Raw genomic sequence first — 135,914 nt, 5'->3', positions numbered from 1 at the left:
CCGCTTGCATGGTTGTCCCCGGTCTATTGTTTCGGACCGAGGAACTCAGTTTACTTCGGCCTTCTGGAGGCGCTTCAATGAGCTTCTGAAGACGAAGATTTCCCTTTCTTCTGCCTTCCACCCCGAGACCGACGGTTCGACCGAGGTTCTCAACCAGGTCATCGAGCAGTATTTGCGTATCCATTGCAATTACCTGCAAGACGACTGGACCCTTCACCTTCCCCTTGCCGAGTTCACTTACAACAACTCGGAAAACACCTCCACTGGCATGACTCCCTTCTTTGCAGTCCATGGCCATCACCCCATTTTTGATCCCTCCATCATCCGTGATCCTTCTGTTGTGCCCTCTGCCGAAGAACGTGTCGACCGACTTCAGACCGTTCTCGAGGATCTCAAGGCCAACCTCCGGGTTGCCCAAGAGTCCTACACTTTGCAGGCCAACAAATCCCGTCTCCCCACTCCCGACATCTCCGTTGGCGACCTCGTTTTTCTTGATCGTCGCCACATCCGCACCCTTCGTCCCTCCAACAAGCTTGATCAGAAAAAGCTTGGCCCCTTTAAAGTTCTTCGCCGCATCAACCCCGTTGCCTTTGAACTTAAACTCCCTTCCACACTCAAAGTCCACCCCGTCTTTCATGTATCCCTCCTTGAACCCCGAACGAAGGACATTGTTCCCGAGTTCACCCAACCCGAACCTCCACCCATTCTTGTTGACTCCCAGGAAGAGTTTGAGGTCGAGACTGTTCTCGATTCTCGGCTCTTCCGTGGTCGCTTACAGTACTTGGTTCAGTGGAAGGGCTATTCCGAGACTGACCGGTCTTGGGAGCCCGCTGCCAATGTTTCCCACGCCACTGATCTTGTTGCTGACTTCCACCTTCGCTATCCCTCAAAGCCGAAGGCGACGCCCGGAGTTCGTCGCTAAGGAAGGGGATGATGTTAGGGATAGCTTCTGCTTGTTCTCCACTTTGACTGCACACTTGGCTGTTCTTTTGCCTTTCTGTTTGTTTGTGTGTAGCTTTGCAGTTCCCCTCCAATTTTCCGCCTTTTGCCTGCCATTTCCGCTCCTTCCGCACTTCCGTTTCCCCGCGCTGCTCCGCTTCCTTTGTCTTCTTCGCACGCGCCGGTTTGTTTGTGCACGCGCCTTGCTGCGATTGGTTGCAATTCGGCTGCCGGTCATGTGTCCCACCACCGGTGACTCATGACCTGCCTGACCGCCCCGATCTCTTGTTCATCTCGCATGCATTTGCCCCAACCTTATACTTGACCAATCCGCTTCTTGGACGTTGAGTCACATTGCTTCGCCTTTGCACGTTTCTCCTGCCAGGTGCTTCGCTTTTGCTTGCGCCTCCCTCGCTTTGGTTCTCTGCCTGTCTCGGTGGTCCTTCTCGGCCCTCGTTCGTGCATCGCCCCCTTCGCCCTGCTCGATCGCCCACTTTTCCCTCCCTTGGCCGCCCTTCGCTGCCAAGTCCGGACTTGTCTATAAATAGCCTGACCCCCGCGATGTGTAGTCGAACCTCAGCGTTCAAAATAGGACTAAATAAAGTGCCTTCTACTTTATTCTCTGAGTGTTCCTCACGTCTCATTTCGAGACTAGTCTTATCTTGAACGGATCTTTGCTTCCCTCGCTCCCTCTCCGAGTCCACTTCGGACTTTACCCTTGCCTTCCCTGAGCTCACTTCGAGCTCACTTCTTCTTTTGCCGTTGAGTCCCCTTTGGACTCTAACACAGCGTCGGAGATACCATCTCCTACACTCCCACACTTAAGAAGGCTTCCTGCGAGGAGCCCTGCGTGTGCTCTTTATTTGGGGCTCCTCGAGGTGTTTACCGTATTTACTCAGCTCCTCGGGTGCATGGGACAAGTCCTCCAGTGTTTGCCATGTGTTGCCCGAGTGTGGATAACCAACCCACTTGACATAAAACCGAAGTGACCCATCAGCCACTTTCTTGTGCCTCACGATCCTTTCGACTTCATATTCTTGAGTATAGTATTGTCCGAGGTCGTCTTCCAGTGGTGCGTCGTCCGGGACACCTTCGTCGGCGTCGGGGAACTGTGCTGGACTGCGGGTCGTGTGGCGACGCAGCTTGGACACATGGAAGACAGGATGGAGCTTGCTTCCAGGTGGCAAGTCCAACAGGTAGTTGAGGGGACTGGGTCGGGCCGCTATCTTAAACGGTCCTCGGTACTTGGGCAACAACTTCTTTGACTGGGCTTCGGGGACCTTGATGTTGTCGGCGTCCAGGTAGACAAGGTCTCCAACTTCAAAGGAGACATCCTGGTGTCGGCGGTCGTAGTACTTCGCCATCACTTGTTGCGCATCCGTGAGCGCATCGGCGATCATTTTGTGTCGGACTTGATGATCTTTGACAAAGGCACTTGGTTTGGGAGGCAATCCAGCCGTGGACTCGGTCAGTGTCAAGGAGGTGGGAACATCAGGCTGGAATCCGTAGAGCGCCTCAAAGGGGCTCAAGCCAGTTGTGCTCGACTTGGCGGTGTTGTATGCAAACTCTGCATGACTCAGCTGTATGTCCCAGTCGTCTTGGCTGGTCGAGGCGTATGTCCTCAGGTATTGCTCGAGGGTGCGGATCGTCCGCTCGGACTGTCCATCCGTTTGTTGGTGGTGCGAGGTTGACATGTTCAGCTTGGTGCCGAGATGGTCGAACAGACTTGTCCAAAACAAGGAGGTGAATCGGGGGTCTCGATCACTGACGATGGACTTTGGGAGGCCGTGGTGCTTGAACACATGCTTGAAGAACAGCAGTGCAAGGTCAGGCGCGGAGCATGTCGTCTGGCACGGCACAAAGTGTGCCATCTTGCTGAACCTGTCGACAAAGACAGCGATTGCATCGTGGTCCAACTTGGTCGTCGGTAGATGCGTGATGAGATCCATGGACATGCTGGTCCAGGGGCGGTCGGGAACAGGCAGGGGTTGCAGCAATCCTTGCTCTCGGGTCGTGCGTGACTTGACCATCTTGCAGGTATGGCAGGACTCGATGTACTTCTCGACGGTGCGCTTCATTCCAGGCCAGTATGCGACTTTGGCCAGTCGGTCGTATGTCTTCTCGACTCCAAAGTGTCCAGCGAGGGGCGAGTCGTGGACCTCTTGGAGCAACTTGGTCTTCAACGACGGAATGTCCGGCACACAGACACGGCTGTCCTTCTTCAGGAGGAGCAGGCCATCACGCACTGTGTACTCGGACTGATTCGTCGTCCTTGGGGAGCTTAGACACCTTTCGGAACAGTTCTCCGAACTGTTTGTCGTTGGCGATGTTGTCTCGGACAACATCCAGCATCGTGTTGTCGACACTGACAGTCGACTCGTACAGTGACGCCAATTGGTAGTCGGGGCGTCGGGACAGTGCGTCAGGCACCACATTGAGTTTGCCTTTCTGGTATACAACCTCGTAGTTGTACTCGGCGAGGAACTCCATCCATCGCGCTTGGCGTCGGCTCAGGTTCTTCTTGGTGTCGAGGTAACGCAGTGACTGGTGGTCCGTCACAATCTTGAAGGGCTTGGCGGTACCGTGGAGGTACACTCGGAACTTCTGCAGCGCGTAGATGATCGCAAGCTGCTCCTTCTCGTGCACGGGATAGTTGATCTCGTGTTGGGACAGTTTGCGCGACTCGAAGGCAACGGGCCTTCCCTCCTGCATCAAAACAGCTCCCACCGCAAAGTCGGAGGCGTCGGTGTGCACGGAGACATCCGTGTTCGGGTCGAACACAGCGAGGACAGGAGCGTTCGTCAAGGCGTGCTTGAGGGTCTCGAACGCTTGGCGTTGTGGGTGGTCCCACACGAAGGGGCACTCTTTGCGGAGTAGGTCCGTGAGTGGACCGGCAGTGCGCGCCAGATCGGGGATGAATCGGCGGTAGTAGTTGACGAGACCGAGAAACGACTGCACGTCAGAGACGCATGCGAGCGGCGGCCACTCGACCACAGACTTGACCTTGGCGGGGTCGACTTCGATTCCTCTTCCTGAGACAACGTGTCCCAGGAACGGGACTTGATTCTTGAAGAACTCACACTTGGACAGTTTGGCATACAACTTGTGCTCGCGTAGCTTGGCCAGCACGCGGGCGACATGACCTTCATGGGTCGCTTCATCCTTGCTGTACACAAGGATATCATCCAGGTACACGATGACAGAGTTGTCGAGCTCTTGGCGGAACACATCGTTCATCAGCTGCATGAACGTGGCAGGTGCGTTCGTCAATCCGAACGGCAGCACTAGGAACTCGTACAGTCCGTAGCGAGTCCTGAAGGCGGTCTTGTGGACATCATCCTCGTGGATGCGGATCTGATGGTAGCCTGAGCGGAGGTCTATCTTGCTAAAGACCTTTGCTCCACTCAGACGATCCATCAACTCGTCGATCCTTGGCAACGGGTAGGTGTTCTTGATGGTCTGTTTGTTTAGTGCGCGATAGTCGACGCACATCCTGAGATCACCTTCTTTCTTCTTGACAAAGAGCACTGGTGCACCATACGGTGACTGGCTCGGGCGGATGAACCCATGGGCGAGGAGGTCATCCAACTGGCGCTTGAGTTCGTCCATCTCCGTCAGCGACAGTTGGTACGTCGGTCTTGACGGAGGCGACGAGCCTGGTTCGATGTCGATGCGATGATCGACGGTGCGTTGGGGTGGCAGGCATTGTGGCAACTGGTCGGGGAATACGTCCTTGTACTCGTCGAGCAGCTTGGTCACCACAGGCGGGGGACCGGGACCGGCTTGGTCGGTGTCGTCGACCTCACGCACGACACAGAGGAACGACGTGTCCTTCTTGATCAGCCTCTTGAATTGCATGGCTGAGAGGAGAGGTGGCATGTTGGGTGAGGCCATGCCCTGCAGGACAATGTCAGGGCCAACACGGACAGTGCGGCCTTTCCAGTCGACGACTGGAGTCGGCTCGGCACGAGCAAGCCAGCTCATGCCGAGGATGGCATCGAACTTGGTGTCGATCACTTGGAACAACAGGACAGGATGGTACTTGGGATGGAGGGCCACTCGCAGGACCACTTGGTGTGTGCACTGCTGCACACGATCGTCTGCAAGCGCCACACTCATCGGCGACTTCTTCTTGGTTGCATGTATGTTGAGCTCCTGGAGCAAGCGTCTGCTGACAAAGTTGCAGCTTGCTCCAGAGTCCACCATCATTCGGACGGTGTGACCTTGGACGGTGGCAGGGAGGTACAGCAGGGACTCTTCATGGTCCTCCTGCACAGCCTCCTGCACCATGACTTGACTTGGGGGAACGGGCGACACTTGGTCTTGGTTGGCTTCATCACGGCCACTCGGACATTTTGGATAGGGTTCGGCCATTGCGGGGGCCTGCGGCGTCAGCACGCCATTGCACACGACGTCCACGGCTTGCGGACACATGTCGGAAGCATCCGACACACACGACTTGACAGGGGTGAGGGCACAGGCGGTCCTGTCCCTCAAGGGTTCTTGATTTTCTTTTTTGTTTTGGTTTTCAATTTTGGTTTTCTCTTCACGTTCGTGGAGAGGCAGGCGGCTTGCGCCACCATGCACCTCTCGCACGACGCACAACACTTGGTTTGTTTCTCCTTCGGGGGAGGGGGCGAGGTGAACTTCCTCTGGAGACGCGTGGACTGCATTGAGCAATCCACGGCGTTGGTCTCCTACTAGGGCTCCAGAGCCACCTAGTAGGGTCGGCCGTTTCCCGACTTCATGGGGCACTCCTTGGCCTGGTGTCCCGGTCGGTGACAGAAGAAGCAGGAACCATGGCGGAGGTCCTCCTGCTTCTGTCTGTCCTTGGGGGAGACAGTGGCAGCTTGCTGGAACCGGGAGCGGGGAGGGCCACGAGCCTCCATGGCGTTGACGTCAACGTCCATGGGCTCAGGCATGGGTCTTGCGGGCGGGGCCGGGCGAGGCGGACGGGCTGGGACGTGATGAGACCGATGGCCGCCTGTGTAGGAGATGGTATCTCCGACGCTGTGCTGCGCGTACTGCGCGTACTGCGCGGCGCAGTGGGTCGTGACCTGTGCTGCGCTTTGCGTTTTCACGCACCGCAGGCAGGCCACCGCAGGGTATACCTGCGGGTTGCCCCCGTTCCCCCCGTTTGTCTGGAGTTCGGTTTTATCGTGAATAAACGTAAGTGCTCCCCGAGCTCACCCGTCCGCTAGAGTAGCCTAGCACCGCCCTGTTCTGCCCCGTCCTGTCTTGTCTTGTACCCCCTCCCTCCCCGTCTTGCCCCAACGTCCCAGTAGTGGACGTTACATGGTAGCATCGGAAATCCTCGTCTTGTTTTCGTCCTGTTTGTCCTCTTTCTAGATCCTCAAGCTGGATCCCGCCTCTCTTGCCGACCGACTCTCCTCTCTGTCCCTGGAGCCTGCCCCTGCCATGAGCAACCCCCGCCCACTTCCGGAAGCCTTCCTCAAGACCTTCCGTGCCCCAGTGTTTACTGGGAAGAGCCGCTCCTCCTCGGTGGAGGACTGGCTGCAGCAACTCGAGGACTACCTCGATGCTGCCCAAGTCGCCCCCACCCACCACATCGTCGCCGCCAAGCTCTGCTTAAAGGACCAGGCGTACCGTTGGTACCGCCGCCAAGGGTTCGACGAGCAGAGCGAAGGTGTGTTTGACGACTTCAAGGACCGCCTCCGTCGCCGCTTCGGCAGCCCCAATGCTGAACTCATTGCCCGTGACAAGCTATACTCTCTCGTGCAGCGTGGTTCTGTGACCCGCTACATCGAGGAGTTTGAAGACCTCTCCTCCCAGATTGAGGAGCTGGGCTCTGCTGATGCGATGTACCTCTTCCAGAAGGGCCTCAAGCCCAAGATCAGAGAGTACATCGCCAGCAACCCTGATGCCCGCAAGTCCCTGGACGTGATGATGGACGTTGCCGAGAACCTCGACAACGTCCAGTACCATGGCCGCCAGTTCTACCCGCAGCTGGCAGGCGGCCATCGGTCTCATCACGTCCCAGCCCGTCCGCCTCGCCCGGCCCCGCCCGCAAGACCCATGCCTGAGCCCATGGACGTTGACGTCAACGCCATGGAGGCTCGTGGCCCTCCCCGCTCCCGGTTCCAGCAAGCTGCCACTGTCTCCCCCAAGGACAGACAGAAGCAGGAGGACCTCCGCCATGGTTCCTGCTTCTTCTGTCACCGACCGGGACACCAGGCCAAGGAGTGCCCCATGAAGTCGGGAAACGGCCGACCCTACTAGGTGGCTCTGGAGCCCTAGTAGGAGACCAACGCCGTGGATTGCTCAATGCAGTCCACGCGTCTCCAGAGGAAGTTCACCTCGCCCCCTCCCCCGAAGGAGAAACAAACCAAGTGTTGTGCGTCGTGCGAGAGGTGCATGGTGGCGCAAGCCGCCTGCCTCTCCACGAACGTGAAGAGAAAACCAAAATTGAAAACCAAAACAAAAAAGAAAATCAAGAACCCTTGAGGGACAGGACCGCCTGTGCCCTCACCCCTGTCAAGTCGTGTGTGTCGGATGCTTCCGACATGTGTCCGCAAGCCGTGGACGTCGTGTGCAATGGCGTGCTGACGCCGCAGGCCCCCGCAATGGCCGAACCCTATCCAAAATGTCCGAGTGGCCGTGATGAAGCCAACCAAGACCAAGTGTCGCCCGTTCCCCCAAGTCAAGTCATGGTGCAGGAGGCTGTGCAGGAGGACCATGAAGAGTCCCTGCTGTACCTCCCTGCCACCGTCCAAGGTCACACCGTCCGAATGATGGTGGACTCTGGAGCAAGCTGCAACTTTGTCAGCAGACGCTTGCTCCAGGAGCTCAACATACATGCAACCAAGAAGAAGTCGCCGATGAGTGTGGCGCTTGCAGACGATCGTGTGCAGCAGTGCACACACCAAGTGGTCCTGCGAGTGGCCCTCCATCCCAAGTACCATCCTGTCCTGTTGTTCCAAGTGATCGACACCAAGTTCGATGCCATCCTCGGCATGAGCTGGCTTGCTCGTGCCGAGCCGACTCCAGTCGTCGACTGGAAAGGCCGCACTGTCCGTGTTGGCCCTGACATTGTCCTGCAGGGCATGGCCTCACCCAACATGCCACCTCTCCTCTCAGCCATGCAATTCAAGAGGCTGATCAAGAAGGACACGTCGTTCCTCTGTGTCGTGCGTGAGGTCGACGACACCGACCAAGCCGGTCCCGGTCCCCCGCCTGTGGTGACCAAGCTGCTCGACGAGTACAAGGACGTATTCCCCGACCAGTTGCCACAATGCCTGCCACCCCAACGCACCGTCGATCATCGCATCGACATCGAACCAGGCTCGTCGCCTCCGTCAAGACCGACGTACCAACTGTCGCTGACGGAGATGGACGAACTCAAGCGCCAGTTGGATGACCTCCTCGCCCATGGGTTCATCCGCCCGAGCCAGTCACCGTATGGTGCACCAGTGCTCTTTGTCAAGAAGAAAGAAGGTGATCTCAGGATGTGCGTCGACTATCGCGCACTAAACAAACAGACCATCAAGAACACCTACCCGTTGCCCAGGATCGACGAGTTGATGGATCGTCTGAGTGGAGCAAAGGTCTTTAGCAAGATAGACCTCCGCTCAGGCTACCATCAGATCCGCATCCACGAGGATGATGTCCACAAGACCGCCTTCAGGACTCGCTACGGACTGTACGAGTTCCTAGTGCTGCCGTTCGGATTGACGAACGCACCTGCCACGTTCATGCAGCTGATGAACGATGTGTTCCGCCAAGAGCTCGACAACTCTGTCATCGTGTACCTGGATGATATCCTTGTGTACAGCAAGGATGAAGCGACCCATGAAGGTCATGTCGCCCGCGTGCTGGCCAAGCTACGCGAGCACAAGTTGTATGCCAAACTGTCCAAGTGTGAGTTCTTCAAGAATCAAGTCCCGTTCCTGGGACACGTTGTCTCAGGAAGAGGAATCGAAGTCGACCCCGCCAAGGTCAAGTCTGTGGTCGAGTGGCCGCCGCTCGCATGCGTCTCTGACGTGCAGTCGTTTCTCGGTCTCGTCAACTACTACCGCCGATTCATCCCCGATCTGGCGCGCACTGCCGGTCCACTCACAGACCTACTCCGCAAAGAGTGCCCCTTCGTGTGGGACCACCCACAACGCCAAGCGTTCGAGACCCTCAAGCACGCCTTGACGAACGCTCCTGTCCTCGCTGTGTTCGACCCGAACACGGATGTCTCCGTGCACACCGACGCCTCCGACTTTGCGGTGGGAGCTGTTTTGATGCAGGAGGGAAGGCCCGTTGCCTTCGAGTCGCGCAAACTGTCCCAACACGAGATCAACTATCCCGTGCACGAGAAGGAGCAGCTTGCGATCATCTACGCGCTGCAGAAGTTCCGAGTGTACCTCCACGGTACCGCCAAGCCCTTCAAGATTGTGACGGACCACCAGTCACTGCGTTACCTCGACACCAAGAAGAACCTGAGCCGACGCCAAGCGCGATGGATGGAGTTCCTCGCCGAGTACAACTACGAGGTTGTATACCAGAAAGGCAAACTCAATGTGGTGCCTGACGCACTGTCCCGACGCCCCGACTACCAATTGGCGTCACTGTACGAGTCGACTGTCAGTGTCGACAACACGATGCTGGATGTTGTCCGAGACAACATCGCCAACGACAAACAGTTCGGAGAACTGTTCCGAAAGGTGTCTAAGCTCCCCAAGGACGACGAATCATCCGAGTACACAGTGCGTGATGGCCTGCTCCTCCTGAAGAAGGACAGCCGTGTCTGTGTGCCGGACATTCCGTCGTTGAAGACCAAGTTGCTCCAAGAGGTCCACGACTCGCCCCTCGCTGGACACTTTGGAGTCGAGAAGACATACGACCGACTGGCCAAAGTCGCATACTGGCCTGGAATGAAGCGCACCGTCGAGAAGTACATCGAGTCCTGCCATACCTGCAAGATGGTCAAGTCACGCACGACCCGAGAGCAAGGATTGCTGCAACCCCTGCCTGTTCCCGACCGCCCCTGGACCAGCATGTCCATGGATCTCATCACGCATCTACCGACGACCAAGTTGGACCACGATGCAATCGCTGTCTTTGTCGACAGGTTCAGCAAGATGGCACACTTTGTGCCGTGCCAGACGACATGCTCCGCGCCTGACCTTGCACTGCTGTTCTTCAAGCATGTGTTCAAGCACCACGGCCTCCCAAAGTCCATCGTCAGTGATCGAGACCCCCGATTCACCTCCTTGTTTTGGACAAGTCTGTTCGACCATCTCGGCACCAAGCTGAACATGTCAACCTCGCACCACCAACAAACGGATGGACAGTCCGAGCGGACGATCCGCACCCTCGAGCAATACCTGAGGACATACGCCTCGACCAGCCAAGACGACTGGGACATACAGCTGAGTCATGCAGAGTTTGCATACAACACCGCCAAGTCGAGCACAACTGGCTTGAGCCCCTTTGAGGCGCTCTACGGATTCCAGCCTGATGTTCCCACCTCCTTGACACTGACCGAGTCCACGGCTGGATTGCCTCCCAAACCAAGTGCCTTTGTCAAAGATCATCAAGTCCGACACAAGATGATCGCCGACGCGCTCACGGATGCGCAACAAGTGATGGCGAAGTACTACGACCGCCGACACCAGGATGTCTCCTTTGAAGTTGGAGACCTTGTCTACCTGGACGCCGACAACATCAAGGTCCCCGAAGCCCAGTCAAAGAAGTTGTTGCCCAAGTACCGAGGACCGTTCAAGATAGCGGCCCGACCCAGTCCCCTCAACTACCTGTTGGACTTGCCACCTGGAAGCAAGCTCCATCCTGTCTTCCATGTGTCCAAGCTGCGTCGCCACACGACCCGCAGTCCAGCACAGTTCCCCGACGCCGACGAAGGTGTCCCGGACGACGCACCACTGGAAGACGACCTCGGACAATACTATACTCAAGAATATGAAGTCGAAAGGATCGTGAGGCACAAGAAAGTGGCTGATGGGTCACTTCGGTTTTATGTCAAGTGGGTTGGTTACCCACACTCGGGCAACACATGGCAAACACTGGAGGACTTGTCCCATGCACCCGAGGAGCTGAGTAAATACGGTAAACACCTCGAGGAGCCCCAAATAAAGAGCACACGCAGGGCTCCTCGCAGGAAGCCTTCTTAAGTGTGGGAGTGTAGGAGATGGTATCTCCGACGCTGTGCTGCGCGTACTGCGCGTACTGCGCGGCGCAGTGGGTCGTGACCTGTGCTGCGCTTTGCGTTTTCACGCACCGCAGGCAGGCCACCGCAGGGTATACCTGCGGGTTGCCCCCGTTCCCCCCGTTTGTCTGGAGTTCGGTTTTATCGTGAATAAACGTAAGTGCTTCCCCGAGCTCACCCGTCCGCTAGAGTAGCCTAGCACCGCCCTGTTCTGCCCCGTCCTGTCTTGTCTTGTACCCCCTCCCTCCCCGTCTTGCCCCAACGTCCCAGTAGTGGACGTTACAGCCTGCCAGCTGCGGGTAGAACTGGCGGCCATGGTACTGGACGTTGTCGAGGTTCTCGGCAACGTCCATCATCACGTCCAGGGACTTGCGGGCATCAGGGTTGCTGGCGATGTACTCTCTGATCTTGGGCTTGAGGCCCTTCTGGAAGAGGTACATCGCATCAGCAGAGCCCAGCTCCTCAATCTGGGAGGAGAGGTCTTCAAACTCCTCGATGTAGCGGGTCACAGAACCACGCTGCACGAGAGAGTATAGCTTGTCACGGGCAATGAGTTCAGCATTGGGGCTGCCGAAGCGGCGACGGAGGCGGTCCTTGAAGTCGTCAAACACACCTTCGCTCTGCTCGTCGAACCCTTGGCGGCGGTACCAACGGTACGCCTGGTCCTTTAAGCAGAGCTTGGCGGCGACGATGTGGTGGGTGGGGGCGACTTGGGCAGCATCGAGGTAGTCCTCGAGTTGCTGCAGCCAGTCCTCCACCGAGGAGGAGCGGCTCTTCCCAGTAAACACTGGGGCACGGAAGGTCTTGAGGAAGGCTTCCGGAAGTGGGCGGGGGTTGCTCATGGCAGGGGCAGGCTCCAGGGACAGAGAGGAGAGTCGGTCGGCAAGAGAGGCGGGATCCAGCTTGAGGATCTAGAAAGAGGACAAACAGGACGAAAACAAGACGAGGATTTCCGATGCTACCATGTAACGTCCACTACTGGGACGTTGGGGCAAGACGGGGAGGGAGGGGGTACAAGACAAGACAGGACGGGGCAGAACAGGGCGGTGCTAGGCTACTCTAGCGGACGGGTGAGCTCGGGGAGCACTTACGTTTATTCACGATAAAACCGAACTCCAGACAAACGGGGGGAACGGGGGCAACCCGCAGGTATACCCTGCGGTGGCCTGCCTGCGGTGCGTGAAAACGCAAAGCGCAGCACAGGTCACGACCCACTGCGCCGCGCAGTACGCGCAGTACGCGCAGCACAGCGTCGGAGATACCATCTCCTACAACCCCGACCAGTTCCTCGGCCAAGGAGTCCGAGCCGATCCGCACTGGGCCATGGTGGTCCGCCGACAAGAGGCCGACCACTCCCTCACGGCCACGGAGATCTACCGAGGCAAGACCCGACACCAGCCGCCGCCGCCCGGACCGCCCCGACCCCAACCCGTCCCGATCAAGACCCTCATCTTCGAGGACCACATGAAGAACGGCTTCGACCGCTCCAAGCAACTCACCGCCGCCTGCACCCCGTCGACCAAGATGTCGGGACTCTGGGAGGCTCGCGGGTACCAAGGATCCATGGTCATGCTCATGTTCATGGTCCGATGGCGACTCGGTGCTCTCCCAGGCCACTTCAGGTTTGGATACCGCAAGTGCAAGAACCTGGCTCGACACGGATCCGGGACCGACTTGACCAGGACCCACGCACAGCAGTGTGTGGATCCGCATCAAGTCCTGGTCCGCAAGGTCGCAGCCCTCAAGACGGCCCACCCGACTTGGGTGGAAAGTGGTATAGCCGGAGTGGGACCAGTGGACAAGCTGCTGGACCTGCTCAGTTTCGATCGCACTTCCCCTCGCAGTCGCACCCCTCCCACACTTGGATCGCTTGCTGCTCATGTACCCGCTCCCCGCACTGCCTTCCGAGCATTTGCACTTGATGCACACCCAGCACCAGCACCCGTTCCCACACTCAGTGTAGTCCCGCCCTTGCAGTCTCTCCCTGCACCCTCATCACAGCGTAGTATAGTGCCAGCACTTGTCACTCCACCACCCCGACCTCCCCTCGATCCTGCTGTTCCCTTGTGGGAACTGCTTGAAAATGTGTTCACCCGCTTGGTCTCAGACCTTGTGGGCAGCTGAGGCAGCACTAGGCTGCAACAGGAGTAAATAGGCTTGCCTGTGTACTCAACGTGCCGGGGTACCAACCTGTTGGACCTGATGGCTTGTCTTCTTGAATAAAGTTGACTATAGTAACAAAAAAAAAAAAACGGTCATGGAGGTCCTTGTCCGCGACAAATCCAACAAGGCCGACCTCGGTGCCCGTCTGGAGTCGCTGTCGTCCGCACATGGCAGGGTCAGGGTCGTACCGGCCTACGACGTCATCCATGGTCTCAAGCACCATGGACTGGCCCTGTCCCGATCCGATGCCATCAAGAACTTTATGGCAAAGTCCCTCCGCCAGGCAGCCAAGGCCAAGACCGCCCCTGTCCGCCGCTGCATCCAGATGCGCATCCCCGAGGAGTACCGCGACGAGTACGACTCGCTCCTCAAGAAGGCCCTGTCCGGCAAGGAGGTCAAGCGGGCGGACATCACCGCCGTCCCCAAGGTCCCTGGTTCTGCCGCTGCCGCTGCCTCGTCGTCTGCCTCTGCCGCTGCCACTACCGCTGCCCCTGCCGTTGTCGTTGCTGTCGCTGCTGCTGCCCCCACCGCTGGTGCCTCGTCAAAGCCCAGCAAGCCTCACCCCGCCTACAGAGTCCCGCTGTCCGTCATGGACACTGACTCTGAAGGAGAGGGCCCCCGGGCCAGCAGCAGCGCTGCACGACTCCAATGAATCCACACCCCTCGCAGGGAGGCGGCAGGGCCCAGACATCCCTGACCGTCGCTTCCTTCAATGTCTGTGGCATCAACGTCAACGACGTTGAACTCAAGAACCTCATCGACACCAACGACATCGACTTTGTCGGTGTCCAAGAAACCCTCGCCGACCTCGAACCCCGCAGCCCTCTCTGTGGCTATGCCGTCAAGGTCCCTGGTCCCCGTTGCCGCGCCGGCAGAGGCATCGCCATCCTCTACAACCCGGCCAGGATCGACCCGCACGACTTCACCAACATTGAAGTCAGCGACAAGGGCGATGCCATGTGGGTGACATACAAACACGTCATCCACATCGGCAACTTCTACCTGTCCCCGAGCCTCAAGCTGGACGACTACCGCGAGGCCCTCCAGTCGATCCACACCAAGGCCGCCCTCCCCGACGCCCAGGTCATTGTGGTGGGTGACTTCAATGCCCACCTCAGTGCCCTGAGCGGACTGCCCACGCCGCTCCGTGGCAGGGAGAAGATCCTCGAGGACACTGTCTCCCGCGCCGGTCTCCGCGTTGTGCCTCCAGCTGTGATCCCGACCCACACCCGGCAGCGGGGTCCCAGCTGGACAACGATCGACTACATCTTTGTGTCGCATCGCCAGGCCAACAACGACCCGCTGCTGCAGGTCGACACTGCCGGTGCCTTCCGTGGCCAGTCCGACCACTTCCCCATCTGGGCGACTCTGCGGGTACAGCCAAAGTACTACCCAAAGGTCGACCAGTGGCAGTGGAAGATCGCCCAGCTCGAGGATCCCGCCGTCCGCGCCCAGTACCTCTTGGCGCTGCTGGACGAGCGCGAACGCGGCCTGCAGCGCATCCAGGCTGCACTGCGGCCAATCTCAAGGGGATCGGTCATTCCGATCTCGGAGAGTGCGGCCCAGGACTGCATCGACCGCGCCTGGTCCATCATGATCGCCCTGATCACCACCGCTGCCGACTCCACCATCGGCAAGGCTTCCATCAAGACCGTCTGGAAGGACCCGGCCCTGATCCCCGAGATGCGGCAGCTTCGCGAGAGGCGCCGCGATCTCATCTACCAGCTCAAGTTGCCCGGGCTCTCCCTCCGCGTCGCCGAGGACAAGCGCGCCGAACTCCGCGCTGTCCGCAAACAAGAAAAGAACCTCATCGTCCAGTCCCGCCGAGCAGCCGAGACCCTGGCCATGAACAAGCTGCACTCCCTCAACGCTTCCGAGGTCGCCAAGTCCCTGGCCGCCATGAAGAAGCGCAAGGAGCTCGACGACGCCTTCCACTTTGACAACTCGGACGAGGCCCTCGAGCGACTTGTGGTTCACTACGGCAAGGTCTCCTCGCACTCCCAGGACACCCCCGGTGCCGCCTTTGACCGGACCGTCGGCCCAAGACCCCTGGACACTGTTCCGCGCCTGCTCCCCGAGGACCGCTCCATTCCCCGCTTGTCGTCGGACGAGGTGGCCGATGCCATCGTCAAGTCCCCCAAGCGCAAGTCCTCCGGCCCGGACAAGATCAAGGCCGAGATGCTGCACCCTGTCGCTCCCGTGGTCGCTCCCTGGCTCCGGGCCATCCTGCTGGCCGCCCTCAAGGCCTCCGTCGTCCCGACCGAGTGGAACACTGTCCTGATCCACCCGGTCTACAAGAACAAGGGTTCGATCCTCGATCCGGCCATGTACCGGCCCATCGGGTTGACCCAGGTCCTCCGCAAGATCGCCGAGCGAGTCCTGCTGCCGTTCCTCACCCGCGAGATCGGCATCATGGACATTGCCCAGGGAGGCTTCCGCCCGGACCGAGGCACCCTCGACCAGGTGTACTCGCTCGACGCTCTTGTCCGCATGAACAAGATCCGCGACGACGAGTACAGCCTGGTCTTCCTCGACATCAAGGCCGCCTACGACACTGTCTGGCGGGAGCGCCTCTGGGACAAGATCGCCGCCCGAGGTGCTGGTCCGGTCGCCGTCGGGGTCCTCAGGGCCATGTTCGACCGCACTCTTGTCCGCGTCGCCAGCAAGGGCCGCACGTCACAGCCTGTGTGGCTGCAGAAGGGTCTCATCCAAGGCTCGGTCCTGAGTCCCCTTCTGTTCAGTGCCCACATTGACGACCTGCCTGGACTGCTCCGAGCCGAGGACGGACTTGTGCTTGCCTCGAGTCGCCACCACCGTCTCCGGGTCAACTCGCTCTGGTTTGCCGATGACGGTGTCCTCATCTGTCCGGCTGGCCGCACCCAGGCCATGCTGGATATCTGTGAGCGTCACAGCATCTACAACCGGTACCGCTTCTCGCCGCCCAAGTGCGAGGTGCTGTACTCGGCCTGCAACGTCGACCAGCTCCATCCCGCCAAGCTGTACGGCACCGAGCTGCCCAAAGTCCTCCAGTTCCGCTACCTCGGTGTCATGGTCGACATTGACGGATTCCGCCCGGACCTCCAGTTCGACAAGCTCCTCCGCAAGGTCCACATGGTCACCGACACCGTGGTTGGACTCGGCATCACCCTCGGCAAGGTCTCGGCCAAGACCATCACCCAGGTCTACAAGACCTTTGTGCGGCCGACCCTCGAATACGGGATGGCCATGGACATCCCGGACCCGGCTCTGCGCGACCGCCTCGACGACGCCCAGATGACGGCCCTCCGCACCATGTTCCGCGTCGGTCCCGGCACTCCCGTCGGTGCCATGCACCTCAACTGCGGCCTCCCCAAGATGTCGGTCCGTGTCAAGATGCTGGCCCTGCAGAACTGGGCCCGCTGGGACGATCAAGTCTCTGACGGCGACAAGATGCTGTCGATGATCCTGCGCAACAAGATCATTGCGCCGTACCACCCCGACCAGTTCCTCGGCCAAGGAGTCCGAGCCGATCCGCACTGGGCCATGGTGGTCCGCCGACAAGAGGCCGACCACTCCCTCACGGCCACGGAGGTCTACCGAGGCAAGACCCGACACCAGCCGCCGCCGCCCGGACCGCCCCGACCCCAACCCGTCCCGATCAAGACCCTCATCTTCGAGGACCACATGAAGAACGGCTTCGACCGCTCCAAGCAACTCACCGCCGCCTGCACCCCGTCGACCAAGATGTCGGGACTCTGGGAGGCTCGCGGGTACCAAGGATCCATGGTCATGCTCATGTTCATGGTCCGATGGCGACTCGGGGCTCTCCCAGGCCACTTCAGGTTTGGATACCGCAAGTGCAAGAACCTGGCTCGACACGGATCCGGGATCGACTTGACCAGGACCCACGCACAGCAGTGTGTGGATCCGCATCAAGTCCTGGTCCGCAAGGTCGCAGCCCTCAAGACGGCCCACCCGACTTGGGTGGAAAGTGGTATAGCCGGAGTGGGACCAGTGGACAAGCTGCTGGACCTGCTCAGTTTCGATCGCACTCCCCCTCGCAGTCGCACCCCTCCCGCACTTGGATCGCTTGCTGCTCATGTACCCGCTCCCCGCACTGCCTTCCGAGCATTCGCACTTGGTGCACACCCAGCACCACCACCCACTCCCACACTTAGTGTAGTCCCACCCTTGCAGTCTCCACCTGCACCCCCATCACAGCGTAGTATAGTGCCAGCACTTGTCACTCCACCACCCCGACCTCCCCTCGATCCTGCTGTTCCCTTGTGGGAACTGCTTGAAAATGTGTTCACCCGCTTGGTCTCAGACCTTGTGGGCAGCTGAGGCAGCACTAGGCTGCAACAGGAGTAAATAGGCTTGCCTGTGTACTCAACGTGCCGGGGTACCAACCTGTTGGACCTGATGGCTTGTCTTCTTGAATAAAGTTGACTATAGTAACAAAAAAAAAAACCCCCCGTTCACAGGCGAGCAATTCCTTGGACACAAGCTGTTGCAAGACAAACACTGGCAACGACTAATGGCCAGGCAGGACACCAATCCTGAATTGACAGCGACCGAGGCCTTCCTTGGAACGGAAGCGTCGGCCTTAAGGAAGAAGGACAAAACCATAGGGACACAAAGGAGCTGGTTCCACCCGTTCCTCGACCCCGATAGACCACTACTCTGCAACAACCCAGAGTGGACACTGCGACTAGCCCGGGACCTACGGAAGAACAGGTATCTTCGAGCATTCCCAGACCCGGCTAACGGACGAGCACGACATCGACAGCGAGCCCAGGCTGCCCAAGAGGACGACTTGGCGATCCCTCTGCGAGAAGCCATCCTCACAGAACACATGAGGACAGCGTTCAAACGAGACCAACAACTCACAGCCGCATGCACACCGACAACCTCGATGTCGGCACTGTGGAGAGCCGAAGGATACACAGGTAGTCAGCCTATCCTCGAGCTAATGATTCGATGGCGACTTGGGATATTCCCAGGACACACCAAGGGAGGAAGCAGACCCTGCCGATGGTGCTCCAAGAACGGAATCAAAGTAGACCTTAACCGTTCCCACGCTCAAAGATGCGTCGACCCCAAAGGCATCCTGGCAAGAAAGGTCAACGAACTCGCACGGACCCACCCAAGCTGGGTCAAACCCACAGTCGAAGGAGTGGGGCCTATAGACATGCTGCTTGACTTGCTGGAGTTTGAAGCCAAGAAGGATAGAGAAGAGCAACAGCAGCACACTGGTGTGGGAACCCAAACACCAGGGAGAGAGAGACATGGCAATAACAATAATAATCACTCGGTGGGGAAGCGAGGGGAGAGACCGGGGCTTTTGATCGCATCAATAGTCTCGGATACAGATGATGACACTGGCATCAGTGATGCTGATGTAGACGACGACTTTGATGATCGAGATCGGCTCTGGAGCTCCCTACCGGGAGTGATTGCTCGGATGGGGAGGCTCCGACTGACTGGCCCCGAAGTGGACTCGGACCTTGGCTCTGAAGTCAGCTCAGTGTCAGACTACGACATTGACTTTGACTTCTTGGTAAGAACCGACCCAACGCCGAGACCAATCTGGGACGAGCTTGACGAACTGTCTCTCGATAGTGGAAGACACTACTGCTGGGACACTGACCAGAGTTTGGACTTAGTATCCCACTCCGATCATAGTGGGGACCTAGTGCCTCACTCTGACCTTGGTGGGGACTTAGTACCTCACTCCGACCAGAGTGTGGACTTGGTGCATTTGGGCACAGGTGTGGACTTAGAGCCCCACCACCCCGAACCGAGCTCAGACCTTGCCTCGGGGTCGAACTGGGGAGGAACCTCAGAGTCAGTCTCAGAGTCTGGCTCAGAGTACTCCCCTGATGGCAACCAAGACTCCCTCCCGAACCGAGACCGAAACCGGGCCAGGGAGACGAATAGACATCCGGTCCCCGGCCCTGAACCGAGAGTGGTTCCCACGCCCTCCCAAGGACGAAGTACTGACCCGATCCCAGAGTCCGACGATGACTTGGGACTAGGTCAGACCCCAGGATACGAGATAAATCCCGAGTACCCCTCCCACAGACAAACTCACACTCCTTTGAGGGCAAGTCAAGACCCAACACCGCACAGCAAACCCTGGAGTGGGTTCGAGTTGATACTAGAGAGGGACTTGGAGAAACCAGCCCCTGACATCCCGGAGCGGGACTTGGAAACGTGCGACTCCCTCTGGGAGTTATTAGAGGGAGTGTTCACCCGCATGGCTCGCCGTGTGGGCTGGAGAGTCGGCGAGAGCCGCAACAGGGGTGTATGAGCGAGCTTGGTCACCCACTGCCGGGTATCCTGCGATACTGATGGCATGTTGAATATTCCTGAATATACAACTAAAAAAAAAAAAAAAAAAAAAAAAAAAAAAAAAACCATGTCGGGCGGCGGTGTGCAAGAGCTCGAGACCTGCCAGGCCATTTGAGTGGTCTTGGATTATTCTCCGGCAACCTGTGGCGACCACCGCCCCATCGGCCGTGCCAGCACATTGCCAACGATCACCCACAGCCAATCTCAGACACACATGACCCTGCTCGCCTCTCAATAGCACGTTTCATATCGATGGCGACAACCAGAGTCCGACAGCGATGAGGTGCTCACCTGCCGTTGCCGGTACTGCATCGGCAAGGCTTTGCTCCGAGAGCATCCAAACCATCGCGCTGCGCCGTGCTCAGAATGGCGGACGAGACACTGAATCACATTCGGCACCAGAGGCATTGCTCTGTCTTGCAGAATCGACACAGACGACTAAAGCAACGTCATCTTTAACATCTCCACAAGTACTGCGGCCAATGTATTCATGATTTGCAGAACATAACCAGATTGGAATGTCGAGACCGCAACAATCAGAACCCCCGAACCTACCGCTCCAAAATCTCATGGTGCTGAGACGCCTCGATAGTTCGTATCGAAGCAGTAGTAATCCACTGGACCAACAGGGTTGAGCAACCAGTTCGGCATCATGAAGCCTCCGACGGCCTTTCCATTGGCATTCGTCTTCAGAAAAAGGAGCTGCAAGACACCAATCATTACAGCGGTGATTCCAGCGCCAGAGTCCAGGGCAGCGGATAGGACAAAGTTGTACTTGCGCCACCACTCGTTCTTGTAGCGGAAGAGGTAGAACTGAAAGACAAACGAAAGGATGAATGTCACCAGGACACAGTTCATGTTGCCGTTCTGAGGGCCGACCCAGTTGCTCATGATGGGGATGTTGATCAAGTGCCAGTACGGGTGCTTGTAGATCTTGTTGCCGAGCCAGGGGAGGATCGGCAGCAGAAATCCGACCGGGAAAGCCCACAGAACATCGTGGTAGAGAGCGCCGGGCCCAAAGAATCGAGCCGGGGCGATGGCGCCCCAGATCGTGCCCGCCGCAAAAAAGGTGCCGTGGCCGGTTGCCTGCCACTCGCCTTGGCCAAAGAGTGGCGACAGCGTAAAGGCGGTCGCGACGGGGGTACAGATGACGGCGGACATGATAGCGCCGATCACTTGACTGGCCACCATGGCTCGAGGAGGCACCTTCATGTAGTGGCCGATCTTGAGATCGTTGAGAAGCGTCTGGGCCTGGATCATGGTGTTGTAGCCGAGGGACTTGAAGGACATGACGGGAACGAGTTGGCCCGGGGTCAACATGCCGATCACAAACTCGGTCAGGACATTCAATCCGATGTACTGGCCCGAGAGGGCGGTGATAGTAGTGAGAGGAATGACAAAGAGGACACCCATGGCGATGGCCAGAACGACTCCCCACCACTGGAGACGGTATGGGGTTGCAAGGCCAACGATAAACATCAAGACGGTCGAGATCAACAGGATCAAGAGGTAGACCCAGTTGCTGACTTCGGGATACGCGGCCATGAGCTTGTTGTGGACATCCGGGTAATCCGAGTGGTGACGGACTTGTTTCATGGCAACTCGGGCCTGCTGCACAATGTCCTTGCCGTACCAGAGGGCGACGTGGGTGACGGACGAGGAGATGGTGATGAACGAGGTCACGTACACGATCACAAAGGTCATGCCGAGATGGACGGGGGCGGCTGAGGCATACTTGGCGGGGTCGAGCTCAAAGGTGGTGGGGTCGAGGAGGATATGGCCGTTGAGTCTCTGGCCCAGGGACGAGCCGTTGAAGAGGCCATTGCCGTTCAGAAACCCGCAGCCGTTGGGGCCGGGCTGGGGGCAGCCGATGGACTTTGCGTCCCACAGGTTTTTGACATAGGCGATAGGGACAACGATCCATGCCCAGACGACATAGCCAAAGAGCAGGACGCAGTTGGCCCAGAAGGGGGTGGTCAAGGGCTGGATGTAGCCGTTGAACTGGGACCAGTCGAGAGTGAGGGCCATGAGGCCAACGCCCTTGGTGGCCGAGCCAAAGATGTTGGTGAGGCTATTCTTTCCGGCGCGAAAGAAGCACAGAACTGCGATGCTGCTGAGGGCTGGAGCGATAAAGGTGGGAACGACGGCCCAGACGCTGTAGGCAATGAAGGCGAGCCAGAAGAAGCGGAAGCGGGACATGGAGTACTTGGAGCTGTAGCTGGCCGACTGCTCGCCCGTCCCGTGGAAGGAGGCAAACATGGCAAGGATACCCATGTTGCCGGGCCAATACATGGCGGCAGGCTTGACCAGGAACTCGCGGGCCATGCCGGCAAGTCCAAGGCCGAGACACTGGGTGGCGAGAATCCACAGGATCGAATGCCAGAGCTTGATGGCAGTGTCGTTGAGATAGACAGAGGCGATCTGGCCGACGACATTGTCGATGCCATACGGCGTGTTTGAGTTCGACATGATGTAGATCAGGACGTGCTCCTTGACAGAGAAGGGGCCGGGGTTGAGCGAGTTCTCGACACCAAAGAGCTTGAAGCGAACGTCGGGCAGAATTTTGGCGAGAAAGATACCCATTGGGTACGAGACAATCTGGTAGCCGACAGAGAGCGAGCAAAGAGAATGAGGATGGGGATGAGGCGGATGGTACACAGACGATCATGGTGCGAGTAAGAGTGTGCGACTGGTTGTTGCTGCAAGCAATAGCCATGCGCCTTGTCAGCTTACCACAGAGACATATGCCGGGACGGTAAAGGCGTTGGTGCGGAAACTGAGGACGACATTGACGGCCGAAGTCAATGCGGCGAAGAAGACGGCCAAAAACAGTGCGCGGATGGTGAAGCAGGGGGTCGAGGGGTCGTCGGTGGTGGGAACGACGGAGCTGATCTGGCTCAGGGCGTTCTCGGTGTCGTCAAACTCGGCATCGTCCTGGTCGTAGGTGACGATGGCAAAGACGCCGTCCTCATCCTGGCTTTTGATCCGGAAGGCGCTGTTGCGGTGGTCGTGGTGATACTCGGCCATGGTGCACAGACGACCTCGAGGATGGCGAGTCTATTGACGGCGGCTCATGGTGGCGGTAGCGTTGGGCTATATAGACGGAGACGTGTGCTTGACCATGGGGCTCTGATACGATTTTGGTGCGGCTCTGGTGCGGCTTTCGTCATCGCCAATGGCCCGGGTTCAAGAAAGAGGTGTTCAGACCAAGGAAAAAAAAAAAACGAGGACGATTTCCTTCATGGCGGCGACGGCGAGCGATGGGGACCTTGGCGGGGCTGGTGCCCTGAAAAGCGGCAGTGCAACTGTGCCTGCCGTTGTTATCGGCGGCAACGAGGTGTCGGCCATGCCGAGGATGGACAGAGCGAGTGATGGACAGAGCGAGTGATGGACAGAGCGAGGATAAACAGAGCGAGGATAAACAGACACAGTCGCCCACAAACAAACCGACGAACAAACAAACAAACAAACAAACAAACAAATATGTCTGTGGATCCAACCGAGGCAACTCTTGCATCAGAGGCAACTCTTGCATCAGAGGCAACTCTTGTATCAGAGGCAACCCGGTGTATAACAGCGATTCAACACATGAGAGGCAATCTAACACATGTAACATTCTAACACATGTAACATTCTAACACATGCGACATGCTCTCATTCTCGCATTCGAACGACGGCCGTCGCGCCACCGGCCCCGCCCGCGTTCGTCGTGGGCGAGCGCTTCCCATGGCGGCGCTTGCCGGGACATGGCCCGCCGACCGGGGTGTCCCAGCCCGGGTGTCGCAGCCGGGGGGGGTGTCGCCCGCGCTGCCCCTTCTTGACAATTCCTCTTAATACTCCCTCTTGACAATCCCTCTTGACAATCCCTCTTGACAATCCCTCTTAATACTCCCTCTTAATACTCCCTCTCGATACTCCCTCTTGACCTTCCATCGCGCAGCCACCGTCTCTTCCATACCCCACCAGCGCCCAATGTCCACTCCGCCCCTCCTTCCCCTCGAGAAGGGCCAGCATCCTCTGCCTCCAGCCCCAAAGCCCCTTCGTCTGCGCGGCGTTCTTTTCTACCTCGCTGCCGTCCTGCTCTTCTGGGCCGTCGTCCCCAGCAACCTCCTGCGGTCGCTCGCAAAGTCTCTTGTTCGCAGCACGGCCGATCCTCTCGCCGATCCCCTTGCCGATCCCCTTGCCGATCCCCTTGCCGATCCCCTCGCCGGCCCGTCCTGCGAGCAGCCCGCGCCCCTGTTCCCTCAGCTCGATCCCCTCATCTCGCAGCATTATGATCTGATCTTTTCCTCGGACAAGTACCACGCCCTCGCTGCCGAGCATCTGTCCAAGGCCATCCAGATCAAGACCGTCTCGTATGATGACATGCGCCGGGTTGTTGCCGGCGACCCTCGTCTGCTGCCCTTCCTTGATTTCCACCGCCTGCTCGAGTCGCTCTATCCGAATGTGTAAGTCGCTGAGCTGCCGCGCCGTTCCTTGTCGAAGCGAGACCAATTCGCATCCATGCCGGTTGATCAGCCACAGTGTCTGATACGCGCACATCGCAATATGCCTTCGTTCAGACGGGCCGTGCAAGTCCCCCGAAAGTGCAATGTGATCCGCTCGCTAACATCGCACATTGATCAATTGCAACGGCCCGTAGTCACCAGAACCTCACCCGGGAGGTCATCAACGAGTACGGCCTGCTCTACTCTTGGCCCGGCACCAACCCCGACCTCAAGCCCCTGCTGCTGATGGCCCACTTTGATGTCGTTCCTGTCGCCGATTCCTCGCTCGACCAGTGGGAGTATCCGCCCTTCTCCGGCGCCATCGAGAATGGTCGTGTCTGGGGACGAGGCGCTTCCGATACCAAGGGCACCCTCATGGCCATCCTGGAAGCTGGTGAGTCATCGTGTTGCCCATATGCGTCCCCTCTGCAGCCCTGCTGATCTGGCGCCTCTCTCTTGTCCGCCTGCAGTTGAGATTCTGCTGGGCCTGGATTTTCATCCGGCGCGTGGAATCTATCTCGCCTTTGGATTCGACGAAGAAATCAACGGCTTCAATGTAAGATCGAAAGTCGCTCGGCTCATCTGGTTGATTCACTTTATATCGGACGAACCTGGGCATTCGGGACATTTGGGTGATGTGGAGGATTCGAGTGATCTGGCCCGATCACTTGACCTAACCTTGATGTTTGATCGCGTTCTTCGATCCGCATCCTTGCTTCCGCTCGTCGTCAGGGTGCCGGTCACATCGCACAAACCCTCAAGGATCGCCACATTGATTTCGAGTTTATTGTCGACGAAGGCACCGGCTTGGCCGACAACTACAATACCACCTTTGCGCTTATCAGCACAGCAGAGAAGGGCTATCTCGATGTTCAGATCAATGTCACCGCTCCTGGCGGCCATTCCTCCATGCCTCCGCCTCATACCGCCATCGGCATCCTTGCCGATGCGCTCGTGCATATCGAGGCCAACCCTCACCACCCAAATCTCCCCGACAACAACCCCATGTTCGATGCCGTCCAGTGCTTCGTCGAGCACGGCCATCATGTTGATCCCAAGCTCAAGAAGCTAGTTCAGCTTGCCAAACATGACTCACATCATCGCAAGGCATTGGTTGACTATCTCTCCAAGAACTACGTGCTTGGTCTGCAGATGCTCACAACCCAGGCGGTCGATGTCATCCAGGGCGGTGTTAAGGGTACGTATAATCCATCCCAATGTCGGAGCACAGCCGCATGATGTCACTGATATTCCGGCTCCCTCCCCCCCCCTTCATCAACACCCCATCAGTGAATGCCCTGCCCGAATCGGTCTTCGCCCTCGTCAACCACCGCGTGGCAGTCGACTCTTCGACCACTCATGTGCTCAAGCGTCTTCATGACACCCTGAGTCCGCTCAAGAAGAAATACGGAATCGAAATTGTCGACAACTGGGGAGAGGACGGGATCCAAACGAACAATGCTGCCGACCCGATCGTCCTCACCATCAGCCCCGTCCAAATCCTGGAGCCCTCACCCCTGACCCAGGCCAAGGGCAGATCTTGGGACACTCTCGCTGGCACCGTTCGACGAGTGTTTGGCGCCCACGTCGTTGTCTCTCCCAGTCTTATGTTTGGCAACACCGACACCCGCCACTACCTCGATCTCTCTCACAACGTCTACCGCTTCAGCCCCGCTCACCAGAATCAAGCCGGCGGAGTCCACACCGTCAATGAGTACATTGAGATCCATGGCTTTGTTGGCAGCGTCAAGTTCTATCACGAGCTCATCCGTAACTTTGTGGAGACCGCCTAGATCAGTTCCAAGAAGCACTATACCAATTCGGCCAACCTCTCCACTGCTATAATTGAAGTGGCATCAATCGAACAGGATCAAATATAAACTTGTGCTCCATATCTGGCAACTGCATCATATGTTCAGGTGTGATTACTGGTGATAAATACGAGAATGGCCCTGGGTGGGTGGGTGGGTGGGAGGTCCCTCGTCCTTCGGCTGAATGACACACAGAGTTGTGTCATCCGAGCAATCCATCGCAAACGTTGGGAGAGTGATTCCCCAGCGATTGAGTGACGAATTCAACTTGAAACCGCAACCGACACGTTGCTGCACAGCGTTGGCGTATCGGTCGTGGATTGCATCCGATCATTACGAACGTCGCCAAAACACCCACAATACGTGTATATCCAATGAGATGGAGGTGTACCCTGAAAGACGAACACTTGTTGTGTGTTGGCCTCGAGGACAGAGGGACATGCTTGGGTTTGGGGATTGAGAAATTGAATCAACGAGCCAGAACATGATTCTGCTCCACCACTCTCGTTAGGATCGACCTTTGAGAAGCTGTAGCTTGAGCGGAACAATACAAGGCAAAGGTGACCCTGAGTGTTCACCACGTATACTGTCTTCGGTACAGCGGCCCAGCCTTAGTCTGGTGGTGCTCAAGTACGAGGAGATGCTGGGACTGTGGGCTGGGACTGTGGGCCGGGACTGTGGGCTGGACATACACCTCTTCCCTCTCATGCTGCCACGAGACACTCCCAAAGGCAACCACAATACCTGTCGCTTGCACGCTCCACATGGTCGCGGTGGATGTGTGTGTATTCATAATCCAGAAACAAGCCATCATCCACGCTCAGAAACAGGGTATCCCGTTTCGTCTTGGATGCGCCGGATACAAATTCATCGCCTCAGCCCAGTGTGCGCACTTGTGCGCCGTTCTCCTTAGAAACCGACAGAGATGGAAGACGATCGAGGGATCTTGATCCAGAGAGCAATGGAGCACAGCGGCCTGACAGCGGCCGCACACTGGCCTGACAGCGGCCCGACAGCTTTGGACTTCCGAGTGCGACGGGGAACAATCAGGCGTGGGGTTGTCCATTGATGGAGGAGCCCCGCTGGGAATTCTCCAGGGACAGTTCTATTGTCCTTTCATTGTTCTTGGCACTTATTGTTGGTGGCATTGATGTCTCGGACGTTTGCTACCCCACCTCGGAAGCTATAAATCCGCCTATTGGCCCCTTCTGGTCGCTGGAATATCACCGCTCCGATATCGACCTGTCTTGTTCCAACCTTGGCCCATCCAGTCGGGTAGGCTCACTGACTTTTGCCTGCATTTGTTTGGGGGGGGGTCGCTGTCCTTGCATTTCGGTGTTTATTCTCCTGATTTTGATGCTGCGGGGATGCTGTGGGATGCTGTGGGATGCTGTGGGATGCTGTGGGATGCTACTCTTGTCCCGTGAGCTTGACTGCATGGCTTCTGCACATGCTCTTTGGCAAGCGGCACTGGATTTTGACTGTCCATCGAGCCGATATGGCCATTTTGTTGTACCGGTCACTTGAGTGTCTTCCATCAGCGCTGCCTGCTGGAGACAAGGGTGCTCCCAACTGCGCCATGTGGGGCGCTCACTCACTCGCTTATCAGTCACACACTTTTCATCGTATTGTTCCTTTGGTGCCGAGCTGGGTCGATTCGGTTGATCAGCTCACCTATCTGACATTCGGACTGCACGATAGATCTCTCTTTCCAAAAATGCTCGTCTCCCGCTTCGGTATCCTTCCTGCCGCCTTTGCCGGTTTGCTGACGATGCAACAAGCTTATGCCCAGGGATCCGGTTCCGGAAGTGCCTACCAAAAGACCTATACGCCCAGTCCCGTCTACGGTGCCGGTCACAACTGCACCACCTACAACGATTGCCAAGGAGCCCTCGTATGCACCGCAGGCCAGTGTGCTGCCAGTACCGACGGCACGTACCATCCCAAGTGCAACTGGCAGGGCCACTGTCTCGGTGCTGCATGCTATACCGACAACGACTGTGGTGCCGTCGGTGGCGACGAGCTCGAGTGCTTCAAGGGCAACTGTTCGTACCCCCCTTCGTACGGCGACTATACTCCCACGGTGGCGTGCAGCTGGCCCGGCCATTGTGTCGGCGATTCCTGCTTGATTGACGACGACTGCGGCCAGTCCAACGGGAAGGAACTCGTCTGTGTGGGCAGCAAGTGTGCCGTCGATACCACCAAGCCTCCGCCTTCTCCGTCCAAGTGCAACTGGCGCGGCCATTGTGTGGGTAGCGCCTGCAAGGTGGATGACGACTGTGGCCGCCTGCTCAATGGCACCGAGTTGGTTTGTGCGAGTGGGCAATGTGCTGCCTCGGCGTCGGCACCCTGCAACTGGCGCGGCCATTGCGAAGGAGCTGACTGCAAAGTCGACGACGACTGTGGGGACCTGGCCGATGGTTCGCCCCTGGTTTGTGTCAGCAACAAGTGCGCCAAAGTGCCCGCTCCTGGCTACATCACCTGCAACTGGAAAGGTCACTGCGCAGGTGCCGGCTGCTCAACCGACAACGACTGCGGCCGTCTTGCAAATGGCACCGAGCTCGTTTGTTCGGCGGGCAAGTGCGCCATGGATACTACCGGGGCATACCCTCATGACACATGCAACTGGGCCGGACACTGTGCTGGTGCTGCCTGCGCTGTCGATAGCGACTGCGGTGTTCTTTTCGATGGCACCGATCTCGTTTGCAACAACGGCCAGTGCGGCAAGTCGCCCGCCAACAAACCTCCCTACGACTACCCCACTCCCGACGACAAGCCCTCCATCAAGCGATGCAAGGCCAAGTCTCCCAACGTGGGCCCCAAGCCCACCAAGCCTTAGGCCGGGAATTGACACTCTGAAATCGAGCGGCTGAGTAGTAATGAATAGTTTGATATGGGCCTTGTGGAGCAAAGGAAGCTTAATTGATAGCACACCCAAGACGAAACGGGATACCCTGTTTCTGAGCGCGGATGATGGCTTGTTTCTGGATTATGAATACACACACATCCACCGCGACCATGTGGAGCGTGCAAGCGACAGGTATTGTGGTTGCCTTTGGGAGTGTCTCGTGGCAGCATGAGAGGGAAGAGGTGTATGTCCAGCCCACAGTCCCGGCCCACAGTCCCGGCCCACAGTCCCAGCCCACAGTCCCAGCATCTCCTCGTACTTGAGCACCACCAGACTCAGGCTGAGCCGCTGTACCGAAGACAGTATACGTGGTGAACACTCAGGGTCACCTTTGCCTTGTATTGTTCTGAACGAGTTGCGTCGCATGTTCTGAACGAAACGGAACACTGTGTCTCTGAGTACTCTCCACATCAACCATCGTGCCAACCGAGTCTCCATAAGTTCGATGTGTGCTCCATCCCCTCCCATGCTTGCACGAGGTACTCCCAAAGGCAACAGGAATGTCGGCCGCTTCCGCACTCCCTTTAATCATGGTATATGGGCCTGTGTTCACATTCAGACACAGTCATGATCTTGGCTCGGAAATGGATATCCCGCTTCGCTCGGGCGGCCTGTTCGCTTTGGCGCATCGACTTTCCCGCCCAAGCTCGATGCCGCCATTTCCGCGCATTCAACTGGGCGCCATTGTCGTTCCCGGCCTCGCGCCATCGTCAAAAGGGCGAAAGATCGAAGGACTGTCTGAATTTGCGCTCGCCCACCTTGAGTCAAGCCTCTCGATATCGCTGCTCCTGCCATCGGCCCCACCGACATCGCCTCCTGCCTCTCCGTACATCACTCGGACACTCGCTTGTCCCTATCCCACACCCACATCACCAACCATACTATCAACAACAACCCACTCCAGCGCCATGCTCCAGGATTCGTCAGCCAAAACAATCGCCGCTCTCTTTGGGCTCCTGGTGCTTACATGGGACTCCCATGCCGTGCCCTTGGAATCACCTCCGAGCTCGACTGCCACCAGCAGCATCAAAACCTCAGCTGTCTCAGCCGGCCTCGCCTCGACGAGCTCCTCGACCGCTCCTGCGCCGATAACCCTGACCAATCCGGTTCCCATGCAGACGGCGGCCCTGACGGTCAATCTGGTCAAGCGAGGAACAACCGCGGCAGCGTATCCCCCTGCCTCTACTCAAGCGCCAACAACCCTGTCAACTCGACTCTGCTCCGAGGCTCTGGCCACCAAGGAGTGGAAACTGATCCAGCGCATCTTTGTTCTCACATATCCCAACTCTACGGCAGTGCCCGTGTTTTCGTACAACACCTTCTATCCCATCAAATGGGCATTCCAGGCTCCCGAGAACCTGAACACAAGCTCGCCACGTCTGGCCCGAATCAACCGTGTGATGGCGCATTCGATCGACACCCCGGGTGCATCCGATATCTTCGCTAGAACTGTGCCGGCCGTCCCGCTGACTCTGGGATCACTGCAGTTTTATCCGTCCGGCTCGGTAAACGCGCTCACCCCACTGGACGCAACTACCGCCCTGAGCGGACATTACTGCTGGCGCCTTAACGTCGACATCGACGGCCTCACCGAGACCGCCGGGTTCGACGGCAAGGGTTGCGATATTGACTCAAATCCCTGGCTACTCCAGTAGGAGCCAGTAGAGGGCGAGGGCAATATCGCTTTCGTGGCTTGTGGAATATGTTGCTGTGACGATGGCAAAGATAACCGCAATGCTCGCAAAATGAAACGAGAGGCACCCTGTGCTCATCGCTGGCTTTGAACGGAATACAGCCTCGTTTACCATCCACACTGTCCACCCGCCACACCATCGATATCAGCGCCACAGTGCTGCGATTTCTGAGGAGACACCCCTTGATGGATGGTCTCGTGGCCCAAACAGGGCCCATGGGTTGTGCCTGCTGACCGGGCATGGGACTGCGCCCAAAGCACCACCCGCCATACAAATGGCCATCGTCCTCCATCACCCGAGCCCATCGCCTCCCGAACCCACCTGCCCTCTTCAAACCCACCTGCCCAACGCTCGCCTCCGCCATGAGCTGCCCGAATCCCCAAGAGTTCTGGATGCCCCTCGATCCTTCGCCCGAGACCAGTGTCAACTGGCGATACAAGGAACTCGACCCCATCACGGCCATCGAGCGCCAGTACCTCGGAGTGATGAATGCCATCCTCGACAAGCCGCAGTGGTGGGCAAAGCTCAAAGATCCAGAGATCCAGCAAAAGTGGCGGCAAGAGTCCGGCCTCGGCGAGGCGGCCTTCGGGTTGCTCCTCCAGGAGCTTGCCTGCTATGCGCGAGACTTTATCCAATCCAAGGAGTGGCCCAACGTCTCGCCCATCCCTGCCCACGGCGTCTACATTTCGGATCTCTCGATCAGTCCAGAGCTGCGCCAGCGGCTCCTCGAGCATGCCGCACCTCTGGAGCAGGAAGCCCTGGTCGAGGGCCGCTGGCATCCCGGCTCCAAGGGCATTGTGCTGGATCTGGTCCATCCGTCGCCCCACTGCCTTACCTTTGGCAAGTCCCGCTTCTCCAAAAACCCGCAGGCCCTGACCGGCACCGAGACCATTCACTGGCAAGGCACACCCGACACTCGCCGAGACATCTCGGCCAAGTATCAGTGGCTGCCCGCCGAGTTTGAGATCGATGCCGACGGCCACGTCTCCATCGCGTCCTACATCAACAACCTCCATCCCGAGCTCCACAAGGCTCTCTATGGCGATATCGAGCGCATCTTTGAGGCCATGCTGCCCATGTTCGAGCTCACGGTTGACTCTCTCAACTCGTCGCCTCGCAACCGCATCGACGTCGACTATGGTAAGCTGTTTGACCACGACCTCTACGACTGGCGCCGCCACATGTGGAAGGAGCATCGCCAGCAGCTCCGCAAAGCGCAAGCCGTTGAGGCCGCTCGTGTCGGCGACGACGGCCAGCCCACCACCGATCATGGCCACAGCAACGATGACGATGGCGAAGATGGCGATGAGAAGTGGGACTGGATGTACGCCCTCGAAGACACTCGCGAGCTCCACGTTCCCCAGCTGCCCGAGAAGTTTGAGCCCGACGTTCCCAGTCCCGCCAGATTCCGCGCCCGATCCGTGCAGGCCATCGTCAAGTTGGCCACGATCCACCTCACGCCCGAGAATCCGCGCTATGACGGCGGCAGCTGGCACATGGAGGGAATGGAGAACGAGGCCATCGCCGCCACAGGCATCTACTACTACGACATGGAGAACATCACCGACTCTGTCCTGCGCTTCCGCCACGCGTTCGATTCCATGGCCTTTGAGTACGACCAGGGCGACCACCGCGGCATTCTCGAGGTCTTTGACGTCGAAAACGACACCGAGGCCTTGATGGAGCAGGGCCAGCTCACGGCTTTGCCTGGTCGATGCGCCACGTTCCCAAACTTCCTGCACCACCAGGTGCAGCCATTTGAGCTTGCCGACAAGACCAAGCCAGGCTTCCGCAAGGTCCTGTGCTTCTTCCTCATCCACCCCCGGAACCACATCATCTCCACCCGGCAGGTTCCTCCCCAGCAGCGATCGTGGCTCCGCCATGCGCTCTACAGACTACTCCGCCCAAGACTGCCCGAGCTGTGTATCGATCGCATCCAGTACTACCTCGACTGCGATATGTCGATGCAGGATGCCTATGCCCACAGCGAGAAGGTCATGGACGAGCGCAAGGCAGCCAACAGGGACCGCGACTATGAATACGTTTCACTTTGCGAGCACTAGACCGACAGCCGGCAGCGTCTGTTGGCTTGAAGGTGTCCTGGAGCCCGAAATATCAGCAATAACCATATGTATACTGTCATTAGTCAAAGGGGAAGTGTGACGCACCTGTTTCTGTTTCTGCTGCTTCAATGTGCAGTACTGAGCTTAGGAATATAACATGTTCAGAAAAAAATGTGCTGTCCATTTTTCTCGCATCGGATGCTTGAAATCTGCTTATTGTCTGCTGGACTCGGTAGGCAGGCAGGCCATGGGATTGTTTCCTGTCTTGGTTGGCAGTCGATTGTTTATGGTTGGTTTAGGAAGCAACTTTTTGAATGCATCCGGTCAATCTCCCGCATTGCAACATCAATACCAGCTGGTCATCACCGCATGAGCAGTACGGGCATTCGACCCGCTGTGCAGGCATTCGACCCTCTGTACAGCTCCGGACAAGGTGTGGCTTTCTCGATATCAGGATACTCGACCTTCTCAGGTCACGATGGACGATGGACGATGGACGATGGACGATGGACGATGGACGATGGACGTGTGCTCATGACCAGAAAAAAAGCAACGCTGACTCAGTCAGGGTGTCCCGTTTCTTGAGTGCGGAATAAACGACCCAATCACAATTCTTGCAGAGCTGCTGATGGTTACTCCCCTGGATGTCTCGGCTAAATTGAGCCCATTCCTTCAACGAGGCACATACAATTGATAGTGAAGCGCATATCGCTGTCCACACCCACACCCACAGCCAGACCCACACCCACACCCACAGCCAGACACCGAGTCTACAGATGTAGTGCAGTGTATTGTATGCCCCACCATACAGCCAGGAATAACTCCCAATGATTTATTGACCGAAAGAATCCAGACTCGTGGCGCTTAAGCAGAAGCAGAGTTGCGCATGGAAGAGAGACGTCTCTTCAGGTGAGCCTCGTGGCGCTTCTCCTTCTTCTCCTTGATGCGCTGAGCGAGGATCTTGGCGTAGTCAGCAGCCTGCTCCTTAACGGCCTCAGCCTGTCTCTTCTTGGCAGCAACGCGGCTGCGCTTGCGCTGGAGGGTGACGGGGGTGACAAGACGCTGGATCTTGGGGGCCTTGGAGGTGGCGGGCTTGCCCTCCTTCTTGGAAGGAACCTCACGGCGGATGACGTACTTGCGGACATCGTCGTCCTTGGTGAGGTTCTGGAAGCCCATGACGAATGATCTGCGTTAGTATGGGCACGAAGGACGATCCCACCGGCATATCACGCATATAAAAAAGCCAACAAAGCCCGAAAAACAATCCAGATTCTCATGGCCACTACAGAGCTTGGCAGCCTAGTCAATCGATACGCACAAACATCTTGCGGATCTTGGAGGCACGCTTGGGGCCAAGGCGCTTGGGGACCTGCTTGTCGGTGAGGCCGGGGATATCGTTCTCACCCTGCTTGACGACGATGAGGGAGAGGGCGGACATGTCGGGACCCACAATGCAGCCACGGACGGACTTTCTCTTGCGCTCGCCAGTGCGGCGGGGGCGGTAGCAAGAGTGGCCCTTGGCGAGCAGGAGGCGGACACGGTGGTTGACGAGGACACCCTGCTTCATGGGGAAGCCCTGCTTGTCGTTGCCACCGGCGATCTTCATGACGTATCCCTTGAACTCATCTCCGAGAGCATCAACGGCGACATCGGTGGAGATGCGCTTGTCGTAGAAGATACGGCTAGTTACGGCACAAGTGAAACCGAATGAGCAGGTCAGTTATATGCTCGATGGTGCCGAAACAGCCCGAAAGTGTGTGGACGCCGATTTCGTCGCTGTTGAATCCCTGAGATGCTCCAGGAACGCCGTCAGATTCACCCAGTGCCATCCGAGCCAGGAGACAACTTACAGGCGACGCTCATCGTCGATTTCGACCATCTTCTGGGCGCCAGTGGCGGGGTAGGCAATGTTCAACTGCACAAAGCGGATGAGGGTGGGGCAGGGTGAAAAGGATGATCGAAGCACCGTGTCAACGAGAGGATAGAATCGGCAAAGGCAGAGTAAGGGATGTCTGTCCAGATCAAGACTTGGGTGGATCGGATAGCGGTCACGCCACAGCGCAATTCAGAAGATCCGGAGGTTGAATCGGACAGCAGGCGAGGCCTGATCGATGGTGGATCCAGAGACACAATGTCGAGCAAAGTGGACAAGTTCATTTGTCGGAGAAACCCATACATCTTGCATTGAGAGCACCGCTGATGATCGACTCGAGCATTTTCCATGCAGTCATGCAGCCAGTATCCGGTATGGTCGCGGATCCGCTTCACTGCCGCTTCAACTACTCGTCCAGACATGCAGGGTTGTTCCGCTGATTTTGATTTCCAAAAACTCGATAATCGATTCTCCGATATGGCTGTGCGAGGACCGAAAACCCGGGCGAGCGACCGGCCAGGAATTGGGATATATCGCCGCTCAAGCGTTGAGGCAGATGAACGGGCGGATGGGCGGATGGATGGATGGATGGATGGATGGATAGATGGATGGATAGATGGATGGATGGATGGATGGATGGATGGATGGATGGATGGATGGATGGATGGAGATGATATTCACCTTCATGTTGCTGGGAGTTACGCTGAAGCCGTTGCTTGGAGATTTAGGCCTAGTAGCGGAAAAGGAAGACTAAACCCAATGCGCAATCGCCACGCTTTGAAACGGGACGCGCTGGGCCGCGAGCCACCACCCAGCGAGCGACCGACGCCGAGACGGGTGTGGCGCAGAGTCACGTGCATAGCAGCGCACCTGGACGCCGTGACAGGGCCAAAACGAGGGCGGAAGGATGGCGAGAATGGGGACAGACACAGCATAGGAGGCGATGGAAGGACGATGGGGGCGAAGAAGGACAGGGAATAATAATGTGAGTGAATATATCAATCGTATTCATTATGATAAACAGCGCATATTGACAGATCGACATTGGAGAGAAACACGCTGGTGGATGAAGATGCCAAGCTCGTGTGGGTCGGATGAAGATGGAATAGAGAATGGAAAAGCAAAATGGTGCATTCAACAACTACAAGTTGGTCGTGCGAAACTCACTCGGACCAGGAAGTACGGACGATATACAGAAGCCCGGCAAGTATTGGGCAAAGCCAATGCAAATGTAGAAACAGGGGGAGTACTCTGAGATGGCAAGTGAGACAAACGTGGGAAAGGGGAGAAGATATCCAAAAATAAGTATAGCGCAACAGCTTTTGGGAGTATTCGCCTTTACAATAGGGATCCTGTGTGAATTATCCAATATATCTGATGAAAATGCAATCAAAGGAAAAATAGTGGTGTGGATACCGATAATGAATAACATTGATGGATGGATGGATGGATGATAATGGAGAGAAGAGAGGAGATGATAGGTTCATAGAACGAGTACAACGAGCACTGTATACGAGGCAGGGGAGGCGTGGAGGTGTGAAAAGAAAAATATGAGATTTGAATTCTGAAAAAGTTCATATACCGTATTTGAAGCCAATTTGCTACGGACCGATGGTGTAGTGGTTAGCATGCCAGCCTTCCAAGCTTGCGTCCCGGGTTCGAATCCCGGTCGGTTCATTTTACTTTTGGTTTTGGCGACACCGAGGCGAGGGTTCGAATCCCACTCTCGTCACTGTTTTTGATGCTCGTCGCTCGATGCCTCCTGTTTGCCATGAGTTTGCCATGGGTTTCCCATCTGTCGACTTTTTTTTCCTGCTCCTTGGACTTTGCCAGCCACCGCCATAGCGACTCTGCAAGTGACTCTGCAAGTGACTCTGCAAGTGACTCTCTGAGCCCCCGCAGCGTCGTCGTCCGAGCCATCGCCCGAAACTTGGATCCATGTGTGCAGCCACGATCCGCGCGAGCACATTGCCAACACCGCCCTCCCCCCCAGACCAGACCGTGCGACAGAGGCGGGAGCGGAATGGGGTGCAGTAGGATGCAGCGAGCAAGCAGAGAGTAGGCGCAATGGGATGCAGTAGGGTGCAGCGAGACGCAGTGAGAATGAGAGTCAAAGTGAATAATGGACGGAGAAAAGACAGAGACGGGGGCCAGGCGAAGTGGGCAGCAAAAATGCTCCGCACAGGGATCGAACCTGTGACCTTGGCGTTATTAGCACCACGCTCTAACCAACTGAGCTAGCGGAGCCAAACAATGGTTTCGTCCGGGATCGAACCGGAGACCTTGAGTGTGTTAGACTCACGTGATAACCAACTACACCACGAAACCTCGTGACTATTCGCTTCACCCGCTCGCCCCATGTCCCAACCCGCCCAGTTTCCATCATCGAATCTTCGGCACTTGGCCCCGCCACCGGCCACGCCACTGGCCCTGCCCAGAATGCCTTGCTCGCCACAGGCGCGACCCAAGATGTCTCGCTTGCCACCTTCTCAGGCACTTTGCGGGGCTGGCCGCACCGATGCCGGTGGTATCGGCTGCTCAAGCCCGAAGAGTGTTTCTCTGGCGGGTTGGGGTTCCCTCCCATGGGATCGAGAGTCGCGGTGACGGCTGCGGTGACGGCTGCAGCGACGGCTGCAGCGACGGCTGTAGAATGTCCTGGCTGGCAAGGCCAGCAACCAATGCCATCGCTCAGTTCCATCGCTCGGTACCATTGCTCAGCGACAACCCAGTGTCAATCCAGTGCCAGGGCCAGTCAGAGACACCAAGGCAAAAGCCTTATATATGCACCCGCTATGGACTCCACTGACTCCATTGACCCCATCGACCCCATTGACTCCATTGACCCCATCGACCCCATCGACCCCATTGACTCCACCACGAAATGTGACCCCGAGGCCCTCACCTGTTTCCGCTTGCTGCCAGTGCCAAGCTCTGCTATCACACCCGGCCAAGCTCTGTCACCACTCCGAGCCAAGCTCCTCTGTTACCACACCCAGCCAAGCTCCTCTGTTACCACACCCAACCAAGCCATACCAAGCCATACCAAGCCATGCCAAGCCATACCAAGCCAGGCCGCCCGCTGAAAGATCACGCTCCTTTCGCCGCGGATGCACAACTATCCCAGGGGCCATGTGGGCATGGACTGATCCTGGACTCGATCTGAGCGTGATTTGCACTGGATATGGACGGAGTCTGCACTGGATATGGACTGAGCCTGGACTTTATTGTTTCTTCCACGAATCTCTCAGAGCTCACAACATCACATACCAGGTCAGTATATTTTGCCATATTTTACTATTTTCCCGAGCATCATCACCTCCCTGTTGGAGTATTTCGCTTATTCAATCATTCATTTGATGACTATTTCAAATGATGTGGCACTGTATCACTTTGTTTATGGTGTGAATGCAAGTCAATCGTTTGGGACCAGAACTATACCCTCCCGATACTGTGCATTCTCATCAAATTCACGATGTGAACCCCAAATTGCTGTCTCGATTGCGTGACAACGCTGCAGTGAGATTTGCGACGGCCAGCTGGGTGGCCTATCGCCGTTCTCATTACCTCGTGTTTGATCGAAGGACCCATGGGTTTGTATCAGTCAGATGGAAAATATCTCTTCTCTCCTCTGTGGTGTCACATACCGGTTCAAAACCCCCTCCTCCACTCTTCTACAACGCTCTTGATATCAGGTGGGTATCGCATTGTTCATGAGGCCGCTTCAGGAGTGTGGCTCCTCAGTCAGTTTCCTGATCATGCTGCCATCGTATTGAGTTATTGTACCAGTTTCCACAGCTACATAACAATGTTCCACTTCTGTGACTCCATATTCCACCGCATCCAATATTCATACTATATTGGAAACCTGGGTTATTGATTGTTTTTTCGTTATTAATCGATAATCTGCCTCCTCCAGTTTGTGGCACGCCCACTCGGTATCAGATATGGAAGGCTCAGGATCACGGCCACTTGCCAAGTCGCCTGAGGTTGCCTAAGGACATATGGAGGCCCTGTTCTGCAAACTTCGTCCACCAGTAGACGGCCCTATCGGTACCTTGCGCGGCGCCTTCACCACCGTTGTAAATAACACCAAGCAAATATTGTCCGTTTCGATCACCCTGTTCGGCCGATTTACCATTACAGTTGGCTGCCTAAGCAATATCCCTAGTAACACCGCGGCTCCAATGATAGCAGTAATTATTAACCACCTATTACCCATACGAGTTTCCTTCGCGAGCAGATTCACTGAGCCACTCGAATGCCTTCGATTCATTATTTCAAGTTCCACGGCCGTCATTGAAGCATATTCTTATCCAGAGCTTGCCGTCGCTGTGTCTCCCGTCATTGAGCTGCTCAAAGTCTTCTGCTCCCTTCTCTTGGCCCGCTACAGTTCCGAACACATGGACGAGACACACAGCCATTAGCTTCTTGCGCGGCTAGTCTTCCCTGATAGGCAGCCTCGGAATACAATTTGATGACGGTGGCGAAGTCCTGGGCAGCACTTTCGCCGCTCGCATAGCATAGACCGAGGACCACATCAGGTTTGAGCGAGCCCTCCATCGGCAAGCCTATGACACAGTTTGGCGGGTGTTGCGTGATCTTGGTCGACGTCACGACCGTTGGGATAGCAATCTGCACGACGAATTTGTGCTCTCGGATGGATTGCATGGGTTGCTGCTTTCGGGTGGCCAACGATCCGTTGTAGTGTGGTTTGACACTGCGGTTCGGTGGCCGGCTGTTTCCCGTCGACGTCGATTCGGAGTATCCCTAATAGGAGAATGAAGGGGATGCAAGGCGGCAATCGAGAGGAGATACAAATCCTGGTCGAGCGAGTGCCAAGCCACACCCGCCTCAGGACATCATAGAGGCTCATGAATCTATTGGGGGAAGTTTGATCATAATCGCCGTGGATGTGAGACGAGGATGGCATTCGTTCAAATCATCAACCAATTTAAAAATCCCCGTGTAGTGTCATGGGATTTCCCTGGGTGAGATCACTGTGGGACCAACATCTCCCGACCAAGTTGTTTGCGCTCGCGTCGAGATGGCGAAAGATCCATACAGGGTCCTGCGATGATCTCGGTTGGCTGGCGGGCCAATGGGATCTCACGGGATATTGGACGAGCCCGAGGAACTGACTCTGTTCGGCACGGCTCTGCTGGAAAGAACCCTGCTCCCAGCCAAGAATTGTCTGAAATGCCAACCAGGGACGGACCAAGTTGATCTGTCGCAAATAACGATCCATTGAGCTGTTGATACCGACCATACAGCGCTTTGTCGCTTTGGGGACAGATTGGATCAGATGTTAGCCATCCCTGAGCCATTCAAATCGAGACCCGAGGACATGCTGAGAGGAGCACATATGCGGTCTCGAATCACGAGCGGTCCGATTCCGCTGGTCCAGCCAGAGAGATTGTCCGAAGTTGATTATCAAGGGCGTCAGCAAGAAGCCGCAGCGTCCAGTAACATGCGAGCGTCTCAGGTATGCCATATTGGTTTGGAGACATTCATGGAAGGCGTTGTCATTCGGCCACCTGGGTGTCCGATGGGCTTCGCGCCGTTCAACCGGCGGATACTGCAGGCCAGGACGGCCATGGTGATGTGGAAGCATAGTGTTGGTGAGGTATGGATATGCGGAAGCATGGCAACTTGGAAGCATGAACTATCAGTGAGACTGCCGAGGATGTTGAAGTCCGAGTCCGTAGGGGGGTAACTCTTGATGATCACGAAGATACCCATGGTCCAAGTCACATCCATCAACATGGGGAGGTTGTTGGGAGTGGGCTATGTCCGTGTGGGGTCGGGTCAGGGTGGGCCGGGTTGGATGGTAGATTAGCGATTTCCTGTCCAGGCTCAGTCCATATCCAGTGCAGACTCCGTCCATATCCAGTGCAAATCACGCTCAGATCGAGTCCAGGATCAGTCCATGCCCACATGGCCCCTGGGATAGTTGTGCATCCGCGGCGAAAGGAGCGTGATCTTTCAGCGGGCGGCCTGGCTTGGTATGGCTTGGCATGGCTTGGTATGGCTTGGTATGGCTTGGTTGGGTGTGGTAACAGAGGAGCTTGGCTGGGTGTGGTAACAGAGGAGCTTGGCTCGGAGTGGTGACAGAGCTTGGCCGGGTGTGATAGCAGAGCTTGGCACTGGCAGCAAGCGGAAACAGGTGAGGGCCTCGGGGTCACATTTCGTGGTGGAGTCAATGGGGTCGATGGGGTCGATGGGGTCAATGGAGTCAATGGAGTCGATGGAGTCAATGGAGTCAGTGGAGTCCATAGCGGGTGCATATATAAGGCTTTTGCCTTGGTGTCTCTGACGGGCCCTGGCACTGGATTGACACTGGGTTGTCGCTGAGCAATGGTACCGAGCGATGGAACTGAGCGATGGCATTGGTTGCTGGCCTTGCCAGCCAGGACATTCTACAGCCGTCGCTGCAGCCGTCGCTGCAGCCGTCACCGCAGCCGTCGCTGCAGCCGTCACCGCAGCCGTCACCGCGACTCTCGATCCCATGGGAGGGAACTCCAGCCCGCCAGAGAAACACTCTTCGGGCTTGAGCAGCCGATACCACCGGCATCGGTGCGGCCAGCCCCGCAAAGTGCCTGAGAAGGTGGCAAGCGAGACATCTTGGGTCGCGCCTGTGGCGAGCAAGGCATTCTGGGCAGGGCCAGTGGCGTGGCCGGTGGCGGGGCCAAGTGCCGAAGATTCGATGATGGAAACTGGGCGGGTTGGGACATGGGGCGAGCGGGTGAAGCGAATAGTCACGAGGTTTCGTGGTGTAGTTGGTTATCACGTGAGTCTAACACACTCAAGGTCTCCGGTTCGATCCCGGACGAAACCATTGTTTGGCTCCGCTAGCTCAGTTGGTTAGAGCGTGGTGCTAATAACGCCAAGGTCACAGGTTCGATCCCTGTGCGGAGCATTTTTGCTGCCCACTTCGCCTGGCCCCCGTCTCTGTCTTTTCTCCGTCCATTATTCACTTTGACTCTCATTCTCACTGCGTCTCACTGCGTCTCGCTGCACCCTACTGCATCCCATTGCGCCTACTCTCTGCTTGCTCGCTGCATCCTACTGCACCCCATTCCGCTCCCGCCTCTGTCGCACGGTCTGGTCTGGGGGGGAGGGCGGTGTTGGCAATGTGCTCGCACGGATCGTGGCTGCACACATGGATCCAAGTTTCGGGCGATGGCTCGGACGACGACGCTGCGGGGGCTCAGAGAGTCACTTGCAGAGTCACTTGCAGAGCCACTTGCAGAGTCGCTATGGCGGTGGCTGGCAAAGTCCAAGGAGGAGGGAAAAAAAATCGACAGATGGGAAACCCATGGCAAACTCATGGCAAACAGGAGGCATCGAGCGACGAGCATCAAAAACAGTGACGAGAGTGGGATTCGAACCCACGCCTCCGGAGAGATCACGGCCTTAACGTGACGCCTTAGACCAACTCGGCCATCTCGCCTTGTCTGCTCTTATCGCATCATCATATCTGACCACACATTCCTACCCTGCTAGCCATTCACTCCCTTCCGCACCCACCCCGCCGCCGCCAACACCTCACCCAGCCGCTGAACTCGCTGCCAACACTCACCCAACCACTCAATTCCCTGTCCCCCATCACCTATCGCCCATCGCCGCATCCCGATGCTGCAATCTTAGCAGGTCCTCTTCTCTCTGTGACATGTCCGACCGTGCATCTTCCCTGCCACCATGCCTCAAGGCTTTGCTGTACTTGATGATGATTCGTGGCCCAGGGAGGTCCAGGGAGGCCCAGGGAGGTCCAGGGAGGCCCAGGGAGGCCCAGGGAGGCCCAGGGTGGCCCAGGGTGGCCCCCGGCGGCCTTTCACGCAAATCTCCGAATCTCTCCCCAGGGAAATGAAAAGGAGAGCCTCGGGTTCTCATCGCGTTAGCTGGGAGATGGGACGCACCAGAAGTTCAAAAATGGATTCAAATACACCATCATTGATTCCCTTTCTCATGACTAGTGATCACCATGAATAATAAATTCTTGGCACGCATTCACACCTCACACCTCACACCCCACACCTCACACCTCACACCTCACACCTCACATACTTGCGAGAGCGCAGAGGATACACCTGTTGTGTGCGCACAGCACCGTGACAGAGAGCATGTTGGCGGATCGATGTTGTGTGGATGGAGGCACGGCTTTCGATGGACGCGAGGTTTCGGGTGGTGGCAGGGTGGTGGCAGGGTGGTGGCAGGGTGGTGGCAGGGTGGTGGCAGGGTGGTGGCAGGGTGGTGGCAGGGTGAATAGTGGCCGAGAACTACGGACGCTCGGTGAGGGACGATTTCATTTGGTTGGTTGATTCCCGGATTTGACGGGCACAGTCGTATCGGCGAATAAAGGCTCTGTTCAGCTTCGTGCAAGCGGTGCGGAACTGAAGTAGCGGCTCGCCACCTGACAGGACCTTTACGGTCAACCGGACAGAGGCGTCCGGAATAGAAAGGAGATAGCCAGCGATTTGGACAAGGCCGACAAGGCTGACAAGGCTAACAAAGCAGGTCCTCGATCACCACTTCGGCCGGCTCTTGAGCTTCGGGGACTCTGGGCTGGAGGCTCTGTGCTGGGCGGCCGCGTGGCCATTGCCTGTGCGTTTCTTGGACAGGAGTTGCTCAGTCAGTTCGGTTCAGTTCGGTTCAGTTCGGTACAGTTAGTTCCGTCTGATATGGGCCCTTGGAGGATCTGGAGGGTTGAGTGGCGCTGCTGTTGGTGCTCGTGGGGGTTTGGGAGACGAATGTTGGGTCGAGAGGCGTGGTTGTTGATGGAATTGGGTTCGGGTTGGATTGGGATAGTTTATAGTGGTAGCCGGCGGAAACAGCATCAACCAAGTGGTGGCAAATCACGGGGAATTAGCTCAGATGGTAGAGCGCTCGCTTAGCATGCGAGAGGCACGGGGATCGATACCCCGATTCTCCAATTATTTCGCCCGGCTAGCTCAATCGGTAGAGCGTGAGACTCTTAATCTCAAGGTTGTGGGTTCGACCCCCACGTTGGGCGTTCTTGTTTTCCCTTTTTTCCTCTGCCTCCCTTCCCCTTCTCGCCGTCCTGCCTCGGTACTCGCTCTGCGTTCGCTCCGTTCGCCCCGGAGTTGCCGTCCCTGCGTGGCCATCTTCCCCGAGTTTCTGCATATTTCCTTCCTCTCCAGATGTAATCTTTCTTTCCTTTTATCCTCCGTTTATTCCTTCTTTCTTTCCTTTTTGCCTTTTTTCTTCTGCGCTCACATCTGTGGCAGCACACTGGCCATCAAGGCTCGCGGTCCATAGTATCTCTCTCGCCTTTCGAGACAGACTGTCCACCCGCATCAACTCCCGTTCTGTGGATATTGTGGGTTTGCCCTTGTTTGTGGTTGTGGTTGTCGTTGTGGTTGTGGTTGTGGTTGTGGTTGTGGTTGTGGTTGTGGTTGTGGTTGTGGTTGTGGTTGTGGTTGTCGTTGTCGTAGTCGTTGTCGTTGTCGTTGTCGGTAGTTGGTAGTTGGTAGTTGGTGTTTGACGAGGGAGGTGCTCATGCCAACATCGCCACCAAGCGCGAGGGAAAACATAAAAATAAAAGTATATGGAAAACAATGACAACGGAACGAGCACCGAGGTTGTTACTGCCTGGGGGCGGACTGAACGAACACGGGAAGCAAAAGGGCAAGGAGGGGGCCACAGGGCCACAGGGCCAAGGGGAAACAAAACAGCACAAAAAATTTTGCCGCCTCCCGGGATCGAACCGGGTGCCTTAAGATCTTCAGTCTTACGCTCTCCCAGATGAGCTAAGGCGGCATTGTGGATGGGCTTCTCCGGGAATCGAACCCGGGACCACTCGCACCCTAAGCGAGTATGCTACCACTGTACCAAGAAGCCACACAGTCGTTGCTGTGACCGAGAATCACTCGCAACCCACCGACGCCGGCAGGACTCGAACCTGCGCAGGCGAAGCCTACTTGATTTCTAGTCAAGCTCCATAACCACTCGGACACGGCGTCGTTGTTTCGTGAGTATTTGGTAGTCATACACGAATCCAAATCGACGTCGCGCAACTCGCCTCTCCCGCTGCATGCAATCACCACCCGCAATCGCCACCCGCAATCGCCAGCAATCGCCACCCGCAATCGCCACCCACAACCCTCCCGTCAAACTCAATCCGTCCTCTTACAAGTTGCTCCATATATCTCTTGTGTTACAGCTATCAATCTGTCCTCGGCTGTCGCTTCGCCGCCCTCTTTCGCTGCTCTCGCTGTTTCATAGGCTGGCCATGCTGTGCGGACTTGTCGATGGCTTGTCCGGCCAGATATCGATTTGGCGTTGCTCCTCGTCCGAAATTCTGCCAACCAGCGCCGTCGCATTTAAAATGCATGCGTGTGTTCATGTCAGCGACAGCCCTCTGGCGAGGATCAAATGATTTCGAAGGCACTGGAGCATGCCATCGCCGATCATTCCATCCGGAGCCACCCAATGCCCTGGCATCATGGCCATGTTCTGCCTTTTCTTGGATGGGCCGTGTCGGACACCCGTTTTGGGCTGGTTCATGATCGGGATCCAGCCCCGAATACGCCTGGCCACGGCCGCTGTTCGGTCGACCGCTCAGCACATCATCTTCGCCGGCAGTGTTCGCAGCCACCTGCCAGGCTGTCCCGCGCTGGCCAACAACGACCCGGTGCCCGTTGCAGATGCACGGCTCTCCAGTCTGCCGCAGCAACGCTGTTATAAATCGCATCCCGCCCGACCACCGGACTCACGGCCTGCGCTCCTTCACATCCCCTCCCCACCACCACCGCTGCACTTCCATCGCCTCTATTCTTGCCTGGTTCTTGCATCATTTCTCGCCAGCCCCCCTTTGTATTCTTCCTCCAGGACTTGCCTCTGAATCGCAGCTATCCGCTGCCTGTTCTGCTCGCTTGATCACTCCCGCTTCGACTCTGTCATTTCTTGTATCCGCAACTGGCGATTTGCGGAGGCGACTGGCCAGCTATTGCGCCCTCCACCCTCCAGACCTTCCATCGCCAAACCCCCCTCGTCCTCGTCCACCCGCCACTGCTTTCCCTCCTTTGGCTGAGTTCCCGCTCTTTCCTCTCTCCCTCTCTGCTGGTTGTCCCCCATCCGTCGGCTTTCTCGCCATTGAAAGCCCGCCAGTAGATCCCTCCCTCCAACGAGGTCAGCACCTTCTTTCTTCGCGCCCTCGCCTCCATCCCGCGGCGTTCGTTGCCCGCCTCGCTGCCAAGAGCCGGTCTTTCCAGCCACCAAGCCTCTCTCTGCCGATCGCTTCCAGGATTGGTCTTGCTGGACCAGCTCCTCCCATCTGTGGCCCGGTATAGCTCGGCTGGATCCTGCCTCCTTGAGCCTCCACCTCAGCTTATTGTCGTCTCGCCCATACTACCCCGTCCTTCTACAATCCCGAATATTTGACCGCTGGCCCTCTTTTGTTCATTTGTGTTTTACCGATGCCAAAGCTGCTGAGCTGCCACACTCTATTTCGACGACTGCCGTAATCGCTGTCTGCCACTTGCATCGCTACGATCGCTCACCTCCAGCGGATTTTCACTCCTAAGCATCCCATCCCATCCCATCCCATCCCATCCCATCCCATCCCATCCCATCCAATCCCATAACCGTCGCAGACGCTCCCTCTCTTCACTTTCCCTTCGCAGCCTCGTGTACCCATGTCTCGTCTAAATCACACCCTTCGTGTCGACACTCAACGACCAGCCCTGTGTCGCTCCTACAACAGCCTCCAGTCACTGCGACCCATTGACTCTCCGCCACCGCAAGATGATCCATTTTCATCTAGACTCTCGCCGTCGTCAACTTTGGCCGACTCCAGCTTTCTCTCGTGCTCGTCCTCCTCAGCTTCGTCCGCACTGCATCCCGCCCCGTCGGCCTCGTTCAGCCCGCCATCCCCTCCAAGCCATCTCCGACCAACCTCCGACGGGAACCTTCGCGACGACGGCTTGTTGCATCCCGACATTCCAAGCATCCCCGCCTTACGCCCCCACACCGATCATGATCTGGCTTGCTCATCCTGTGAGCACGGCCATTTTTTGGTACTTGGATACACCGCGACGCTCTCGGCCCAGCGTCCTCTTGGCAGTATCGATCCTGGCAAGGTCCTTCTCAGAGCCGGCGGCTCCGAGATCTATGTATGCTCTGAAAAGACAACTCCTTCAGGCTATGAGCCGGCCCGTGGCGCCCGACCCCAGCCCTCAGGCCCTCAAGATGCATCCGAGGCCATCTCCTCGACACCCGACAAGGCTCATGATCGCTTAGGTTTGAGTCCCGATGCCATCGACAGGGTTTCCTCTGCGCCCCATGCCACGACCCATGCTCAGAATTCTTCGCAGCTCGCACCTAGTCTGGATGCCACTGGGCTCTGTCGACCGAATCGTCAGCCCGTTGCATATTCGTTTATGCGCTACCAGCTTGAATTCAACCACAAGGACAGATGGCTTCCCAAGCTGCTTAATCGTCTCCGTCATCACTGGCCTTCACTGCACTCTCTGCCGTCCTCCCAGACAATCGCCCGTCGACCCCCCAAGGGTGACGCCGATGCCGACGGTGATGGCGACGACGACTGCGTGGTTCTCGCCGAGGGAACCGAGCTCCGCCAATACGGCCGGGCCCGGGACCCCCGACGCAGTATGGCTGCATTCTCTCGGATCAGCATCGACATTTTGCCATCAGTGCACACCCACGGCAAGAAAGGCCGCCACGCCGACGAACTTGTAGAGGCACCCCACGGCCGTATGTTCAAGAGTAAGTTAAAGGGTATTCGATGCAGTGCTCTGGGTGATTGGCACGAATCCGAGCAGCCGGGCCGATGAGCGCCGACTTCAGGGCTTTGGTGGCAGTCATCAACGGCGATTTACTTTGAGATGCGTCCCATCCAAGCATCCTCTCCTTTTCCTGGTACCTTTTGGCTCCATACCCCGGATCAATGTTCCCCCTCTGTCTTCCCGTCTTGCCATGGATGCTTCAGGGATCTCGATCTCTATTATGCCGTGCTTCTGTTCACACTCGACCCCCCCCCCAGCTAACTTCGAGCCAAGGCTTGGTGCCCGACCGTGTTCATCTCCTCTGACCACTATCTCTCGACACTTCCCTCGAGTAGAGCCCTTCACTGTTTCTTCCAAGCACGATGAGCACCATCCCGACCGTTTGTCCTCGCGGAAACATATCTTGCGCCCTCTATCTAGGATTGCTTCTCCGTCCCATCAAGCCAACAAAGGGGCCAGAGACACAGACACACAACCCTCATTGACTTATCCACCGGAGACCTCGGCACCGCCTGCCTACCGAGCCAACTGGATCGCCATCAAGTCAACATCGTCCAACCGGGTCTATGTTGAATGCCTGCATCCCTCCCAGGATGGTTTCCTGGCACCCCCCAAGCATCGATCAAATGACACGGAGCCGAGCCCGCTGTTGCCCCCCCAGTCACACTGGGATTTGTGGCAATTCGGCTCGGAGCCGGGCCCTGGAATTGATTTTGTTATCCCTGGTGCATGTAAGCTTGAGTGACATGGGAACATGTGTGACCTGTGCGATGCTCGGTAGTATCCATGCGTCGACAGATTGTATGTGGGTGGCAACCACTTGCTCAAATATCTGGCATGTGCGATATGGGGATGTGCTCTACATCTTCGTCTTGGTGATCGATGGGCCGATATCTTTGTATTCAACCAGTCGAATCTGGATTCTGATCACTCCACTTTGCCCCTCCCAGTCGTTGTTGTTCGGGGTCGAGGTATCCAATCCGTGCAGTCGGCTGGCCATCCCTTGCCTTTTCATATCCTGACCCGGCGTGGTACGCCTGGAAGGGAGGCCCGTCTATTCTCGGGCTGTTTTGATTCAGGAGGCCGCCTCTATTTGGGCTCCAAATCCGAGCGCTGGGCTGTCTCAGGGCGTTCCAATCCATCACACTCGACCAAAGGGCATCCAAATCTCTCTGGGCGGCTCGCTGGCAATGAATCCCGTGATCCTCACGAAAACGAGCATACTGGCTCCTCGGATGCATCCGGAGACGGCGACGATGTGATCGGAATGGATGGATTTGCTGAAGTCCCATGCTATCACTTCAAGCCCAATCCACAAAGCTGCTGCGATCCCCCATCGAGCCAGAGCGTCCCGGTCCGACGTTCATTCTACACGCCTGCTGAGTCTCACGATCCCCAGCTACCACCTGGAAAGTGGTACAAGATATCGGTCAAGGGCAGTGCCTACGAGATTCGATCGCCAATCGATGGCGATGTCCTGCCGAATGCGACTCTGCGTCGTTCTCGTGTCCGACCCTCAAGGGCTTTGAGCCGTTTGTTCTCTTATCCGTCGCGAAGCAGCATTCTCTCACTCTCGCCAACAAATTCGGGGGAGATCGATCTGGAGTACACTCCCGGACATCCCCGCGCAGACATCGCTGAGACCGAGCCGCCGACCGCAGTTGGATCAGCCAGCCTCTCTAGTCATCTCGATTTCGCAGAAACCGACGAGCCCACAGGATATGCCCCTCCTAACCATGACGATTCTATTTATCGAATCCCTCGGTACCAAAGCCCCAACCTGGATCACGCCCAGGAGCAGCATGCAAGCCCATTGCAGGGCGATGATTCCGAGCCGCTCAATTATTTGGAGAACAATCCCTACATTGCCAGCGAAGAATCGCCGGACGGCAATCTACTTACGGACGGAAGCATTATCATCTGTGGTAGCCTGTCTCTGCTCTGGAGGTGCCCCGGCGGACACTGCTCACCAGCCGATCATAAGTACCGAACAGCCGACGCTGGGGGATATAGAAATACAGTCACTGGACGGCACACGAACGAACACGGTTGCTCTGAAGAGTCTCGGTCTTGTTCCGACCCTCCCTCAACTCTCGGCCGATCGACATTTGATCCACCTGGTGTAACCCAGCAGCATGGTTCTTCTCCAAATCACTCTCCAGACCCTGGCTTTGACACCTCGTCAAAATCCATGCACGACGCTGCGAATCCTCTCCAACCGGGTTTCGCCAGATATTTTCCGATTCCGATATCGCATTTTTACCCGCCTGCCGCATCACTCGACTCGCTTGAGGGATCCAAGCCGCAGCCATGGCCGACTCTGCGTAATGTACCGTCCTCTGCACCATCCGGAACCTCGTTTTCTAGTGGGTCCGAAGATAAACTTGACATGACCGCAAGGCTCCATGGCTGGCATGAAAAGTACACCTGCCCGGTGACTCTCGATGACATCAACGTCGAGCATCTTGATCGGTCCGTTTATAACCTCGACATGTACGATGCCGACAATGCCGAAAGCAAGCTCCTTCTCCGATGGTCTCGCCGCTTTGCTCGTGAAAACGTCTTCTCGAATCTGCGAACCAGATCTAGCCGCTTGTTACGCCTTTCTCCCCGCTCCAACGAAACGCTTCAAGTCTCGGACAAAGCGGACCCCACCGAGTCTTCCCGTACACCGATACAGCAGCATGATGCAACCCGTGGAATATATGGTGACTCTGCAGACGTCGAGCAGTACGATCACCGCGACTCGCCGGTCCCTTTTGATGGTCCGGCCGCTGGTCACGCACCGGATACTCAATCTCCTCGTGGTCAACTGTCAAGCAGACGCTCCAAGCGCGATATGCGATGGATCCGAGATATGGTCTGCAGCTCTCGTTTCGATGACGAGGCTGCCGGCGAAAGGCTCAAGTTGGGCAGACCGTGGGTGTTCATTAGCTGCGGGTAAGTTCTGTGTGACCAATTCCTCCATCAATCGCTGTAGAAATTTCCACGATGCACCCCCCCCCACATACACCGTGGCCGAGAGAGGACGCTGCTTAGCTCTAGGGATGCATCTGGGTTGCCCCTGTCGGATTCGCAATCGAGCTGGCCGACATGGTGTAGAATTGCCTCTCTGACTCAAAACTTTGTCGCTCTTACTACCTCAGGCACATCGTCTCGTACTTTTATGACAAGCTTGATGTTTTACCCACGGCATGTGTGGTTTGTCGGCGCGATTCGGACCTGCTTCCGCTCACCAGTCGCATCTGCCCTGAAATTACGACCAATGACTGGACCCATTGCCTAAATCCTTGCGGACACCTTTTGGATCAGCGCGCTGCAGAATATTGGGGCAAGCAGGTCTTATTCCCCATATGGAGCCAAAGGTTAGTAGATCCGCCTACATAGTCGAGTGTTGGTCGATTGGACAGTGTTCATTGAGTAATGCTGCATCGCGGGGCCGTGCTCTATAGCGGCTGTGTTTGTCGTCCGTGCTGCACGTGTGAATATCGGTGTGCAGAGCGTGTGAGTGTATGCATGGCTTGCACATTTGTGTCTGAGAGCATCCCCGTGTTGCTCACGATCTGTACCCGCTCTTGCATTTTCTCCAGACCAAACAAGAGTGAGTCCTTGCGTTGGGCCCACAAATGTCCTTTTTGTCAGGTTGAGATCCGTGATGTTGTCAAGATTTATGGGCAGAAGGATGACCTTTAACGGGCGACTGTCGGAGTGATACTGTTAGAGATGAGAGCGCGTGTCCTCAAAAACCGCGGGAATAATGTTTACAGTTTCATTCATCATTCGTTTGCGTGACTGGCATTGTTTGTCCTTGATTGCCTCCCACTACCACCCTACTTCACCCAACATATTTGCATCTCATCCGTCATTCGGCTATTAGCTTTCCGCAGCTGCTCTGTGTGGGATGCTCCTGTAATGAACATTATATTCTTAATGATCCCCGTTGGTTTCATGGACGAGCATTGTAGGCAAGGGAACACCACTACCACCATCACAGGAGTTCTTTGATCTGAGCAGTGAATCAGTTCGTGTGCGATTCCGGGTGATGGTACGATCCCGCAGCCAAACCCATCTATTCTGTTGTTCTGGTGCATGTTAGTATCGGTGGAGGACAGCAGCACGGTGAGTGTTGTAAAAGCAGAGCGAGTTGGATCAATGTGTGTGAAAGAAGAGGACACGAAGCGAGGAAGAGGAGACTGGACATGCAAAGGGAAGAGAGGGAGAGGCGAGGATGGAAAGTGGTCGGGAGGGAGACCAGGCAAAATGAAATGAGTTGACTACAGTCGGTCATTGGATGGCGAATCAGAGCCGTCTTCATCGTCGTCGTCGCTGTCATCGTCGCTGCTCGAGACTTCTCCTTTGCAATTCTGGAACTTGATGTTCAAATTCGCCACTGCTCAATTCATTGACCCACGTTCCAGCGTCCGTCGCGGTACCGCCGTGAGTGAGTCCCAACGATATAGAGTCAATCCCAGTCGGCGAATACAAAAGTCAAGCCAAAACAAGTTAATGTTAGAACGAGTAGAGATTGCACACTATAGAATCGAGGATAATGTGGCGCGCATCGTCTTGTATCCGCCATGGCTACAGTAGCTTTGCTTCAACGATCTAGATCGGCGTCTCCGGCGCATCATCATATTCGTTCCCTCATGCCAGCACAAGTGCATATCTCGTACCCAACATGGCATGATGGTCATTCGGGTCTATTGGGGTTTCTTTTCTCGTACTCCGAACAGTATCATTAGCCCTGGTTGTGTGGGGTGGTGAGTGGTGAGTGGTGAGTGGCTGCGGGTCCAACTCTGATCATCGTGCCATCGGCTCGATTGCGCCATTTGATCCGCCAGACAGACGTGTCGCACCGATTACATCCACTTACAAATCATGGCCAGTCTTTTTCAGCTTTACTGTTTTGATCTCCTTCATCAGCTGATCGACAATCATTCGCTGCTGGGACGGAGCATTGTTGGGACTTTTCTTCAATAGCCCCGAGGGGCCGCCCGAGAGATCCGACGGACTCTTGGCCGATAGATCTGATAAGGATCGCGATGCCGAGGAGAACAAAGGAGCAACTGGTGGTGGTGGAGGTGGTGGTGGTGGAGGAGGAGGTGGGGGTGGTGGCAGCGTGCCCGAGCCCATGCCAAAGCCCAATCCCGGGGATAGACTAAGGCCACTGGTAACCCGGCTGAGGGGTCGATACTGAAGTGACATGAGCTGTTCTAGGTTTGCGAGCTGCTTCATACTGTACTCGATCCGTTCTTCCAGTGACATGGACTCAACCTCGATCTCGGCGTTGGGCTGAACCTGGAGCTTTTCCTGGAACTCGGCCAATCGCTTTTCAAGTTCCTGGAGCCGCAAGATGGGATCGGTATGAGCCTGCGCCGAGCTGGAGGTCGGTGATGGCGGTGTTATTGACGGAGGTGGTATCGATGGTGGGGAGGCCGATGTGGACTTGGGCAACAGCTCTGTCCGGTCCATTCCCACTGTGAGCACCAAGGCAGGTGATTGCGCGACAGCAGCGGTATCGTTCCCAACCGAAATCGGGAAAGAGCATCCGTCGCCGGGATTTGATGGCGTTTTCAGGATGGGCAATTTTTGATAGGGTTTTGGTGATCCAGTAATGTCGCATATTAATTCGACGTCCACGAACGACGGCGGCAGGTTGTGAAATCGAAGGTGTTGATGGATACCGAGACAAAAAGAGGGACAAATCACGACCGTGAGCACGCAGTCGAAAGCGACTGGCCATGACTTGAATGCTACCATCTCTCGCTTTTTCGGAGCCTTATTTCGACTGTGGGTGGCGATGATGAGATAGACGTGCAACTTACGGTGGCTTCTCTGTGCAGATAGTGTTGTGGCGAGCAGATTAGCATTGGAGGCTTTTGAGATACCACTCGTTGAGTGACGAATCGGTGTCCTCTTGAGAGTTCTATGATGCACTTTTCGCGCCGGAGAGGGTGTCGTTTTCTTATGCAAGCCACTGTAGATATCCGAAAACTGAATGCGTCCGCCACATCAAACCGAGATGGTCAGCAGAGCGATTCAAGGGCAAGAGTTAGTGCGATGGACAGGGCAAAGGCAGAGACTGCGTGGCCCATTTTGAGACCAAGGAAGGGTGCTTCACTTGATGGACCAAGTCGAGCGTTAGATCCCCTGATACTTTGGGTCGCTGCCGCTCATGCGCAACAGTATCTATGGAGGCACCAAAATCGGATCGTTGTCGCCAAAGGGCCGAGAATATGCGCTATCATAACCGCCACATAATCGAGTCGTTGGAAACCTCTCTCTATCTCTCTCTCCATCAATATGCCCAGAGGCAATTTGAACAGTTACCTGGTCAGCAACGGACATGAAAGCTGATCCAAGGCGCGACAGAAGTGACGATGGTGCCAGGGTTTGTGCTGTTGAGGACGACGACGACGACGATAACGATGACGATGATCGAGGTGGCCTGTTTTCGACCTGTGATGGCGACGTTGTTGGTCGAGGAGACTGGTAGGGCTTTGGCGATGCACGAGCCAAACTCGAGTGAGTCCTCCCGACCGTGTGCGGCGACCGGAGAGGTGTAGGCGAATCGTTCGAGCTGTTTTGCCGATGGCGGTGGCGATTTGGGGTACCTTCGGACATGGTTGAGCAACTGAGGCAAAAGCGGGGCGGGTATGGAGTACAGTGGACGATACGAGGGAAGGAATGCCGGGACAGCAACTTGTGGGTGTGAATTTGTCAGTTGGCGAATGAAGGATCTGTCAAACTTGAGTCGGCCAGCGAGAAAGATGGGAGTAGGCAGGGAGGAACGTGCGGACTCTGGTTGAGGACCGACGAGGCTTGCGCTATTTGAGAGGCCAAAGGGGTCGGAAGCGAAGCGGCAACGGTACGGACGGAACGAGGCCCTGGATCGCACTTGAGCGCAACACGCGAGGGGAAGCAGGTTGTTGTTGTTAGCCGAGCACTCCAAGGCGTGGCGACAGGCTTATTCGGGCGAGGCAAGTGTCGGACGGGATGGTGCCAATATCGGTATTTTTCGTCGTGCTCTGAGATCGGTTGGAAAACGATTGCCGATGTAATCGAGTGGAACGGCAGGGCGTCGGCAGACAGCCCAGCCACGAGCCGATCGAGTCGACCCAAACGATGCTGGGACGCTGGGCCGGATATGCAGACGATGCGGTCCTATGACCGAAATTGAGCCCGATGAGAAACAGGTCCTGAAGGTTATTAGATTTTCCTATGGCTAAAGGCAGACGCTTGATCTGGGTTGTCTGCGAGACTGACGGTCGGAGAGGAACCCTGGAGCAGCGGCCTGGCGACGATGGCAGAGGGAATCCCGAATTCTTCCGAGGACTGAAGGCGAGACCGTCGTTGATCGGCCGCGAATGGACAGTGGCCCAGCGAGAGGATCGAGGAGAGAGCCAGCTGTCAGCACCGGAGTCTCTGACACGGCGAGACGACGGCACAAAATAGTAGGATCGTCGCCGTCATGGGCGGATGCTGCCCAAGATATCCCGTCGCCACAGCCCGTTGGTCGGGGGATGCCGCCTGGGTGTCGCGGAGCAAGATGAATCTTGCCTTTTTTGTCGTGGCAAAGGCTGTATTCCCATAACCGCATCCATCCCGATGTGGTCCCCTGCTTCGGCCCGCCATGATATCCACCAACCTAACGCACAGTAGGTGCACGGATGCCCGTCTACAGCGTATGCACTGACGCTTGGCTTGCCCGCAGCGATGTGCTCGCAGTCCTGGACCCGGGATCCTCGGGTCTGTTGTTCAATCGCTTCCTCGATCGACCAAAGCCTGTCGTGTTCAGGCCCTCAGACGATGCCCGATAACCGTACTCCTCCACCGACCATTTGCCCCGGCCCTTGACGACTGGAGCTGTCTCGTGGAAGCAGCTTTGTGGAAACCGTCCTGAACACAGCGAAGAGGAGCTTTGGCTCCGAGGATCTGCGTCTCCACTAAAGCAGCTCTTGTGGTAGAAGAACCTCATCTTGCGACCATCTCGGACCTAATGAGTACAGACGAAAACGTGGTGAAGAAGTGACGGAAGTGGCGGCCGATCCCTTCATGAGGAAACAGAGATTAATGGTATTCGTGTGACATACCTTGATTTCTTCGCCCTTTTGAATGACTCGTTTGCATTCGCGGCAGGACCACCCTGACTTGCCATCAAATGGGATGGATAAGTATCGTGGAGCCACATTGACCGCCTCCCCCAACAGGCCAGTCTTGAGAGGCTCTGACCGCATACCAGTTCGGATGGCGACACCCTCGCTGATGGTCCAGTACTCCATTTTTTTGTTAAAGTCGTTGCCAAAGTGTTGCTGCGAGACTCAACCCGACCATCCGGTCGGTCGGCATTCCGGCAATCGACTCAAGGCGCCGGGGCCGATTTGGACTTCGATTGGATGTTCGCCCGATCACATATGCACTCGAAGCCCCAACACATCTCTCCCAGAAAGTTGCAGTCGCGTATTGCAATGAACGGGGCACCTCAAGCTTTTGAACATTGACCAAATGTTTTGTCATCCAAGACCAATACTTGCTGGCCATGGCCATTCTGTGATTTGAATCAAGGACACCAATGTGGGCATTTGGTCTGCAGGAATGGATGAGCACCACGCCATGTCCCAAGATCCCGGGGTGGCTTCCTTCCTGCAATATATTCGCCATGTGTTCAATGGAGAGATGCTGGACAAACAGCTGTACTTCAGCCTGACCCGGCGACGGCGATTCAAGCAACTCAATCTCCAGATGTGCTCACAGTGCCGGGAAGCCAAGCGACTCGAGAACGCAAAGTATCTTGATATCGAGTTAGTATGGAACTGTCCAGAGGGTCGAGTGTATCCTTCCCACTCCCACATCGAGTGGATGCACCACACTCCCACATCGAGTGGATGCGCCACACTCACGCATCGACACATGAGATCGACCGAGTGTATCCAAGACCATGCCTCCCAAATCAACAGGAGAGACTCGGTCGCAACCAAGGTGAGAGGCAATAGTGTGGTTGGTCCCTGCAGCCGCAAATCGCCAGGCTTCAGATCGCTGATTGCATTGATTGTACTGATTGCACTGCTGTTACAGTCACAACCCCATACGATTATAGAACGTCGTTTGGAGAAGACTCTGCATCACTGCGTTGTCTCCACAATCGACTTGCACACATTGGCCATACTGTGCGCTGCCGTGATGCCACTTTTGAGATACTGTTGGCAGCTTGTGTGTGGACAGCTCCCTATAGTCGATGACCATCGCGGATGATGGATGATTGCAGATTCCCTCAGAAACAACAGAGCGTCTCGTTTTAGTCTGTGAATATTGTATTAGTGCACATGGGCGACTCGCCATCACTCTGTCAGGATGGATGACGGAGGGATATATGGCCAGAGATGTCGATCATGAGGTGATATAGGGCCGTGCGCTGTCGCAATATGAGGTGCCATGGTGTGGCTACATGGGATGGGATGGGAATACAGTTATATCGGCCAACGACAGAGAATGTCCGTGGGTATGAGAGGGAGCAAGACTGGCAATCTGCCAAGACTGGCAAGATAACATGAGGCTCAGGGTGGTTATGAGGACCAATACTGGTCGGCGTCGGCCAGAGTCTCCTTCGATATATCAGCATCCGACGTGGTCGGGCCGAGTTGGCCCTTCTCCAGATCGACAGCAGTGTCCTTGGTGTCCCTGGCGGCTGGTATCGAGGCCGAGCTGGTCGTGGCCGGAATCACCACGATCTTGGGCGGCGCTGTGGTTGTCGAAGGTTTGAGCGGATCGACGGAGACCATCGCTGGCCGACTGGCTGCGAGGCCCTCTGGTGCAGGAGCAGCTCTCTGCTTTCCAGCAATCCTGGCGGCCTTGGCTGCTGCACAGGCCTTTCGCCACTTTTTGAATTCATCCACGCAGGGACCGATGATCACGACCTGGATGATGATCAGAACAAACGGCAGGGCCACCAATCCGGCAATCCCGAGGCAGACCCATCCGACTGCATTTCATCGGAGCGAGGATCGCAACACCGACGAGAGAGAAGGGCGGAGCAGTGTGAGACATAGCCTTCGGGTCGATATCGGCGCATTCAGGAGTTGTTGCCTGTTGGTCGTTCGATTGACAGTCCCATGGTGCAATCCAATTGCCCATCAGCCGGGTCATGGAACTCTCACTCACGCTACTTACAAATGATGGCGCCTTGCGAGGGTGGATCGGAGCTTGAGGACGAGGGCGAGGAGCCACCAATGATGACGACCGAACCACCAGAACCACTGGAGCCGCTGGAGCCACCTCGGCTTCCACCGCTGCTGCCACCACCACCTCGGCCACCACCACCGCTGCTGCCACCACCACCCTTGCGTTTGTAGAGAAAGTGGTGGTCCTCGGCAGCGGGCTCGGCAGCGGGCTCGGCAGCGGGCAAGGCGAGGGGCTCTGCATGGAGATCGGCCTGAGGGACGCTGGCTGGGTCGACGAGGAACTTGATGTACATTGTGGCCCGATGGAGGTTGATGGATGTGAATCGCCGGGCAAGCGGGTGAGAGTTGCTGGAGAGTGGTGGGCGAGCCACTTGGGTTGGCTGGTGCAGATGGATGTTGGAAGTGAGCGGAACTGAACAGAACTGGACTGGGCTGATGCGGCTCGGCGAGGGGCAGCGACCAGGGCTTTATATGCTGCTGGTGCAGTGATCTCGATCAGATCTCGATCAGATCAAGTGGCAGGCAGGGATGATACCGTTCCCAGGTGGCGTGGTGGCGATGCCAGCCACAGCACAGCCACAGCAGTGTTGTGTAGATCGGCCCACACAGGGTTTGATACCGTCCAGGAGTGGGTTGAATCGCCCTCGCTGCTGGTTGGCCGATATTCGGTCTTTATGCGGTTCACCCGCAGTGATACCTCAGCGCATGTCTCGGTGACTGCGGCTGCCATCGAGACCACCAGCATCCAGCGCTGCACTCTGGTCGTCGCTGATACAATCCGATCCTGGCATGCCAGAGTCCAATCCATCAGCTACATCGGTTAGTGTGCTCGCCGGATCTCGGCTGTGCCCGGCATGAAGCAGCCAGGCATGAGTACTGCGGGTCTCGAGGTGGTGGTGGTGGGCGAGCAATGGAGTCCCGTCCCTCTTGCCATCTGAATCCAGATTTGCCAGCCCCCCAGGCATCTTGTGGTGTGGCTTGGATGTTGGTCGATGACTGTGCCCCTGCCGTGTTCGCCTCGCTGTTCCTCCCTTTCTCCTCATCGTCTCTGGCCCATCCATCCTTGGCTGATATCACACTCAACTGCCGTCTCGCCGTTCCTCCGCTTCCCACCCAACCCACACATCGTGTATCATGGCTGCCAGTGTCCACCCCTCAACCGACATGTCTCATCTTGCCATCGACGACCACAACCCAGATATCTTCACAATCGTCTGTTGCAACGAGGCCTTCCAGCCTGCCCTCGACCACAGCACCATCAAGACCCTCCTCCGAGTGTGCAAACGAGCCCGTCCTCTCCTGAGCTTCAAGGTGCCTCGCTTCAACACCTGGTGCCAGAATGCAGGACTGTGCCATCCAGACGGACAACTGATCATCGGCCTCACACCCAGTGACCGAATCGCCCTCTCCATGCACTGTGAGAATCAAGACACAGCAGACCGATCCTGGCTCGTTGCTCAGGCAGAGCATGGCAATGCTGCCGCATCATATTTCCTGGCAAGGATCCTCCAAGTCGATCTCTCTAGCGGGCGGTTTGAGAGAGCGTCCGAATGGAAGCCTATCCAGAAGGAAATCTTCTGTCAGCTGGAGAAGGGCGCCGAAGCCGATCATTTTATGGCTCAGTTCCATCTGGCTGGATGTTATCACGATGGCGCTGGTGTCGATCAAGACCACACCAAGGCTGTCGAGCTGTACCGCAGTCTTGTCGATCGTGGGATACCTCAGGCTCAAATCGCTCTCGGAAGTTGCTACGAAGATGGTGAAGGTGTCGATCAAGATTACGACGCAGCCATTGAGTGGTATTCCAAGGCAGCTGATCAAGGCAGCGACGATGGTCGACTCCACATCGTGTTCCTTCATGGATGGCTCTCGTTCATCGGCCACGGCGTCGAACAGAGCGACGAAGTTGCCCTCGCTCACTGGCAGGAGGTCAGCACCCAATCCACCGATCCAGTCATCAACCCCATCTCCACTCACATGGTCGGCTGGATGCACTACCTTGGCCGGGGTACCCAGCTGGACAAACAGAAGGGCATCAGGATAATCCGGGAGAACAAGCCACACCAGCTCGATCTTGGGGAGGGTGAATGTCTGGCAGTGTGGTTGGACAACTTTCATCCTCCCCAGCCCGTAGCCCGCAAGCTCTTCAATCTCTGCCAACTGGGATCGAATCAAGACTGGCTGTGTAGACATCTCAAGGCTGTGTGTTGGTTCTATGGATTCGGAACCACCTACGATCGCAAGAAGGCTGCAGGCATCTTTGAGCAGCTCGCCGACGAAGGTCACAGCGACAGCCAGTTTTGGGTCGGACAATGCTACTTGGATGGCCATGGAGTATGGGAGGACCACAAGAAATCATTCGAATGGTACAGCAAATCGGCCGACCAAGGCAACTCTTATGGGCAGTGGCGGGTTGGAGTGTCCTACTACTGGGGATATGGAGTCACCGAAGACCACACAAAAGCAGTCGAGTGGTATCGCAAGTCGATCGAGCAAGGCAATCGGTATGGACAATATTCTCTCGGCGGGTGTTACAAGAATGGACATGGTGTACCAGCGGACATTGACGCCGCCGTCTTCTGGTACCGCAAGTCCGCCGACCAAGGCCACCTTGGGGCAATCTACAAACTCAAGGACCTCGGCAAGTGGCCCTGATCCCCGGAACCCTGCCGAGCTCTACTCCCAAACAACCAATTCGTAACACATAATATGATACCAAAATAGCCGAGCAGACCGCGTTGCCAACACTCGTCCCAGATATATCGATACCAAAAATCGGTTGGCGGTGCTCTCCCGATGAAGCAACAATGGCCGAGTATAGTTGCCTTTGACCTTCAATACATCTCATAATTATCACATTGCTGTCTCAAAACTATCGCCGGTGCTGATCGACCGAACGAAGGAACTGACTGGACCTGAAGAACGTAGTTGGCTACTACGAGCTGGATGGCATGAGAATGCTCAACTGGTACGACCCGGATGTCCATCTCCTGTGGCGAACACTCCGAAGGGTGTTCAAGACGCTGATCATTACTTACCTCCTTCCCCATGTACTGCTCGGGCCGGCCAGGCCTTGATAGCTTTCGATTGAAATAGAAAGATGAGTCCAATGGCGATGAGGTGCTCACCTGCCGTTGCCGGTACTGCATCGGCAAGGCTTTGCTCCGAGAGCATCCAAACCATCGCGCTGCCCCGTGCTCAGAATGGCGGACGAGACACTGAATCACATTCGGCACCAGAGGCATCGCTCTGTCTTGCAGAATCGGCACAGACGACCGAGGCAACGTCAGCTTTCACATCTCCACAAGTACTGCGGCCAATGTATTCATGATTTGCAGAACATAACCATATTGGAATGTCGAGGCCGCAACAAACAGAACCCCTGGGTTGATAATGGATGACTTTCTCTTGGCCACAGATCCGATAGATTGTCGAGAAATGTAGCCGACATTATGACTGTGATTAGACGAGGACAAAGACATGATGGCAAGGACAGCAAAATTTTGGGTATGATGCACTCAAATCATCCGGCACAAACTTGAAGGCCTCAGTGAGCCGGTGAAAGCCCCTCTACTTTGTCGGCCAGGAGCTCATTGTCATGGCTACCCGAGCGATCATATTGAGTGCGTGAAGGGCCCCTTCTCCTTTGATATGCTGCTGACGGCCAGTGTCTGTACTGGTCCTCTGTGGCCCGCCTGATGATACTCCTCTTGACTTTTGAAGACACTTGAGATTCGGAGAGTACAGCCCCCTGCTACTTCGGATCTATCCGATTGGGCTTCACCCTTCATGGGTACTACATCCTCAGCTAGTCGGCGGAAATCTGAGCCATACAAAAGACTGGATAGATATGGCAGAAAAGCCGGTGGTGAAGGGCCTGCGTGTGTCTGAACGAAAGCGTAATGCTCATTCTTTGACCGCCGAATGATTACAATGGTAGTTCCAAATGCCGTCCAGGCGGTATCCGTGCGGCCCGAGATCGAGAGGCGCGTTGTCGATCAAAGTTGCGTGGATTCAAGATGTTGGTTGAATTTAACAGCGACCACAGACCATTTCAGTTGCCAGGCACCACATTCGATAATAAAGAGTCAGTTTCTGCGAGGCATCCTCCCCTCCATCGCGGACTGTGACCTCACAACTTGTTCAGGAGCCGTTCGAAAGGAAGGACGATATCTACTTCTCGGCACGGCTTACATTTGAATCGATATAGGTCAGTACTCCATTGTATATGTCAGCCAAATCCAAGAGTCGATATTGCCCCATCACCTGGCTGTTCTCCGGGCATGCCATTTTTGTATATTCACTCGACACCCTGGCGACCTCACTTGAATGCTCAGAAAGGCTCATAACTTTGTGGGCTTGCTATAGACGGCGCTCTACCCGATACGTTCGAAAGCGTGTCACTTCAAAAGGGTTTGATAGAGATCGCTTTGATTTGGTCTATAACAATGACGGAGCGAGCGGCGCTCAGGACCGCCACTCGTGCTGGTAGCTCAATGGTACCGAGCCCTTCGAGAGCCCAAGCATCCCGCGTCATGGCGTCTTTCCCCGCCTCTGGAACCCACCTCCTCAAGTCGGCTCGTCCGAGCTGCGGTGTGTCTCACCTCTGGGAACAGAGGCTTGGAAGTCAACCAGTCCGTCGACAAACCCTGGCTGGACGCGTTCGACTGCCGCTCGGTCGATTCAGCCAATTTGCCGATAGAAAGCTCAGAAGGGGCACGGAACTCGGCGTCCGGGTTGGTGGGTGAAATCAAGAGATGGGTTTTGTCCAGACGGCCTCGACAGCGCGAAATACGGGTCTGGAGTCAAAATGGATAGGGTCGCATATGCGGATCGCGATGGCGAACAAAGTGCGATGGGAGGGCGAGGAGGCTGAAGCAGAGTCGAGGAAATGATGTCGACATGGGGGTGTGAACTGCTGCTGGCCTGTCGACACAGTGCCGTTGATTGCATGCAGTGTCTTCGAGGAGGTCGGCTGGACAACGGGAGACCCAGGCCGGTCTCCTGAATCTTGAATCTCGTAGGCTCAATCCAGCAGCACTGGCCCGACCTGGCGATGGGCGAGTGAGGTGAGCAGCCGTCGCCGGGCGGTCATGCCTCGACCCTGCGTCTGCCGAGTAGCTCCAAATATGCCGAGGCTGCGGACTATCCCAACATCGACCCGGCGGCCCGATGGAAGCCCAGGCGGCGGGGCCATCCCCATTTCGGCGGCCGGCATGAAATACGGAGCCGACTTTGGCTTTGCTGAACATCGACGTCTGCGTCTCGATCACCGCGACCTCCACAGCTCGGAGCGGCGATGCAATCGTCGAGCTGCCGCTGCGACCAGGGCAGCATAGCTCGGCGTTGACCGAGTCTGGTGTGTTGGGTCCGTCCTCGGCGAGCTGCTGCGGAACTGGCTTCTCTGTGGTCACCCATCCCCTCAAATGCCAGCACCGCACCCGCCGATTCGCCCGCTCTGCCTCTTCCACAGTCCGCAATCCGCCATCCAGTCCCTCCCACCTACCCGCGATGAGCACCCCTCGAGGCCATCGACCAAAGACCGTCATTCGTGCTGTCAAGCGGGTAAGCTCAACATCGATCATGTCCTCTGGGCGATCCTTTCTCCAGCGGCAAAAACCATATCTTCGGATTTCGAGCAGAGTCGGGGAATCTTGTCGGGACAGCGTCGTAGGATCCAGCGGGCAGAGCTTGCATCTCTGTCTCTGCCAACTCGATTGGGCCATCATATCCGCTGTATACGAGCCACTTTCTATCACAACTGACCCAAGTCACTGTCGCTCTGTGGCGCTGTGTGTTGACAACTGGTGATCATAGAGCCGCCACGACTACAACGAGCTATGGCCGAAAATCGCAAATGCCATCATGGAGATATACCGCCAGAATGCTGGGATGCTGAGTTTTGAGGAGCTGTACCGGTACGCATCCGCGAGCCCAGTGGACGAGCCCGTCCGCTTGGTCGTCGACTCTTTCCAATCGTATCTTCTCCGCGCATGATCGTTTCGTCCATCCTCAGCACGGATGGGGTCTATCGGCCCATCAGCAAAGTCGAGGGTCTGTCTTCTCACCCAAGGATCATCTTTCCTGTCCATTTTCATCAATTGTGATGGTTCCATGGCTGGATGCGGCTACGATCAACGGCGTCAGAACGGCATACAACCTGGTGATCAGCAAGAACGGAACCCAGCTCTATAACGATGTCCGCAAGGCTATATCGAATCATCTGGATAACGTTGTACAAGTAGAGCTGGTTCCAAGCCTCTCGTCGACCTCGGACAGTACCGGAGGAAAGCCGTTCCTCAATGATCTGGATCGATCCTGGGAAACTCACATCGTCCAATCCGGGATGATCGGGGATATCCTGCTGTATCTCGTGAGTTCTGACCGCATCCATCGAACGGCCCTGAAGAGCCTCTATTTTCATTATATACCTCCTCCGTCGAGTGCTGAGGATCTATCTTGCGACACGTATCGCTCCTCTGCAAGGGAGGGGATCTGAATGCCAATGAGCTGATACGATTATAGATCTCAGCTCATCACTACCGGCCTCCTTGACACTAATCGCAGCATATCGGAATGTCTGTTCCAGGATACACAACACTTGAAGCCCCTTGGAGAAACCCTCATATACGACATGGCCTTGAACTTATATCGTGATGTTGTTATCCACTCGAGCTTACACAAGCCCCTCATCAAACTGCTGCTGGATCTGATCCATCGCGAAAGAAATGGGGAGAGTGTGGATCGACTCATGCTCAAGTCAACACTGCGAATGCTCACGGGATTGACAAGTGGCCCAAGTGAGTTACCCCTTCCCCCATCTACTTTGGAGCACTTCCACACTGGAACACAGTTAACAGATCGTGCTCGGTTTGATCGCTCGACTCGAGGATATCTTGAATACTGCAAGACAATCGGGGGACTTGATCAGGAGCCTTTCTTCACACCGAGACGTCTGCTCTAACACCGCTGCACCTGCTGGGGTATGGGGTGTCAGATTCACGATATACTATCTACGATACCGACTTTGAGCCACGATTTCTCGAAGAAAGCCAGGCTTTTTACGAGACGGAAAGCGAGGTATTTCTCCGTGAATGCGATGCCGTCCAGTACTTGATCAAGGTACGTTGTATGATCTACTTGAATACCAAGCGTATGTGGGGAACTTGACACCGGCACTTGATTAAAAATTTGAATCGGTTGAATGGTGAATGGTGAATGGTGAATGGCTGAGTGTAGGCACCAGAATTCGACCCTTGCAACGGATAGTCGTGAATCTTCTCTAATTCACTGACATTTGGTGTTCGGCCATTCCATAAAGGTTGAAAAGCGACTCCAGGATGAAGAACAGCGCGTAACGGGATACATGAACAGAGAGACTGAGCCTAAAATCAGGGCCATACTGGAAGATAAACTAATCAAAACAAACATGAAAACGCTGATTTATGTGAGCTTACCTTACCGGCATGTGGTTGACATGCCATACTTCCCAAGGCTGTGCGCTTGTATCACTTGATGGCTATGACTCACCAATAGACCTCCGTCCCGGCTCGACGAATCTGCCGCGGTGGATCGACACGATACTCAACATGATACTCGACACCGCCGCCGAAATTGCATATGGAATCTGCTGAACATCTCGCCCCATGCCGTCACCGTACTTTACGGAACCACGCCGATTCCCGTAACAACGCAACTCTTTGGATACCTGCCCCACGATGCCGCAGATGGAAAACTCCGGACTCGTCAAGATGCTTGAAAATGGACACGTCGACGACCTCCAACGAATGTACAGCCTGCTTGGCCGAACTGAAGATGGCCATACCGAAATGAAGGCCGTGATTTCAGGGTATATCGAATCCTGTGGCGTCAGTATCAATGAACCATGGGTCCAAAGTCAAGAGTTGCGAGGTCCTGGGAAGGGCGAAGCCATTAATACGCCCGCGGCCGCAATTCAATGGGTCGAAGCGATCATCGAAGCCAAAACAAAGATGTATCGTATTTTGGATCATGCGTTTTCAAGCGACAAGTCTTTCCGGGCAGACATCGACGCTGCCCTCGCTGTAGTCGTTAACCAGAATTCGAAGTGCCCTGAGTGCGTCTGCCTCTTTATTGATGACAATTTGAGAAAAGGAATCAAAGGGGTGAGCTTGTACATTCGTTTATAGTTTGAAGCTTGGGTGATATGAGTGGGCCTCTCATTCAAAGTGCTCAGATAGCGAGCTGCGATCGAGGAATCAGGATACTCGCTGACATTAATACTCTCATCCACAGAAGTCTGATACCGAAATCGACATTTTGTTGGACAAAGCTATTGAGGTCTTTCGGTTCATTCAAGAGAAGGATATTTTTGAGCGCTATTTCAAACAGCACCTGGCCAAACGTCTTCTACTTGGCACAAGCGTTAGCGAGGATGCTGAAAAGAGTATCCTTTCGAAACTGAAGGTGCGGCTAAAATCCGCCGTAGCAGGACAGTAGGATTGGTCAAATATTAAGGAGACATACAAACGTGCTTCCTAACCAGCGGTCCACAGACTGACACCCGATGTTGCGACACAATTTCCTCCGTATTATTAGATCGAATGTGGAGTTCAGTTCACAAACAAGCTTGAGGGCATGTTCAACGACATGCGAGTGTCGGATGAGATTACCGCCGACTTTGACGATCGGGTTTCGAATCAGCACTCGGGCACCCCAGGATTATCTATCAAGGTTCTCACAGCAACGTACTGGCCAGTAACGTCAAACTTGCAAGCCGTTCACTATCCCCAGGAGCTCGTGAGCAACATGATCCAATTCGAGAAGTACTACTTTTCACGCCACTCCGGTCGCAAGTTGACATGGCTGCCGCATCTTGGCGATTGCGATATCCGAGCCTACTTTGAAAAGGGCACCCGTCTCTTGAACGTTTCGACTCTTGCTGCAATCACTCTCCTCTCCCTGGCCAACGCACCCGAAGGGAGCCAGGAGGTCGAGTACTCTGATATCCAGACCCAGACAGGCATATCCGATAGCGAGCTCAAACGCACACTTCAATCGCTCTCCCTTGGCAAATACAAAATACTTCTCAAGTCCACGAAGGGTCGGGATATAGCCCCTACCGATCGATTCCAGATCAACACGGAGTTTTCTTCGCCCCTTCAAAAGATCAAAATCAAAACCATATCCAGCTCGACTTCTGATGGCGCTTTGGCCTCAAAGTCAGGCAACCAACTCGAGTCGAGCAAAGAGAGAGCCGAAACGATGGAAAAGATCGAGGAAGAACGGCGGCACATAGTGGAAGCGGCCGTTGTTCGGATCATGAAATCGAGAAAGCAGCTCGACCATACTAATCTGTGTTCAGAAGTGCTGTCGCAACTCAAGTCCAAGTTCCAGCCGAATCCGACTATCGTGAAGAAGCGCATCGAGGGACTGATCGAACGCGAGTACCTTAGGCGCGACGAGGTCAATAGGTATGGCGATCATTTCATATTGCACCCCGATAATATGCTGTGCTGTGGCAGGGGGGGGGGTAGAGTATTTTAGAGAACGAGCTCGATAGATGCGCCCAGCGTTATGGATCGAATCAAGCTTGCCGCTTTGAGTCCGATCCAGCGGACTCTTAAAGGAGACTAGGGAGGCCATCGACCCTATATTGCATTGCACTGCTGCTGATCTGGCTACACTGCCACTGCACGTCGCACCCTTCGTTCGTCGAGCTGGTGCTGTACGCTATGCTCTCTATCTTTCTACGCGCGCCATCGAGACTATGTACGCGGTTACTGAACACTCACTGATCTCGTACTGGAACTCCAGAAACATTTACCACTATATTGCCTGAAGCAAGAATAGCGCAAGCCACCGGTTGTATATCGCTCGAGCTCTCCTCGTGGAACAAGGCCGATGGCTGCATGAGGGATATGATCCGGGGCCAGCAGTCATACTACACGAGCGATGCATGCGCTTTCATCTTTGGCTGCATGATGAGCTATTCGAGTTTCCGTGTGGTCACCTGGAGGATTCGAAAAAAGGACACGAAGGCCCTCGAGCTTGAGGTCGACCATCACTTTGTTCCTCACCATGTCGACGCTCCTCAACGATCCACGGCATACGCTCGGCCTCGTGCTGCTGTGATACAATGCAATATTTTACTCATGGCATACGCACGACTTACAAGAGATTCAGTACAGCGCTAATCTTGATTGTGGCCTGTAGCAACTTTGTGGCGGTCGCTGAGCTTGGGAAGCAATAGATGGCGATGTTCTGACAAGTGTGGAAAATGGAGACCGTATTTGTGCAAACTGCGACTTTGGCTAAAGCATCACGGAGTGGAGAGCCGTGAATTGAGGTCGCTTTGGGCAGGGTTGCCTTTGAGCATCAGACGGGTGTGCGTCCTTGTAAGGCACAACAGAAGGCCAATGTCGTTGGAGCAAGGCCTTTGGTTTCGATTGGTCTCTATACATTGAGCAGAAGGAGCGATTTGACTTGTGCAAGGCCATCCGCGATCGAGGCATCGCTTGATTCGAAGCCCTCGAATACACGTCGGAGAATCGAGATTTCAACATGATTCAAGTCCGCAAACCTGCTAACGATATAGTGGCAAACGCCTCTCCACAACTCGGTCTGAGCTATGTGCGCTTGATGGAAAGCACGAACGACCACAGCAAACTCCGAGGGCTTGAACTCGTCAAGCCTCAATTGAGCTTGAGTGGCCAAGGATGAATACAAAGGACCAGAGGAGATCCCAAGAATTGAAAAAGCATAGGTGATTTGAGCAATTTGAATTGGATCAAACCTGCGCTCGTGACAGAGGGCAGTTTGCGCAACCCGGTCCATGAGTTGTTGGTCTCGGAGACGGACTTTGCCGAGAGCATGTGCCAACACAGCAAGTTCTACATTCGAAAACGCTGCGAGTTTTTCGATCGTGCAGGCCGATACAAGAGCGCTAAAGAACTCTGAAAACGCTTCGGGATGCTTTGAGAGGGCGTTTGCCGTCAGTGAGATATTTTGAGGACTCATGTCTGGTGCTCGGGGACAAACTGCTCGTACTAAATCGTCAATGACTTCGGGTCTGTCTGGAGGTAGGTGTAGCGAATAGAATTGAATGAGCCGAACCAAACCCGGCTCGGGCATGGACGATATTAACGGACAAAGCAAATCTGTGGCTCGCTGCAGCAATGGTGATGGCAGACTTGGGACGTTTCGGAGGGAGTGCAGTAAAATCACGAGCTTGGCGGGAGGAAAGTTGTCGATGGCTCTGGAATCGAGGGCAGCAGCCGACTTGGCGGGCGTCACCTTTAATTGCATGCATCCTGAGAAGAAATCCACGAGAGCGGATACCGAGAGCGAGTTACAGTCATCGGAAACAATGGAGTCGGCCAGGCGGGCGAGGTTTTGAGCTGGATAGCGATTGTTGCCAAATACTTGGATCACCGAGCACAAATCCGAGGGGCTAAGCACATGGTGGACAGTCGTTACACGGTTGACGAGGGAGAGACGTGTGGGCAAATCTACAGTCGAGACTCGATCGAGGGCCTTGACCAATCGAACGGTATCACTTGGTTTGGTCTTTGGTAGTCGAAGCGATACGATAGACAGACATTCGTTCATAACGTGCGGCGGATAGGAGCCGTGGATCTTGCAGACTTCGATAAAACGAGCCAGAGCCGGCCCATCGAGATGGGGAAGGCCCTTTTGCATCAGGATATAAAACTCGGTCAAACAGTTCACAGGGCGGTAGTTTAGCGCTGCGAAATTATGAAAAATGGCAACGAGGGCTTTGAGTTCGGCAACGTTTCCAGATCCTGAGCTGATTTGAACAAGCTTTCTGAGACGAGAAAGGGAGGAAGCTGCGACGGCATCGAAAAGCGGTGGGTATCTGAATTTGGCAGATACAAACGAAGAAAGCAATTGCTGGTGTTGATGCATCGTTAGGGTTCCCACTCTTCTTTCAAATTCCTCGGCAGTTTTCTGGTAAAACTGAGGACGGAAGAGTCCCAAGAGCCCCAAGCTATTCACCATGTTCATAAGCACGTGTGAATTGCATTGCGTGAGATTGTTGAGGATATACTCTTCGGCCACTGATATGAACTCTGGAGAGCTATGGCGTAAAGAGGCGAGTGAATTCGTGAGCATGGAGAGCTCCAAAGGCTTGAACTTTGATATCAGGGACGTGGCGCTATGCGTAATCGCATCCAGAAGCACTGTTTGCGTATTCTTGGTTATGGATAGGGCATTAGCCATTGTGGCCAAACTCTGAGGAGAAAAGGTAGAAATGCTTTGAAGGGACTGTTGGGTAAGGGCTTCAAAGAGCTGATGATCGTAAGTGTTCAAGTGTGCATACGAATAGGCGATTAGTGATAGCTGGTGATGGTTGAGGAGATGCGTCTGGATGATAATCTGAGGGATCAAGGCCTTGAGAACTGAGCCAGGGAAGATTGAGAGTGATCCTGACTCGTGTGCTATCGGAAGGTGTCCATCCAGTACCGAGGGCTGCAATAGCTCCGATACCACTCGACGTTTAACATCTTTCAAGCGATCGGCGATCGGGACAGAATCCTGAAAGTCGATATTCGTCACTATGGGGCCATAGTTGTGTTTGGTGAATGAATGGACGATCAATGCAATCTGCTTGCCGTTGAAGGCGGAGCCTCGAGCGTGGGTGGACTCGGCGATTGCGACGAATAGCTCTGGGACTGGGTCAACCAGCTTTGAAAATGCATTGGCGATATGTGCAAGATCTTCCGGAGAAAGATCATCGATTGTTGAGGCACAGATAGACCCAAGATGGCTGATCAGATCAGGAGAGGATTTCCGGCTATGTGCGAGGAGACTGACGATGCCTGTGACTGAGAGAGGCGATAGCCGTTGTGCCGAAAACAAAGGATGGGAGGGAGAGCGAGAAGAGAGCGCATCGAGAAACCTCTCGGGCCGAAACCTTGTTTGTAAGAAAAGCCGAGCCAATTGCGCAACTTGATCGGGCTGAATATCCGGAAGTCGAGCGCAAAGGGCGGCGTCAAGATCTCTGAGGAGCAAGATGTCGCCTTGCGGTGTGAGGTGACGGTCTGATGGGGTTTCGCCAAGCGACAAGCCGATTTCCGGAGGCGATCCTGGTCTCGCCGGAAACGTGGGAGTTGATGACATCGCATGGGAGGGCATATCGACACCCTGGTCAGCAGCGGAGCTTGGTGGATTCGGTGAACGGGTGAGGATTTGTGGGCGGCGATTCGCTTTGGGGGCTCGGGTGTGCTCAGCGTAAGATGTAAGAGTTTGACGAGCCTGAGAGATGAAAGACGTAGTATCAAGGCTGAGAAATCGATTGTTATTATGGGATGGTGGCAGATGCGGAATATCGGTGGGGCTCGAAACTGAGTTTCCTGGAGATCGCCTGGAGATGGTTGAGTAATGGGAATGGGTTGTGCGGATCAAGGGCCGAAAATGGAGAACCAGCGAGGAGGGGTCGAGCGCAAAGGGATATGCCCAGAAAGGTGTTGAGCACCAGCTGAGATGAACCAGACGGCTCAAGGCCGATCGGTGCCAGAGCAGCATGGTGACGGTGCGATCAACCAGATCAGGGAGAGAACGCCGCCACTGCCCCAGTTTTGTTTTTTCATCCGCCCGTCAGGATGACGCGGCTGCACAGGCGCGGAAGGCTTCGACCAATGAGACTTCATGCAAGAACCACAATCGCAAGAAGGCAACAACAGAGAACGCGAGCAACGGAGGATGAGCTTGCAAAAGGAGGAAAGGGGGGCAGAGAGACCTGAGGTCGATGAGGAACAGTTGGTGACGGCCATCGCGGAATCATCGACACGACTTGAGCACCAAAAAATTGGTCAGCGGAAAGGAACGGAAGCAGTTGCGATCAACTGTCTCACGGAACGGAGGGAGGGACAGACACGGACACTTAGAATGAAAACATGAGAATGACGGAAGTTGAAAAGGGGTTTCTGACTGAGCAAAGTCCATTGTGGGGTCGGGCCAGGGTGGGCCAGGTTGGATGGTAGATTAGCGATTTCCTGTCCAGGCTCAGTCCATATCGAGTCCAAGATCAGTCCATATCCAGTGCAAATCACGCTCAGATCGAGTCCAGGATCAGTCCATGCCCACATGGCCCCTGGGATAGTTGTGCATCCGCGGCGAAAGGAGCGTGATCTTTCAGCGGGCGGCCTGGCTTGGTATGGCTTGGTATGGCTTGGTATGGCTTGGTATGGCTTGGCATGGCTTGGTATGGCTTGGTATGGATTGGCTGGGTGTGGTAACAGAGGAGCTTGGCTCGGAGTGGTGACAGAGCTTGGCTGGGTGTGATAGCAGAGCTTGGCACTGGCAGCAAGCGGAAACAGGTGAGAGCCTCGGGGTCACATTTCGTGGTGGAGTCAATGGGGTCGATGGGGTCGATGGGGTCAATGGAGTCAATGGAGTCGATGGAGTCAATGGAGTCAGTGGAGTCCATAGCGGGTGCATATATAAGGCTTTTGCCTTGGTGTCTCTGACGGGCCCTGGCACTGGATTGACACTGGGTTGTCGCTGAGCAATGGTACCGAGCGATGGAACTGAGCGATGGCATTGGTTGCTGGCCTTGCCAGCCAGGACATTCTACAGCCGTCGCTGCAGCCGTCGCTGCAGCCGTCACCGCAGCCGTCACCGCGACTCTCGATCCCATGGGAGGGAACTCCAGCCCGCCAGAGAAACACTCTTCGGGCTTGAGCAGCCGATACCACCGGCATCGGTGCGGCCAGCCCCGCAAAGTGCCTGAGAAGGTGGCAAGCGAGACATCTTGGGTCGCGCCTGTGGCGAGCAAGGCATTCTGGGCAGGGCCAGTGGCGTGGCCGGTGGCGGGGCCAAGTGCCGAAGATTCGATGATGGAAACTGGGCGGATTGGGAGATGGGGCGAGCGGGTGAAGCGAATAGTCACGAGGTTTCGTGGTGTAGTTGGTTATCACGTGAGTCTAACACACTCAAGGTCTCCGGTTCGATCCCGGACGAAACCATTGTTTGGCTCCGCTAGCTCAGTTGGTTAGAGCGTGGTGCTAATAACGCCAAGGTCACAGGTTCGATCCCTGTGCGGAGCATTTTTGCTGCCCACTTCGCCTGGCCCCCGTCACTGTCTTTTCTCCGTCCATTATTCACCTTGACTCTCATTCTCACTGCGTCTCACTGCGTCTCGCTGCACTCTACTGCATCCCATTGCGCCTACTCTCTGCTTGCTCGCTGCATCCTACTGCACCCCATTCCGCTCCCGCCTCTGTCGCACGGTCTGGTCTGGGGGGGAGGGCGGTGTTGGCAATGTGCTCGCGCGGATCGTGGCTGCATGTTATGAACGCGTACCATGATTGGCGTTGTGGCGCAGCGCATTGTCATGGCACTCATGAGCATCCGGGACTGGCGACGGTCTAGAACCTTCCTGCACCATGCATTAGATTAGTTCATTCATTTACTTTATTTGATCACAGAGTGGCTTATCCTGTGGCTGAGCTCGATGACATGATAGATTAGATGGTCGAGGTATAAATAGAGGAGCTCAGGGGCCAGAAGGAAATCACACCCAGTGAATTATCTTATCACCTTTCTGAATATAAGATCATCACTCTCTCGTACCTTGCCCTTGCTCCCTGCCCCTGCTCCTTGTTCTTGCCCTCGTTCCGATTCCCACGCCTTGTCTGCACCGTCAAGAACCCACTCGGTCTGCTGACACCTGTTTCCCACGCCTCGTTCCTGACATCATAATTCACTCCACCCCCCTTGCCTTGTCCTACTACCATGGCTGACCCCATCCAGGCCGTCCTTGAACAGCTGGCTGCTCTGACTACTCAGAACCAGCAGCAGCAAGAGACTATCCTTGAGCTTCAACGCCAACTGCAGCACCAGCATCACCAATTCCAGATGCTTCAACAAGTCCAAGTGCCTCAGCTTCCCCCGCCCCAGGAGCACAACGTGGTCTTCAGAGAGCCCAAGGTCCCCTGCCCGGACAAATTCTCTGGTGCCGCAAAGGACATCAAGAACTTTATCGCGAACGTCAACAACGTCATCGCGCTTCAACCCACGCGTTTCCCGGACGAGCGCGTCAAGATCCTCTACACGGGAACGCTCCTCTCGGACCAAGCTCTATCGTGGTTCCGGACCCTTGAAGACGTGCCGGTGACCCTCCAAGATTTCTGGCTTCAACTGAATAACACCTTCGGGGATCCCCACTCCGTCTGGAGTGCAAGGTCCAAGCTCAAGACCCTGAACCAAGGCAGGCAACCTTGTGTCGCGTACACGACGCGCTTCAAGCAGCTCGCCCTCGAGTCGGGCTACAACGAGGAAGCCCTCTGTAGGAGATGGTATCTCCGACGCTGTGCTGCGCGTACTGCGCGTACTGCGCGGCGCAGTGGGTCGTGACCTGTGCTGCGCTTTGCGTTTTCACGCACCGCAGGCAGGCCACCGCAGGGTATACCTGCGGGTTGCCCCCGTTCCCCCCGTTTGTCTGGAGTTCGGTTTTATCGTGAATAAACGTAAGTGCTCCCCGAGCTCACCCGTCCGCTAGAGTAGCCTAGCACCGCCCTGTTCTGCCCCGTCCTGTCTTGTCTTGTACCCCCTCCCTCCCCGTCTTGCCCCAACGTCCCAGTAGTGGACGTTACATGGTAGCATCGGAAATCCTCGTCTTGTTTTCGTCCTGTTTGTCCTCTTTCTAGATCCTCAAGCTGGATCCCGCCTCTCTTGCCGACCGACTCTCCTCTCTGTCCCTGGAGCCTGCCCCTGCCATGAGCAACCCCCGCCCACTTCCGGAAGCCTTCCTCAAGACCTTCCGTGCCCCAGTGTTTACTGGGAAGAGCCGCTCCTCCTCGGTGGAGGACTGGCTGCAGCAACTCGAGGACTACCTCGATGCTGCCCAAGTCGCCCCCACCCACCACATCGTCGCCGCCAAGCTCTGCTTAAAGGACCAGGCGTACCGTTGGTACCGCCGCCAAGGGTTCGACGAGCAGAGCGAAGGTGTGTTTGACGACTTCAAGGACCGCCTCCGTCGCCGCTTCGGCAGCCCCAATGCTGAACTCATTGCCCGTGACAAGCTATACTCTCTCGTGCAGCGTGGTTCTGTGACCCGCTACATCGAGGAGTTTGAAGACCTCTCCTCCCAGATTGAGGAGCTGGGCTCTGCTGATGCGATGTACCTCTTCCAGAAGGGCCTCAAGCCCAAGATCAGAGAGTACATCGCCAGCAACCCTGATGCCCGCAAGTCCCTGGACGTGATGATGGACGTTGCCGAGAACCTCGACAACGTCCAGTACCATGGCCGCCAGTTCTACCCGCAGCTGGCAGGCGGCCATCGGTCTCATCACGTCCCAGCCCGTCCGCCTCGCCCGGCCCCGCCCGCAAGACCCATGCCTGAGCCCATGGACGTTGACGTCAACGCCATGGAGGCTCGTGGCCCTCCCCGCTCCCGGTTCCAGCAAGCTGCCACTGTCTCCCCCAAGGACAGACAGAAGCAGGAGGACCTCCGCCATGGTTCCTGCTTCTTCTGTCACCGACCGGGACACCAGGCCAAGGAGTGCCCCATGAAGTCGGGAAACGGCCGACCCTACTAGGTGGCTCTGGAGCCCTAGTAGGAGACCAACGCCGTGGATTGCTCAATGCAGTCCACGCGTCTCCAGAGGAAGTTCACCTCGCCCCCTCCCCCGAAGGAGAAACAAACCAAGTGTTGTGCGTCGTGCGAGAGGTGCATGGTGGCGCAAGCCGCCTGCCTCTCCACGAACGTGAAGAGAAAACCAAAATTGAAAACCAAAACAAAAAAGAAAATCAAGAACCCTTGAGGGACAGGACCGCCTGTGCCCTCACCCCTGTCAAGTCGTGTGTGTCGGATGCTTCCGACATGTGTCCGCAAGCCGTGGACGTCGTGTGCAATGGCGTGCTGACGCCGCAGGCCCCCGCAATGGCCGAACCCTATCCAAAATGTCCGAGTGGCCGTGATGAAGCCAACCAAGACCAAGTGTCGCCCGTTCCCCCAAGTCAAGTCATGGTGCAGGAGGCTGTGCAGGAGGACCATGAAGAGTCCCTGCTGTACCTCCCTGCCACCGTCCAAGGTCACACCGTCCGAATGATGGTGGACTCTGGAGCAAGCTGCAACTTTGTCAGCAGACGCTTGCTCCAGGAGCTCAACATACATGCAACCAAGAAGAAGTCGCCGATGAGTGTGGCGCTTGCAGACGATCGTGTGCAGCAGTGCACACACCAAGTGGTCCTGCGAGTGGCCCTCCATCCCAAGTACCATCCTGTCCTGTTGTTCCAAGTGATCGACACCAAGTTCGATGCCATCCTCGGCATGAGCTGGCTTGCTCGTGCCGAGCCGACTCCAGTCGTCGACTGGAAAGGCCGCACTGTCCGTGTTGGCCCTGACATTGTCCTGCAGGGCATGGCCTCACCCAACATGCCACCTCTCCTCTCAGCCATGCAATTCAAGAGGCTGATCAAGAAGGACACGTCGTTCCTCTGTGTCGTGCGTGAGGTCGACGACACCGACCAAGCCGGTCCCGGTCCCCCGCCTGTGGTGACCAAGCTGCTCGACGAGTACAAGGACGTATTCCCCGACCAGTTGCCACAATGCCTGCCACCCCAACGCACCGTCGATCATCGCATCGACATCGAACCAGGCTCGTCGCCTCCGTCAAGACCGACGTACCAACTGTCGCTGACGGAGATGGACGAACTCAAGCGCCAGTTGGATGACCTCCTCGCCCATGGGTTCATCCGCCCGAGCCAGTCACCGTATGGTGCACCAGTGCTCTTTGTCAAGAAGAAAGAAGGTGATCTCAGGATGTGCGTCGACTATCGCGCACTAAACAAACAGACCATCAAGAACACCTACCCGTTGCCCAGGATCGACGAGTTGATGGATCGTCTGAGTGGAGCAAAGGTCTTTAGCAAGATAGACCTCCGCTCAGGCTACCATCAGATCCGCATCCACGAGGATGATGTCCACAAGACCGCCTTCAGGACTCGCTACGGACTGTACGAGTTCCTAGTGCTGCCGTTCGGATTGACGAACGCACCTGCCACGTTCATGCAGCTGATGAACGATGTGTTCCGCCAAGAGCTCGACAACTCTGTCATCGTGTACCTGGATGATATCCTTGTGTACAGCAAGGATGAAGCGACCCATGAAGGTCATGTCGCCCGCGTGCTGGCCAAGCTACGCGAGCACAAGTTGTATGCCAAACTGTCCAAGTGTGAGTTCTTCAAGAATCAAGTCCCGTTCCTGGGACACGTTGTCTCAGGAAGAGGAATCGAAGTCGACCCCGCCAAGGTCAAGTCTGTGGTCGAGTGGCCGCCGCTCGCATGCGTCTCTGACGTGCAGTCGTTTCTCGGTCTCGTCAACTACTACCGCCGATTCATCCCCGATCTGGCGCGCACTGCCGGTCCACTCACAGACCTACTCCGCAAAGAGTGCCCCTTCGTGTGGGACCACCCACAACGCCAAGCGTTCGAGACCCTCAAGCACGCCTTGACGAACGCTCCTGTCCTCGCTGTGTTCGACCCGAACACGGATGTCTCCGTGCACACCGACGCCTCCGACTTTGCGGTGGGAGCTGTTTTGATGCAGGAGGGAAGGCCCGTTGCCTTCGAGTCGCGCAAACTGTCCCAACACGAGATCAACTATCCCGTGCACGAGAAGGAGCAGCTTGCGATCATCTACGCGCTGCAGAAGTTCCGAGTGTACCTCCACGGTACCGCCAAGCCCTTCAAGATTGTGACGGACCACCAGTCACTGCGTTACCTCGACACCAAGAAGAACCTGAGCCGACGCCAAGCGCGATGGATGGAGTTCCTCGCCGAGTACAACTACGAGGTTGTATACCAGAAAGGCAAACTCAATGTGGTGCCTGACGCACTGTCCCGACGCCCCGACTACCAATTGGCGTCACTGTACGAGTCGACTGTCAGTGTCGACAACACGATGCTGGATGTTGTCCGAGACAACATCGCCAACGACAAACAGTTCGGAGAACTGTTCCGAAAGGTGTCTAAGCTCCCCAAGGACGACGAATCATCCGAGTACACAGTGCGTGATGGCCTGCTCCTCCTGAAGAAGGACAGCCGTGTCTGTGTGCCGGACATTCCGTCGTTGAAGACCAAGTTGCTCCAAGAGGTCCACGACTCGCCCCTCGCTGGACACTTTGGAGTCGAGAAGACATACGACCGACTGGCCAAAGTCGCATACTGGCCTGGAATGAAGCGCACCGTCGAGAAGTACATCGAGTCCTGCCATACCTGCAAGATGGTCAAGTCACGCACGACCCGAGAGCAAGGATTGCTGCAACCCCTGCCTGTTCCCGACCGCCCCTGGACCAGCATGTCCATGGATCTCATCACGCATCTACCGACGACCAAGTTGGACCACGATGCAATCGCTGTCTTTGTCGACAGGTTCAGCAAGATGGCACACTTTGTGCCGTGCCAGACGACATGCTCCGCGCCTGACCTTGCACTGCTGTTCTTCAAGCATGTGTTCAAGCACCACGGCCTCCCAAAGTCCATCGTCAGTGATCGAGACCCCCGATTCACCTCCTTGTTTTGGACAAGTCTGTTCGACCATCTCGGCACCAAGCTGAACATGTCAACCTCGCACCACCAACAAACGGATGGACAGTCCGAGCGGACGATCCGCACCCTCGAGCAATACCTGAGGACATACGCCTCGACCAGCCAAGACGACTGGGACATACAGCTGAGTCATGCAGAGTTTGCATACAACACCGCCAAGTCGAGCACAACTGGCTTGAGCCCCTTTGAGGCGCTCTACGGATTCCAGCCTGATGTTCCCACCTCCTTGACACTGACCGAGTCCACGGCTGGATTGCCTCCCAAACCAAGTGCCTTTGTCAAAGATCATCAAGTCCGACACAAGATGATCGCCGACGCGCTCACGGATGCGCAACAAGTGATGGCGAAGTACTACGACCGCCGACACCAGGATGTCTCCTTTGAAGTTGGAGACCTTGTCTACCTGGACGCCGACAACATCAAGGTCCCCGAAGCCCAGTCAAAGAAGTTGTTGCCCAAGTACCGAGGACCGTTCAAGATAGCGGCCCGACCCAGTCCCCTCAACTACCTGTTGGACTTGCCACCTGGAAGCAAGCTCCATCCTGTCTTCCATGTGTCCAAGCTGCGTCGCCACACGACCCGCAGTCCAGCACAGTTCCCCGACGCCGACGAAGGTGTCCCGGACGACGCACCACTGGAAGACGACCTCGGACAATACTATACTCAAGAATATGAAGTCGAAAGGATCGTGAGGCACAAGAAAGTGGCTGATGGGTCACTTCGGTTTTATGTCAAGTGGGTTGGTTACCCACACTCGGGCAACACATGGCAAACACTGGAGGACTTGTCCCATGCACCCGAGGAGCTGAGTAAATACGGTAAACACCTCGAGGAGCCCCAAATAAAGAGCACACGCAGGGCTCCTCGCAGGAAGCCTTCTTAAGTGTGGGAGTGTAGGAGATGGTATCTCCGACGCTGTGCTGCGCGTACTGCGCGTACTGCGCGGCGCAGTGGGTCGTGACCTGTGCTGCGCTTTGCGTTTTCACGCACCGCAGGCAGGCCACCGCAGGGTATACCTGCGGGTTGCCCCCGTTCCCCCCGTTTGTCTGGAGTTCGGTTTTATCGTGAATAAACGTAAGTGCTCCCCGAGCTCACCCGTCCGCTAGAGTAGCCTAGCACCGCCCTGTTCTGCCCCGTCCTGTCTTGTCTTGTACCCCCTCCCTCCCCGTCTTGCCCCAACGTCCCAGTAGTGGACGTTACACCCTCTACCAGCACTTCTACGATGGGCTCAGTGATCCCATCAAGGATGCACTGGCCCAGACCCTCGATGTTCCGCAGCAGTTGGATCGCTTCATGATCCTGTGTATCCAGCTTGATAATAGACAGTTCTCTCGGCGCATGGAGAAGGCGGCAGGTGGGCACGGACCCAGACCACACGGGCGGCCACCTGTCACCCTCCATGATACGCGCTATGAGCCCATGCAGGTGGATGCCGTTCACACCCTACCCAAGGGCCCACTCTCGCGTGAGGAGAAGGAGAGGAGATTAAGAGAGAACCTCTGCCTCTACTGTGGTGAACCGGGTCACCATGCCAAGACCTGCCCCAACAAGAGCCACCCAAACTTCAGCGTCCAGGCACAGTAAGGGGCCTAACCCTGGACGATACCTCTGCGGCCCCCACTCTCTTTAATGCAACTGTTACTTCTCGAAAGGCTCCAAGGAGCCTCATTGTCCCTGTTACACTTCACTTGCATGGTAGCACAATCTTGTGTAACGCCCTTATTGACTCGGGCTCTTCGTGTAACCTCCTCGATTCCAACCTTGTTCAGCATCGCCACATTCCTATTAGAAAGAAACCAAAGCCCCTTAGAGTCTACCTCGCAGACAATTCCTCTACCCAACTGATCACAGACGAGACGTACCCCTGTGATCTTGACGTCCATCCTCTCCCCCGTTCCCACGCTATGGTCTTTGATATTTTCCCTTGTAACTCCCCCCACTTTGCCATTATTTTGGGTTTCCCATGGCTTCAGGAGTGTAACCCTGCCGTGGATTGGCAGCTTGGTTCCATAGTTTCCCACGGGGTCAACTCGGTGCGCGACGCGTCAGTAGATGGAAACCCCATGGGATTGGGCACGCCTTCGATTCCCACGGGCACTACCCCGAGCGAGGAGATACCTGAGATGCTTCCGAGCACCTACCATGACTTCGCAGATGTCTTCTCGAAAATCGAAGCGGAGTTGCTGCCCGCTCAGCGCCGCTTCGACTGCGACATCCCATTGAAGGATGAAGGCGCTGCGCCACCTTTCAAGCAGCTGTACAACCTGTCCCCATCCGAGTCCAAGGCGCTAGAGGACTACATCAACGACATGCTGGCCAAGGGCTTTATACAGCCCTCGAAATCCCCCGCCGGCGCACCCATCTTCTTTGTGAAGAAGAAGGACGGTGGTTTGAGGCCTTGTGTTGACTACCGCGACCTCAACGAAATGACCGTGAAGAACAGGTACCCGCTCCCACTCATCTCGGAGCTCATGGACCGACTGGGCAGCGCCAAGATCTTTTCGAAAATTGATCTGAGGGGCGCGTACAACTTGGTCAGGATGAAGCCGAGTGACCAGTGGAAGACTGCGTTCCGCTGTAAGTTCGGTCACTTCGAGTACTTGGTAATGCCCTTTGGGCTTACCAATGCTCCCGCAATCTTCCAATCGATGATGAACGACATCTTCCGAGACGTTCTAGACCAGTTCGTGGTAGTGTACCTTGATGACATTTTAGTATTCTCACCCGATCCGGAGTCCCACACCGCCCATGTCAGGACAGTCCTGCAGCGCCTCAGGGACAACAAGCTGTATGCCAAGCTCGAGAAGTGCGAGTTCCACAAGCACTCAATCGAGTTCCTGGGTTTCATAGTGTCGACCAAGGGCGTCGCCATGGCGCCCGACAAGGTTCAAACCATCATGGAGTGGAAGTCCCCAACATCCCTCAAGGGTGTACAAAGCTTCCTGGGTTTCTGCAACTTCTACCGCAAGTTTATCGAGCACTACTCCGAGCACGCCAAGCCCATGTCCGACCTCACCAAGAAGACCACCAGCTTCCAGTGGACCCCAGAAGCCGAACAAGCCTTCACGGCTCTCAAGAATGCCGTTACCTCAGCTCCGGTGCTCAAGCATGTCGACTCGAGCCTCCCTTTCCTGCTCGAGACAGATGCTTCTGACTTTGCGCTGGGTGCTGTGCTTTCACAGCCCATGTCACACGACACCGCGTCAGCTTACCACCCAGTCGCATTCTTCTCTAGGAAGCTCAATGACGCCGAGCGCAACTACTCGGTGCATGACAAGGAGCTCCTAGCGATCGTGGAGGCTTTCCGTTTCTGGCGTCACTACCTTGTCGGTGCTCGAGACATCTCTGTCAGGTCCGACCACAAGAATCTCACCTTCTTCCGCACCCGTCGCACGCTCAAGCAACGACACGCCCGATGGGCCGAACTACTTTCCGAGTACGACTTCAAGCTCACCTACACCCCCGGGCACCTCAACACCGTGGCAGACGCACTGTCGAGGCGCCTGGACCTCGCTCCGGAGGGGGGAGATGGTTTCGACAACGACCCGACAACGATCACCCTCTTACCGGACGAACGCTGGATGCGAAGCCTCACGACCAAGCTTTCACACCAAGTACTTGTCGAGAGCGACGATCGAAAGCTCGAGATACTCCGGGCTCGACACGACTCACCAACGGCAGGACACCTGTGATGACCAGCATCACAACGGACCAATGAGATTGTCCCGCATGCTCTCGCCCTCCGCACCAATCATGAGTCCCCACGTGTTTGTTTGCCCCCATGCATGAGCACGCGCCGTTGCCACCCGCGTCTACTGGTTTCCTGCCTCCCCCACCGCTCGGCACATGTCCCCGGGCTGTGCCAAGCCTCTCTCGCTTGCACACCAGCCACTCTCGCACCCCCTTCTCGCTTCTCTGTGATGCTCCACCCTTCTCGCCCACTTTTGCCCCTCGACCTTCTCCCGGTCTATAAATAGCCCTGCATGTCTGAGCCTATGTTGAACACCAGTTCGAACAAAACTTGTTCTTTGGTGTTCGGGGCTAAAAGCTAATAAAGCTCATACCAAGCACTTGGTCTTCGTCCTTGCGCTTGTTCACTCCTTACACTTTGTTCGAACTCTCTTCTACTGATACCACCTGCTTGGTATCTTCCGCTCCTAGCCCCGCCCCTTTCCTAGTCCTGTCCGAACCTCAAGCACACTTGTGTCTGAGCCCTCTTCGCTCTCCTGTTCTTGAACCTCCTCGCTTTTTTTTTCCCAGTCCCAGTCCCAGTCCCGCCATGGATCCTGCCCTCGTGGACCGCCTCCGTGCCTTGGAGGCCGAGCTCGCCGAGCTCCGGACAGCTCGCGATGCTCCTGCCGCTGGGTACAGCGTGCAGATGCCGGACCGTTACGACGGTAACCGGCAAGGGTTCCGGGCATTCGTAAATCAGTGCAAACTGTATATACGAATGCAGCCCCACCGGTTCCCTGCTGACCCGATTAAGGTCGGATTCGTCATTAGTCTGCTCACTGGACCGGCTCTCCAGTGGGCGACTCCGATGCTTGAGATGGGTGATCCCCGACTCAACTCTTTTGGCGATTTCCTAGAACGCTTTTCCAAAGTGTTTGACGACCCTGATCGGGCCAGGACTGCCGAGTCAGTGATCACCACACTGTCTCAGGGCAACCGCCCGTGCGCAGTCTATGCATCCGAGTTCCTTCGTATTGCCGCCGATACGACTTGGAACGACGGTGCAAAGATCTCGTTCTTCCGACTTGGCTTGTCGGATGATGTCAGAGACGAACTTTCGCGAGTTCGCCCTCTGCCACGAGATCTGGAGGAGTACATCGAGCTTTGTAACGAGCTCGATGCACGAATCCGCGAGCGCCGTCAAGAGCGCCGAAGCACGCCTGCCCGCTACCGGTCTTCCCAGTTCGCCTTTGGTTCCGCCTCCGCTGCCGTTCCCGCCATCGCTCCCGCGCCCGTCCTCGCTCCGCCGCACCCCTCCTACATTGTTTCCGAGCCCATGCAAGTGGACTCTGCCGTCTCTGGACCCCTGACCGCCGAGGAGAAACAACGCCGCCGCCGCTTTGGACTCTGCCTGTACTGTGGCAAGAAGGGCCACTTGGTACGAAACTGCCCCGTCAAGTTTGGATCTACCAGAGCTACCGGACCGCCCCCTGGACCTCCCGGCCCGAGGATCATCCGCACCATCGTTTACGAGGATGGAGAAGTGCAAGACTTCAGTTCGGGAAACGACCAGGCCCGGTTCTAAGTGAAGGCCTTGAACCGGAGCCGTGCCCACCGCCTTCCGAAAGTGAAGACATTGGTAAGGTGCCTTTGGTAAGTACTGGGGAAGCAGTGATGTGCGGACAGCTTCGCCTTGCCTCTGGACCGGCGGACACTCTCAGCTCTGGCATAGTACCCGTGGCACCTCTGGTGTCACTGGGAACTGCACCTCATCCACAGGTGCAAATACCTGAGCTGTCCTGCCAACCCTCGGCAAAGTTAACTGTCTGTGCTAGCCGCAACCCTGGTGCCGAAGCTGGTACCGAACCAAAGTCTTGTGTTTCGTCTGTTCGTCGTTGCTCGTTGGTTGTTCCCGTCGCTGTTCGTCTTCCTTCTGGTGATTCTCTGTCGTGCGAAGGACTTGTCGATTCTGGTGCCTCTGGCAACTTTATCGACGAGGACTTTGTTGCTCGACACTCTGTCCCCACCTGCTCCAAGGCTTCGCCCTTGGCAGTGGAAGGCGTGGATGGTAAGCCGCTGTCGTCTGGCCCCATCCTCCGCGAGACTGCTCCACTCGAGGTGATTCTCGGGGACGTCTCGCAACGCCTTCGGTTCGATGTGATCAGGTCTCCACATCAACCACTTATCCTTGGCTTTCCTTGGTTGCGCACCGCCGAGCCCAAGATTGTCTGGTCTCGCGGTCTTCTTTGTCTCCCTCCTTCTGTTGATTCCGACCCCTCTCCATGCACTACTTCTCTTTCGTCTTGCTCCACTTCCTCCAATGTCACTCCCCTTCTTGATGATTCCACTCCTTTGATTGATCTAAGCTCCTCTCCTACGCTCCCACCTTCGTCTTCCCCTTCTTGTCTTGTTCCTCCCGAACCCCTTCGCTCTTCCCAAACCCCTTCTTCTGTTGTCAGTTCTCTTTCCCTCCTTGATGTACCTCCTCCTGTTGTTTGTTCTTCGGACATTGTTCAGAATAAAGTAACCGTCGAACATTATTCTGACCTTGTCCACGCCCCTCCTCTCAGCTCGGACGCTCCTCTCCGCGTCTGCAGCATTGATTACCGCTCGATGCGCGAGTCTTTGGATGCATGCAGGCATGGAACGCAACCCCTGACCATCTTTCAGGTCCATGTCCTGCCCACTGACGAGCCGAGCACTGCGACTGTCGAAGTGCCTGCGGAGTACAAGGACTTCCTGTCTGTTTTCTCTAAACAGGAAGCTGACTCCTTGCCTCCGCATCGCCCTTATGACTGCCCCATTGACTTGGAGCCGGGCAAGTCGCCAAAGTTCGGGCCTCTGTACTCACTGTCCGAGCCCGAACTTCACGCTCTGCGTGACTATCTCGACGAGAATCTTGCCAAGGGATTCGTTCGTCCTTCGTCGTCCCCAGCAGGCTCACCAATCCTCTTCGTCAAGAAGAAGGACGGCTCACTTCGTCTTTGCGTTGACTACCGCGCACTGAACGGTATCACGGTAAAGAACCGTTACCCTTTACCGCTGATCGGCGAGCTGCTGGACCGACTTCGAGGCGCGAAGGTGTTCACTAAGCTGGACCTTCGTGGAGCCTACAATCTGCTGCGCATCCGCTCCGGGGACGAGTGGAAGACAGCTTTCCGTACTCGATATGGGCACTTCGAGTACTTGGTGATGCCCTTTGGGCTCACCAACGCGCCAGCGACGTTCCAGCACTTCATCAACGACGTCCTGCGCACCGAGTTGGACCAGTTCGCAATTGCGTATCTTGACGATATCTTGATCTACAGTGCTGATCCGTCGCAGCATGTAGAGCACGTCAAGCAGGTCCTCTCGAAGCTCCGAGCTGCAAAGCTGTATTGCAAGCTGGAGAAGTGCGAGTTCTCCAAAACCTCGGTCTCGTTCCTTGGTTTCATGGTCTCGCCCGAGGGCATCGGTATGGAGCGATCCAAGCTCTCTGCGATCTTGGATTGGCCCATACCGCGCAACATCTCGGATCTTCGATCCTTTGTCGGGTTTGCGAACTTCTATCGACGCTTCATCGATGGATACGCAAAGATCGCGGGGCCCATGACTCGGCTCTTCCGGAAGACGCATGGCTTCCAGTGGTCCCGCGAAGCCGATAAAGCATTCAGATCCTTGAAGGATGCCTTCGTTTCGGAGCCCGTTCTGGTGCATCCGGACCCATCCAAGCCGTTCGTCGTAGAGTCAGATGCGTCGGACTTTGCGCTTGGATGCGTGCTCTCCCAGCGGGGTGCTGATGATCGCCTTCATCCTTGCTCGTTCCATTCGCGGACACTCTCGAATGCTGAACGTAACTACAGCATATACGAGAAAGAGCTGTTGGCGATCAAGGAGGCTTTCGAGGCGTGGCGACACTACCTCGAAGGCGCCCAGCATCCCGTTGCCGTTCTGACCGATCACAAGAACTTGGAGTACCTGGCAACGGCTCGCATCCTAAACCAGCGTCATGCACGGTGGTCCCAGTTCTTGTCTCGGTTCGACATCCGCATCCAGTACCGTCCTGGTGCGAGGAACGGCAAGGCCGATGCCCTGTCTCGTCGCTCGGACTACATCCCTTCGTCGGCCTCCGTGTCGAGGGATCCGCCTCTGCTTCTCGATCCTGCCGCGGTGATACGCGTGCTCCGAAGCAGAGACGCCCGCTCTTCGGTTGCAAGTCGCAGTGACCCTGTGGATTTGCTGCAGCTCATAGCCGAAGAGCAGGCTCGGGATCCCGGTCTAGACAAATACCGTCGTGACCCGAAGTTCGTCTGGAATGGCCAGTACCTCACCTTCCAGAACAGGATTGTGGTCCCAGAGTCGTGCCGAGTTCCGGCGCTCAAGTCGTGCCATGACCCAGTCGCTGTGGGTCATCCAGGCATCCGACGGACTCTGGCTCTGGTATCGCGACAGTTTTGGTGGCAAACCTATCGGAAAGATGTCAAAGAGTACGTCTCGACGTGCGACACCTGTGCACGCTCGAAAGCTCCGCGACACAAGCCGTTTGGGTTCCTGTTGCCACTCCAGACAGCCGATCGACCCTGGGGGACACTGACCATGGACTTTATCACTGATCTGCCAAAGTCCAAGGGTCACACCTGCATCTTTGTGGTGGTATGCAGCCTCACAAAGATGGCACACTTTATGTCCTGGCGTTCACTGCCGTCGGCGGAGGAGACTGCGTCACTGTTCCTCGACAATGTCTTTCGTCTCCATGGCCTCCCCGACACAGTGGTTTCAGACCGAGGAAGTCAGTTCACCTCTCGGTTCTGGAAGGCACTCTGCACGCAGCTCGGGATCCAAACCAGTCTGTCCACGGCCTTCCATCCCCAGACCGATGGACAGACTGAGAGGGTCAACCAGGTCATCAACCAATACCTGCGCTGTTACACGTCGTATCAGCAAGATGACTGGGCCGAGCTGCTGCCGTTGGCCGAGTTCTCTTACAATAACCTCGAGAACTCGTCAACACATGCCTCGCCATTCTTGGCAACCTATGGGTTCCACCCAAGGTTCGAAGTCCCCGTTGTCGCTGGCGGCCCTGATGTTCCCTCTGCCACGGAGAGGGTTGAACATCTCCAGCGGAACCTGGCACTGTTGAAGGAGAATCTTGAGAAGGCAAAGTCTGACTACAAGCACTTCTCAGATCTCCGGAGGTCCCAGGCTCCCGACTTGCGTCCGGGCGATCAAGTCTGGGTGCTGACTCGTAACATCAGCACCACTCGCCCAAGCAAGAAGCTGGATTACCAGAGGATTGGACCATTCACCATCCTCGAGGCCGTCGGGACATTGGCTTTCCGCCTGGACTTGCCAAAGGACATAAAGGTGCACCCGGTGTTCCATGTGTCTCTTCTTGAGCCCTACAAGAAGAACTCGCTTCCGGGTCGGGTGCAAGCGCCGCCCCCTGCGGTGGTCATCGATGGGAACTTGGAGTGGGAGGTCGAAGAGATCTTAGACTCCAAGTTCGTGCGCGGGAAGCTGCACTATCTCATCGATTGGAAAGGCTACCCGGTCACCGATCGAAGTTGGGAGCCCGCCGACATTGTCTTTGCCCCAACGGTGGCCGCGGAGTACCACCGACGCTACCCAGACAAGCCTGGCCCCAGGAGAACTCAAGATGGAACACGCCGTAGTTTAAGGAGGAGATAGTGTGATGACCAGCATCACAACGGACCAATGAGATTGTCCCGCATGCTCTCGCCCTCCGCACCAATCATGAGTCCCCACGTGTTTGTTTGCCCCCATGCATGAGCACGCGCCGTTGCCACCCGCGTCTACTGGTTTCCTGCCTCCCCCACCGCTCGGCACATGTCCCCGGGCTGTGCCAAGCCTCTCTCGCTTGCACACCAGCCACTCTCGCACCCCCTTCTCGCTTCTCTGTGATGCTCCACCCTTCTCGCCCACTTTTGCCCCTCGACCTTCTCCCGGTCTATAAATAGCCCTGCATGTCTGAGCCTATGTTGAACACCAGTTCGAACAAAACTTGTTCTTTGGTGTTCGGGGCTAAAAGCTAATAAAGCTCATACCAAGCACTTGGTCTTCGTCCTTGCGCTTGTTCACTCCTTACAACACCCCGGCCAGGCCAGAACATTGGAGCTCGTCCAAAGGGACTTTTACTGGCCGGGGATGAGGCGCTACGTCAAGGAGTATGTCAAGGCGTGTGAAACATGTCAACGCAACAAGGCAGCAAGGCACAAGCCACTGGGACTGCTCGAGCCACTACCCATTTCACTGACACCATGGACGTCGGTGGGGATGGATTTCATCGTCAAACTACCCCCCTCACACGGTCACGACTCGATCCTGGTCTTCGTTTGCCGTCGCACCAAACAGGCGCACTTTGTCCCATGCAATGAAACTATCGACGCACAAGATACTGCTAACCTCTTCCTGCATCATGTGTTCCGACTCCATGGTCTCCCAACCGACATCGTGTCGGATCGAGGTCCGCAATTCCGTTCCTCGTTCTGGAAGGCGGTTACTACTTCCCTGGGAATCAAGCTCAAATTGTCGACCGCGTACCATCCGCAAACGGATGGGCAAACCGAGCGGACCAATCAAACGCTCGAACAGTACTTGCGGTGTTTCGTTTCCTATCAGCAAGACAACTGGTTTGAGTTGCTGCCGCTCGCCGAGTTTGCACACAACAATGCTACTAATAGTAGTACCCAGTTGAGCCCCTTTTTCAGCAACTACGGTTTCAACCCAAGAGGAGACTTCGAGCTACCCGTCCGGGACGACAGTAACCTCCCCTCGGTCAAGACGCACCTGGATCGACTACAAGATGTCAACACCTTCCTCGACCGAACCCTGAAGCAAGCGCAGGAAGATGCGCGCCGGTTCGCCAACAAGCACCGACAGGACCACTCCTTCAAGGTTGGCCAGAAGGTGTGGCTGTTGCGAAGAAACATCAAGACACGACGCCCCAGCAGCAAGCTCGACCACGTGAAGCTTGGACCCTTCAAAGTCATCGAGCAGATCAATCCGGTCACCTACCGACTCGAACTCCCAGACTCGATGTCCATCCACCCTGTGTTTCATGTTAGCATGTTGGACGCGTACCATGCGAGCACCATTGCGGGACAGACTGCGCCACCTCCCCCTCCTGTAGAGATAGATGGTGAGGAGGAGTACGAGGTAGAAGGCATTCTTGATGCAAAATGGTTTGGGCGTACCTTAAAGTACTTAGTCAAGTGGAAGGGGTATTCGGACGTTGAGAATTCGTGGGAGCCGGAGGCGAACTTGCAGAATAGTCCGGACTTGCTTCATGAGTTTAGACTGAAGTACCCCCAGAAGGTTCAGGGCAGACCTAGAAGGGGGAGATGATGTTATGAACGCGTACCATGATTGGCGTTGTGGCGCAGCGCATTGTCATGGCACTCATGAGCATCCGGGACTGGCGACGGTCTAGAACCTTCCTGCACCATGCATTAGATTAGTTCATTCATTTACTTTATTTGATCACAGAGTGGCTTATCCTGTGGCTGAGCTCGATGACATGATAGATTAGATGGTCGAGGTATAAATAGAGGAGCTCAGGGGCCAGAAGGAAATCACACCCAGTGAATTATCTTATCACCTTTCTGAATATAAGATCATCACTCTCTCGTACCTTGCCCTTGCTCCCTGCCCCTGCTCCTTGTTCTTGCCCTCGTGTAGCCAAGGCCACTATATTTTTCCAGATGATCTCCAGCAGAGCAGGGCGAGGGGGCGGCCTTATATGTCCAGCAGCCTGACGCGTTGACGCGCCCAGAGTCATACAGGAGCGCGCACCATTTCCTTATCCGTTCCCCAGCTACACACACACACACAGTAACCCAGGACTACTCCCTCGATACACTACAATCTTTCCCACGGTGCTACAGCAGTCAGTTCTCATCCGTTCTGGATGAAATCGGTATCGTAAGAAAGCTCTCGCTCACGGCTATACCTCGATTATCCTCAATCGTGTCACACCCCCCCTAAATTTGAAATCAAATTTCTAACTACATACTACTCCCTACACCCACATCCTTCTCTCTCCAGTAATCTCCTATCACATCATCCGCGATGTTGTCTTCGTATTCCCAAGTGGCATCTTCAAGGGGATATCCTTCCCACAGTACCAGGTACTGTTGCTTCCTGCGGTATTTTCTGTCGTTGACCAACTTCTCCACCTTGAATATTGGTTCGACGTCCGAGATTGCAGGTGGTCTTGTGTAAGTCGCTCTTGAAGCGAAGTCGTCCGGCGTCTCAATAAACTTCCGCAGGAGTTTGCGGTGGAATGTCGGGTGTATGTGGCTTAGTGTAGGGGGTAGCTCCAGGGTGTGGTTGAGTCCTTCGATCTCCGTAATCTTGAACGGACCCAGCCGACGCGGGATGATTTGGTCTGGCCTGAACTTGTGGGCCTCCCAGTTGATACCTTCGCGCTCAAGGAGGACCATGTCTCCAACCTTGAGCTCCTCCCCCGCCTGTCTTCTCTCGTTCCCGCTCCGGGTTTGATGATCCTGAGCCTCCTGGAGTTGTTGTGTTGCAATCCTTCGTATGGCTTCGAGGTCCTCCAGGAGACTCCAGGTTGCCACTCGATCATCGGTGGCATGCTCGTTGCCGGGCATCGTCCTTGGGTGTACCCCGAATGCCAAATAGAATGGGGAGAATCCGGTGGAGGTGTGCACCGAGTCGTTGTGTCCAAACTCCAGCAGGTGCACCACCTCGTCCCAATTATCGCCCTTGTAGTTGGCGAATGGGACCAGTCTTTGCTTGAGGTCCTTGACCGTTGCTTCGGCTTGGCCATTGGCCTGTTGGTGCCGGGCCGTCGTAAGCTTCTGGGAAATCTTAAGCGTGGTCAGGACTTTTATCCAAAAGTTCGATGTGAAAAGGGAGTCTCGGTCCGAGATTAGCTCCGTCGGGAGTCCGAAGGAGACGACCCAGTATTGAATAAACAACAATGCCACGTCCTCGGCCGTGGACTTGGTTGTGCACGGAACGAACCGTGCCAGCTTGGTGAGTCGATCCACCAGGATCAGACACTTGTCGTTGCCTTTCTTCGACAGTGGCATAAAGGCAAAGTCCATGGACACCGAGCTGAATCGTTCCTCAGGGATGGGCAACGGATGCAGCAGGCCGTCGAGGAGGTGGTTGCGGGGTTTGGACTTCTGGCACACCTCGCATGCTGCAACATAGCGGGTCACATCCGCTCGCAACGTGGGCCACCAGAACTGGCGCGAAATCTTTTCGAGCGTCCGTAGCTGTCCAACATGGCCCACAGTGATGACGTCGTGGTGCTCTTGAAGGATCCGTGTTCGTATCGACTCCACCTTCGGGACGTAGAGTCGATCGTGGTCGTAAAAGATCAGGCCATCCACTCTTGTAAGACGCTCCAGTGGTGCGTCCTTGGAGCGGCCATCTACATCCTGACCATCGAGATACTTCTGCAGTGTCATTGCCAATTCATCGTTCCCCAGAGCGTCTCCTACTTCGTCACGGAGGGAAGAGGCAGAGAGACTGGTCGTGACCGGCCTCACATCGACTGCAGCTGTGTCCGAGTCAATCTTCCCCCTACACTTGGAGCAGAGGGGCCTGTGGCATGGCGCTCGACTGAGTACATCTGCGATTGTGTTTCGAGATCCGGGGACATGTTCAATAGTGAAGTCATAATCTTGAAAATCCAGGATCCACCGGGCCTGGCGTCGATTGATATTGGCTTGGGTGTTGAGCCAGATGAGTGCCTTATGGTCCGTAACCACATGGAACTGGCAACCCATCAGATATGGCCGACCATGTTTGACTAAATCATGCAATGCCAGCAGTTCATGCTCGTACGTCGAGTAGTTGCGTTCAGTGTTCGTCCACTTCCTGGACCAATACAGGATGGGGTGAAGCCCATCGTCGAATCGTTGCAAGATCACCCCACCCCCCGCATAGCGGGAGGCGTCAGAGTGGACCTCGACCGGCAGTTGGGTGTCGTAGAATCTCAGGACCGGGTATGACGATATGTGGTGCTGAAGCACCCTTACCGCGGTCTGTTCCTGTTCGGTCCATATCCATCCGGTGTTCTTCGGAAGTAGCCCTGTCAATGGCAGACATATCTCGGCGTATCCGGGGATGAAGTCCTTCACCCAGTTGGTGAGTCCCAGGAAGGCTTGCACATCCGTGATCGAGGACAGCTGGCCAAAGTCCAGGACAGCGTTGGCCTTGTCCTTCGTGATACTCAGCCCATGTCTGGACACCTCATGTCCACAGAACGGGACCGATTCCTGAGCGAAGCTGCACTTCATCAACTTGGCATAGAGGCCGTTCTCCTTAAACTTCTTGAGAACTCGCTCCAGGTGGGCTGCATGCTCTTCTAAAGTGTCCGAGTAGACAAGGACATCGTCGACATAGGCGACCATAAACTTGTCGTAGAACTCGTGAAATATGCGGTTCATCATCGTCATGAAGCAGGCCGGGGAGTTGGTAAGCCCCATCGGCATTACTAGGTATTCAAATGTTCCATATCTTGTCCGAAAGGCCGTCTTCGCAATGCTGCCTTCATCCATGCGGACCGTGTTGAACCCGTCGCGAACATCGAGTCCGCTGAAGAATCTTTTGTTTGCCAAGCGGTCCCGCATCTCCGCAATGAACGGAAGCGGAGTGCGGTTCTTGACCGTGTTGGCGTTCAATGCCCTGTAGTCCACACACATACGTAATGTGCCGTCAGCCTTTTTGACAAAGAGTACCGGAGCACCGTAGTTGGAAGTCGAGGGGCGGATATGCCCCTTCTCGAGCAACTCGTCCAGCTTGGCCTTCAGCACCGTCAACTCCTCGGGACTCAAGTGGAAGATGGGTCTGTACGGTGGAGGCTTCCTCGAATCGATCAGCTCGATGTGCTGATCTTCCGGCCGAGGCGGGGGCAGACCTTTGGGGTCCTCGAATACGTCCATGTATCTCTCCAGGACAGATCGGATGGCTGGCGGAAGCTTGGCCAGGTATTCCTCCTTCTGTTCCGCCAGCGACTTATCGTTCGGGTTTCTGTTAATCTGGGTGACCTCGGATTGGCTTACCAAGACGACTCCAACCTGCACTTCATCTTCTTTGAGTTCTCTCTGGAGCTGCTTGAAGGATACCGCTTCGATGTGGATCGCCCTAACTCGTTGATCCTTCACGGCTGGCAGGCTGGTCCAAACATGTCGGGTGTTACGCCGATCCACGAAAGTGATCCTTGTCCGACCCTCCTGGGTCCTCTGATCCAGGACGCGGACCTCCTCATCGAATGGATTGCCCAGGATGAGGTCATCTTTAATGTCGGCGACAACACAATTGATGAGCCTCGTGTACGATCCACATCGGAGGCTGATGACCGTGGCTGTTGTCGAGACAGAAGTGCGATCGTCCGCAAATCGTAGCTGTATATCGCAGGGGATCATCTTGCATCCTAGACTCTGGGCTAGGGCTTGCTTGATAACGTTGCCCTTGGCTCCAGAGTCTCGCAGGAACCGGATGCGCTTTTGAATGCCGGTTGGTCCCCCAGCAGCACCCACGAAGTGGAAGCAAGCGCTCTCTGATATGGCGTTCATTGCTCCTTCGTGCGGTGGCTCTCTTCGCTTCCCGACCACTCTCGTCAGGTCGATTGAACTTGGTAGTGTCTTTATTTGGCAAGCGTAGACATCACCCTCATGTACCTCGGCATCTGCGCTCCCATGCGGACTTCTCGCGACTTCCTGGCCACGGGTCTGCTCTCCTTGAACTTGTTCAACCTTGACTGGAGAGCGGCAACCCGTTAGTCCAGGCTTGTCACGATTGTCCGGAGCAGCAGGTCCGAATACGTACTGAGGGGAGTCATCGCTTCCAACATGAGACTGTCTTGGCTCGGTGGCATTGGGAGGTTCCAATCGGTAGCTGTGGGAGGCGTTCGTTTGCTCGTAGGGGTCGTAGGTCGCCGTGACTTGTCGCACGGGGATTCTCTGACGGGTCTTGTTCCTCTCCTTCTCCGGGCAACGGGCGGCTACATGCCCAGCATTGGCTTTGCGGCAGTAGAAACACCCTTTGTTTCGTATAAGGAACTCTCTCTCTCGTGAGGAGAGGTACGAGCCACTACCTCTTGGTCCCCTATGGATAGCATCGATGTCCATGGGGACTACTTGCGGGAGCGGCGGCGGAGGCGGGGGCTGATAAGCCGTTGCAGCTTGTTTGTCCCAGATGCTGCCGAGACGAAGCGTCTCTCGGATCAGTGCTGGAATGTCCTCGCGGAGCTCCGTCTCGTAGTTAGGCAGCATCTGGACATACGGCCTCACTGAGTCGTGAAGGCCGCCCACGAAGTAGCCGGTCTTCGAAAAGGTGGTCAATTTTGTTGCGGCTGCGGAGAGCTCCAGGAATCGCTCGATATACTTGGAGAGGCTTCGAAGCTTCTTTGCTTGGCAAAAGGCTTTAAGTTCCTGTTCAGCCTTTGTGGCTGAGTCCGCAGGAATGAATGTTGCCACTATGATGTCCCGCAGGCTCTGCCACGAGTCTAACGAGGACCTCATGGCAGCGTTGTCCTGCGAGAACCACCATGTGTGAGCTTTGTCTTGGAAGTGGGTCGCGGCAGCCTGGACCTGGGCTGGTCCGACATAGTAGTCCTCCGCATACGAGAAAACCTGATCCATTGAAACAAGGAAGGCATTCACAGTGCCGGCCTCGCGGCTGCCTTTGAAAGGCGGCACCGCAGCCTCCAGCTTTCTGAGGAAAGCAACCTTGATCTCCCACTGGCGTTGGGTGTGTTGAACGTCCGTTGCAGCGGGTCCTCGGAGTCGATAATTGGCAGAAAATGTTCTGACCAGGGTTTGCTGTTCGGGGGTGAGTGAGATGGCAAGCCGATTGAGGTCGCCATCCACACTGCAGAATTGCTTCCACTCCCCTGCAATAAGGTCTTCAAAAGTAATTGTCTCCTCCGTCATGGGTACTGGCAGGGCCTCCCCAGCAAGTTCGGGCGTCGGGCAGACGGCGGGGGCCTTTGTTAGAGTCCAAAGGGGACTCAACGGCAAAGGAAGAAGTGAGCTCGAAGTGAGCTCAGGGAAAACAAGGGTAAAGTCCGAAGTGGACTCGGAGAGGGAGCGAGGGAAGCAAAGATCCGTTCAAGATAAGACTTGTCTCGAAATGAGACGTGAGGAACACTCAGAGAATAAAGTAGAAGGCACTTTATTTAGTCCTATTTTGAACGCTGAGGTTCGACTTGTCATGAACACCCTCTGCCTTTGCCCTCTTCCTTCCTTTGCCTTTGCCCTTTCCTTTCTGTTTGCCTGCCTTAGCGCTTTCCCTTCCTTCTGTTTGTTTGTTTCCCGCGCTGTGCTGCCTTGTTGTCTTCCCGCCAGCACGCGCGCTGTCTGTGTTCCGTTCCCGCTTCCTTGCTGTTGGTCGTGGGTTACGCCCACGACGCCGCCTCGACGCCGCCTGACGCCTTGGCGCCGCCATGCCGCCGCCACTGACGCCCGCTGACTCACGGATCCCGAGTCACGGCCGCCACCTGCTTCGCTCGCTGCTTCGCCCTCCCCGCCGCTGCTTCGCTCCTGCCCCCTCGCTCTGCAACGTCGATCCTTGGCGCTCGCATAAATAGCCCTCCGACCAGCCTCTGTCTTTTGCCTTCGTCTTGCCACTTTGTATTTTTAGTATCCTAAGCCTTGGATCTAGAATAAAACTTTGGCTTCACACTTGACACTCTGTGTCCCAGTCCAGTCCCCGCTCCTCTCCCTACGTTCGAGTCTTGCATTAGGACTCTTGCGCGCTTCCCTGCTTGCCCCGTTGTCCAGTCTTGACACTTGGCAAGACCTTCAACAACCCCCCACTTGCCCAGCTTTTGTCCCCGTTCCCTTCGCTATCTCTTTTACCAATGGCTTCCCCTTCTGGCCTTTCCGAGCCCGAGCTCCAGGCCATCCGTGCGGTCATTATCCAGTCCGCCGAGAACGCCCGTTCTCTCCAGGACTTTTCCAAGTTCCTCCACGATCAGGATGATGCGCTCAACCGCATCACCGATCGTATGGACCAGGTCCTGGCTCGCCGTGAAGAGGATGTCCGCCAAGTTGTCGCCGCCAGTGTCCAGGAGGCCCTCCGCAGCTACCAGGCCCAGCTACCTCCTCCAGTTCCTGCTCCCGCTCCGATCCGTCGCGCAGGTCGCCCCTACTTCGGCGTACCTGACGACGTCGATGATCCTGCCCAAGACCCCGAGGATCACTCTGCTGGTCGCAACTCTGCCACCAGGCAGATAGGTCCTCCCGACCGCTTCTCTGGTAAGGACCCGAGCCGCTGCAATGCCTTCCTCTCGCATTGCAGACTGGCCTTCGTGTCCAACCCTCCCCTCTTCCAGACTGAAAGGGATAAGGTGTTTTACGCCTTATCCTATCTCGATGGTACTGCTGCAGACTACATGCAGCCGTACATCGATCAGTTGGAGAGAGACCCCGAGTGCTCTCCCCCTGCCATCCGTGACTTTGCCGGTTTCTCCGAGTGGCTCCGTGCTGCCTTTGGCCAGGTCCAGCCCACCATCGCCGCTGCTCGCGAGATGGTCAGGCTTTACCAAGTCACCTCCGCCGCCGCCTATGCCGCCGAGTACCGCCGCCAAGCCGTCCACCTCGTCACTTGGTCCCAAGACCCTCTCATGTTCCACTTCGAGAGTGGACTCAAGCCCTCGGTTCAAGATGAACTCTCCCGCCGCTCCTTCGACAACCTCGAAGATCTCATGCAAGCGGCGATCGCCATCGACAACCGCCAGGAGGACCAACGCTCCCGCCGTCCCAACCACCGCTCCGCTCCTGCTCCTGCTCCTGCTCGTCCGGCTCCTCTCCCTTTCCGTCCGGCTCCTCGTCCCTTCGCTCCTGCTCCTCCTCCTCGCCCCGCTCAAGCCTTCAACGTTCCCCAGCCCATGGACCTCAGCCAGGCTTCCGCTCGCAGGCTGACCGCCGAGGACAAGGCCGCCCTCCGTGCTGCTAATCGTTGCTTTTATTGCAAGCAGGAAGGGCACATTGCCCCTCGCTGCCCCAATAAGGCATCCTCCCGCTTGGCTGCCATCGATGCTTCTTTGGCTGTCGTTGATGTGAATAAACTTGACGACCAGGAAAACTTCTCTGCCTAGAAAAGGTCGGAGGAGCTTTCCTAGGCGTCAATCATGTCATAAATCTTCCTCCTGTAAATGTCTCCACGGTAAATCACTCTTCTGCCTTTTGCCATCTTGCCCCCGTCACCATTGCCACCGTTTCCACCGCTCTTGCTTCTTCGTCTTCGCCTCCCGAGCCTGACATCCAACGTCAGCCCTCCCTCGCTGTGACTCTGCTGTGCGGTCCAGAGTCCATACGGGCAACCGCCATGATCGATACCGGCGCGGTTACTTCGTTTATGGACACTGGATTCGCCGCAACCCACGCTCTCCCCACCTTTGAAACTTCTTTCGTCATCACTCTTGCCGATGGTTCTTCGATGGAGTCTAGTCTTGGAGTTTGTGTTTCTATGATCACAGGCATCAGCCACTATGAACAAATCTCGTTCGCGCTGATTCCCTTGGCTTCATACCCGATCATCTTGGGTATGGATTGGATCAAGAAACACAAACCCTACTTTGACTGGCACCATGACTCTATTTTCTTGCCTTGCACCTCTATCCACAGTTTGGCCTCCCCGTTCTCTCCCGAGCCACAGTCCTCTAGGTCCAGCCCTGCCGAGTCCCCTGCTGAGGTCCCCGCCGAGCCTGCCGTGTCCCTGCCCGAGTCCAAGATTGTTCCTGCCAAGTCCCCAGCCGAGTCCCCAGCCGAGCCCGAGATCCTCCCTGCCTTGCCTCCTGCCGTGCCCAAGCCCAGTCCTGCCTTGCCTCCTGCCGTCCCAAAGACCAAGACCAAGACCCAGTCCCTGCCCAGCGTCAGCCTGATCGGCAGCATCCCCTTCCAGCACGCCGTCCAGAAGGAAGGCCTGGAAGTGTTCCTCTTGGATGCTGCCCGAGTCCTGTCCCTCTGCTCCGTCGACGCTGGAGCCAAGCCCAAGGCCGAGCCCTCTGTCCCCTCCAAGTACTCGTCCTTTGCCAAGGTGTTTTCCAAGTCCGAGGCCGACAAGCTCCCCCAGCACCGCCCTTACGACCACACGATCCCGTTGGTCGAAGGTGCGTCTCCGTCGTTTGGGCCCGTCTACAACCTCTCCAAGCCGGAGATGGACGCCCTCCACACCTACATCCAAGAGAACCTCTCCAAGGGTTTCATCCGCCGTTCCGAGTCCCCTGCCGGTGCCCCAGTCCTGTTCGTCAAGAAGAAGGATGGCTCCCTCCGTCTCTGCGTCGACTACCGGGCCCTGAACAAGATCACCGTGCCGAACCGCTGTCCCCTTCCTCTGATTGCCGAGACGTTCGACAACCTCGGCAAGGCCAAGATCTTCACCAAGCTCGACATGCGAGGCGCATACAACCTTTTGCGCATCGCTGAAGGTGAAGAGTGGAAGACGGCCTTCCGCTGCCGCTACGGCCATTTCGAGTACAACGTCATGCCGTTCGGCTTGACCAACGCTCCTGCCTCGTTCCAAGCCTTCGTCAACGATGTCCTCCGAGAATACCTTGACCAGTTCGTGGTCGTCTACCTGGACGACATCCTCATCTACTCCTCCGATCCTGCCGAGCACGAGGCTCATGTCAAGAAAGTCCTGACCAAGCTCCAAGACGCCGGACTCTCACTCAAGCTTGAAAAGTGTGAGTTCGACCAGTCCTCCGTCGCCTTCCTCGGGTTCATCATCTCGCCCGATGGAATCTCCATGGATCCCGACAAGGTCAAGGCCATCCAGGAGTGGGAGATCCCCCGATCTGCCCACGACATCCAAGTCTTCCTCGGCCTGGCGAACTTCTACCGTCGGTTCGTCAAGGACTACTCCAAGATCGCCACCCCGCTGACGGACCTCCTGAAGAAGGACATCAAGTTCTCCTGGTCTCCCTCGGCTCAAACGTCATTCCTGAAGCTTAAGGAATGCCTGAGCACCGGTCCTGTCCTCCGCCACTTCGACCCCGAGCGTCAGTGCGTCATCGAAGCCGACGCATCTGACTATGCTCTTGGCGCTGTTCTCAGTCAGCGCGACGACGAAGGCCTCCTGCACCCCGTGGCTTTCTACTCCCGGAAGCTGCTCGATGCGGAAATGAATTATCAAATCTATGATAAGGAACTTCTCGCCATCGTCGCAGCCTTCAAGCAATGGAGACACTACCTCGAGTTCTCCTCCCAAGCCACCGAGGTCGTCACCGACCACAAGAACCTCGAATACTTCCAGACCTCCCGCAACCTCAGCCGTCGCCAAGTCCGTTGGTCCGAGATCCTTGGCGATTACAACTTCGTCATCAGGTATCGACCCGGAACCCTCAACAATGCCGCCGACGCCCTCTCCCGCAAGGACAAGTTCCCTAAGGAGGGGGGTGACTCTCGTAGCTCCCCGAACACCCAGACCCTGCTGCCACCAAAACTCTTCGTTTCCGCCCTCCGAGCTGTTCCCGTTGCCCCCGAGTCCGAGGATATCGCCGCCCTCATCAAGTCAAACCTCAAGAAGGACTCTACCTTTGGTCCGATCCTGTCCCAAGTCCTCAAGAACCCTGCCTCCTGTCCCGGCTACTCCGTCGACAACGACCTTCTGCTCTTTGAAGGTCTCGTCTGCGTCCCCGATGTTCCCGAGCTCAAGCGCAAGATTCTCGTCGAGTGCCACGACTCGCCGACCGCCGGCCACTTCGGCGTCGCCAAGACCTTCGAGCTCGTCTCCCGGACCTTCCACTGGCCGACCATGCGTCGCTACATCAAGGAGTATGTCTCCGGATGCGACACCTGCCAGCGGAACAAGCACTCCCGTCACAAGCCCTACGGACTCCTTGCCTCGCTCCCTGTTCCCGATCGCCCTTGGTCTTCTGTCTCCGTCGACTTCATCACCCAGCTTCCCGAGTCCTCTGGACACACAGCCATCTGTGTGTTTGTCGACCGCTTCACCAAGATGGCCCACTTCGTCCCGTCAAGCAACGAGGCCAACGCCGAGGACACTGCTCGGATGTTTGTCGAGCACGTCTTCACCAAGCACGGTCTTCCAGACGATATCGTCTCAGACCGAGGATCTACCTTTGCCTCCAAGTTCTTCCAAGCCGTCCTGACCCGCCTCAAGATCAAGCACAAGATGTCGACTGCGTTCCATCCGCAGACCGACGGCCAGACCGAGCGGGTCAACGCCATCCTCGAGCAGTACCTCCGCTGCTTCATCAACTTCCAGCAAGACGACTGGGCCCAGCTTCTCCCTCACGCCGAGTTCACCTACAACAACACCTCTCAAGCAACCCTCGGCTGCTCCCCCTTCTTTGCCTACACCGGCTACCACCCTCGTTTTTCCGTCGCCCTTCCCCGCACCACCAAGAATGCCTCCGTCGCCGACGATCAAGCCCGAGCCATTCACTCCCTCCACGATGAACTCAAGTTCAACATCGCCCTTGCCCAGGACTCCCAAGCCAAGTTCTACGACCCCGGCCACTCCCCTTCCCCTCCGTTCAAGATTGGAGACCGAGTTTGGCTCTCCGCCAAGAACATCAAGACCCAGCGACCCACGGCCAAGCTCGACCACACCAAGCTTGGGCCGTTCAAGATCGTCGCTCAAGTCGGTTCCCGCGCTTTCAAGTTGGACTTGCCCTCGTCCATGCGCATCCATCCGGTGTTCCACGTCTCCCTCCTCGAGCCTGCCGCCGATGACAAGATCCCAGGTCGAATCATCCCGCCCCCTCCACCCATCCAAGTCGACGGCCACGACGAATGGGAAGTCGAACAGATCCTGGACTCCAGGCTGTTCCGAGGTAAGCTCCAGTATCTTGTGCACTGGCGTGGCTACACGGTGATGGATTGCACCTGGGAGCCCGCCAGCAATCTTGCACATTGTCCGGAGCCTGTCGCAGCCTACCACTCCTCTCATCCCTCGAAGCCTGGCCCTCTCGGAGCTCGGGCCTTGAGAGGGGGGTAGTGTCATGAACACCCTCTGCCTTTGCCCTCTTCCTTCCTTTGCCTTTGCCCTTTCCTTTCTGTTTGCCTGCCTTAGCGCTTTCCCTTCCTTCTGTTTGTTTGTTTCCCGCGCTGTGCTGCCTTGTTGTCTTCCCGCCAGCACGCGCGCTGTCTGTGTTCCGTTCCCGCTTCCTTGCTGTTGGTCGTGGGTTACGCCCACGACGCCGCCTCGACGCCGCCTGACGCCTTGGCGCCGCCATGCCGCCGCCACTGACGCCCGCTGACTCACGGATCCCGAGTCACGGCCGCCACCTGCTTCGCTCGCTGCTTCGCCCTCCCCGCCGCTGCTTCGCTCCTGCCCCCTCGCTCTGCAACGTCGATCCTTGGCGCTCGCATAAATAGCCCTCCGACCAGCCTCTGTCTTTTGCCTTCGTCTTGCCACTTTGTATTTTTAGTATCCTAAGCCTTGGATCTAGAATAAAACTTTGGCTTCACACTTGACACTCTGTGTCCCAGTCCAGTCCCCGCTCCTCTCCCTACGTTCGAGTCTTGCATTAGGACTCTTGCGCGCTTCCCTGCTTGCCCCGTTGTCCAGTCTTGACACGACTACACATCGCGGGGGTCAGGCTATTTATAGACAAGTCCGGACTTGGCAGCGAAGGGCGGCCAAGGGAGGGAAAAGTGGGCGATCGAGCAGGGCGAAGGGGGCGATGCACGAACGAGGGCCGAGAAGGACCACCGAGACAGGCAGAGAACCAAAGCGAGAGAGGCGCAAGCAAAAGCGAAGCACCTGGCAGGAGAAACGTGCAAAGGCGAAGCAATGTGACTCAACATCCAAGAAGCGGATTGGTCAAGTATAAGGTTGGGGCAAATGCGTGCGAGATGAACAAGAGATCGGGGCGGTCAGGCAGGTCATGAGTCACCGGTGGGGGGACACATGACCGGCAGCCGAATTGCAACCAATCGCAGCAAAGCGCGTGTACAAACAAACCGGCGCGTGCGAAGAAGACAAAGGAAGCGGAGCAGCGCGGGAAAACGGAAGTGCGGAAGGAGCGGAAAAGACAGGCAAAGGGCGGAAAATCGGAGGGGAACTGCAAGGCTACACACAAACAAACAGAAAGGCAAAAGAACAGCCAAGTGTGCATTCAAAGTGGAGAACAAGCAGAAGCTATCCCTAACATCATCCCCTTCCTTAGCGACGAACTCCGGGCGTCGCCTTCGGCTTTGAGGGATAGCGAAGGTGGAAGTCAGCAACAAGATCAGTGGCGTGGGAAACATTGGCAGCGGGCTCCCAAGACCGGTCAGTCTCGGAATAGCCCTTCCACTGAACCAAGTACTGTAAGCGACCACGGAAGAGCCGAGAATCGAGAACAGTCTCGACCTCAAACTCTTCCTGGGAGTCAACAAGAATGGGAGGTGGTTCAGGTTGGGTGAACTCGGGAACAATGTCCTTCGTTCGGGGTTCAAGGAGGGATACATGAAAGACGGGGTGGACTTTGAGTGTGGAAGGGAGTTTAAGTTCAAAGGCAACGGGGTTGATGCGGCGAAGAACTTTAAAGGGGCCAAGCTTTTTCTGATCAAGCTTGTTGGAGGGACGAAGGGTGCGGATGTGGCGACGATCAAGAAAAACGAGGTCGCCAACGGAGATGTCGGGAGTGGGGAGACGGGATTTGTTGGCCTGCAAAGTGTAGGACTCTTGGGCAACCCGGAGGTTGGCCTTGAGATCCTCGAGAACGGTCTGAAGTCGGTCGACACGTTCTTCGGCAGAGGGCACAACAGAGGGATCACGGATGATGGAGGGATCAAAAATGGGGTGATGGCCATGAACTGCAAAGAAGGGAGTCATGCCAGTGGAGGTGTTTTCCGAGTTGTTGTAAGTGAACTCGGCAAGGGGAAGGTGAAGGGTCCAGTCGTCTTGCAGGTAATTGCAATGGATACGCAAATACTGCTCGATGACCTGGTTGAGAACCTCGGTCGAACCGTCGGTCTCGGGGTGGAAGGCAGAAGAAAGGGAAATCTTCGTCTTCAGAAGCTCATTGAAGCGCCTCCAGAAGGCCGAAGTAAACTGAGTTCCTCGGTCCGAAACAATAGACCGGGGACAACCATGCAAGCGGAAGATGTGGGAGAGGAAGAGTTCGGCGGTTTGCTCGCCTGTAACCGTCTTCGTGGTGGGCACAAAGTGTGCTTGTTTGGACAGGCGGTCCTTAACCACGAAGATCGAGTCAAAGCCGTTCGAAGGTGGGAGATCCGTGATGAAGTCCATCGACAGGTCCCACCAACGTTCGGAAGGAACGGGGAGAGGGTGAAGTAAACCATAAGGGGAGTGACGGGACGGCTTGGCTCGCTGGCACGCTTCACAATTAGCAATGAAGCGACGCACAGACTTACGAAGCCGGGGCCAGTGAAAGTCCCGGGAGATGAGCTCAACGGTCTTGGCAAGACCAAAGTGACCAGCGGCAGCGGAGCAGTGACGTTGCTCAAACACTTTGAGCTGGAGCTCGGGGGAAGGGACAACGATCAGGTCTTTAAAGTAAAGGAGACCGTCACGGGAAGAGTAATCGCCATCAAGACGTTTGGCGTTGAAGTCAGAAAGAAGGGAACAAGAAAGGGTGGCAGCTCGAATCTCGGAAAGAAAATCGGGATCCGAGCCGATGACGGTGATGCTGTCGAGAGAAATAGACTCGAACAGCTGAAGGAAGTTGGTGGAGTGGAGGGAGTCACCAGGCTTTATCTCAAAGTCAGAACGGCGACTGAGAGCATCGGCTTTGGTGTTGAGGCGACCAGGGCGGTGGTAAATGCGAAAAGCAAAATCAGAAAGGAATTGGGCCCACCGGAACTGGCGGCGTGAAAGTTGGGAAGCGGCAGTGAACCGGGTAAGGTTCTGGTGATCAGAGAAAACAAGAGTGGGATGATCGGGGTCGGCAGCCATCAAGTAATGACGCCAGGCAGTAAAGGAGTCGACAATGGCAAGGAGCTCTTTGTCGTGGGTGTCATAGTTCACCTCGGCAGGACGGAATTGCCGAGAGTGAAAAGCAACGGGGTGAAGAGCGCCGTCAGGGTCAAACTGGGAAAGGACGGCACCCAGAGCAAAGTCAGAAGCATCGGGCTCAATGACAGCGGGTTTGGAGAAATCAAAGTAACGAAGAATAGGTGCGGAAGTGAATGAACGTTTAAGAGAATCAAAAGCCTCTTGGGCCTCGGGAGACCAAGAGAAGGTGGAGGATTTGGTGGTGAGTGAAGTCAAAGGACGAGCAAGTGCGGAAAAGTCCTTGACGAAGCGGCGGTAAAAGTTTGCGAAACCAATAAAGACTTGGATGTCGCGAGCAGAAGAGGGAACAGGCCAAAGGGAAACGGCCTCGACCTTGGCAGGGTCCATTTTGATGCCATCGGCAGAGATGATCATGCCGAGAAAATCAACTTCAGAAAGGTCAAAAGAACACTTGGCCGGATTGACCTTAAGAGAGTGTTCACGAAGGCGAGAAAGAACAAGCTTAACATGCTCCTCATGCTCCTGGGGATCTTTTGAGAAGATCAGGATGTCGTCAAGATAAATGACAACACAGACACCAAGGAGGTCCGAGAAGATGTCGTTCATAAAAAACTGGAAAGCAGCGGGGGCATTTGAAAGACCAAAGGGGATAACATTGTACTCAAAAGAGCCAGATTTACAAACAAAAGCAGTCTTCCACTCATCGCCCTTCTTGACACGAACCAAGTGGTAAGCATCAGGGAGGTCAAGGTGTGAGAAGACGCGGGCAGAAGAAAGTTTATCCAGAAGATCCTGGAAGAGGGGAAGAGGGTAACGATTCTTCTTCGTGATGGCATTGAGGCCCCGGTAGTCGACGCAAAGGCGAAGACCACCATTGGGCTTCTTCACGAAGAAGCAGGGAGCACCAACGGGAGAAGAGGATTTGGAGATCCAACCACGTGCGAGGGCGTTGGTCAGATACTCCGAAAGAGCAGATTCCTCGGCCGGGGACAAAGGATAGACTTTCCCCGGCTTTGGCAAACGAGGTTCCTTTCCATCCTCGGTCCGTACAAACTCAATAGACAAGTCATACGGACGATGAGGAGGCAAGGAAGAAGGAGGGTCAGACTTGAGGCTGAAAACGTCGCCAAACTCATTGTATTTGAGTGGGACACCTCGGGAGTCAACAGGGGTGCCAGACTCGGCATACACCTTCGTCGTGAGCACGGACCTTATCGACACCGTAGGATACGTCTCCGGCGAAGGAGGACGGATATCCATTTGGGCAGCGAAAATGTCGAGCTTGTCTTCCCGTGCAAGACGGAGAAGACTCGCCGCATTAACGAGCTCAATGTCGGGTGAAGATAAAGCCGTTGGCTCTTCAGAAAGCGAAGCAGAGTCAAGGCGGGAAGAAAGGGAAGGCGAAGTGCCAAAGGAGGGAACCGGTGTAAGGGAAGGACCGGAGGGAGGAGTCAAAGGCGAAGTGCCCGAAGGGGGAGGCGAAGAGCCGGAAGCGGACGGAGTGTCCAAGGAAGAAGCAGAGACATCCGCGAGGATGTGTCCATCAGCAAGGCAAGAGGGATCGGAGAATGAAAGGGAGAGGGACTTCCAATTAACAACTGGATTGTGCAAGCGCATCCAGGGAAGACCAAGAGTGATGGGAGTGGTGGAGAGTCGAGTCACAAGAAAAGAAATCGACTCGGTGTGGGAACCAATGGTCAGAGTCAAAGGCACGGTTTGGAAACGAATGAAACCGGCCGAAGAACCATCAGCAAGGGAAACGGAGTAAGGAGTAGAAAGAGGGATAAGAGAGAGTTTATGGAGATCCGCAAAGGCAGGATCAATGAGGGCAAGAGCGGAACATCCATCATCAATGAAAACAGAAAGGGAGATGGAGACCGGGCCAGAAAGACTCATGACGATAAGAGTGGCCGGAAGAAGAAGCTTATCGTCCGATAATGACGAGTCAGAGGGGGAAGATGTTCGTATCGCCGAACAGACCACCTCGCTTACTTGCGAGGTGCTGCTCGGCTGTGGGCATTTCCCGAGTTCCGTTTGACCAGAACCGGGCACTGCTGAACATCGCGACTGCCGGGACAAGACTTTTCCCCGCAGTACAAACAGAGACCCTGCTCACGACGTCGCTTTTTCTCGACGTCGGAGAGCTTAGCAGGGCGGACCGAGACAGAGTCAAGGTCCATGGGAGTGGGCGCAGAAGAGGAGGAAGAAGAAACATGCGCGGGAGAATGGTGGTGATGGGGAGCAGAGCGAGAAGAAGGAGGAGGAGGTTGGGAACGGGAAGAGACCTTGAGACGATGGAGGGCATCGTCGTACTCGACCGCTGCCTTGATCAACTCGGGCAAGGAAGCGGGAGCGGGGCGGAGACCGATCAAATGGAACTTGACTTCAGACTTCAAACCCTCCTTGAAGAAGTGCATCTTGGTGGGTTCGTCGGTCTGGACTCGGGCGGCAAGTTGGACGAAGCGGGTGGCAAAGGCTTGGCAGGACTTGAGCTGGACCAAGCGCTTGAGGTCGTTGAGGGCCTTATCTTGCGAGGAGGCCGTGTCCTCACCGAAGGTCGACTTCAGGGCAACTTCGAAGTCGGCGAAGGAAGCAGGGAAACGGTTGGCCATGTAGAAGGCGGCCTCGTACCACTTGAAGGCTTCGCCGCGGAGGAAGGAGGTGGCGTAAAGGACCTTCTGGCGCTCGGGCGCGAAGAAGGCGGGATCGGCGAGGAAGACCAGGTGGCACTGGGCGAGGAAGGCCGTCGTTTCGTCACGGGAACCTAGGAACTCCTTGGGCTTGTTCACCTGGTAGACCTGGCGGGGAGCGGCGGCGGGAGCTTGCAGGTCCTGGATCTGACGATGGAGAGCAGCGTTCTGGGTCATGAGGGCGTTCATACGCTCCTCCATGCGCGCCAGATACGCATTGAGATCTGCAGGGGGTGCAGCAGGCTCAGCCATCGGATCGAGTAGGGAAAGAGAGGCGAAAGAAGAAGAAAGGCCGGAAAGCCAAGAGGGAGCGTTCAAAATGATGTTAGAGTCCAAAGGGGACTCAACGGCAAAGGAAGAAGTGAGCTCGAAGTGAGCTCAGGGAAAACAAGGGTAAAGTCCGAAGTGGACTCGGAGAGGGAGCGAGGGAAGCAAAGATCCGTTCAAGATAAGACTTGTCTCGAAATGAGACGTGAGGAACACTCAGAGAATAAAGTAGAAGGCACTTTATTTAGTCCTATTTTGAACGCTGAGGTTCGACTACACATCGCGGGGGTCAGGCTATTTATAGACAAGTCCGGACTTGGCAGCGAAGGGCGGCCAAGGGAGGGAAAAGTGGGCGATCGAGCAGGGCGAAGGGGGCGATGCACGAACGAGGGCCGAGAAGGACCACCGAGACAGGCAGAGAACCAAAGCGAGAGAGGCGCAAGCAAAAGCGAAGCACCTGGCAGGAGAAACGTGCAAAGGCGAAGCAATGTGACTCAACATCCAAGAAGCGGATTGGTCAAGTATAAGGTTGGGGCAAATGCGTGCGAGATGAACAAGAGATCGGGGCGGTCAGGCAGGTCATGAGTCACCGGTGGGGGGACACATGACCGGCAGCCGAATTGCAACCAATCGCAGCAAAGCGCGTGTACAAACAAACCGGCGCGTGCGAAGAAGACAAAGGAAGCGGAGCAGCGCGGGAAAACGGAAGTGCGGAAGGAGCGGAAAAGACAGGCAAAGGGCGGAAAATCGGAGGGGAACTGCAAGGCTACACACAAACAAACAGAAAGGCAAAAGAACAGCCAAGTGTGCATTCAAAGTGGAGAACAAGCAGAAGCTATCCCTAACAGCCTTGGGCAGACAGACAGGCTCACGGCAGAGCCTCACAGGAGAGATCGGAACGTTGGGCAGACGGCGGGGGCCTTGGGCAGACAGACAGGCTCACGGCAGAGCCTCACAGGAGAGATCGGAACGTTGGGCAGACGGCGGGGGCCTTGGGCAGACAGACAGGCTCACGGCAGAGCCTCACAGGAGAGATCGGAACGTTGGGCAGACGGCGGGGGCCTTGGGCAGACAGACAGGCTCACGGCAGAGCCTCACAGGAGAGATCGGAACGTTGGGCAGACGGCGGGGGCCTTGGGCAGACAGACAGGCTCACGGCAGAGCCTCACAGGAGAGATCGGAGCGTTGGGCAGACGGCGGGGCCTCGGGCAGACAGACAGGCTCACGGCAGAGCCTCACAGGAGAGATCGGAACGTTGGGCAGACGGCGGGGGCCTTGGGCAGACAGACAGGCTGTCATGAACACCCTCTGCCTTTGCCCTCTTCCTTCCTTTACCCTTGCCCTTTCCTTTCTGTTTGCCTGCCTTAGCGCTTTCCCTTCCTTCTGTTTGTTTGTTTCCCGCGCTGTGCTGCCTTGTTGTCTTATCGCCAGCACGCGCGCTGTCGGTGTTCCCTTCCCGCTTCCTTGTTGTTGGTCATGGGTTACGCCCACGACGCCGCCTCGACGCCGCCTGACGCCTTGGCGCCGCCATGCCGCCGCCACTGACGCCCGCTGACTCACGGATCCCGAGTCACGGCCGCCACCTGCTTCGCTCGCTGCTTCGCTGTCATGAACACCCTCTGCCTTTGCCCTCTTCCTTCCTTTACCCTTGCCCTTTCCTTTCTGTTTGCCTGCCTTAGCGCTTTCCCTTCCTTCTGTTTGTTTGTTTCCCGCGCTGTGCTGCCTTGTTGTCTTATCGCCAGCACGCGCGCTGTCGGTGTTCCCTTCCCGCTTCCTTGTTGTTGGTCATGGGTTACGCCCACGACGCCGCCTCGACGCCGCCTGACGCCTTGGCGCCGCCATGCCGCCGCCACTGACGCCCGCTGACTCACGGATCCCGAGTCACGGCCGCCACCTGCTTCGCTCGCTGCTTCGCCCTCCCCGCCGCTGCTTCGCTCCTGCCCCCTCGCTCTGCAGCGTCGATCCTTGGCGCTCGCATAAATAGCCCTCCAACCAGCCTCTGTCTTTTGCCTTCGTCTTGCCACTTTGTATTTTAAGCATCCTAAGCCTTGGATCTAGAATAAAACTTTGGCTTTACACTTGACACTCTGTGTCCCAGTCCAGTCCCCGCTCCTCTCCCTACGTTCGAGTCTTGCATTAGGACTCTTGCGCACTTCCCTGCTTGCCCCGTTGTCCAGTCTTGACACTTGGCAAGACCTTCAACAACCCCCCACTTGCCCTGCCTTTGCCCCCGTTCCCTTCGCTATCTCTTTTACCAATGGCTTCCCCTTCTGGCCTTTCCGAGCCCGAGCTCCAGGCCATCCGTGCGGTCATTATCCAGTCCGCCGAGAACGCCCGTTCTCTCCAGGACTTTTCCAAGTTCCTCCACGATCAGGATGATGCGCTCAACCGCATCACCGATCGTATGGACCAGGTCCTGGCTCGCCGTGAAGAGGATGTCCGCCAAGTTGTCGCCGCCAGTGTCCAGGAGGCCCTCCGCAGCTACCAGGCCCAGCTCCCTCCTCCTGCTCCTGCTCCCGCTCCGATCCGTCGCGCAGGTCGCCCTTACTTCGGCGTACCTGACGACGTCGATGATCCTGCCCAAGACCCCGAGGACCACTCTGCGGGTCGCAACTCTGCCACCAGGCAGATAGGTCCTGTAACGTCCACTACTGGGACGTTGGGGCAAGACGGGGAGGGAGGGGGTACAAGACAAGACAGGACGGGGCAGAACAGGGCGGTGCTAGGCTACTCTAGCGGACGGGTGAGCTCGGGGAGCACTTACGTTTATTCACGATAAAACCGAACTCCAGACAAACGGGGGGAACGGGGGCAACCCGCAGGTATACCCTGCGGTGGCCTGCCTGCGGTGCGTGAAAACGCAAAGCGCAGCACAGGTCACGACCCACTGCGCCGCGCAGTACGCGCAGTACGCGCAGCACAGCGTCGGAGATACCATCTCCTACACTCCCACACTTAAGAAGGCTTCCTGCGAGGAGCCCTGCGTGTGCTCTTTATTTGGGGCTCCTCGAGGTGTTTACCGTATTTACTCAGCTCCTCGGGTGCATGGGACAAGTCCTCCAGTGTTTGCCATGTGTTGCCCGAGTGTGGGTAACCAACCCACTTGACATAAAACCGAAGTGACCCATCAGCCACTTTCTTGTGCCTCACGATCCTTTCGACTTCATATTCTTGAGTATAGTATTGTCCGAGGTCGTCTTCCAGTGGTGCGTCGTCCGGGACACCTTCGTCGGCGTCGGGGAACTGTGCTGGACTGCGGGTCGTGTGGCGACGCAGCTTGGACACATGGAAGACAGGATGGAGCTTGCTTCCAGGTGGCAAGTCCAACAGGTAGTTGAGGGGACTGGGTCGGGCCGCTATCTTGAACGGTCCTCGGTACTTGGGCAACAACTTCTTTGACTGGGCTTCGGGGACCTTGATGTTGTCGGCGTCCAGGTAGACAAGGTCTCCAACTTCAAAGGAGACATCCTGGTGTCGGCGGTCGTAGTACTTCGCCATCACTTGTTGCGCATCCGTGAGCGCGTCGGCGATCATCTTGTGTCGGACTTGATGATCTTTGACAAAGGCACTTGGTTTGGGAGGCAATCCAGCCGTGGACTCGGTCAGTGTCAAGGAGGTGGGAACATCAGGCTGGAATCCGTAGAGCGCCTCAAAGGGGCTCAAGCCAGTTGTGCTCGACTTGGCGGTGTTGTATGCAAACTCTGCATGACTCAGCTGTATGTCCCAGTCGTCTTGGCTGGTCGAGGCGTATGTCCTCAGGTATTGCTCGAGGGTGCGGATCGTCCGCTCGGACTGTCCATCCGTTTGTTGGTGGTGCGAGGTTGACATGTTCAGCTTGGTGCCGAGATGGTCGAACAGACTTGTCCAAAACAAGGAGGTGAATCGGGGGTCTCGATCACTGACGATGGACTTTGGGAGGCCGTGGTGCTTGAACACATGCTTGAAGAACAGCAGTGCAAGGTCAGGCGCGGAGCATGTCGTCTGGCACGGCACAAAGTGTGCCATCTTGCTGAACCTGTCGACAAAGACAGCGATTGCATCGTGGTCCAACTTGGTCGTCGGTAGATGCGTGATGAGATCCATGGACATGCTGGTCCAGGGGCGGTCGGGAACAGGCAGGGGTTGCAGCAATCCTTGCTCTCGGGTCGTGCGTGACTTGACCATCTTGCAGGTATGGCAGGACTCGATGTACTTCTCGACGGTGCGCTTCATTCCAGGCCAGTATGCGACTTTGGCCAGTCGGTCGTATGTCTTCTCGACTCCAAAGTGTCCAGCGAGGGGCGAGTCGTGGACCTCTTGGAGCAACTTGGTCTTCAACGACGGAATGTCCGGCACACAGACACGGCTGTCCTTCTTCAGGAGGAGCAGGCCATCACGCACTGTGTACTCGGATGATTCGTCGTCCTTGGGGAGCTTAGACACCTTTCGGAACAGTTCTCCGAACTGTTTGTCGTTGGCGATGTTGTCTCGGACAACATCCAGCATCGTGTTGTCGACACTGACAGTCGACTCGTACAGTGACGCCAATTGGTAGTCGGGGCGTCGGGACAGTGCGTCAGGCACCACATTGAGTTTGCCTTTCTGGTATACAACCTCGTAGTTGTACTCGGCGAGGAACTCCATCCATCGCGCTTGGCGTCGGCTCAGGTTCTTCTTGGTGTCGAGGTAACGCAGTGACTGGTGGTCCGTCACAATCTTGAAGGGCTTGGCGGTACCGTGGAGGTACACTCGGAACTTCTGCAGCGCGTAGATGATCGCAAGCTGCTCCTTCTCGTGCACGGGATAGTTGATCTCGTGTTGGGACAGTTTGCGCGACTCGAAGGCAACGGGCCTTCCCTCCTGCATCAAAACAGCTCCCACCGCAAAGTCGGAGGCGTCGGTGTGCACGGAGACATCCGTGTTCGGGTCGAACACAGCGAGGACAGGAGCGTTCGTCAAGGCGTGCTTGAGGGTCTCGAACGCTTGGCGTTGTGGGTGGTCCCACACGAAGGGGCACTCTTTGCGGAGTAGGTCTGTGAGTGGACCGGCAGTGCGCGCCAGATCGGGGATGAATCGGCGGTAGTAGTTGACGAGACCGAGAAACGACTGCACGTCAGAGACGCATGCGAGCGGCGGCCACTCGACCACAGACTTGACCTTGGCGGGGTCGACTTCGATTCCTCTTCCTGAGACAACGTGTCCCAGGAACGGGACTTGATTCTTGAAGAACTCACACTTGGACAGTTTGGCATACAACTTGTGCTCGCGTAGCTTGGCCAGCACGCGGGCGACATGACCTTCATGGGTCGCTTCATCCTTGCTGTACACAAGGATATCATCCAGGTACACGATGACAGAGTTGTCGAGCTCTTGGCGGAACACATCGTTCATCAGCTGCATGAACGTGGCAGGTGCGTTCGTCAATCCGAACGGCAGCACTAGGAACTCGTACAGTCCGTAGCGAGTCCTGAAGGCGGTCTTGTGGACATCATCCTCGTGGATGCGGATCTGATGGTAGCCTGAGCGGAGGTCTATCTTGCTAAAGACCTTTGCTCCACTCAGACGATCCATCAACTCGTCGATCCTGGGCAACGGGTAGGTGTTCTTGATGGTCTGTTTGTTTAGTGCGCGATAGTCGACGCACATCCTGAGATCACCTTCTTTCTTCTTGACAAAGAGCACTGGTGCACCATACGGTGACTGGCTCGGGCGGATGAACCCATGGGCGAGGAGGTCATCCAACTGGCGCTTGAGTTCGTCCATCTCCGTCAGCGACAGTTGGTACGTCGGTCTTGACGGAGGCGACGAGCCTGGTTCGATGTCGATGCGATGATCGACGGTGCGTTGGGGTGGCAGGCATTGTGGCAACTGGTCGGGGAATACGTCCTTGTACTCGTCGAGCAGCTTGGTCACCACAGGCGGGGGACCGGGACCGGCTTGGTCGGTGTCGTCGACCTCACGCACGACACAGAGGAACGACGTGTCCTTCTTGATCAGCCTCTTGAATTGCATGGCTGAGAGGAGAGGTGGCATGTTGGGTGAGGCCATGCCCTGCAGGACAATGTCAGGGCCAACACGGACAGTGCGGCCTTTCCAGTCGACGACTGGAGTCGGCTCGGCACGAGCAAGCCAGCTCATGCCGAGGATGGCATCGAACTTGGTGTCGATCACTTGGAACAACAGGACAGGATGGTACTTGGGATGGAGGGCCACTCGCAGGACCACTTGGTGTGTGCACTGCTGCACACGATCGTCTGCAAGCGCCACACTCATCGGCGACTTCTTCTTGGTTGCATGTATGTTGAGCTCCTGGAGCAAGCGTCTGCTGACAAAGTTGCAGCTTGCTCCAGAGTCCACCATCATTCGGACGGTGTGACCTTGGACGGTGGCAGGGAGGTACAGCAGGGACTCTTCATGGTCCTCCTGCACAGCCTCCTGCACCATGACTTGACTTGGGGGAACGGGCGACACTTGGTCTTGGTTGGCTTCATCACGGCCACTCGGACATTTTGGATAGGGTTCGGCCATTGCGGGGGCCTGCGGCGTCAGCACGCCATTGCACACGACGTCCACGGCTTGCGGACACATGTCGGAAGCATCCGACACACACGACTTGACAGGGGTGAGGGCACAGGCGGTCCTGTCCCTCAAGGGTTCTTGATTTTCTTTTTTGTTTTGGTTTTCAATTTTGGTTTTCTCTTCACGTTCGTGGAGAGGCAGGCGGCTTGCGCCACCATGCACCTCTCGCACGACGCACAACACTTGGTTTGTTTCTCCTTCGGGGGAGGGGGCGAGGTGAACTTCCTCTGGAGACGCGTGGACTGCATTGAGCAATCCACGGCGTTGGTCTCCTACTAGGGCTCCAGAGCCACCTAGTAGGGTCGGCCGTTTCCCGACTTCATGGGGCACTCCTTGGCCTGGTGTCCCGGTCGGTGACAGAAGAAGCAGGAACCATGGCGGAGGTCCTCCTGCTTCTGTCTGTCCTTGGGGGAGACAGTGGCAGCTTGCTGGAACCGGGAGCGGGGAGGGCCACGAGCCTCCATGGCGTTGACGTCAACGTCCATGGGCTCAGGCATGGGTCTTGCGGGCGGGGCCGGGCGAGGCGGACGGGCTGGGACGTGATGAGACCGATGGCCGCCTGCCAGCTGCGGGTAGAACTGGCGGCCATGGTACTGGACGTTGTCGAGGTTCTCGGCAACGTCCATCATCACGTCCAGGGACTTGCGGGCATCAGGGTTGCTGGCGATGTACTCTCTGATCTTGGGCTTGAGGCCCTTCTGGAAGAGGTACATCGCATCAGCAGAGCCCAGCTCCTCAATCTGGGAGGAGAGGTCTTCAAACTCCTCGATGTAGCGGGTCACAGAACCACGCTGCACGAGAGAGTATAGCTTGTCACGGGCAATGAGTTCAGCATTGGGGCTGCCGAAGCGGCGACGGAGGCGGTCCTTGAAGTCGTCAAACACACCTTCGCTCTGCTCGTCGAACCCTTGGCGGCGGTACCAACGGTACGCCTGGTCCTTTAAGCAGAGCTTGGCGGCGACGATGTGGTGGGTGGGGGCGACTTGGGCAGCATCGAGGTAGTCCTCGAGTTGCTGCAGCCAGTCCTCCACCGAGGAGGAGCGGCTCTTCCCAGTAAACACTGGGGCACGGAAGGTCTTGAGGAAGGCTTCCGGAAGTGGGCGGGGGTTGCTCATGGCAGGGGCAGGCTCCAGGGACAGAGAGGAGAGTCGGTCGGCAAGAGAGGCGGGATCCAGCTTGAGGATCTAGAAAGAGGACAAACAGGACGAAAACAAGACGAGGATTTCCGATGCTACCATGTAACGTCCACTACTGGGACGTTGGGGCAAGACGGGGAGGGAGGGGGTACAAGACAAGACAGGACGGGGCAGAACAGGGCGGTGCTAGGCTACTCTAGCGGACGGGTGAGCTCGGGGAGCACTTACGTTTATTCACGATAAAACCGAACTCCAGACAAACGGGGGGAACGGGGGCAACCCGCAGGTATACCCTGCGGTGGCCTGCCTGCGGTGCGTGAAAACGCAAAGCGCAGCACAGGTCACGACCCACTGCGCCGCGCAGTACGCGCAGTACGCGCAGCACAGCGTCGGAGATACCATCTCCTACAGGTCCTCCCGACCGCTTCTCTGGTAAGGACCCGAGCCGCTGCAATGCCTTCCTCTCGCATTGCAGACTGGCCTTCGTGTCCAACCCTCCCCTCTTCCAGACTGAAAGGGATAAGGTGTTCTACGCCTTATCCTATCTCGATGGTACTGCTGCAGACTACATGCAGCCGTACATCGATCAGTTGGAGAGAGACCCCGAGTGCTCTCCCCCTGCCATCCGTGACTTTGCCGGTTTCTCCGAGTGGCTCCGTGCTGCCTTTGGCCAGGTCCAGCCCACCATCGCCGCTGCTCGCGAGATGGTCAGGCTTTACCAAGTCACCTCCGCCGCCGCCTATGCCGCCGAGTACCGCCGCCAAGCCGTCCACCTCGTCACTTGGTCCCAAGACCCTCTCATGTTCCACTTCGAGAGTGGACTCAAGCCCTCGGTTCAAGATGAACTCTCCCGTCGCTCCTTCGACAACCTCGAAGATCTCATGCAAGCGGCGATCGCCATCGACAACCGCCAGGAGGACCAACGCTCCCGCCGTCCCAACCACCGCTCCGCTCCTGCTCCTGCTCCTGCTCGTCCGGCTCCTCTCCCTTTCCGTCCGGCTCCTCGTCCCTTCGCTCCTGCTCCTCCTCCTCGCCCCGCTCAAGCATTCAACGTTCCCCAGCCCATGGACCTCAGCCAGGCTTCCGCTCGCAGGCTGACCGCCGAGGACAAGGCTGCCCTCCGTGCTGCCAACCGCTGCTTTTATTGCAAGCAGGAAGGGCACATTGCCCTTCGCTGCCCCAATAAGGCATCCTCCCGCTTGGCTGCCATCGATGCTTCTTTGGCTGTCGTTGATGTGAATAAACTTGACGACCAGGAAAACTTCTCTGCCTAGAAAAGGTCGGAGGAGCTTTCCTAGGCGTCAATCATGTCATAAATCTTCCTCCTGTAAATTTCTCCACGGTAAATCACTCTTCTGCCTTTTGCCATCTTGCCCCCGTCACCATTGCCACCGCTTCCACCGCTCTTGCTTCTTCGTCTTCGCCTCCCGAGCCTGACATCCAACGTCAGCCCTCCCTCGCTGTGACTCTGCTGTGCGGTCCAGAGTCCATACGGGCAACCGCCATGATCGATACCGGCGCGGTTACTTCGTTTATGGACACTGGATTCGCCGCAACCCACGCTCTCCCCACCTTTGCAACTTCTTTCGTCATCACTCTTGCCGATGGTTCTTCGATGGAGTCTAGTCTTGGAGTTTGTGTTTCTATGATCACAGGCATCAGCCACTATGAACAAATCTCGTTCGCGCTGATTCCCTTGGCTTCATACCCGATCATCTTGGGTATGGATTGGATCAAGAAACACAAACCCTACTTTGACTGGCACCATGACTCTATTTTCTTGCCTTGCACCTCTATCCACAGTTTGGCCTCCCCGTTCTCTCCCGAGCCACAGTCCTCTAGGTCCAGCCCTGCCGAGCCGCCTGCCGAGTCCCCTGCTGAGGTCCCCGCCGAGCCTGCCGTGTCCCTGCCCGAGTCCAAGATTGCTCCTGCCAAGTCCCCAGCCGAGTCCCCAGCCGAGCCCGAGATCCTCCCTGCCTTGCCTCCTGCCGTGCCCAAGCCCAGTCCTGCCTTGCCTCCTGCCGTCCCAAAGACCAAGACCAAGACCCAGTCCCTGCCCAGCGTCAGCCTGATCGGCAGCATCCCCTTCCAGCACGCCGTCCAGAAGGAAGGCCTGGAAGTGTTCCTCTTGGATGCTGCCCGAGTCCTGTCCCTCTGCTCCGTCGACGCTGGAGCCAAGCCCAAGGCCGAGCCCTCTGTCCCCTCCAAGTACTCGTCCTTTGCCAAGGTGTTTTCCAAGTCCGAGGCCGACAAGCTCCCCCAGCACCGCCCTTACGACCACACGATCCCGTTGGTCGAAGGTGCGTCTCCGTCGTTTGGACCCGTCTACAACCTCTCCAAGCCGGAGATGGACGCCCTCCACACCTACATCCAAGAGAACTTGTCCAAGGGTTTCATCCGCCGTTCCGAGTCCCCTGCCGGTGCCCCAGTCCTGTTCGTCAAGAAGAAGGATGGCTCCCTCCGTCTCTGCGTCGACTACCGGGCCCTGAACAAGATCACCGTGCCGAACCGTTGTCCCTTGCCCCTGATTGCCGAGACGTTCGACAACCTCGGCAAGGCCAAGATCTTCACCAAGCTCGACATGCGAGGCGCATACAACCTCTTGCGCATCGCTGAAGGTGAAGAGTGGAAGACGGCCTTCCGCTGCCGCTACGGCCACTTCGAGTACAACGTCATGCCGTTCGGCTTGACCAACGCTCCTGCCTCGTTCCAAGCCTTCGTCAACGATGTCCTCCGAGAATACCTTGACCAGTTCGTGGTCGTCTACCTGGACGACATCCTCATCTACTCCTCCGATCCCGCCGAGCACGAGGCTCATGTCAAGAAAGTCCTGTGATGACCAGCATCACAACGGACCAATGAGATTGTCCCGCATGCTCTCGCCCTCCGCACCAATCATGAGTCCCCACGTGTTTGTTTGCCCCCATGCATGAGCACGCGCCGTTGCCACCCGCGTCTACTGGTTTCCTGCCTCCCCCACCGCTCGGCACATGTCCCCGGGCTGTGCCAAGCCTCTCTCGCTTGCACACCAGCCACTCTCGCACCCCCTTCTCGCTTCTCTGTGATGCTCCACCCTTCTCGCCCACTTTTGCCCCTCGACCTTCTCCCGGTCTATAAATAGCCCTGCATGTCTGAGCCTATGTTGAACACCAGTTCGAACAAAACTTGTTCTTTGGTGTTCGGGGCTAAAAGCTAATAAAGCTCATACCAAGCACTTGGTCTTCGTCCTTGCGCTTGTTCACTCCTTACACTTTGTTCGAACTCTCTTCTACTGATACCACCTGCTTGGTATCTTCCGCTCCTAGCCCCGCCCCTTTCCTAGTCCTGTCCGAACCTCAAGCACACTTGTGTCTGAGCCCTCTTCGCTCTCCTGTTCTTGAACCTCCTCGCTTTTTTTTTTTTTCCCAGTCCCAGTCCCAGTCCCGCCATGGATCCTGCCCTCGTGGACCGCCTCCGTGCCTTGGAGGCCGAGCTCGCCGAGCTCCGGACAGCTCGCGATGCTCCTGCCGCTGGGTACAGCGTGCAGATGCCGGACCGTTACGACGGTAACCGGCAAGGGTTCCGGGCATTCGTAAATCAGTGCAAACTGTATATACGAATGCAGCCCCACCGGTTCCCTGCTGACCCGATTAAGGTCGGATTCGTCATTAGTCTGCTCACTGGACCGGCTCTCCAGTGGGCGACTCCGATGCTTGAGATGGGTGATCCCCGACTCAACTCTTTTGGCGATTTCCTAGAACGCTTTTCCAAAGTGTTTGACGACCCTGATCGGGCCAGGACTGCCGAGTCAGTGATCACCACACTGTCTCAGGGCAACCGCCCGTGCGCAGTCTATGCATCCGAGTTCCTTCGTATTGCCGCCGATACGACTTGGAACGACGGTGCAAAGATCTCGTTCTTCCGACTTGGCTTGTCGGATGATGTCAGAGACGAACTTTCGCGAGTTCGCCCTCTGCCACGAGATCTGGAGGAGTACATCGAGCTTTGTAACGAGCTCGATGCACGAATCCGCGAGCGCCGTCAAGAGCGCCGAAGCACGCCTGCCCGCTACCGGTCTTCCCAGTTCGCCTTTGGTTCCGCCTCCGCTGCCGTTCCCGCCATCGCTCCCGCGCCCGTCCTCGCTCCGCCGCACCCCTCCTACATTGTTTCCGAGCCCATGCAAGTGGACTCTGCCGTCTCTGGACCCCTGACCGCCGAGGAGAAACAACGCCGCCGCCGCTTTGGACTCTGCCTGTACTGTGGCAAGAAGGGCCACTTGGTACGAAACTGCCCCGTCAAGTTTGGATCTACCAGAGCTACCGGACCGCCCCCTGGACCTCCCGGCCCGAGGATCATCCGCACCATCGTTTACGAAGATGGAGAAGTGCAAGACTTCAGTTCGGGAAACGACCAGGCCCGGTTCTAAGTGAAGGCCTTGAACCGGAGCCGTGCCCACCGCCTTCCGAAAGTGAAGACATTGGTAAGGTGCCTTTGGTAAGTACTGGGGAAGCAGTGATGTGCGGACAGCTTCGCCTTGCCTCTGGACCGGCGGACACTCTCAGCTCTGGCATAGTACCCGTGGCACCTCTGGTGTCACTGGGAACTGCACCTCATCCACAGGTGCAAATACCTGAGCTGTCCTGCCAACCCTCGGCAAAGTTAACTGTCTGTGCTAGCCGCAACCCTGGTGCCGAAGCTGGTACCGAACCAAAGTCTTGTGTTTCGTCTGTTCGTCGTTGCTCGTTGGTTGTTCCCGTCGCTGTTCGTCTTCCTTCTGGTGATTCTCTGTCGTGCGAAGGACTTGTCGATTCTGGTGCCTCTGGCAACTTTATCGACGAGGACTTTGTTGCTCGACACTCTGTCCCCACCTGCTCCAAGGCTTCGCCCTTGGCAGTGGAAGGCGTGGATGGTAAGCCGCTGTCGTCTGGCCCCATCCTCCGCGAGACTGCTCCACTCGAGGTGATTCTCGGGGACGTCTCGCAACGCCTTCGGTTCGATGTGATCAGGTCTCCACATCAACCACTTATCCTTGGCTTTCCTTGGTTGCGCACCGCCGAGCCCAAGATTGTCTGGTCTCGCGGTCTTCTTTGTCTCCCTCCTTCTGTTGATTCCGACCCCTCTCCATGCACTACTTCTCTTTCGTCTTGCTCCACTTCCTCCAATGTCACTCCCCTTCTTGATGATTCCACTCCTTTGATTGATCTAAGCTCCTCTCCTACGCTCCCACCTTCGTCTTCCCCTTCTTGTCTTGTTCCTCCCGAACCCCTTCGCTCTTCCCAAACCCCTTCTTCTGTTGTCAGTTCTCTTTCCCTCCTTGATGTACCTCCTCCTGTTGTTTGTTCTTCGGACATTGTTCAGAATAAAGTAACCGTCGAACATTATTCTGACCTTGTCCACGCCCCTCCTCTCAGCTCGGACGCTCCTCTCCGCGTCTGCAGCATTGATTACCGCTCGATGCGCGAGTCTTTGGATGCATGCAGGCATGGAACGCAACCCCTGACCATCTTTCAGGTCCATGTCCTGCCCACTGACGAGCCGAGCACTGCGACTGTCGAAGTGCCTGCGGAGTACAAGGACTTCCTGTCTGTTTTCTCTAAACAGGAAGCTGACTCCTTGCCTCCGCATCGCCCTTATGACTGCCCCATTGACTTGGAGCCGGGCAAGTCGCCAAAGTTCGGGCCTCTGTACTCACTGTCCGAGCCCGAACTTCACGCTCTGCGTGACTATCTCGACGAGAATCTTGCCAAGGGATTCGTTCGTCCTTCGTCGTCCCCAGCAGGCTCACCAATCCTCTTCGTCAAGAAGAAGGACGGCTCACTTCGTCTTTGCGTTGACTACCGCGCACTGAACGGTATCACGGTAAAGAACCGTTACCCTTTACCGCTGATCGGCGAGCTGCTGGACCGACTTCGAGGCGCGAAGGTGTTCACTAAGCTGGACCTTCGTGGAGCCTACAATCTGCTGCGCATCCGCTCCGGGGACGAGTGGAAGACAGCTTTCCGTACTCGATATGGGCACTTCGAGTACTTGGTGATGCCCTTTGGGCTCACCAACGCGCCAGCGACGTTCCAGCACTTCATCAACGACGTCCTGCGCACCGAGTTGGACCAGTTCGCAATTGCGTATCTTGACGATATCTTGATCTACAGTGCTGATCCGTCGCAGCATGTAGAGCACGTCAAGCAGGTCCTCTCGAAGCTCCGAGCTGCAAAGCTGTATTGCAAGCTGGAGAAGTGCGAGTTCTCCAAAACCTCGGTCTCGTTCCTTGGTTTCATGGTCTCGCCCGAGGGCATCGGTATGGAGCGATCCAAGCTCTCTGCGATCTTGGATTGGCCCATACCGCGCAACATCTCGGATCTTCGATCCTTTGTCGGGTTTGCGAACTTCTATCGACGCTTCATCGATGGATACGCAAAGATCGCGGGGCCCATGACTCGGCTCTTCCGGAAGACGCATGGCTTCCAGTGGTCCCGCGAAGCCGATAAAGCATTCAGATCCTTGAAGGATGCCTTCGTTTCGGAGCCCGTTCTGGTGCATCCGGACCCATCCAAGCCGTTCGTCGTAGAGTCAGATGCGTCGGACTTTGCGCTTGGATGCGTGCTCTCCCAGCGGGGTGCTGATGATCGCCTTCATCCTTGCTCGTTCCATTCGCGGACACTCTCGAATGCTGAACGTAACTACAGCATATACGAGAAAGAGCTGTTGGCGATCAAGGAGGCTTTCGAGGCGTGGCGACACTACCTCGAAGGCGCCCAGCATCCCGTTGCCGTTCTGACCGATCACAAGAACTTGGAGTACCTGGCAACGGCTCGCATCCTAAACCAGCGTCATGCACGGTGGTCCCAGTTCTTGTCTCGGTTCGACATCCGCATCCAGTACCGTCCTGGTGCGAGGAACGGCAAGGCCGATGCCCTGTCTCGTCGCTCGGACTACATCCCTTCGTCGGCCTCCGTGTCGAGGGATCCGCCTCTGCTTCTCGATCCTGCCGCGGTGATACGCGTGCTCCGAAGCAGAGACGCCCGCTCTTCGGTTGCAAGTCGCAGTGACCCTGTGGATTTGCTGCAGCTCATAGCCGAAGAGCAGGCTCGGGATCCCGGTCTAGACAAATACCGTCGTGACCCGAAGTTCGTCTGGAATGGCCAGTACCTCACCTTCCAGAACAGGATTGTGGTCCCAGAGTCGTGCCGAGTTCCGGCGCTCAAGTCGTGCCATGACCCAGTCGCTGTGGGTCATCCAGGCATCCGACGGACTCTGGCTCTGGTATCGCGACAGTTTTGGTGGCAAACCTATCGGAAAGATGTCAAAGAGTACGTCTCGACGTGCGACACCTGTGCACGCTCGAAAGCTCCGCGACACAAGCCGTTTGGGTTCCTGTTGCCACTCCAGACAGCCGATCGACCCTGGGGGACACTGACCATGGACTTTATCACTGATCTGCCAAAGTCCAAGGGTCACACCTGCATCTTTGTGGTGGTATGCAGCCTCACAAAGATGGCACACTTTATGTCCTGGCGTTCACTGCCGTCGGCGGAGGAGACTGCGTCACTGTTCCTCGACAATGTCTTTCGTCTCCATGGCCTCCCCGACACAGTGGTTTCAGACCGAGGAAGTCAGTTCACCTCTCGGTTCTGGAAGGCACTCTGCACGCAGCTCGGGATCCAAACCAGTCTGTCCACGGCCTTCCATCCCCAGACCGATGGACAGACTGAGAGGGTCAACCAGGTCATCAACCAATACCTGCGCTGTTACACGTCGTATCAGCAAGATGACTGGGCCGAGCTGCTGCCGTTGGCCGAGTTCTCTTACAATAACCTCGAGAACTCGTCAACACATGCCTCGCCATTCTTGGCAACCTATGGGTTCCACCCAAGGTTCGAAGTCCCCGTTGTCGCTGGCGGCCCTGATGTTCCCTCTGCCACGGAGAGGGTTGAACATCTCCAGCGGAACCTGGCACTGTTGAAGGAGAATCTTGAGAAGGCAAAGTCTGACTACAAGCACTTCTCAGATCTCCGGAGGTCCCAGGCTCCCGACTTGCGTCCGGGCGATCAAGTCTGGGTGCTGACTCGTAACATCAGCACCACTCGCCCAAGCAAGAAGCTGGATTACCAGAGGATTGGACCATTCACCATCCTCGAGGCCGTCGGGACATTGGCTTTCCGCCTGGACTTGCCAAAGGACATAAAGGTGCACCCGGTGTTCCATGTGTCTCTTCTTGAGCCCTACAAGAAGAACTCGCTTCCGGGTCGGGTGCAAGCGCCGCCCCCTGCGGTGGTCATCGATGGGAACTTGGAGTGGGAGGTCGAAGAGATCTTAGACTCCAAGTTCGTGCGCGGAAAGCTGCACTATCTCATCGATTGGAAAGGCTACCCGGTCACCGATCGAAGTTGGGAGCCCGCCGACATTGTCTTTGCCCCAACGGTGGCCGCGGAGTACCACCGACGCTACCCAGACAAGCCTGGCCCCAGGAGAACTCAAGATGGAACACGCCGTAGTTTAAGGAGGAGATAGTGTGATGACCAGCATCACAACGGACCAATGAGATTGTCCCGCATGCTCTCGCCCTCCGCACCAATCATGAGTCCCCACGTGTTTGTTTGCCCCCATGCATGAGCACGCGCCGTTGCCACCCGCGTCTACTGGTTTCCTGCCTCCCCCACCGCTCGGCACATGTCCCCGGGCTGTGCCAAGCCTCTCTCGCTTGCACACCAGCCACTCTCGCACCCCCTTCTCGCTTCTCTGTGATGCTCCACCCTTCTCGCCCACTTTTGCCCCTCGACCTTCTCCCGGTCTATAAATAGCCCTGCATGTCTGAGCCTATGTTGAACACCAGTTCGAACAAAACTTGTTCTTTGGTGTTCGGGGCTAAAAGCTAATAAAGCTCATACCAAGCACTTGGTCTTCGTCCTTGCGCTTGTTCACTCCTTACAAGTCCTGACCAAGCTCCAAGACGCCGGACTCTCACTTAAGCTTGAAAAGTGTGAGTTCGACCAGTCCTCCGTCGCCTTCCTCGGGTTCATCATCTCGCCCGATGGAATCTCCATGGATCCCGACAAGGTCAAGGCCATCCAGGAGTGGGAGATCCCCCGATCTGCCCACGACATCCAAGTCTTCCTCGGCCTGGCGAACTTCTACCGTCGGTTCGTCAAGGATTACTCCAAGATCGCCACCCCGCTGACGGACCTCCTGAAGAAGGACATCAAGTTCTCCTGGTCTCCCTCGGCTCAAACGTCATTCCTGAAGCTTAAGGAATGCCTGAGCACCGGTCCTGTCCTCCGCCACTTCGACCCCGAGCGTCAGTGCGTCATCGAAGCCGACGCATCTGACTATGCTCTTGGCGCTGTTCTCAGTCAGCGCGACGACGAAGGCCTCCTGCACCCCGTGGCCTTCTACTCCCGGAAGCTGCTCGATGCAGAAATGAATTATCAAATCTATGATAAGGAACTTCTCGCCATCGTCGCAGCCTTCAAGCAATGGAGACACTACCTCGAGTTCTCCTCCCAAGCCACCGAGGTCGTCACCGACCACAAGAACCTCGAATACTTCCAGACCTCCCGCAACCTCAGCCGTCGCCAAGTCCGTTGGTCCGAGATCCTTGGCGATTACAACTTCGTCATCAGGTATCGACCCGGAACCCTCAACAATGCCGCCGACGCCCTCTCCCGCAAGGACAAGTTCCCTAAGGAGGGGGGTGACTCTCGTAGCTCCCCGAACACCCAGACCCTGCTGCCACCAAAACTCTTCGTTTCCGCCCTCCGAGCTGTTCCCGTTGCCCCCGAGTCCGAGGATATCGCCGTCCTCATCAAGTCAAGCCTCAAGAAGGACTCTACCTTTGGTCCGATCCTGTCCCAAGTCCTCAAGAACCCTGCCTCCTGTCCCGGCTACTCCGTCGACAACGACCTTCTGCTCTTTGAAGGTCTCGTCTGCGTCCCCGATGTCCCCGAGCTCAAGCGCAAGATCCTCGTCGAGTGCCACGACTCGCCGACTGCCGGCCACTTCGGCGTCGCCAAGACCTTTGAGCTCGTCTCCCGGACCTTCCACTGGCCGACCATGCGTCGTTACATCAAGGAGTATGTCTCCGGATGCGACACCTGCCAGCGGAACAAGCACTCCCGTCACAAGCCCTACGGACTCCTTGCCTCGCTCCCTGTTCCCGATCGCCCTTGGTCCTCAGTCTCGGTCGACTTCATCACCCAGCTTCCCGAGTCCTCTGGACACACAGCCATCTGTGTGTTTGTCGACCGCTTCACCAAGATGGCCCACTTCGTCCCGTCAAGCAACGAGGCCAACGCCGAGGACACTGCTCGGATGTTTGTCGAGCATGTCTTCACCAAGCACGGTCTTCCAGACGATATCGTCTCAGACCGAGGATCTACCTTTGCCTCCAAGTTCTTCCAAGCCGTCCTGACCCGCCTCAAGATCAAGCACAAGATGTCGACTGCCTTCCATCCGCAGACCGACGGCCAGACCGAGCGGGTCAACGCCATCCTCGAGCAGTACCTCCGCTGCTTCATCAACTTCCAGCAAGACGACTGGGCCCAGCTCCTCCCTCACGCCGAGTTCACCTACAACAACACCTCTCAAGCAACCCTCGGCTGCTCCCCCTTCTTTGCCTACACCGGCTACCACCCTCGTTTTTCCGTCGCCCTTCCCCGCACCACCAAGAATGCCTCCGTCGCCGACGATCAAGCCCGAGCCATTCACTCCCTCCACGATGAACTCAAGTTCAACATCGCCCTTGCCCAGGACTCCCAAGCCAAGTTCTACGACCCCGGCCACTCCCCTTCCCCTCCGTTCAAGGTTGGAGACCGAGTCTGGCTCTCCGCCAAGAACATCAAGACCCAGCGACCCACGGCCAAGCTCGACCACACCAAGCTTGGGCCGTTCAAGATCGTCGCTCAAGTCGGTTCCCGCGCTTTCAAGTTGGACTTGCCCTCGTCCATGCGCATTCATCCTGTCTTCCACGTCTCCCTGCTCGAGCCCGCCGCCGACGACAAGATCCCAGGTCGAACGATCCCGCCCCCTCCACCCATCCAAGTCGACGGCCACGACGAATGGGAAGTCGAACAGATCCTGGACTCCAGGCTGTTCCGAGGTAAGCTCCAGTATCTTGTGCACTGGCGTGGCTACACGGTGATGGATTGCACCTGGGAGCCCGCCAGCAATCTTGCACATTGTCCGGAGCCTGTCGCAGCCTACCACTCCTCTCATCCCTCGAAGCCTGGCCCTCTCGGAGCTCGGGCCTTGAGAGGGGGGTAGTGTCATGAACACCCTCTGCCTTTGCCCTCTTCCTTCCTTTACCCTTGCCCTTTCCTTTCTGTTTGCCTGCCTTAGCGCTTTCCCTTCCTTCTGTTTGTTTGTTTCCCGCGCTGTGCTGCCTTGTTGTCTTATCGCCAGCACGCGCGCTGTCGGTGTTCCCTTCCCGCTTCCTTGTTGTTGGTCATGGGTTACGCCCACGACGCCGCCTCGACGCCGCCTGACGCCTTGGCGCCGCCATGCCGCCGCCACTGACGCCCGCTGACTCACGGATCCCGAGTCACGGCCGCCACCTGCTTCGCTCGCTGCTTCGCTGTCATGAACACCCTCTGCCTTTGCCCTCTTCCTTCCTTTACCCTTGCCCTTTCCTTTCTGTTTGCCTGCCTTAGCGCTTTCCCTTCCTTCTGTTTGTTTGTTTCCCGCGCTGTGCTGCCTTGTTGTCTTATCGCCAGCACGCGCGCTGTCGGTGTTCCCTTCCCGCTTCCTTGTTGTTGGTCATGGGTTACGCCCACGACGCCGCCTCGACGCCGCCTGACGCCTTGGCGCCGCCATGCCGCCGCCACTGACGCCCGCTGACTCACGGATCCCGAGTCACGGCCGCCACCTGCTTCGCTCGCTGCTTCGCCCTCCCCGCCGCTGCTTCGCTCCTGCCCCCTCGCTCTGCAGCGTCGATCCTTGGCGCTCGCATAAATAGCCCTCCAACCAGCCTCTGTCTTTTGCCTTCGTCTTGCCACTTTGTATTTTAAGCATCCTAAGCCTTGGATCTAGAATAAAACTTTGGCTTTACACTTGACACTCTGTGTCCCAGTCCAGTCCCCGCTCCTCTCCCTACGTTCGAGTCTTGCATTAGGACTCTTGCGCACTTCCCTGCTTGCCCCGTTGTCCAGTCTTGACACAGGCTCACGGCAGAGCCTCACAGGAGAGATCGGAGCGTTGGGCAGACGGCGGGGCCTCGGGCAGACAGACAGGCTCACGGCAGAGCCTCACAGGAGAGATCGGAACGTTGGGCAGACGGCGGGGGCCTTGGGCAGACAGACAGGCTCACGGCAGAGCCTCACAGGAGAGATCGGAGCGTTGGGCAGACGGCGGGGCCTCGGGCAGACAGACAGGCTCACGGCAGAGCCTCACAGGAGAGATCGGAACGTTGGGCAGACGGCGGGGGCCTTGGGCAGACAGACAGGCTCACGGCAGAGCCTCACAGGAGAGATCGGAACGTTGGGCAGACGGCGGGGGCCTTGGGCAGACAGACAGGCTCACGGCAGAGCCTCACAGGAGAGATCGGAACGTTGGGCAGACGGCGGGGGCCTCGGGCAGACAGACAGGAGGAGAGATCGGAACGTTGGGAAAACTGGACGCGAGAGGAGAACCGTCGTTGCCGATGCTACCATGTAGCCAAGGCCACTATATTTTTCCAGATGATCTCCAGCAGAGCAGGGCGAGGGGGCGGCCTTATATGTCCAGCAGCCTGACGCGTTGACGCGCCCAGAGTCATACAGGAGCGCGCACCATTTCCTTATCCGTTCCCCAGCTACACACACACACACAGTAACCCAGGACTACTCCCTCGATACACTACAATCTTTCCCACGGTGCTACAGCAGTCAGTTCTCATCCGTTCTGGATGAAATCGGTATCGTAAGAAAGCTCTCGCTCACGGCTATACCTCGATTATCCTCAATCGTGTCACACCTCGTTCCGATTCCCACGCCTTGTCTGCACCGTCAAGAACCCACTCGGTCTGCTGACACCTGTTTCCCACGCCTCGTTCCTGACACTGCACACATGGATCCAAGTTTCGGGCGATGGCTCGGACGACGACGCTGCGGGGGCTCAGAGAGCCACTTGCAGAGCCACTTGCAGAGTCACTTGCAGAGTCACTTTGTAACGTCCACTACTGGGACGTTGGGGCAAGACGGGGAGGGAGGGGGTACAAGACAAGACAGGACGGGGCAGAACAGGGCGGTGCTAGGCTACTCTAGCGGACGGGTGAGCTCGGGGAGCACTTACGTTTATTCACGATAAAACCGAACTCCAGACAAACGGGGGGAACGGGGGCAACCCGCAGGTATACCCTGCGGTGGCCTGCCTGCGGTGCGTGAAAACGCAAAGCGCAGCACAGGTCACGACCCACTGCGCCGCGCAGTACGCGCAGTACGCGCAGCACAGCGTCGGAGATACCATCTCCTACACTCCCACACTTAAGAAGGCTTCCTGCGAGGAGCCCTGCGTGTGCTCTTTATTTGGGGCTCCTCGAGGTGTTTACCGTATTTACTCAGCTCCTCGGGTGCATGGGACAAGTCCTCCAGTGTTTGCCATGTGTTGCCCGAGTGTGGGTAACCAACCCACTTGTGTAGGAGATGGTATCTCCGACGCTGTGCTGCGCGTACTGCGCGTACTGCGCGGCGCAGTGGGTCGTGACCTGTGCTGCGCTTTGCGTTTTCACGCACCGCAGGCAGGCCACCGCAGGGTATACCTGCGGGTTGCCCCCGTTCCCCCCGTTTGTCTGGAGTTCGGTTTTATCGTGAATAAACGTAAGTGCTCCCCGAGCTCACCCGTCCGCTAGAGTAGCCTAGCACCGCCCTGTTCTGCCCCGTCCTGTCTTGTCTTGTACCCCCTCCCTCCCCGTCTTGCCCCAACGTCCCAGTAGTGGACGTTACATGGTAGCATCGGAAATCCTCGTCTTGTTTTCGTCCTGTTTGTCCTCTTTCTAGATCCTCAAGCTGGATCCCGCCTCTCTTGCCGACCGACTCTCCTCTCTGTCCCTGGAGCCTGCCCCTGCCATGAGCAACCCCCGCCCACTTCCGGAAGCCTTCCTCAAGACCTTCCGTGCCCCAGTGTTTACTGGGAAGAGCCGCTCCTCCTCGGTGGAGGACTGGCTGCAGCAACTCGAGGACTACCTCGATGCTGCCCAAGTCGCCCCCACCCACCACATCGTCGCCGCCAAGCTCTGCTTAAAGGACCAGGCGTACCGTTGGTACCGCCGCCAAGGGTTCGACGAGCAGAGCGAAGGTGTGTTTGACGACTTCAAGGACCGCCTCCGTCGCCGCTTCGGCAGCCCCAATGCTGAACTCATTGCCCGTGACAAGCTATACTCTCTCGTGCAGCGTGGTTCTGTGACCCGCTACATCGAGGAGTTTGAAGACCTCTCCTCCCAGATTGAGGAGCTGGGCTCTGCTGATGCGATGTACCTCTTCCAGAAGGGCCTCAAGCCCAAGATCAGAGAGTACATCGCCAGCAACCCTGATGCCCGCAAGTCCCTGGACGTGATGATGGACGTTGCTGTGATGACCAGCATCACAACGGACCAATGAGATTGTCCCGCATGCTCTCGCCCTCCGCACCAATCATGAGTCCCCACGTGTTTGTTTGCCCCCATGCATGAGCACGCGCCGTTGCCACCCGCGTCTACTGGTTTCCTGCCTCCCCCACCGCTCGGCACATGTCCCCGGGCTGTGCCAAGCCTCTCTCGCTTGCACACCAGCCACTCTCGCACCCCCTTCTCGCTTCTCTGTGATGCTCCACCCTTCTCGCCCACTTTTGCCCCTCGACCTTCTCCCGGTCTATAAATAGCCCTGCATGTCTGAGCCTATGTTGAACACCAGTTCGAACAAAACTTGTTCTTTGGTGTTCGGGGCTAAAAGCTAATAAAGCTCATACCAAGCACTTGGTCTTCGTCCTTGCGCTTGTTCACTCCTTACACTTTGTTCGAACTCTCTTCTACTGATACCACCTGCTTGGTATCTTCCGCTCCTAGCCCCGCCCCTTTCCTAGTCCTGTCCGAACCTCAAGCACACTTGTGTCTGAGCCCTCTTCGCTCTCCTGTTCTTGAACCTCCTCGCTTTTTTTTTTTTTCCCAGTCCCAGTCCCAGTCCCGCCATGGATCCTGCCCTCGTGGACCGCCTCCGTGCCTTGGAGGCCGAGCTCGCCGAGCTCCGGACAGCTCGCGATGCTCCTGCCGCTGGGTACAGCGTGCAGATGCCGGACCGTTACGACGGTAACCGGCAAGGGTTCCGGGCATTCGTAAATCAGTGCAAACTGTATATACGAATGCAGCCCCACCGGTTCCCTGCTGACCCGATTAAGGTCGGATTCGTCATTAGTCTGCTCACTGGACCGGCTCTCCAGTGGGCGACTCCGATGCTTGAGATGGGTGATCCCCGACTCAACTCTTTTGGCGATTTCCTAGAACGCTTTTCCAAAGTGTTTGACGACCCTGATCGGGCCAGGACTGCCGAGTCAGTGATCACCACACTGTCTCAGGGCAACCGCCCGTGCGCAGTCTATGCATCCGAGTTCCTTCGTATTGCCGCCGATACGACTTGGAACGACGGTGCAAAGATCTCGTTCTTCCGACTTGGCTTGTCGGATGATGTCAGAGACGAACTTTCGCGAGTTCGCCCTCTGCCACGAGATCTGGAGGAGTACATCGAGCTTTGTAACGAGCTCGATGCACGAATCCGCGAGCGCCGTCAAGAGCGCCGAAGCACGCCTGCCCGCTACCGGTCTTCCCAGTTCGCCTTTGGTTCCGCCTCCGCTGCCGTTCCCGCCATCGCTCCCGCGCCCGTCCTCGCTCCGCCGCACCCCTCCTACATTGTTTCCGAGCCCATGCAAGTGGACTCTGCCGTCTCTGGACCCCTGACCGCCGAGGAGAAACAACGCCGCCGCCGCTTTGGACTCTGCCTGTACTGTGGCAAGAAGGGCCACTTGGTACGAAACTGCCCCGTCAAGTTTGGATCTACCAGAGCTACCGGACCGCCCCCTGGACCTCCCGGCCCGAGGATCATCCGCACCATCGTTTACGAAGATGGAGAAGTGCAAGACTTCAGTTCGGGAAACGACCAGGCCCGGTTCTAAGTGAAGGCCTTGAACCGGAGCCGTGCCCACCGCCTTCCGAAAGTGAAGACATTGGTAAGGTGCCTTTGGTAAGTACTGGGGAAGCAGTGATGTGCGGACAGCTTCGCCTTGCCTCTGGACCGGCGGACACTCTCAGCTCTGGCATAGTACCCGTGGCACCTCTGGTGTCACTGGGAACTGCACCTCATCCACAGGTGCAAATACCTGAGCTGTCCTGCCAACCCTCGGCAAAGTTAACTGTCTGTGCTAGCCGCAACCCTGGTGCCGAAGCTGGTACCGAACCAAAGTCTTGTGTTTCGTCTGTTCGTCGTTGCTCGTTGGTTGTTCCCGTCGCTGTTCGTCTTCCTTCTGGTGATTCTCTGTCGTGCGAAGGACTTGTCGATTCTGGTGCCTCTGGCAACTTTATCGACGAGGACTTTGTTGCTCGACACTCTGTCCCCACCTGCTCCAAGGCTTCGCCCTTGGCAGTGGAAGGCGTGGATGGTAAGCCGCTGTCGTCTGGCCCCATCCTCCGCGAGACTGCTCCACTCGAGGTGATTCTCGGGGACGTCTCGCAACGCCTTCGGTTCGATGTGATCAGGTCTCCACATCAACCACTTATCCTTGGCTTTCCTTGGTTGCGCACCGCCGAGCCCAAGATTGTCTGGTCTCGCGGTCTTCTTTGTCTCCCTCCTTCTGTTGATTCCGACCCCTCTCCATGCACTACTTCTCTTTCGTCTTGCTCCACTTCCTCCAATGTCACTCCCCTTCTTGATGATTCCACTCCTTTGATTGATCTAAGCTCCTCTCCTACGCTCCCACCTTCGTCTTCCCCTTCTTGTCTTGTTCCTCCCGAACCCCTTCGCTCTTCCCAAACCCCTTCTTCTGTTGTCAGTTCTCTTTCCCTCCTTGATGTACCTCCTCCTGTTGTTTGTTCTTCGGACATTGTTCAGAATAAAGTAACCGTCGAACATTATTCTGACCTTGTCCACGCCCCTCCTCTCAGCTCGGACGCTCCTCTCCGCGTCTGCAGCATTGATTACCGCTCGATGCGCGAGTCTTTGGATGCATGCAGGCATGGAACGCAACCCCTGACCATCTTTCAGGTCCATGTCCTGCCCACTGACGAGCCGAGCACTGCGACTGTCGAAGTGCCTGCGGAGTACAAGGACTTCCTGTCTGTTTTCTCTAAACAGGAAGCTGACTCCTTGCCTCCGCATCGCCCTTATGACTGCCCCATTGACTTGGAGCCGGGCAAGTCGCCAAAGTTCGGGCCTCTGTACTCACTGTCCGAGCCCGAACTTCACGCTCTGCGTGACTATCTCGACGAGAATCTTGCCAAGGGATTCGTTCGTCCTTCGTCGTCCCCAGCAGGCTCACCAATCCTCTTCGTCAAGAAGAAGGACGGCTCACTTCGTCTTTGCGTTGACTACCGCGCACTGAACGGTATCACGGTAAAGAACCGTTACCCTTTACCGCTGATCGGCGAGCTGCTGGACCGACTTCGAGGCGCGAAGGTGTTCACTAAGCTGGACCTTCGTGGAGCCTACAATCTGCTGCGCATCCGCTCCGGGGACGAGTGGAAGACAGCTTTCCGTACTCGATATGGGCACTTCGAGTACTTGGTGATGCCCTTTGGGCTCACCAACGCGCCAGCGACGTTCCAGCACTTCATCAACGACGTCCTGCGCACCGAGTTGGACCAGTTCGCAATTGCGTATCTTGACGATATCTTGATCTACAGTGCTGATCCGTCGCAGCATGTAGAGCACGTCAAGCAGGTCCTCTCGAAGCTCCGAGCTGCAAAGCTGTATTGCAAGCTGGAGAAGTGCGAGTTCTCCAAAACCTCGGTCTCGTTCCTTGGTTTCATGGTCTCGCCCGAGGGCATCGGTATGGAGCGATCCAAGCTCTCTGCGATCTTGGATTGGCCCATACCGCGCAACATCTCGGATCTTCGATCCTTTGTCGGGTTTGCGAACTTCTATCGACGCTTCATCGATGGATACGCAAAGATCGCGGGGCCCATGACTCGGCTCTTCCGGAAGACGCATGGCTTCCAGTGGTCCCGCGAAGCCGATAAAGCATTCAGATCCTTGAAGGATGCCTTCGTTTCGGAGCCCGTTCTGGTGCATCCGGACCCATCCAAGCCGTTCGTCGTAGAGTCAGATGCGTCGGACTTTGCGCTTGGATGCGTGCTCTCCCAGCGGGGTGCTGATGATCGCCTTCATCCTTGCTCGTTCCATTCGCGGACACTCTCGAATGCTGAACGTAACTACAGCATATACGAGAAAGAGCTGTTGGCGATCAAGGAGGCTTTCGAGGCGTGGCGACACTACCTCGAAGGCGCCCAGCATCCCGTTGCCGTTCTGACCGATCACAAGAACTTGGAGTACCTGGCAACGGCTCGCATCCTAAACCAGCGTCATGCACGGTGGTCCCAGTTCTTGTCTCGGTTCGACATCCGCATCCAGTACCGTCCTGGTGCGAGGAACGGCAAGGCCGATGCCCTGTCTCGTCGCTCGGACTACATCCCTTCGTCGGCCTCCGTGTCGAGGGATCCGCCTCTGCTTCTCGATCCTGCCGCGGTGATACGCGTGCTCCGAAGCAGAGACGCCCGCTCTTCGGTTGCAAGTCGCAGTGACCCTGTGGATTTGCTGCAGCTCATAGCCGAAGAGCAGGCTCGGGATCCCGGTCTAGACAAATACCGTCGTGACCCGAAGTTCGTCTGGAATGGCCAGTACCTCACCTTCCAGAACAGGATTGTGGTCCCAGAGTCGTGCCGAGTTCCGGCGCTCAAGTCGTGCCATGACCCAGTCGCTGTGGGTCATCCAGGCATCCGACGGACTCTGGCTCTGGTATCGCGACAGTTTTGGTGGCAAACCTATCGGAAAGATGTCAAAGAGTACGTCTCGACGTGCGACACCTGTGCACGCTCGAAAGCTCCGCGACACAAGCCGTTTGGGTTCCTGTTGCCACTCCAGACAGCCGATCGACCCTGGGGGACACTGACCATGGACTTTATCACTGATCTGCCAAAGTCCAAGGGTCACACCTGCATCTTTGTGGTGGTATGCAGCCTCACAAAGATGGCACACTTTATGTCCTGGCGTTCACTGCCGTCGGCGGAGGAGACTGCGTCACTGTTCCTCGACAATGTCTTTCGTCTCCATGGCCTCCCCGACACAGTGGTTTCAGACCGAGGAAGTCAGTTCACCTCTCGGTTCTGGAAGGCACTCTGCACGCAGCTCGGGATCCAAACCAGTCTGTCCACGGCCTTCCATCCCCAGACCGATGGACAGACTGAGAGGGTCAACCAGGTCATCAACCAATACCTGCGCTGTTACACGTCGTATCAGCAAGATGACTGGGCCGAGCTGCTGCCGTTGGCCGAGTTCTCTTACAATAACCTCGAGAACTCGTCAACACATGCCTCGCCATTCTTGGCAACCTATGGGTTCCACCCAAGGTTCGAAGTCCCCGTTGTCGCTGGCGGCCCTGATGTTCCCTCTGCCACGGAGAGGGTTGAACATCTCCAGCGGAACCTGGCACTGTTGAAGGAGAATCTTGAGAAGGCAAAGTCTGACTACAAGCACTTCTCAGATCTCCGGAGGTCCCAGGCTCCCGACTTGCGTCCGGGCGATCAAGTCTGGGTGCTGACTCGTAACATCAGCACCACTCGCCCAAGCAAGAAGCTGGATTACCAGAGGATTGGACCATTCACCATCCTCGAGGCCGTCGGGACATTGGCTTTCCGCCTGGACTTGCCAAAGGACATAAAGGTGCACCCGGTGTTCCATGTGTCTCTTCTTGAGCCCTACAAGAAGAACTCGCTTCCGGGTCGGGTGCAAGCGCCGCCCCCTGCGGTGGTCATCGATGGGAACTTGGAGTGGGAGGTCGAAGAGATCTTAGACTCCAAGTTCGTGCGCGGAAAGCTGCACTATCTCATCGATTGGAAAGGCTACCCGGTCACCGATCGAAGTTGGGAGCCCGCCGACATTGTCTTTGCCCCAACGGTGGCCGCGGAGTACCACCGACGCTACCCAGACAAGCCTGGCCCCAGGAGAACTCAAGATGGAACACGCCGTAGTTTAAGGAGGAGATAGTGTGATGACCAGCATCACAACGGACCAATGAGATTGTCCCGCATGCTCTCGCCCTCCGCACCAATCATGAGTCCCCACGTGTTTGTTTGCCCCCATGCATGAGCACGCGCCGTTGCCACCCGCGTCTACTGGTTTCCTGCCTCCCCCACCGCTCGGCACATGTCCCCGGGCTGTGCCAAGCCTCTCTCGCTTGCACACCAGCCACTCTCGCACCCCCTTCTCGCTTCTCTGTGATGCTCCACCCTTCTCGCCCACTTTTGCCCCTCGACCTTCTCCCGGTCTATAAATAGCCCTGCATGTCTGAGCCTATGTTGAACACCAGTTCGAACAAAACTTGTTCTTTGGTGTTCGGGGCTAAAAGCTAATAAAGCTCATACCAAGCACTTGGTCTTCGTCCTTGCGCTTGTTCACTCCTTACACGTCACCGACCGGGACACCAGGCCAAGGAGTGCCCCATGAAGTCGGGAAACGGCCGACCCTACTAGGTGGCTCTGGAGCCCTAGTAGGAGACCAACGCCGTGGATTGCTCAATGCAGTCCACGCGTCTCCAGAGGAAGTTCACCTCGCCCCCTCCCCCGAAGGAGAAACAAACCAAGTGTTGTGCGTCGTGCGAGAGGTGCATGGTGGCGCAAGCCGCCTGCCTCTCCACGAACGTGAAGAGAAAACCAAAATTGAAAACCAAAACAAAAAAGAAAATCAAGAACCCTTGAGGGACAGGACCGCCTGTGCCCTCACCCCTGTCAAGTCGTGTGTGTCGGATGCTTCCGACATGTGTCCGCAAGCCGTGGACGTCGTGTGCAATGGCGTGCTGACGCCGCAGGCCCCCGCAATGGCCGAACCCTATCCAAAATGTCCGAGTGGCCGTGATGAAGCCAACCAAGACCAAGTGTCGCCCGTTCCCCCAAGTCAAGTCATGGTGCAGGAGGCTGTGCAGGAGGACCATGAAGAGTCCCTGCTGTACCTCCCTGCCACCGTCCAAGGTCACACCGTCCGAATGATGGTGGACTCTGGAGCAAGCTGCAACTTTGTCAGCAGACGCTTGCTCCAGGAGCTCAACATACATGCAACCAAGAAGAAGTCGCCGATGAGTGTGGCGCTTGCAGACGATCGTGTGCAGCAGTGCACACACCAAGTGGTCCTGCGAGTGGCCCTCCATCCCAAGTACCATCCTGTCCTGTTGTTCCAAGTGATCGACACCAAGTTCGATGCCATCCTCGGCATGAGCTGGCTTGCTCGTGCCGAGCCGACTCCAGTCGTCGACTGGAAAGGCCGCACTGTCCGTGTTGGCCCTGACATTGTCCTGCAGGGCATGGCCTCACCCAACATGCCACCTCTCCTCTCAGCCATGCAATTCAAGAGGCTGATCAAGAAGGACACGTCGTTCCTCTGTGTCGTGCGTGAGGTCGACGACACCGACCAAGCCGGTCCCGGTCCCCCGCCTGTGGTGACCAAGCTGCTCGACGAGTACAAGGACGTATTCCCCGACCAGTTGCCACAATGCCTGCCACCCCAACGCACCGTCGATCATCGCATCGACATCGAACCAGGCTCGTCGCCTCCGTCAAGAC

The 135,914-nt window shown here is 56.5% G+C and overlaps 16 protein-coding genes and 13 non-coding genes across 29 annotated transcripts; 13 read left to right on the top strand and 16 right to left on the bottom strand.

The window, feature by feature from the left end:
• Positions 1-20,136: 20,136 nt before the first annotated feature.
• Positions 20,137-22,980, bottom strand: BJ171DRAFT_178757 (OPT oligopeptide transporter protein-domain-containing protein). Its single transcript, XM_053106051.1, has 2 exons — positions 22,340-22,980; positions 20,137-22,204 (listed from the first exon to the last, which is right to left on the bottom strand). Exons 1-2 carry the CDS (start codon positions 22,631-22,633, stop codon positions 20,174-20,176), a joined length of 2,325 nt encoding a protein of 774 aa, XP_052964696.1. The 5' UTR covers positions 22,634-22,980; the 3' UTR covers positions 20,137-20,173.
• Positions 22,981-23,443: 463 nt separating this feature from the next.
• BJ171DRAFT_513784 (uncharacterized protein) lies at positions 23,444-25,993 on the top strand. Its single transcript, XM_053111791.1, has 5 exons — positions 23,444-24,054; positions 24,249-24,487; positions 24,564-24,649; positions 24,826-25,291; positions 25,384-25,993. Exons 1-5 carry the CDS (start codon positions 23,579-23,581, stop codon positions 25,884-25,886), a joined length of 1,770 nt encoding a protein of 589 aa, XP_052964695.1. The 5' UTR covers positions 23,444-23,578; the 3' UTR covers positions 25,887-25,993.
• A 2,138-nt stretch (positions 25,994-28,131) lies between these two features.
• Positions 28,132-28,491, top strand: BJ171DRAFT_400258 (uncharacterized protein; the record flags this gene model as incomplete). Its single annotated transcript, XM_053107204.1, has 1 exon — positions 28,132-28,491. A coding segment is annotated over one exon (360 nt), but the record flags the coding sequence as incomplete, so codon positions are not given.
• Positions 28,492-30,807: 2,316 nt separating this feature from the next.
• BJ171DRAFT_513780 (uncharacterized protein) lies at positions 30,808-32,741 on the top strand. The gene has a single exon (XM_053111790.1). It carries the CDS (start codon positions 30,869-30,871, stop codon positions 32,567-32,569), a length of 1,701 nt encoding a protein of 566 aa, XP_052964693.1. The 5' UTR covers positions 30,808-30,868; the 3' UTR covers positions 32,570-32,741.
• A 599-nt stretch (positions 32,742-33,340) lies between these two features.
• On the bottom strand, positions 33,341-35,177 carry BJ171DRAFT_513777 (ribosomal protein S6e-domain-containing protein). The gene is made up of 4 exons (XM_053111789.1): positions 35,124-35,177; positions 34,420-34,484; positions 33,888-34,251; positions 33,341-33,733 (listed from the first exon to the last, which is right to left on the bottom strand). Exons 1-4 carry the CDS (start codon positions 35,127-35,129, stop codon positions 33,434-33,436), a joined length of 735 nt encoding a protein of 244 aa, XP_052964692.1. The 5' UTR covers positions 35,130-35,177; the 3' UTR covers positions 33,341-33,433.
• An 870-nt stretch (positions 35,178-36,047) lies between these two features.
• Positions 36,048-36,119, top strand: BJ171DRAFT_t188. The gene has a single exon. It is a non-coding gene; the product is annotated as a tRNA-Gly (tRNA).
• A 496-nt stretch (positions 36,120-36,615) lies between these two features.
• BJ171DRAFT_t187 lies at positions 36,616-36,689 on the bottom strand. The gene has a single exon. It is a non-coding gene; the product is annotated as a tRNA-Ile (tRNA).
• Positions 36,690-36,696: 7 nt separating this feature from the next.
• On the bottom strand, positions 36,697-36,770 carry BJ171DRAFT_t186. Its single transcript has one exon. It is a non-coding gene; the product is annotated as a tRNA-Val (tRNA).
• Positions 36,771-38,401: 1,631 nt separating this feature from the next.
• On the bottom strand, positions 38,402-38,572 carry BJ171DRAFT_426321 (uncharacterized protein; the record flags this gene model as incomplete). The annotated part of the gene is made up of 1 exon (XM_053107760.1): positions 38,402-38,572. A coding segment is annotated over one exon (171 nt), but the record flags the coding sequence as incomplete, so codon positions are not given.
• Positions 38,573-38,719: 147 nt separating this feature from the next.
• Positions 38,720-39,110, bottom strand: BJ171DRAFT_476609 (uncharacterized protein; the record flags this gene model as incomplete). Its single annotated transcript, XM_053108837.1, has 2 exons — positions 38,720-38,826; positions 38,858-39,110. 2 exons carry the CDS (start codon positions 39,108-39,110, stop codon positions 38,720-38,722), a joined length of 360 nt encoding a protein of 119 aa, XP_052964690.1.
• A 1,327-nt stretch (positions 39,111-40,437) lies between these two features.
• Positions 40,438-41,278, bottom strand: BJ171DRAFT_569607 (uncharacterized protein; the record flags this gene model as incomplete). The annotated part of the gene is made up of 4 exons (XM_053113578.1): positions 40,438-40,484; positions 40,511-40,895; positions 40,920-41,155; positions 41,245-41,278. Coding segments are annotated over 4 exons (702 nt in total), but the record flags the coding sequence as incomplete, so codon positions are not given.
• BJ171DRAFT_t189 lies at positions 41,204-41,277 on the top strand. Its single transcript has one exon. It is a non-coding gene; the product is annotated as a tRNA-Val (tRNA).
• A 6-nt stretch (positions 41,279-41,284) lies between the features above and the next one.
• On the top strand, positions 41,285-41,358 carry BJ171DRAFT_t190. Its single transcript has one exon. It is a non-coding gene; the product is annotated as a tRNA-Ile (tRNA).
• Positions 41,359-41,809: 451 nt separating this feature from the next.
• On the bottom strand, positions 41,810-41,892 carry BJ171DRAFT_t185. Its single transcript has one exon. It is a non-coding gene; the product is annotated as a tRNA-Leu (tRNA).
• A 1,406-nt stretch (positions 41,893-43,298) lies between these two features.
• BJ171DRAFT_t191 lies at positions 43,299-43,371 on the top strand. Its single transcript has one exon. It is a non-coding gene; the product is annotated as a tRNA-Ala (tRNA).
• An 8-nt stretch (positions 43,372-43,379) lies between these two features.
• On the top strand, positions 43,380-43,452 carry BJ171DRAFT_t192. Its single transcript has one exon. It is a non-coding gene; the product is annotated as a tRNA-Lys (tRNA).
• Positions 43,453-44,146: 694 nt separating this feature from the next.
• On the bottom strand, positions 44,147-44,219 carry BJ171DRAFT_t184. The gene has a single exon. It is a non-coding gene; the product is annotated as a tRNA-Phe (tRNA).
• Positions 44,220-44,228: 9 nt separating this feature from the next.
• BJ171DRAFT_t183 lies at positions 44,229-44,300 on the bottom strand. Its single transcript has one exon. It is a non-coding gene; the product is annotated as a tRNA-Pro (tRNA).
• Positions 44,301-44,340: 40 nt separating this feature from the next.
• On the bottom strand, positions 44,341-44,422 carry BJ171DRAFT_t182. Its single transcript has one exon. It is a non-coding gene; the product is annotated as a tRNA-Ser (tRNA).
• Positions 44,423-45,924: 1,502 nt separating this feature from the next.
• Positions 45,925-51,087, top strand: BJ171DRAFT_178671 (uncharacterized protein). The gene is made up of 5 exons (XM_053106049.1): positions 45,925-47,186; positions 47,542-47,937; positions 48,157-50,146; positions 50,353-50,571; positions 50,797-51,087. Exons 1-5 carry the CDS (start codon positions 46,097-46,099, stop codon positions 50,897-50,899), a joined length of 3,798 nt encoding a protein of 1,265 aa, XP_052964688.1. The 5' UTR covers positions 45,925-46,096; the 3' UTR covers positions 50,900-51,087.
• A 301-nt stretch (positions 51,088-51,388) lies between these two features.
• BJ171DRAFT_178675 (uncharacterized protein) lies at positions 51,389-54,130 on the bottom strand. Its single transcript, XM_053106050.1, has 5 exons — positions 53,537-54,130; positions 53,032-53,200; positions 52,080-52,683; positions 51,880-51,950; positions 51,389-51,599 (listed from the first exon to the last, which is right to left on the bottom strand). The coding sequence occupies exons 1-5, from the start codon at positions 53,828-53,830 to the stop codon at positions 51,481-51,483; spliced, it is 1,257 nt and encodes a 418-aa protein (XP_052964687.1). The 5' UTR covers positions 53,831-54,130; the 3' UTR covers positions 51,389-51,480.
• Positions 54,131-54,884: 754 nt separating this feature from the next.
• On the bottom strand, positions 54,885-55,488 carry BJ171DRAFT_584025 (uncharacterized protein; the record flags this gene model as incomplete). The annotated part of the gene is made up of 3 exons (XM_053114283.1): positions 54,885-55,202; positions 55,300-55,352; positions 55,446-55,488. 3 exons carry the CDS (start codon positions 55,486-55,488, stop codon positions 54,885-54,887), a joined length of 414 nt encoding a protein of 137 aa, XP_052964686.1.
• Positions 55,489-56,495: 1,007 nt separating this feature from the next.
• On the bottom strand, positions 56,496-57,809 carry BJ171DRAFT_513768 (uncharacterized protein). Its single transcript, XM_053111788.1, has 2 exons — positions 57,374-57,809; positions 56,496-57,185 (listed from the first exon to the last, which is right to left on the bottom strand). The coding sequence occupies exons 1-2, from the start codon at positions 57,675-57,677 to the stop codon at positions 56,770-56,772; spliced, it is 720 nt and encodes a 239-aa protein (XP_052964685.1). The 5' UTR covers positions 57,678-57,809; the 3' UTR covers positions 56,496-56,769.
• Positions 57,810-58,785: 976 nt separating this feature from the next.
• Positions 58,786-60,310, top strand: BJ171DRAFT_461304 (uncharacterized protein). Its single transcript, XM_053108473.1, has 2 exons — positions 58,786-59,232; positions 59,584-60,310. The coding sequence occupies exons 1-2, from the start codon at positions 58,795-58,797 to the stop codon at positions 60,037-60,039; spliced, it is 894 nt and encodes a 297-aa protein (XP_052964684.1). The 5' UTR covers positions 58,786-58,794; the 3' UTR covers positions 60,040-60,310.
• A 2,364-nt stretch (positions 60,311-62,674) lies between these two features.
• BJ171DRAFT_178555 (Cullin) lies at positions 62,675-67,511 on the top strand. Its single transcript, XM_053106047.1, has 10 exons — positions 62,675-62,949; positions 63,202-63,302; positions 63,532-63,757; positions 63,974-64,184; positions 64,382-64,506; positions 64,706-64,831; positions 65,112-65,528; positions 65,659-65,829; positions 65,962-66,836; positions 67,180-67,511. Exons 1-10 carry the CDS (start codon positions 62,896-62,898, stop codon positions 67,202-67,204), a joined length of 2,331 nt encoding a protein of 776 aa, XP_052964683.1. The 5' UTR covers positions 62,675-62,895; the 3' UTR covers positions 67,205-67,511.
• BJ171DRAFT_178598 (uncharacterized protein) lies at positions 67,503-71,176 on the bottom strand. The gene has a single exon (XM_053106048.1). The coding sequence runs from the start codon at positions 70,909-70,911 to the stop codon at positions 67,819-67,821; it is 3,093 nt and encodes a 1,030-aa protein (XP_052964682.1). The 5' UTR covers positions 70,912-71,176; the 3' UTR covers positions 67,503-67,818.
• BJ171DRAFT_627580 (uncharacterized protein) lies at positions 71,176-72,354 on the bottom strand (the record flags this gene model as incomplete). The annotated part of the gene is made up of 2 exons (XM_053115561.1): positions 71,176-72,231; positions 72,321-72,354. 2 exons carry the CDS (start codon positions 72,352-72,354, stop codon positions 71,441-71,443), a joined length of 825 nt encoding a protein of 274 aa, XP_052964681.1. The 3' UTR covers positions 71,176-71,440.
• On the top strand, positions 72,280-72,353 carry BJ171DRAFT_t193. Its single transcript has one exon. It is a non-coding gene; the product is annotated as a tRNA-Val (tRNA).
• A 6-nt stretch (positions 72,355-72,360) lies between the features above and the next one.
• Positions 72,361-72,434, top strand: BJ171DRAFT_t194. Its single transcript has one exon. It is a non-coding gene; the product is annotated as a tRNA-Ile (tRNA).
• The last annotated feature ends 63,480 nt before the right edge of the window (positions 72,435-135,914 follow it).

This window comes from Polychytrium aggregatum (assembly GCF_025602895.1).
Source record: "Polychytrium aggregatum strain JEL109 chromosome Unknown BJ171scaffold_30, whole genome shotgun sequence".
NCBI lineage: Eukaryota > Fungi > Chytridiomycota > Chytridiomycetes > Polychytriales > Polychytrium > Polychytrium aggregatum.
Note: the sequence above shows the minus strand (reverse complement) of the source record. Positions and strands in the feature narration are given on the sequence as shown.

What these genes read in the sequence shown, in the direction of transcription:
- BJ171DRAFT_178757 (XM_053106051.1), bottom strand. Translation starts at nt 22,633, where the DNA reads ATGGCCGAGTATCACCACGACCACCGCAACAGCGCCTTCCGGATCAAA. An exon ending in TCCCGGCATATGTCTCTGTG is followed by an intron (nt 22,205 to 22,339) that starts GTAAGCTGACAA and finishes GTCGGCTACCAG; the next exon opens with ATTGTCTCGTACCCAATGGG.
- BJ171DRAFT_513780 (XM_053111790.1), top strand. Translation starts at nt 30,869, where the DNA reads ATGAGCTGCCCGAATCCCCAAGAGTTCTGGATGCCCCTCGATCCTTCG.
- BJ171DRAFT_513768 (XM_053111788.1), bottom strand. Translation starts at nt 57,677, where the DNA reads ATGTACATCAAGTTCCTCGTCGACCCAGCCAGCGTCCCTCAGGCCGAT. An exon ending in CTCGCAAGGCGCCATCATTT is followed by an intron (nt 57,186 to 57,373) that starts GTAAGTAGCGTG and finishes GATGAAATGCAG; the next exon opens with TCGGATGGGTCTGCCTCGGG.
- BJ171DRAFT_178671 (XM_053106049.1), top strand. Translation starts at nt 46,097, where the DNA reads ATGTCTCGTCTAAATCACACCCTTCGTGTCGACACTCAACGACCAGCC. An exon ending in CCACGGCCGTATGTTCAAGA is followed by an intron (nt 47,187 to 47,541) that starts GTAAGTTAAAGG and finishes TCCCTCGAGTAG; the next exon opens with AGCCCTTCACTGTTTCTTCC. An exon ending in TTCCCCATATGGAGCCAAAG is followed by an intron (nt 50,572 to 50,796) that starts GTTAGTAGATCC and finishes CATTTTCTCCAG; the next exon opens with ACCAAACAAGAGTGAGTCCT.
- BJ171DRAFT_178675 (XM_053106050.1), bottom strand. Translation starts at nt 53,830, where the DNA reads ATGTCCGAAGGTACCCCAAATCGCCACCGCCATCGGCAAAACAGCTCG. An exon ending in TCATGTCCGTTGCTGACCAG is followed by an intron (nt 53,201 to 53,536) that starts GTAACTGTTCAA and finishes GGACGCATTCAG; the next exon opens with TTTTCGGATATCTACAGTGG. An exon ending in ATCTGCACAGAGAAGCCACC is followed by an intron (nt 52,684 to 53,031) that starts GTAAGTTGCACG and finishes TGGTGCTCACAG; the next exon opens with TGGGAATGGACCGGACAGAG.
- BJ171DRAFT_178555 (XM_053106047.1), top strand. Translation starts at nt 62,896, where the DNA reads ATGAGCACCCCTCGAGGCCATCGACCAAAGACCGTCATTCGTGCTGTC. An exon ending in GGGATTGACAAGTGGCCCAA is followed by an intron (nt 64,185 to 64,381) that starts GTGAGTTACCCC and finishes ATGGGGTGTCAG; the next exon opens with ATTCACGATATACTATCTAC. An exon ending in GTATCCTTTCGAAACTGAAG is followed by an intron (nt 65,830 to 65,961) that starts GTGCGGCTAAAA and finishes CCGTATTATTAG; the next exon opens with ATCGAATGTGGAGTTCAGTT.
- BJ171DRAFT_178598 (XM_053106048.1), bottom strand. Translation starts at nt 70,911, where the DNA reads ATGCTGCTCTGGCACCGATCGGCCTTGAGCCGTCTGGTTCATCTCAGC.
- BJ171DRAFT_513777 (XM_053111789.1), bottom strand. An exon ending in ATCGACGATGAGCGTCGCCT is followed by an intron (nt 34,252 to 34,419) that starts GTAAGTTGTCTC and finishes TGCCGTAACTAG; the next exon opens with CCGTATCTTCTACGACAAGC. An exon ending in CCAAGATCCGCAAGATGTTT is followed by an intron (nt 33,734 to 33,887) that starts GTGCGTATCGAT and finishes ATGGGCTTCCAG; the next exon opens with AACCTCACCAAGGACGACGA.
- BJ171DRAFT_513784 (XM_053111791.1), top strand. Translation starts at nt 23,579, where the DNA reads ATGTCCACTCCGCCCCTCCTTCCCCTCGAGAAGGGCCAGCATCCTCTG. An exon ending in CATGGCCATCCTGGAAGCTG is followed by an intron (nt 24,488 to 24,563) that starts GTGAGTCATCGT and finishes GTCCGCCTGCAG; the next exon opens with TTGAGATTCTGCTGGGCCTG. An exon ending in AAGAAATCAACGGCTTCAAT is followed by an intron (nt 24,650 to 24,825) that starts GTAAGATCGAAA and finishes GCTCGTCGTCAG; the next exon opens with GGTGCCGGTCACATCGCACA.
- BJ171DRAFT_461304 (XM_053108473.1), top strand. Translation starts at nt 58,795, where the DNA reads ATGCACTGTGAGAATCAAGACACAGCAGACCGATCCTGGCTCGTTGCT. An exon ending in ACGATGGTCGACTCCACATC is followed by an intron (nt 59,233 to 59,583) that starts GTGTTCCTTCAT and finishes AGACATCTCAAG; the next exon opens with GCTGTGTGTTGGTTCTATGG.